Source organism: Urocampus carinirostris, chromosome 2, assembly GCF_059441175.1.
Source record: "Urocampus carinirostris isolate Australia breed hairy pipefish chromosome 2, RoL_Ucar_1.0, whole genome shotgun sequence".
Classification (NCBI taxonomy): domain Eukaryota; kingdom Metazoa; phylum Chordata; class Actinopteri; order Syngnathiformes; family Syngnathidae; genus Urocampus; species Urocampus carinirostris.
Window position 1 is genome coordinate 52,574,146 of NC_142350.1, and position 144,179 is coordinate 52,718,324.

At 38.8% G+C, this 144,179-nt stretch overlaps 2 protein-coding genes and 1 long non-coding RNA gene across 4 annotated transcripts; 2 read left to right on the plus strand and 1 right to left on the minus strand.

Annotated features, from left to right (window-relative positions):
• The first annotated feature begins 1,587 nt into the window (after positions 1–1,587).
• On the plus strand, positions 1,588–65,131 carry fhl3a (four and a half LIM domains 3a). Of its 2 annotated transcripts, none has more exons than XM_088327055.1 (6): positions 1,588–1,766; positions 52,300–52,480; positions 54,731–54,905; positions 57,101–57,270; positions 58,867–59,053; positions 64,634–65,131. In XM_088327055.1, exons 2-6 carry the CDS (start codon positions 52,325–52,327, stop codon positions 64,783–64,785), a joined length of 840 nt encoding a protein of 279 aa, XP_088183181.1. In that variant the 5' UTR covers positions 1,588–1,766; positions 52,300–52,324; the 3' UTR covers positions 64,786–65,131. The 2 variants fall into 2 exon arrangements, with proteins under 2 accessions (XP_088183181.1, XP_088183180.1); XM_088327054.1 differs by lacking the exon at positions 1,588–1,766 and adding an exon at positions 20,991–21,318.
• A 10,679-nt stretch (positions 65,132–75,810) lies between these two features.
• rspo1 (R-spondin 1) lies at positions 75,811–110,846 on the minus strand. Its single transcript, XM_088328035.1, has 6 exons — positions 110,528–110,846; positions 104,509–104,945; positions 99,633–99,821; positions 92,287–92,427; positions 89,534–89,743; positions 75,811–76,533 (listed from the first exon to the last, which is right to left on the minus strand). Exons 2-6 carry the CDS (start codon positions 104,603–104,605, stop codon positions 76,406–76,408), a joined length of 765 nt encoding a protein of 254 aa, XP_088184161.1. The 5' UTR covers positions 104,606–104,945; positions 110,528–110,846; the 3' UTR covers positions 75,811–76,405.
• Positions 78,987–106,950, plus strand: LOC148372415 (uncharacterized). The gene is made up of 4 exons (XR_015849654.1): positions 78,987–79,052; positions 88,420–88,466; positions 104,536–104,688; positions 106,457–106,950. It is a non-coding gene; the product is annotated as an uncharacterized LOC148372415 (long non-coding RNA).
• Positions 110,847–144,179: the final 33,333 nt, after the last annotated feature.

Genomic DNA, 144,179 nt, shown 5'->3' on the forward strand with positions numbered 1-144,179 from the left:
GGTGAATCACATCAGTAATCATGACACTTAATAATCTTTTTTTTGTAAATCTTATTTTCATCTTTTAAGTCTTTTATCACTTGTTTTCCTATTTCCTACCTATTACGTCCCGTCAGAACTCATTTTAAACGATGCAACCTAGGTTGTAATCTATGACAATAAAGACAATTATTTGATCTTTGATGTTATTAGAAACAACTTTTATATGGTGCTTTATATGAGATAAATCTACATGCCCCAAAAGAGAAAAAATATGATAAATACCTCATTTAATAATTATAGGCGTACTTGTAAAAAGGCTTATCTGCAAATGTCTACAGTCAAACTTTCTCCAGTAAAATAAGCCGCCCCAGCCCCCTTTTTTGTTCAATTTATGATTATATTACGTATCATTTTTGGAGAAAAGAAATACTGCAACTTGGTGCTAGGACAGTTGTCTCAAACTCGCGGCCCAGCGGCCAATTGCAGCTCCCGGGATGATCGTTTCCCCACTATAAGTCGCTGTAATCTGTTGTTCCACCGAAAAGGAGTGCTAAAAGCACAAGGGAAGAAGGCAAAATACGGAGACTCAAAGTGACCACCTTGTTACTTTTGAAAATAGGAAAAAAAAGAAAATAAAATAGAAAATAAGTAAAAACTAAAACGGAAAAGGCAAAAGGACAAAAAGAGGGGGAGAAATAGTCAAGTCAAGTCAAGTCATTTTTATTTGTATAGCCCTTAATCACAAAGAGTCTCAAAGGGATGCACAGGTTATTGCACAGACTATCATTTCAGACTATTAGTACACCATCCCCTGATCTGGAAAAAACTCAAAAACCTCAACATGAGGAAAATTAAGAAACAATTCGAAGGGCCCGCACATGTGGTATCCCCCTTACAGGATTACCAGGCAAAGGATGTTGCAATTACAAATAATACAGAGATATTGTCCACAAAAAGTATAGGTTATTCATATGCTTTAGAGCAGAAGTGTGTTTTAAGCTTAGATTTAAACATTTCCACTGAGGTTGCAGATCGGATCTCAGGGGGAAGAGCACCGGTGCGCGGATGGAGAACGCAAATAGGACAAAAAGTAAAACAAAAAAAAAAGGAAAATAATAATTAAAAAAAAAATAAAAGACAAAAAGAGAAACGAATATAAAAAAGTATTTTTTCTCTTTAATCCCTCGCTTTTCTTTCTTTTTTCTTTCTTTTTCTATATTCTCGTTGTTTGCTCTCAGTTCCCCAACCTTTTGCTCTCTCTTAGTCTCTGTAGTTTGTAGTCTTTCTTTGACTCATTTTTGTTTGCACATTTCAGTAACATCTACTCGGCAAATATAAAACACTGTCCCTTTAAGAACAGCGGAATGTTTTTATCGGCGCTTTTTTTGTCGAAAACCCCATTTGGCCCTACCTCACCCGGATCTTAGCTTCAGCGGCCCCCAACTCAATTGAGTTTAAGACCCCTGTGCTTGGAAAAGCAGTGATGGTGTCGATGGAGGGCGGGGGCGTGGCATTTTCCTTATTCGGAGTTGACTGACAGGGGAGACGGGGGCGGGTTCTGGCAGTGACTCACTTCCTGAGTAGTAAAAAGAAAAAATAGTAGCCGGCAACTTTTGTCCAGCCATTACACTCACTTGAGGAAAGATTCTTTTTTCCCCATTCTTCCTCCTCAACTCTGCGACACTGAACCGGAGCGACCTCCTTCCTCAAGTCAGCTCTGCAGTGCTCGATTTGCGGCTCGGTGACACTCGGGCGGCCCGCTGTCAGTTCCCGCTTCATACCTGGTAGGAAAGAGCGACATATGCTTTTCTTTTTTTTCGTTATTATAATTTTGAACCTGTCCCCCTCCGCTGTTCAGTTTGATTTCTGTTTTCTTTTTTTTCTTTTTGTGAAACCTGTATATGTATATTCATTTTTAATGTCATGTAATCATTCAAGTAATTCAAAGAACAATACAGTGTTTATTGTGGTGTTTACTTAAATATATTGATAATTTTTCTCCACGCATTTAAAGCCTGGCATATTAGTATTGTATGACTTTTTATTTTAAAAAAGGGTGGTTTAAATGTATGTACTCGTTGCATATTGTGGTTTTTATAATTGTTATGCGATATAAATCCCTACTCTATGTTGACAAATGACTATTTATGGAAATGGCTACAAAATAACTGCATTATAAACTGATTCTATATTATTATGAGCATTATTGAGTTGTAATAATTAATTACCACATTGTATGACTGTTTATTAAAAAAAACAAAAAGCTCTGGGGTAAAATAAAGCTGCAAACTCTTTGCATATTATCAACTTTATTATTCCATTCATTATTCCATTCACTAGGCTCGCGTGGGGAGTGCTTAAGCCCATCCCAGCTATCTTCGGGCAGTGGGCAGGGGACACCCTGACCTGGTTGCCAGCCAGTTACAGGGCACCCAGAGACAGACAGCTCACTTGCTCAGTCACACCAAGGAACAATTTGGAACGGCCAATTAACCTGACATGCATGGTTTTGGAATGTGGGAGGGAACCGAAGTGCCCAGAGGAAACCCACGCAGGCACTGGGAGAACATGCAAACTTAGCACGGGGTGGCCGCAGTAGGTGGAATAGAACCTTGGACTTCTGCACCAAGGGGTTGCCACCATTGTTCAAATATGGGATAAAATATAAATCCACACTTTGTTTTGACAAAGGGAAAACAAGGCTCATCGTTTTTTTAAACGCCCCGGTTCAAATTATATTCAAGCTATTTAGTTAGATTTTCTTCACAACTTTGTATGTAAAATGCTCCACAAAGAAATCTGTATTATCAATTAGTTGTATATTATTATGAGCATCATTAAGAGTTATTAATTCATCGTTATGACTGTTTCTGCTTATTATAAAAATATTATCATTATTATTATAATATTATCAATATCAATGTTATTGTTCCAATATCACATTATTTATATTCCCACAATTTCTTTTCATATTTTAATAATATTTTCATTTCCTACGTGCAAATAGAATTAACGTGTTTTTCACCTTTTGTGGTTAATGCTGCGCAAAAACAGTCTGTGCCTTAATTTAATATAATTATGAACATTATTAATTGTTAATAACTCCCATCTTTTTTCTTTTCAAAGAAACGTCCAAGTGTTGAGTGTGAATACAATTCCATAAAAATCTAGTCACAATATATAATCTTAATTTGTGTTTGAAAATACTCCATTGATTCATTATTTCTTCTTAAAAAACAAGGCACAATGTTAAAAAAGAAAGCTGTGGATTAAATGAAAAAATGAGCATCGATACTGATTGTCATTCATCTAATCAAATGAATACATTTTTATCGTATTCCCCCTCCCCCAAAATATTTTTTTCATGCATTTTATTTAAATATAAAAAATAAAAAGTGTCAAATGGGATTTTCATCGGACAGCTATGTTATTACATTAGTGCCCTCTGGTTATATTTGCAATGATAGATAGATAGATAGATAGATAGACAGACAGACAGATACTTTATTCATCCCCGAAGGGAAATTCACATTTCCAGCAGCATCCCTGAGCTGAGAAAATAGCAGGTAAGGCATGCCAAGGCTTGATGAGTCTTTATAACACATCAGAGTCTAAACAAATTTGCACTCATTCATTGGTTCAAGAGGAGGGTGGGAAGGTGAAGGGTGTTTCTTCACCATTGATTTTCTTTTCTTTTGTTTCATCGGTTGTGCATGAGCGAATGAGAAAAGCTTGCCAAATTCCTCAAACTGGACATGAGGCCAAGCAAGCACCCAGGCTTGAGTGCAGGAGGGGTGCCTGGGGCTGAACGGTCCATCATGAGGCAGGAAGTGTAACGTGGCTTACTGCAATCACCAAATCAAACTTCAGATAATATTATAGTGACTTAACATTTTTTTAATCCAGCAAATGCAGAGTATGTAGAGAAAAAACATTGTCAGTAGTACTAAATACATTGTATCAATTGTGTCATTACAGGTGAATGTTATTTTCAGGGTTATTGCTTGTGTTTGAAATCCTAATTTTAATAATCTATTTTCAAAGATTAAAAAGTGTTTGAATTTTGGGTGATGTACTTGTGAATATTTGAAGTCATTGGCATGTTTCACAACAGGTCTGCTTAACAAGGACGGCGACACTGCTTTCTGGTGGCTTCGCTTTGCCATTGCATTTCTTTCCTCGTGACAGATGGCAGCTGGTATTAGTTTTTATGGTGTTGTCCTATAGAGTGTCATACCCCCTATGGGTCACACCCAAGAGGACAGGTGCATGCTAAACCTAAATAAGGCACTATGAAATCTGTATTAGTGCAAGGATGACGGATACATTATGGACATATTGTGGGCCAAGCAATCAATGAAGATAGTATTGCTCAGTGGTAAATTTTAATTGGAAGAACTTCCCGCAATTTATACCTCCATCATTTTGCCTAACACCTATATGGGAACAGAATTGTCTCACACATATTGTTCAGATCCAAAAACTTTGTGGTTTACTCAAAATCACATATGTAAATCGCATATATATTTGCTGATCTGCAATATACATGCTTTACACTGTATTCCATCTTCTAATGGTACAGGAGAAATTGAGAAATTGGACTTTAAAATTGGCCATGAAAAATGTGTGCGAAGCTTGTATTTAAAGTCTTGTATTTTTATTCGGGGGCTGGTAATAGCCAGGCTAAAATCATCATTCATTGACTAACTCTGACTAACCATTACCAGTAGCTGCTTAAGACAATGAGTCATAGAAAGTTTGTGTGAAGCTGCCTTTTGTTGAAGAAAAGAAAGCCCAAATTTTAAGACCATTGAGTTTGTTTTTCAACCACTTGGGACGCAAAATGACTGCCTGGCTGCCAAAGGGCTGTCATTCCGTCCTCGTTTTAGCATCTTGGAAGCGTTGTAATGTGTTTTCTTTGCCTGCCTTCTCTTCCTCTGGTCTTCATAATATTCTTTGAGTTTTCCAAGGGTCAGCTCTGTATGCTAGCTGGAAGCCAGCCAGATACCAAAAAGCTGGCCGGTGGCCGGGTCATGGGTTGGCGTGGTTTAAAGGCAGCCCCAAAAGGGAAGAGGCAGTCAAGTGGTTGCAGGTGGTTAGAAAGTCGAGATTGAGTCTGAATTGATTCCAAAAGACGAAAGTGTTTCGTGTTTGCTTTGCTGGATGGCGTGAATTCAACAATGTAAACTGAATATTCAACAAGGGAGAGGACATGAATGACTAGCATGAAGTGGATGTTACATAAATCATGTGTTTTGGCTACATCGACACTTACAAATCTACTGCGGTGTAAAAGAGGGGGCGTGTTTCATGTGTAGATACGCAAAGACTTGTGAGATGTTAAGTGAGTTGAGGCTTCTAACATTTTCTCTGATCTTTTTAAAAAACCCAATTCTATTATAACATGATCCATAAGTTTTGCATCTAATGCTGCAGCTGATCTTCATATCAGACCCGAGAACCTAAACCCTATCCATTGTAACCCCATTTTATTCATGTAAATGATATATATCAAAGGCAAGGCTCATACCGGGCCCCCGATATTGTTTTCTAAGGTCTCTGAGATGATCTTAATGCAATGTTGTATCATATACCAGGAATTATTTCTCCTTGAAGTGTTGTTTTTGCTTCATAGATGTTTTCACTTTTTTGTTTTTTTAATCCAATTTATTATTTCAAGTAAATTTAGCCTGCTTTTTAAACTTTAGTTGACACGCAAAATTTAGTGTGAGGACCCCAATGGATTTTTAAGTTGTAAGGAAGAGAGGGAGAGAAGCGTTTCAACCTGTTCTAGAGCCTTTTGTTTATATTACATATCATAAGTTACAAAAGCAGATCCGCCCTAAAAGGTGTGGATATTAAAACCACACGATTGGCCAATATTTACAATGATGTTATAGACAAAACAACAAACAACAGTGCACAATAGTAGTCAAGATAACAAACTGGCATCATATGAAATCTCCTTTGCTGCTGTCCAATATTAAAAATAAACTTGTCACTTCTAATAGTGCCAAATAATAGCAGCTACTTTCATTTCATGTTCATGTTATGTAGATTTTTATCAAGGAAATTTGTCTTTTGGAAAATTCAAGGTTACTGAATGAGCCATTAGAAAAAACAGTGCAGTGTTATTTATACTTGAATATAATTGCTAGGTTTTCGGTAGGTTCAATTAGGTTCTCGAGACTTTATGCGTCATTAAAAAAATGTTCAACATTCCATCGGTCAGGCCCTCAGCTTCTCGCCAATTATTTTTTTATTTTGCCCACGGTCCATTTGACACCCCTGATGTAAACCCTTCCTTTCCATCAATGCCATTTGCATTTTTAATTGCTTTTGAGAAGGCCAGCCATTGTGTTTTTTTGCAGAAATGAAAATTGATTTTTGGCATTGGCCAAACTTAAAACTATTGTAAGTCAAAAATGTATCTCAAACTCGAAACTAAATCCCCAACTCTATCCCTAACCTGTTCTTAGAACTAACCCTCAGGCCTACTTAAGGCGTGGGGTGGCTGGGTCGTCAGCAGGGGTTTGTCTGCATTCTCTCCAAGTGGGGGGAAGTGACCTCGGGCTTCCTGTGTTGGTGAGCATGGCCAGGTGCTCTGGGATATTACCGCCAGGGCGCGAGACTTTCATCCTGGCAGCTCTTGTTGGTAAACGCAACTTGATCCATCCAGCCGGCCCGAGGTAAACATCCCGCCCCCCCCTGTCCACTTGACATTCCCGCTTATCCTTTCTGTACACTCTTCAAACTCACGAGGCACATCAGCGTTGTATGGGCTGCAAAATCTTTGACTTTGCTCGTGTTGTAATTACGTTCCCCATGGGATGTAATTACCGGGCCATACCTAGCACTTATCAGATCATTTTGAAAGAAACGCCATTTTGCTGGAGATGACAAATTATGCGAACCCTTGGATGTATCATAATTATAGGCACATCTTTAATATGGCTGTATTTGATGTTGATGCTCCCTTTCACTGTAGTGTGAAAGACACCCATGCTGAATGTGGACTAAGGGGACCTCGCTTTGGTAGGAGTGTCCCACTGCTATCAAAGTCTGCATGTCCTTCACTCTTTTTCACATTTGTCATTTCTAGTGAAAAGTACTTAAATAGACAGGGCTGACTCGGCGACTAAGCAAATAACCAATATTTGGAATACTACCGCATTTTCGGGGTGTAAGTCTTTGTGGAGTACAAGTTGCACCGGCCATTCAATACATACTAGAGAAAAGTATGCTGAGTATAAGATGCACTTTGGGGTGAAATTTGGTGTTAACGAGAGTGAATTAGTTAATGTATCTTTGTGGAAGTTATAGATATATGTTTGGGGCATGGTTGGGACAGTTTTAACCCAAGGGCATTTTACATGGGTCTTTGAAAGTTACTAATGTAGAATGAATTGAACAGAGACAACTTGGCATGTTTTTCCAGCTGTAAACCCACGGACATTTTCAAAATCATTGATCTGTTAAAAAGGTACGCTCATAGAAATTGGACACAGAAGGGATTCATCAATTTCCCTGTTGCGGGAGGTAAAATGAGATGCCTGTTTGAAAAAAAAATACCATTACTAAATGAATGGGCCTCTGGTCCATGAGCAATTTCCCCATTTTAAAAGGTACTGTAGTTTAAGAATGGATCAAAAGCCCCTTTCCATCTCCTGCTTTGTGCATTTTGCTGGTCTGTGTGGACCTGGCAATGTCCTTGCTTTGCCTTGAGTTTGAAAATGATGACAGATTTTTTTGTCCTAAAGGAGCCCCTTCCACACTACCCCTTAACAGACAGCTTTTAGCCAGTTTGAAAGGCACAGGTGAGTCCACTTTATCAATTCTGTCGGTGTTGTAAAAACTGTAGAGGATACTCACGCTTCTATTCAGTTTGTCACTTTCCAGGAACATAGTCTGTAAATCATTGCACATGTAAGAAATGTAATTAATGGCTTGAGTCCGATCAGTGTTTTCTACATGTAACAGATGTTTGGAAGCGAAATGATCCGTCAATTCATTGTCTAATCAATGAGTCAGCTGCGACTGTTTCTTCCGCAACTTAACCCTGAGAAATGAAGCAATTGTCTTCTCTTTGCTCATCCTTTTTCCACATTCCTGGTTTTATCCATCATCATACAAACGATACAGAATAAAGGAAGAGGAAAGTCCAAATGCAAAATATCACAGCTGTGTTATAACCATTTGCCATTTCGTATAACACACGTTTGTGGATCTGTGTGTAATGTACTAGCGCAGGGTAAGAACATAGTGTGGCTGGATTCCAATACTTCCAATGTCAACGGTCTGTGTGAAAAGTACAGACAGAATATTGGGTTAAAAATGCGGCAAGCCATTTTTTTTACTTCTAAGGTGGTATCAGAATTCAAACAGTAAGCTGTTTCATGTCATTGGTCAGTGGTAAATGTATCAGATTCAAATGTCTCAGATTTGATAACCGAAAACCAGTCAAAGCCTGGTTTCTTGTTCTACGGATCTGTGTGAAAGTTGTGTTTGGCATTAAAATAAGAGGAACTTTTCCTAGGGGTCGGGACGGGACTGTAATAAAAGCCCCTTTCAAGCTGACTTCCTAAATCTCTCTAAGACCCTTTATGCGTAAAACATTTTTGTGATAGGAATAGATACAAAATCCGGCACAAGCTGACTGAAAACTGAAACCAAAGACATTTTTCAGGGGCTTGTTAAAATAAGGTTTTCTCTATTTAGTGGTCTGTGTTATAGGTCTAACAATGTCTACATCTTAATCCCCTTTTACACTGTCCAAAACCAAGTCATGTTTATTTGTATAGCCCTCAATCACAAGATTGTAGATCATAGCAGGTTGCTTCTCCTCTGTTCCTGATCTGTCTTAAAGGGACGAACTGGGAATTGTGCATGAAGACAAAGTCCTGCAGTTGGAGGTAGTAAAAAAGTTGTAACTAAATCTCCTTTCATACCCCCAACAGAATTAGTCTTTTTATATCATGGCCAAGCCGGCAGTTTCCCATTGTTTTTAGCGGTAGTATTAGTGGTGTAACATAAGAACCTTTCACGCCACCCATCAAAATCAGGCTTAATACCATTGCTCTCTTGTGTGAATAGTACCAACCAGCAAAGTTTACTGGTGCAAGTTGTGACTGTACAACATTTCTCCTTCACATGTCTGAAATCCAAAAATGTCTTACTTCAGCAACTTTGCTATTTGTATGACATATCCCAAAAAGTTCATGCCCTGACTTCACATGTCTGAAGCATGTGCTGCATGCTTGCAACGGCACTATAAATGATGTCATAGGAAAACATGCTGCGATAGCTTTTGCAAATAACTTGGCTGCAGGCAAGATTAAATCTCCAAGTAATTTGCAGTGTTTTCGTACGCAACCTGTAATTTGACACATAATAGTCACCACGGACTGCGGCTGATGGCCTAATCATAGCACACCCTATGGCTAATGGAGGAAAAATACTGCTGGGTGCAGAGAATTCCTCTCATAAATGAGGTCAAGCGATGCAATTTTTGCTCCCCGTTTCTACCAGGAGACAAATTGCCCATGACATTGTTAGACCGCATCGTTATACCTACTCAAAGAAAGTAACCCACACTGCTGGACAACACTGTATCGAGAAATTGAGTTCATCTAGTTTAGTATTTCAAGCATTTTGTTGCCCAATCTTTCCTCCTTTATAGCACAAGTTAGTCTTGTTGTTTATACCATCACGGTAGTTGAGGTGAATTGCTCCAAAAATTTCATTTTATTATGATGGGACCCAAATGGTTCTGATTATAAGTTATTTGATATAGTGGGCATATTTACAATGGCTGAAGTCCAAGTTCGACAGCTCCACTTGTGCTGTTGGATGAGTGTCACAGCAAATGAACAATGAATATTGAGAACAAATGTCTAACGCTAATGAGAAATAATATATAAATGAATAGATATATGAAAACAAGGTCATGTGAAAAAAACAACAACTAAAAAAACACTGGCAGGGTGTGGTTCAATGGCTGAAAATCAGTGTGGCTAAGCCTCCCTCCGGTCCCTTTCCTCACACTGTTACTCTGTGCCTTGCCATAATCATATTTTTTCTATTACTATTTATTTTGTTTTTATTTTATTTTAACCATTGTGTGAGTCCTTGTATTAGGTGTTTCAGGTTGTTGGGTGGATAGGAAGGATGGGGTTTTATTGCCTTATTGTCCATTAAATGTTTTTATACAGCACTTTGGGTGGCAAAATATTTCCTGAAAAGTGCTTAACAAATTAATTTGCTTGGATTTGATCCTTTGCTATTACATACTTCACTTTTAATGGTCTTGCTACTTCACCAATTTGAATCGAGCATTGTGTTCTGTATTCTAATTGGGTTAACAGTCACTTCACTTTCAGTTCACATCAATGATTAAAATCATTTTTTGACTATATGGTAGTTATTTGTGGAAAAAAACGTTTATACAGTATTTGTATTTGTCAAACAAATACTGGAGCTTGGAAGAAGGCTTTTTTCTTTAGTTTCAGTGTAAAATAGAGCATTTAATTGTATATTAATTTTGCCTATCATGGGTTCATTTTAGAACCTAAAAATTAGGGTTTACTGTGCAAAAAGAATATTAATAAAATGAAATGATGTGCATTTATATAGCGCTTTTCAAGTCAAGACTTCCCAAAGCGCTTTACAGTGTGCTTCACATTTCCCAATAGCGGCCGTGCAGCCATGTAAGGCGCTAACCTGATTATTGGGGGCATTAGGGGTTCATTGTCTTACCCAAGGACACTTAGACATGTGACACGGAGGAGCCGGGATTTGAACTGCGATCTCTTGATCCCAAGACGAGTGCTCTACCTCCTGAGCCACTGTCCTTAATAAATTTTAATGACATAGAAAATAACAATTTTTTTAAAAAAAGAAGGTAAAACATGAGAAATAAACTTGATCAGTCTGTAATTGACCCCCCAAAAATTATTCTTGCAAAATTAGTTTAGTCTTTAATGTTGGACAAATTCAAAAAAGATTTCTGGGATTTCAGTTCCTCATTTTGATTATTATTGTCCACAGTTGTTTGTTGTTTTGATTATTACACTGGGTTCGTAAGGGTGCTAGAAATCCTTGAAAATGCTTGAATTTTGTTGTTGTTTTCAAGATTAGAAAAATGCTGACATTTTGGGAGAGGTGCTTGCAGATGCTTGAAATGGTTGCCATTGACATGTTTCTCAGCAGTGTGACCTGTCCACACACGAAATGAAGTAAAATAACACAAGTTTGCTCAAAAATGATGGCGACACGCCTGCTCTGATGGCTTCTCATCACAGCGTTGTCATTTGAAGCGTCACCGCCCCCCACTTGTTGCCCCCAAGAGGACAGGCGCATCAGAGTATTAATTGAAATATCAGTTCTTTTTAGAAAGCCAACTCTTTCGGATCTGATCACTCGGCTCCCAAACGGCTTTTTAGGTGTTTTTATATTTTTAATGATACATTATCAATAACAATAAAGCATGTACCAAATTAATTTAAACTGATGTATCATTCTTCTATATTATAATAGGAATCTACAATGAACCTTCACTTATATTATTACAAGTTGTTTCGAAAAAGAAACTTTAGAGTCAAGCAACAGCGAGTACCTGAAAACACACAACAAAACAAAATTTAAAGTTAAAATATTTACAACAACAAATAAAACATAGTACAAAGATTTCTTTTTAGATTTATCAACAGCTCACAGATCTCTTGCTTTATTATTGTTTGTTGAAAAACAAACTTTGGCGACGAGATTACGTCTTTTGCTTTTGTGACATATTAAAAGCTCTTTGTAAAGGATTTTGCGTTTGGTATATTTATGCATCCATAGTCAAATCATTCATGTATTTAATTGATGTATTTATTTTGTCTCTGACAAACACATGAAATATATATTAATGTATTACAAATCTGCAAAAAAAAATAATTATTCATCAAAAAAGGGAAAATAAATGAATTATAAAATACAAAACAATGAACATATTTTAAGTCGAACAACACTTAACTCTTCAGTGCTATACATTTTATATAAAAAAAAAAATCAATTTAGACAAATATCCTTTGAAAACATTGGTACCCGTTGCCTCCCTGCTTGGCGTTCAGCATTAGGGGTTGGAATTGGGGGGTTTGACTCCCAACACCTCAGTTCGGTTGAGCGATGGGGCTGGGAATCCCCTCTTCTGAATCAATCTCCCTAAAAGAGTCAAAAAAGACTCTAGCCACCTCCCACTAGGGGTATATGGCTGTGGTATATACATATATATACATATATATATATATATATATATATATATATATATATATATATATATATATATATATATATATATATATATATATATATATATATATATATATATATATGTGTATATATATATATATATATATATCCTTTGAAAAACACACAAAAAATATATTAAAAGATCAGCAGTCTCTAAGAATAATAGACTGGATGCAGTCTGCTTCGGAGCCATCAATATCATTAAAATCAATCCAAATTTGACTTTAGGAGACGGAATTGAATTTTCTTATCTTCTCTCCTTACTTTGAGTGTCTTCATAATTTTTAAATTAACACTGATATTTGCAAAAATTACACTAGAAAAGTAAATACAATGAAAAAATAAAATAATTATCCACTTATCCATAAGGTGCTACATAAAACAGTGATGATAAAATAGTAAATATGTCACGATGCCTTATCCTGCAGGCTGTTCGTCCTCCTTTACGTTATTTAGCAGTGCTGTTCGGGCAACCAAATTTTACCTCTAAACAAAACAAGACAGCAGAAATATTTGTTCTCTTTGTCATCTCATCAACATCTTGTTTGCGCCACAGTGCCACTGCGTGCCAACTGGATTGGATTTTGACTTTATAAGGCGTGCAACTAGTGTTGATTGCTTACCCAACCAACATTTACTAGCTTTGGCGTGCACAGCTGCAAGACGAAGCCAGAATGTGAAATCATGCAGCAGACGCAAGGTTCGAACACGCATTTGTGGTTTTTCGTCAAAAATGTTGTGCAACTGTCGCCCCGGCAGGAACATGTGAGGTTGCTTAAAATAGAGAATATTTGGAGGAAAGGTTTTGGATAAGCTGCAAAATAAAATAAATCTTGGCAGAACATATTGGTTCGTTTTGTGCATAATTCTCCTTGTTTTAGGATTTTTCAAAATATTTTTTCCCAATAAAAATAAGCAGATGTGTCTTATATAGCATACGATAAATCATTTTTTTTAATTTAAATTTTATTCTTTACTAATGTGGGTTGAAATAATTCTTAAAATATACAAAAAATATATTCTTTTTAAAAAAATCATAACTTATTCGAGCACTGTTTTCTGCAAATAATGTTTTGTGATGGTGCACTTTAAAAAAAATACAATCTATAGAATAAATCTTACCCATCTGGCAGAAATTTCTGCTCATTTTGAGCGTTAGTTTCAAGATATTTTAACTTATTTTTCCAGTAAAATGAGAATTTTTGTACTTAAAATAGGCAAGATTGCCTTACCTAGCAGATGGTAGATTAGTTTGCTCATTTCAAGTATTTTTTTTTACTTTGGTCAAACGTGTGAGTGTGTATTATCACCTCCTATTTGAAAAAACTTCATTCATTCAAAAAAAACCTATTAATTTAAAGATTAAGCAAAAATACATAAACTTTTGTACAACCATCTATTTTTAAAATACTCGTAGCTTGCGAAACATGAGCCTCACCTAGAGGGAACTGACAAAATTGTCAGACATCTTGCTCATACGGGTATCCTAAAACCTCAAAAAGGCTGGGCAGATAAACAAGGAGTAAAATTATGCATTTTGATCATTTTAAGTTTCTGTAGATTGTAATCTAACTTGTGCTACAACATACAGCCACATCTAGTGGTCATTTAACACACAAAATGAGCAAAATTTTCTTGTATTGGCTAGAAAATACAGGTTTGTATATTTGTTGTATATTATTTTGTTAAAAAAAAAATGAATAGAATATTTGAAAACAAGAAAATTACTTTAATGAAATACTTAAAATGAGGGAGGAAAATGCATGCCGATGGAGTAAGAATTTGTTTTTTGATAATGTGATAGTTTACATATAGAATTAGGTATATGTTGATTGCGTATATTGTAAATGAAAGCTGACACAAAAAAACCCACAAAAACAATTAAAAAGAGACATCTTTAAAATGACGGAAATTGTGGAAATAACAGAAAGAAATTCCTTACTCATTGTCATTGATATACGTAAGGGGCTGTAGTAAATTCATAATCTCAAAGGTGACAACAACCAGGAAAAGTATGTGTGTGTCTGTGTGTGGAGTCAAACTTACATTTACAAGACGAGATCAAACAATATCCAACTATTCTCCTGTTCAAATTTAAATACAAAAAAACATTACTGGCGGAATACAAAGATGAAGAAAATGGGGTATGAGTGATACGAGAGATTGGGAATAGTGCGTCTACAACTATGGTTAATATTATTACTGATGTTGTTATTATCATTGGTGTATTTAATAGGGAAGATGAAGGGGTAGGGGAAATAAGCATCTGCTTCTCACTACCCCTTTTCGAACATATCATGTGACATTATTTTTGGGTTGAGTTATTGTTCTGTTTTTATTTTAATGTTAAAAATGTTCGAAATAAAGTTTTTCATTCATATATATATTTATAGTTGCTTGCATTCCTCCCTCTGACAGCACAATTGCAGCTCGGCAAGATCAAACTAGATGTAGAATGGGACTTCTTAAGCAGCGTTGTTTTTCCATGTCCCTCCTTTGCTGCTCTTTCAGTCAAGTGTTTGCAAGCTTTTGTGCTCTCACTTTTGGTGTGGTACACGGGGAGCAGCGTGCTTGGACAAGTATGAAGTGGCACGATGAAAAGCGAGTTTATGTTTCTTTATAAACTAGGTATCCACACACTTATAGAAATAAACCTGAGGCGGGTGCCGTGGTTCTCGCATTTTTGTCACAGCCCCCACCTCCATGTGATGCTGAGTTAGGCCTCCATAAATGGCAGAAATGGTCCTTGCCGCGGCTATAAAAGGACTTTGGCTTGAGTAGATGCTTTGCAAATTTACGACAGGGACGAACTAAACGGGGATTTTTGGGGCTAGCAAGGCTGCTAATAGGGGAAAATGAAAGGACAACTTAAGGAGAGGAGCTGCCCAGGCACATAGACGTCGCCTGCAGGGCTGTCTGTCATCAGCCTGTCAGCAGGGAAAAAAACGTAATAGATGTCAAATACGAGTCCTGTGCCAGGGAGTTTATTTAGCATGTACCGCCTCTTCACCCTGGAGAGGTTTTCACAACTTTATCTACTTAAAGCTAAGAAGGTCTTGAATTGAGTTCCGGAGCCATGGTCAAGGTTTATTTGCTGGGTGCTAAAAGCACTCAACCTTTATATCTTGGTTTTTAAAGAGGGAAGTCAGTCAAATGTAGATCTAAGCTCTTAAGCCTAAGCCTGAGTCCAAGCCCTACACGGATTTTGGCCCAGGTCGGGCCTTACATTTCATTCATTATGTTCTTGTCGGTCCGGGCTTTTCACCTGCATGCAATTTTTTTCTGTCTACCTCTCTCTCTCTTAAAGTGCCGCACTAGATTCTTAAGAGTTGTACGGCTGCTGTGTTTTATTAATTTTAAATCTGTCAAAATAACAGACGGCCTTAAAATGTTCCCGTCAACTAGGCCTGGGCCATAAAACGATGACATTAATAATGTCATATAATTAACGATAAAAAACAGAAGTACAGAAGTGCAGAAGTAAATGGAAGGAGACCAAGAGGAAGGCCGCGATTGACGTGGATGGATGGTGTTATGAGTGTACTGCAGGAAAGAGGTCTAAATCTAGTGGAAGCTAGAGCCCTTGTTGGTGATAGGAATGAGTGGAGTGGTGTTGTAAAAGGATAGTGGGATGTTTGGACTCGTTCTAAGGGATGGGCAGGGCACCTGTATGATGCGGCAGGGGTAAACCAGTGAAAGCTGTCGGGCCCTGCTGTTTAATAAAAGAGTGTGTTGTGTCACCCTGACCCGAGTGACATGGCTGCTTTCTTGTGTCCCGTTTCATCTGGAGAGACGAAAGCATGACCAACTTAGGTGCCGAGGTGCCTCACTTGTTTGGGTGTTTGGGCATTTGGTTTGGGCATGGTCATTGCTCCCCCCCCTTTTTTATTTTCTTTGTTATTGTATGTGTTTGTCTTGCTGTCGGTCACCCATCTTGAGGGATATGACCAAGGTAAATGGATAGATAGATAGATAGATGGATAGAAAAGTAGATAATTTAAAAAGTTATTACACCACCCCAACACTCGAAAAAATGTGGCGCTAATGCAATGAAAACGCAAGTTCCAGACCAACATTCACAAGAAGAACAAAGTGACCAGAACCAGCCAATCATTTCACAGAAATAACGGTAGAGCTGGTCACTGCTATTTATTTCCCCTTTTTTATTTTATTTGTTATTGTATGTGTTTGTCTTGCTGTCGGTCACCCCTCTTGAGGGATATGACCAAGGTAGATAGATAGATAGATAGATAAATGGATAGAAATGTGGATAATTAAAAAAGTTATTACACCACCCCAACACTGGAGAAAATGTGGCGCTAATGCAATGAAAACGCAAATTCCAGACCAACATTCACAAGAAGAACAAAGTGACCAGAACCAGCCAATCATTTTACAGAAATAACGGTAGAGCTGCTCACACAGAGTGAAAACGAAATGACTAAAAGATTGTCAGAATAAGTGATTAAGAGACAAAGGATAACACCCGTCATACCCACTCAAAACATGCTGGAATAGTCGTAGACAAAAGAGGCCCCCCACATTCAGTTTTTTAGAGGTATTTTGGCTACTTAGGAGTTTGAGAGAAAAAAGACTTTGTGGCGTTGTGCAATGCAAAATTTTCCAAAAACGTGCCAACACGACAAACTTATTCCACCATTTAAAACCATATTGCCTGCTAGAATACACTGAAGGAAAAACAACTTAGTCCCAAACAAGTGCTAGAAAACGTTCAACAAGCATGGGCCATTGAGTATCTTGCCCAAACAGAAACAAATGACTAGCGTTAACAAAACTAAATGTAAAATAGTCAAATACGTGCTAACTAGACTCTCTTTAAAGTGTGATCAAATCGAGATGTATTAAAATAAATTTTTAATCGAGATATGGGAAGGAGGAAATTGTACATTTGAAGCAATTTTGACACAAAAAATATTATAAAAAGTAAAAAAGTAGTAATCAAAAACATCCACTCATGACTGGTTCAAAATGCATTCTCTCTCCTGAAACTAAAGCCTGATCAATTCACCAGGGGAAAAAACATGATTCATCTTGCATGATGGAAACATCGTGGACCATTGTATCCGAGTAAGCGAAGCAATTCTTCTCGGTAAAAGTAAGAAGTACCGTGTTGTAAAACTGCTATAGGAAGTTCTTTTTTCCTAAAAACAATCAAAAGTTAAGTGGAACAGATTGAACTTAATAAAAAAAAAAATATATATATACAAATAAGTAATTATTTTTTGAGTACCATGCGTATGTGATATGACATAACCCCTTCTTGTGACTGTCTGCTATTATTTTTTACCTTGCTTGAAGTAAAGTCGTGTTACTTCCCAATGGAAAATCAGCCATGGTAACTGGTGTCATTTTGGCAAGTTAGTGTGTTTTGTCGATTGATTGATAGACGAGCTTCCCCAGCCAGTCTGTGCTCGTTCATACACTTGGTAACCTTTTGTAAATCAGGCCTTAAGTGAACTACGTCGGAGTGGTGCAAACATCCTGGGCCCAATGTGATTTGCAGTTTGTGAACACGGTATGTCAAACAGTGCCATATTTCACAATAACCATTGGCTGGAGCTTTTAGTCGCACTTCAAAACGCGTGGCGTAGCTTCTTTCTCATTGGGGGAAGGAAAAGTTACTGGAATTTTTGCCGACTAAGTGATATGTTAAATAACGGAGAAGTCGCTCACTGAGTAAACGGCGCAGGAGGAGGCTTGCCTGCTTTGCAGCTGTCACCACATTTCTCTAAAAGTAATCATTTGTAGACTCTATTCAGCAGGCCGGTTGGTGGGCCGAAAACTGCCGGTTGCTAAAATGTGTTTTAAAGCCCCAAAAAACGGATATGCGCCTGAAACGGTATTACCTAAGCTCCTTCACACCGGCCAACTAATCCATGTTTTCCCTTATGGGATTTATGAATGAAATGTAATTGTAACCTTCACTTGACATGTACGAGTACTTCAGAATTAGTCTGCTTTGGCTTCGAAATCCACCAAAATATAATTAAAGCACTACTTATGTATTAAATATCATTAAAGCACTACTTATGTTTGATGAGCTGTACGAAATTTTGAAGGTTTTTCCTCGTGGCTTCCATTTCCTAGCTTGTATAATCATGGCAGCCTCTGACAGCTCGTTCATGATGCGCGTGCAAGTACATGCATTTCTTAGTTGAGTTCAAATAAACTCTTCTTTTTTTAACGTTTTGAGGGTTTGGGTTGATGTTTTAACTTGACGAGACTTTTCTCGCTTTCACCATGTTCATGCTACACTGAAAAATATAAATACAATAAAGAACCTGCATGACGTCACTCAATGAGTAAAGTTAATGAGAAAAAATTTAGCTTTCTACTGTTTTAAGAACACCTCTACCTTTAACATTTATTTATTTACGATACCAAACTGTATGTAACATCCTACATGCCGACTTTTCTTGTGTAAATTTTGTGTAAATTATAACTATAACCTTATCTTCCTTGTTTTATAACCTTATCTTCTCTGTTCCTTTATCTTCTTGGGTTTTTTACCTCACTGTGAATGTGTGAAACTGGAGTGTCATGCCCAATTTCGTTGTCACAACATGTTAACCCATTTTGTAACAATGACAATAAAGGTATATTCTATTCTATTCTATTCTATTCTATTCTATTTATACCTGTTTCAGCTGGTTTCAATTTTGGGCTAATTTACTCACCAATTTGCCAGATCATACGGTCTAAAAAAATCATTAAGTGTATGCAAGACTCGTCCCTTATAGAAAATGATGATGCAGCTGTTGATGGGGAAAGTACCTGGTCGAAAAGAGGTTTAAACATTTTTTAAGTCACCATGATCTGTCAAAAAGACATCTTTATTAGGTTTAAAAGTGGAAAAAGTTGTAATTTGTGAGACAAATTGTACAGAACAACATCTGTTTATGGATTAAATCTAATCCCCTTCGAATGGGTTAACAGTAATGTATTCTTAGCCATCTATTGAGACCAAATCGTGTGTAAGACGGACCAGACGAGATGAAGATCAAAATTTGAATTTGTGCTGTGCTCTTTGGGCAAGACTTGAACTAATAAACTGTCTAGCCTTTAGCATTTCTGTCTTCCTGCTATTTGGGTGCGTGGTTAGATCAATACCAGGTGAAATAATTTCTGTTGGGACTTTAAATGATCTGACAGAGTTTTTAAATACTTGAATCTTTACTCATCTGTCCAATTATGTCCACTGCACCCCATGCAGAAAAATTGAAAATTATGTGTTTTGTTGAAAACACCAAGTGGACAGGAACAAGGAACCACAGAAAATAACAATGGCCACTGACTGTTTTTTTAGGAGTCATCAAACTTTTTGTAGCTGAGATGAGCTTCTTTTTTGTTACTAATCCACATAAAAGGCTACCAGTTTACGATGCATTTATAAAATAACATGTTTTTACTATATTGGTTACTATGTTATTAAACATTTATTACCTAGTTTGTATTACTATACGTAGGGTTAAAATAGACTTAGTGACTGAGTGATTTACATAAGCTAATTTTAATAAGATGTTTGGAAGAATTAATAATGTATTTAAAGACACTGATCATGCCAATGATTCATCATTGTCACGACCAGAACATCGGTGGACCCAAATAAGTAACATTTCACACAATGCTTTATTAAAGAATCGGGGAAGTCAGGGACAGGGGAAAAGACAGCGATCCGGTGCTCGCTGGACCGGTGGAACAGGAAGCCCCCGCAGCCGATGACAAATGCCGAGGAGGACAGGCGGGGCCGGAGAGCCGAGACAGGGTCGTGGACCGGACAAGTCGGTCAGCCGGGAGGGGAGAACGGAGCATGGTCGGGGATCGGAAGCAAGTCGGGCAGTCGGGACGGGAGACAGATCGTGATCGAAGATCGGAACAAGTCGGGCAGCCGGCACGAGCGGGAAGCCAGGGATTGGGGATCGATACAGTAAACTGAATCAGGTTGGATACGGGCAGCCGGGACAGGAGAACGGAGCTTGGATTGGGTATCGATACAGAAAAAAGATCGGGATCAAAACGGAATTCAGAGTCAAAAGTGCTTGCCTTGCATGCGCTGAGGTTTGCTGACAGACTGACAAGGAGTGAACAAGAATGACGTGTTTGAATAGGAGGAGAACTAATTAGGGAACGCGTAGGTGAGGGCAATTGGTAAATCATGACAATCATGCCAGTTAGAAATCAAATTTCCTAAAAAATAACAATGAACCATCATTGGTGGGGCTACCTTGTCCCCACAGGCATCATGTTGGTGACCTCTGCTATGTAATTTATGTTTCTGAGTACACCCCATTGCATGCGCTTTGAGGTATTTTTAATTAGTCAGGTTTTGGCAGGATTGTCAACATTCTCCTCTGTGGTCCGTCAATCCCAGAAGACATTCATTTCTGCTTTAAGGGGAATTGAAGAGTTACAGTCATCTGTTTGGAGTTTTGGAGTCCAAATGAAATGGTTTTAGTGGCAACTTGATTGAATAAATACCTTTCGGGCATTGGGGCATAGGAAGTGATACACTTCTGTAGTATCCATCCATTATCTGAACCGCTTATCCACAGTAGGGTCGCGGGGGTGTTGGAGCCCATCCCAGTCATCTTCGGGCAGTGGGCAGGGGACGAGGAGAAATCAAACTTGAAACAGGTAGCCAGTCTTTTATCCATGTTCCTATTGTTTATTTTTTATTTTTTGGACAGAGTCTGATCAAATATTTAGTTTGCAGTCTTTACTTGAACAATGTTGCAAGAAAGATTAAATCATTAAATCTGCATTCCTCTCAAGGGTCTGGCAAACATCACTAAATTGTTTGCATCTCGACGGCGTTGCTTCATACGTTAATGATTCCACACTGAGCACTTTCAAAGCCCGTCATGGAAGTGAGATCAATGAGCAAAATAGAGGCCAGACGTTGAGCAAAGCGAATGGAGAGAGGGTCTATGACACAAGCGAAATGACTTCACCATTGAAGTATTTGACACCCCTTTCTCCCTCTTCTCCCAAGCAACAACACCCGTGCCTCATCCCGTTTGCATGGTGAGTGGAAACAGTTTAAGACTTTAATTAACGCTAGAGAAAGAACAGAGGTGAAGGAATCTGAATTGACAAGTCATGCATGATTGTGGTAATAATCAACGGCTGCGTGATGATTGGCCGGGGATGGGGGGCTTAACTGAAAGATTGTGTTTCTCTTTAACCATTTTTGTGGAACTCAAACATGCATCTTTTGGAAGTATCTACCAAGAAAATAGGTGTGAGGATTAAAATACAGATGATTAAATCTGAATTATGAGAGGTATGGCCTGCATTTAGATTATCAGGAGTGTAGTATTTGAAGAATCAAAATCCTGTCATATTTGTCATTCGTGTATGTTATATTTATGGGATCCGTGAACCTTGAATGTGAACTATATGTTATATTTATCTCGACTGGAACTCAAAGACATTGGGGGGACATAGGCTCCAACGATGGTTTTCTACTTCTAAGATTTAATCATCTTAACGTTTATTCTTTCTTGTATTAAAGCTATATTATGTTGTTCCTTGAAAAAAACATAAGAAAATTCATTCTCAAAATGAGTAAGCTTGTCCTACTTAGCACATGCTAGATTTATTAATCCTTTTTAGTAATATTTTCTATCTTGATTAGAAAAGAATATCAAAACAGCCAAAACGATCTACGATCTATCAGATAGAACAATTCCTATTTTGGTTATACATGTTCTTATTTTGGGCAGCACGGCAGCGCAGTGGTTAGCGCTTGTGCGGCACAGTTCATGTCATGGGAACCTGTCGTGGGTTCAAATCCAGCTCCAGACTTCCTGTGCGGAGTTTGTATGTTCTCCCCGTGCTTGCGTGGGTTTCCTCCGGGCACTCCGGTTTCCTCCCACGTTCCAAAAACATGCATTTCAGGTGAATTGGCCGGTCCAAATTGTCCCTAGGTGTGAATGAGCGAATGAGTTGTCTGTACCCGTGTGCCCTGCGATTGGCTGGCAACCAGTTCAGGGTGTCCCCTGCCCACTGCCTAGAGATGGCTGGGATGGGCTCCAGCCCCCCCGCGACCCTAATGAGGATAAGCGGTACGGCTAATGAGATGAGATAAGATGAGATGTTCTTATTTTATCTAAACAACAGCAACAAAAATCCTGTTTTCTGGCAATGTGGAGGTTTATTTTTATTTTTGCAGTGTAAGCATTTCCTTTAAAGGAGGAATTAAATATGTAAATAAATCATTTAAATTGCAAACATTTTATATGCAATTTATATGTATATTTGTATATGTTTATGTATGTGAAACACAACCCAAAATTTCACAGATCAGGTTTACGACCATGCAAAAGAATATGAATTTGGTACAAGAATGCTAGGTTTTCCACATCGTGTCTGTGAAAAAAAACTCTCAGCTTCAACTGTCACTCTGTAAACTGTATATCAGGTTACTCCAACATGGTGCCTGCATGCACCAGGTAGCCCCTTTAGAACACCTAAGTAGCCCACGAACAGGTTTTGGAAACAGCTCAGAAGTGATGGGTCAATGTGATTTTCCAGGAAATTGTATTTCTAGATGGCATGATATTTTAATGGTTGACTCACCCTAATTTAACTCCTAATAATCGCAGCCTGGTAAAAACACAGTAACCACATAATAATAACACGTTAAGATGTGATATTAGAAATGCATATCAAACTTGTAGCCTTTAATGACAATCAGTAACCAAAAGTACCGGTAGTTTTCAGCTTCAACGAGGTTGGTGACCCTTGCTGTATATTAATTGAATTATTTGGAAAAAAACAAATTAACCAAAAATATAAAAACATATATGCCATGAAGGATCCGCCCCATCCTTTCATGTTCTAAATGCGTGGCAGTAACTACGTACAGTTTTTCATAAGAACCCTGCCCTTATCAGTTATCACCAAAGCACCTGTTTTACCTTTTTTTTCCCCTCTCACCATTTTTGCCTCAGAATTTTGCATTTTATCACTCGTAATGAATTAGGTATGGAAGACAAATGGTGTTTTGCATGCTTGCATGATAAAGAAAACGTGTGCAGCCTTAGAAAGATAAGAGGCTGATGGATTGCAATTCCGCTTTGGCAAAGTCGACAAAGTAAGGATCCTCAGTACTCATGCCTCCGGAGACCTAAACAAAACCACTGATAAGTCCACTGTGATCTATTCTATACTAAAGGGAGTCCTGCCTTTTGATAGCAGTAATCAATTTGAGGTCATTTCTATGTTTACATATTCCATTCTGTCATTTTTAAATCTTGGGATTAAGTCAACTAAAACCGCATTTATGGTTCTCACAGGACCCTAATTCAGTCTCTTGTGTGTATGTGTCATGGACAAAACTTGAAATCGGATATTGTCTATTGCTATGGTAAATCAAAACCAGCTATGAATTAGAAAGCAGCAATGTCAATGAGAAGGTTTAGATGCAGGCAATAATCGGAATTGAATGGACTATTGACAGTATTCCAATTGAAGTTTTAGTCCGACCAAGTATCCTAATTGCAATGGTTATTTTAAACCTTTTGTTTGTGATTGCTTGTGCATTTATACGTATTCAGGTAATCTGGTTTATTGTGCGTACAGACAGTTTCCCTCTTCCGGGATATTTTTATGACGAAAACCACAGTAGGATTTGCCCACCCCCCTGATGGGTTTGCTCATGGACAGCATGTACAAGGGGTCATTCGTTTGACACTAGCTATGTAAACATTCTTTTGGGTTGATCCAATCAGAGTGAAACAAAAGGCAGTTCTGTGATTAGTTTGAGTGTCCTGGCGCTATGATTGTATTGCAGGACCTCAACAATCTGTGAGAAAATCGGCAGAATTCTGTGACGCAACGACGCAAAAGTCGAAGAGTTATATTGGACGGGAACACTGTATTGTCCATTGTGAGTCTTAATAAAAACCGGCTGATCTTTTGAAAGGCTGCGATGCCATTAAAATGTGCCATTTGAAAAATGTAGTAGAACAAATAATCATTCAACAATCCACCTCATTAGTTTAAGGCATGGGTGACACATGGAGTCAAGTTCTCTTCACTGCAAATCAGATAAACTCAGCAATAAGTAGGATCTGCCAAGCATAGATCTTAACTGAGGTCTAAAAAAAATCTGGAACAGTTCCACAAGTAGGAAACAGTAAAGGTGCATGGCAGAATGGATTACTGTCAACTTTTGAAGTGACCATTCAAAAAATTGGGGCGTGCCGGCCTCAATTTCTGGACAGTAACATCCAAATAGAAGGGTTGAAGGTCAAAAAATGACTCTTATCTTCAAGTGCTTTAACCTTAAATGTTACTATTGAGGTATTGACAAGGTCATGTTTGGAGGTTAAAAGTTTCTTGTCTCTCAAAAAAATTATTACCTGAGTTGGAACAAGTAGTTCTTAGCGAGCCATTCTTGACCTTAAACCGTTGAATTCCATGACTGTGGTAAATCCTCTTAAACCGGGTCAGTCAGGGTCTCTCGCTGTTTTTTCAATGTTGGCTGTCAAGTGTGCCGTCATTATTGATGATCCACACCTGGAACTAAAAAAAAAAACCCATCTGACTTTGATGCTGTAACTTAGCGCCGGGTTCTTTACTTGGGTCTTACTTTACAGTGGAAAATTTAAAAATGTTGCATTTGTTGAGTAGACTTCAGATGGTGCTTGTTGTGAAAAGTTTAATAACCACTCATTTTTATTGTGAGAATAGCCAGCGATAGCAAATATTAGTGGTTTGTTCAAAGGGAAGTCCCCACAAAAGTTCTTCAAACAAATGGTGGCTGTTTGTGTATGCAGCTGTTGTCTGTCTGTTGTTTCCCCATTGAACCCTTCACCCCACGACCACCATTAGAACGTATGTGTTATTTTTTTTCCTATTAAACTAGCTACAAACATTGTGTGCTTGCATGCTTGTGTACTAGTGGCAGATATTCGTCTTTATTATGAATTAGCGTAAATCCCAAAAGGCTATTGTAGTCACATAGACCAGGATTAGTAAATTATACTCACCCCCAAAATAGTTCGTCTTCATTACTAAGGCAGTTCAAACCATAACTATACTGCAAACAAACCCAGGGCATGATCATATCCTGTAACTTATTTTACATTATTGAATTAAACGGAAATGGTCTAATTGTCTACAAGCATACAGTACTTGACTTGATTAGCGTTTTAAGATAATGCCTTTTGTCAGTAGCCTAGATGGTAAGGCGCCCGCTTTGAGACTGGGAGGTCAGTGGTTCGCGCCCCGGCTGAGTCATTCCTAAGACTTAAAAAGTGGTCGGCGGCGCCCTCTGTTGGCTGCGGCTGCATCGGCTCGCTACAACGGGTCAGGTGCAATCGACATTTCGTTCTGTGTACATTGTTACACAGAATGACAATACAAGGAAATTATTATTATTATTATTATAATACTTTCTATTTACCCTGGTTCCAACTGGTTTCATTTCAGGTGTGTAAGTAGTGCATAGGTATGTCTCTAAGATGCAAGTCTGCTCTTGGTCGACGTCTTATACATTTTCGTCTGCTTTTGGTTTGCATCACGGCACCATGAAAATGTCAATTCAATATGTTATCGTCTGAACAAATGTCTACTCTCTTCATTCAGTTCAGAATCTCTTGTGCTTCGTAAAGACTTTGTCTTCTGTGATACAATACTGTATTTTATGTACTGTAATTATTCACCATTGGTCCCAAGACTTGCAGTGATGCTAAAGGGAGAAGCAACAAAATGATGAACACAGAAACAAAGCTAAGAATGATCAAATATGGAAAAGGATCACAATTGGCTACCTGTTTAAATCCAGGCTCAAAACACACTTCTATTCTATAGCTTATGAATGACCTGTATTTCATATTGACAATATCTGTGTATTATTTGTTAGTGCAACATCCATTGCAGCCTGGTCATCCTGGAAGGGGAATTACTTCATGTGCGGTCCCTTCTCAAAATTTTTACATTTTCCTCATGTTGAGGTTTTTGAGTTTTTCCCTGCCCTCATGTAGGTTTTAGATCAGGGGATGATGTGAAATTAGTCTGTGGTTTGCAATAATCTGTGGTCTGTGCAGCCCTTTGAGTCTCCTTGTGATCAAGGGCAATACAAACAAGCATGACTTGACCTTTCGCTAACATTATCAAAAATAAGGAGATGAGAAATAAAATCTCTTTAGCAAGGAAATCTTCTAAGGGCATGACAATCATTGCGAGTGGAAGTTATAAAACCAGTTTTTATTTCAATCTATTGCCTTTATCCCCTCCACACCCACCGACTAACTCCCCTGTACCGAGATGGTACAGTGTAACCTCACTAGAGCTTAGTGAGGTCACACCAAAGGTAAATATAATTATTGTTAATGTTAATTATTATTGTTAAGGTTACTTAAATGCATTTCATATTTACAGTACAGTACGTACTTACTAAAGGTGCTGTATCTAATTCAAAAAGGGATGCTTTTCCCATTATTGGTCATCATCGACACAGTACAACCCGTTTAATCTAGGGGAACAAACCCCTATCAAGAAAAAATACCCTGGAGAGAGATGGGTGCCTCCTGGTTGTACTTGCCCAAGACACACTACAGTAAGTGGTGCGCCGATGACCCAGGTGGTTAAGGGGTCTGTGAACCATTATACACTATTTTGCTATTTGATGTTTTTATTTTGGGTACCAAGTGTTCTGAGTTAATTACCATAGGTTTCTATTCCCTGGTGTCCTGCAATTTCACTTTGCTTTCCCAAAATTAAGAACATATGACCTAAATTTATAAATAGTATTCACTTGATTCCAAAGCAGTACCCAAGGAGTTTAACGGTTTTACATTTAACCCTCCAAAAATATGTGAGGTTTAACAGCCTAATTACTAAGCTGACACATTTACTCGTCTGCCATTTGAACTGATTCCCTGAAAATGCATTGCAACTCTCAGCATGCATCGATATATGCATTCTTCTGTTTTTTTGGGCAAGGCTTATTCGTTTGCGTATGGCCGCAGCATCCCGCAGCAAACTAGCTAGCCAAACAAGCGGGGGACGTCACCGGCCAAAGATTTTATGACGGTGCGGTGAGAGGATGGTGTTTGCACGTTGCCGCGGTGATCTGCCTGAGTGATGAAGCGGGGGGGGGGGGGGGGGGGAATATGGCACTCGTGTACTGGAAATGACTTTTGTAGATAGTAATGCAGTTGGCTGGCAGGTGACTTTGGAGAATGTCGGCCAAAAATGACTTGTTTTTTTTTAATGAACCCACCTTTAGAAGTTAAGAGGAAAATAAGAGACTGAACTCAGTTATGGGTAGTTTCCCTTTCACCGAATATTTTCCTGTTAGGGCTACATAACTTTCCTTCTCAGTGTCAGTTTCTTACAGAAAAAATGTGACAATTAAAAAAGTGTCTAAATGTAACAATTTATTGATTTCCAGAAAGCCACTATCAAATACCCCTTCTAGATTCTTTATAAATCAAAAGTCAGAAAATAAATAATAACACTTTAAATCTTTTAATGCCATAACTTATAAATTTGTTTTCAGAAGCAGTGTCCCTGAGTGCCAAAACGTAAAAATATGTTTTTAGTTATTCTTTTTAAAAAGGGTTTGTCGCTGCTCATCGGGAGGTATCAACCCTCTGGGAATGATTACAGTATGATAAATCACCATTAGATCAAAAGAGTGGCTTTGAGCAGAATTTTGTCCACACTCTGAGAAAACCCAAATTCCCTAGTGTTGCTTCCTTTTTCCGGCGAATGAGTGTGTTTACGTGTCCCCATATGCAGAGTAGGCTTAATGAAGCTGTGTGGGGAAAGTAGCAAATATATGGATGAATAGTAATAGGCAGTTAGCTCCTCAACAGAGTTTAGTTCTTTCAAAAAAGATGACCAAAACCCATCATCATCGTCTGGTCAGAGAAGGATGACGATTTGTGCAGTTGCCCGAAGGAACGCAATATCCATGGTGACCGAAAGTTCATGCATCGTTCATGCATGCATTTCTGAATTTTATAAGGAATAAACTTAGGGTCTTGATAGAACATATTCTTACTGCAAATTCATACAGGGGGAATGTAGTAATGTATGCTTTCTAAATAAATTCTTCTGGAGGAATTAACCTTCAGGGTCAGCTCCCATCACCGCAGCTGCGAGCCACAAGTAATTGCAAGCAGTTGTGTCGGTGTGCATGCCGTATGCAGGTCGTATTGCTGAGTCGGCGGCTTTTTGAGACCTTCGCCCCACACCCTCTTTTCATCCAGGCCTCTTTGAGCTGAAATAGCATCAGGAGACTAACAGCAAATATCCTTTTAAAGGTATTCCCAAACAGATTTTTTTTAATCAAGCCTCAGAACGCGTGTTCCTACCCACAATTATGCAAAAATGTTGCAAAATTTTCCTTGCTCTGAGGGACTCAAGAAATTTGGTCTAAAAGATCACCGATCTGTTTATTCACTTTCGAAATGGTAAATCCCGTTACCACAACATGTAAGGCAGCTCTAAATTGTTGTAAACAGCGATTGCAGAGTGCTCATTTCTCCTTGGAGGAATTGGAACTTTGCTTACGCTGTCGTTGGGGGTCTTTTGACTGTTTTTTCAGAGTTACCAGTTTACCTGCCGCTGTTACAAGCGTGCGATCTTTGTATGCCTTCTCCTCCTTTTAGGTAAGTGGCTGTGGCTTTTCTTTTGTGATTTTCACTGCATGTGTCGTGGTTGGTATGAGTTTGTCTGGCTATCAAGCCTTAAGTGTAGTGACTACTGAGGGCTTTCCTGTTTTGTTTGCTTCCAGTTGGCGCTTGTTGGCTTCCCACTATGTGTTGGTTGGCCGGCTAGCCTGGCGTTAGCGCTGGTTTTGTTGTGTCCCTTGGTTTATTCCTGGCTAACTTTGCGTTTATCGCCATAGCCATAGCCCTTGCCATTTTTCATTTTTGGTTCCCGGTTAGGCTGGCTGTTCTTTGTGTTTTTGGCCGGCTAGCCTCGCAAGCTGCATCTAGTGATTGGTCAAAATGAAGCGCTGCTTCGAAGTTTGTGCCGAGTAAGAGTGGGCGTGGAAAATGAAGCCCCGCTCGAAGCATGTGTCGGTGACGTAACACCACGTGACTGGAAAAATGAAACCTTGTTTTTGCTCCAGCCCGTCGAGCGGATTTGGTCATGTGACCAGGCCTGACCCATCGATAGCGCTTGCTGTCGTGTTACTCAGGTAGGGAAAGGCCTTGAATCCAGTACAAACGCGCTGTGACTAGAGATGGAAATCCCAGTTCTTTTTAGAGAAGTGGCTCATTCAGCTTGGCTCACCACAAAGACCCTGCTCTTCGAGCTTCCAAACAGATTTTGTGATGCTTTATCCATATAATTACTAATAATTGTGTGACATCATGCGTGAAATGACTTTGAAGAAGACAAGAAATAAAGCAAAAAAGAGACAAAAAGAAAAAAAGAACAATAACCCAAAAATAAACTCAAGAGAGAAAAATAATAAAAAAAAGAAAAAAAAGAAAACGGGATGAAATGAAATGATCTGAAATGATCTGCATTTATATAGCGCTTTTCAAGTCAATGACTTCCCAAAGCGCTTTACATTGTGCTTCACATTTCCCAATAGCGGCCGTGATCTGTGCAGCCATGTAAGGCGCTAACCTGCTTATTGGGGGTAATTGGGGGTTCAATGTCTTACCCAAGGACACTTCGACATGTAACACGGACAAGCCGGGATTCGAACTGGGATCCCTTAATCCTAAAACGATCGCTCTACCTCCTGAGCTACTGCCGCCGGGAGAAAAAAGATTAAATAAACCAGCTTTCAACTAATTTACTATTTGAACTTTTTTACACGAGGCAACTTTAGTCAAGCAACTCAGTCTTTGAAATACACACGACACATCCAACATAAATACAGGGCGAGTGAACATTACTGGTCATTTTCTGCAAAGTTACAACCTGACGTAAAATGTGGTTCTTTTGCTCTGGAACTTTGAATTAGTTGCCAACTCAACATCTAAGAAAACTGTGATTTATTAGTACAGAGCGAAAATTATTGGATTGTTTTCACACTATTGTTGTTCTACCTTAAGTCAGCCAGTTTTTCTACTTGAAAACCTCTCAGTGTTTTAGAAAAGGCTCTTATGAGTTATGTTCAACGTTAAAGCTTTAAAACTTTAACTTTAAAGACCTCCATGCCTAGCAGATTCTATTTTAAGAACTTAAACTCATAAAATAAAGCTATAATAAAAGTTTAAAACTCGAGTTAAAGCATTAAAGCTGGTTCAATGTCAGTTTGAGAAGGTTTAAAGTTTTAATTCGAATAAGAAGTTTTAACAATTTAATAAAGTAAAGCTTCAATGCAGCCTCATTGCTGGAGTTAAAGCTTTAACCTTGTACCCGAGTTGTAGAATGTTTAAAGCTTGAAGCTTTAAGTCAAAATTAAACATTAAAATGATCATAAGATAAAAAATAAGGCTTTAATGCCACTTTAACACTTGAGTTAAAGCTTAACAGCTGCTTCAACACGAGTTAGAGAAGGTTTAAAGCTTTAACTAAAATTGGAAATTTAAGATTGTTTAAAGCTTAAACTTCAAAATATTTTAAAGCAATAAAACTAAAGTTTCAAAGCTTGACAAACACAAAATTTACATTTTAGATGATTAAAGGCTTTAACTCAAAAAATAAAGCTTTAATGCAGCTTTAACACTTGAGATAAAGCTGCCACAATACGAGTTAGAGAATGTTTAAAACTCTAACTCGAAATTAAAATGTAAAATAATTTAAAGATTTTATTCAATGATTCATCAATCTTTGGGCGGAAGACGTAAGGCAGCAGTCTGGCGTGGAACGACAGGAAGCCAGAGGCCGACAAGCTTGATACCTGATTGATTGCATGAGCGGATATCGGACAGATGGGGTCGACACCGGACAGGACGGGACAGACAGGGTTGATATCAGGCACTGGAGACTGGATTCCAATAACAAGCAGGACGAGATAGACGGAAACGATAACTAACACTGGAGATTGATAAACAGAACAAAATAGCCGGGAACGAAACTAGAGATCGATATTAAACAGGACAAAATAGACGGGAACGATACCGCACAGGAAACACAAGCAGGAAACCAGCCAGAGTCAAAACACACGTCTTGCGGGTGCAGAGGTTTGTTGACGGACTGACAAAGGGTGAATGACAACACTGAGCTTAAATAGGAGGGAAGCCAATCAGTCAACGAGCCACAGCTGGCTCCAAACAGGCGGGGCCAATTGGGCGCCATAGGCAACCGTGACAGGGGATGCGCCAAGTGACGACTCTGTTGTAGGATAATGCCTCAAGATTAACTTCATTACAATATTAATGAATTACAGTATGCTTCATTTCTTTGACAAAGTCAAACATATACAATTTTAAAAAATCCATTGCATTATACGACTTATCACAGAAAATTGAGTATTTTGGCAATGAATGTCCTTGATTTGATTTTAACGACGTTTTCCTTCACCGTCTTAGTGAAGAGAGGCAGATCATTAATTTTCTGCATTACCTCACTTGAAGTCTGCAAATAGGTGTTTTGATACTTTGATGAATGACTTCATCATGTAGTCCCCTTATGTGGATATTTTCCCTAGCATAATTATCTCCTGAGTTGCAACAAAACTCGTGGCATTAGTGTAGTTTGGAGATGTAATCCACTTTTCAAATGTATTTTTGCACTCCTCTAATTTTTCTCTCACTTCCAACTGGGTACTTTGCCGCAAATGTAGCATGGTTTCCCTGGAAAATTCTTTCCACCTTACTCTTTTTGATTTTTCAAACTACTCTCTACAGAGGAAACATTCTGGCAATCCTTCTGCATTGGCAATGAATGCAAATGATATGGTCTGAGAAATGTTGCATCCTCTTTTCTCATCAGTTTTATTCCTTTTTATACGTTTTGGGTTCGTTGCCGATTTGTTGAAAACAGCCTCCTGCGTTGTTCGTGACGTTTCTGCTCTAAAAGTGACAGAGCTTGGGCCACATTCTCATGGAACAGTGGAGAGAGAGAATAAACGAAGGAGCAATGCAGCAGAGTTTAGCTTGATTGCCTGTGAATTGGTTGAAATATAATCTCTATTTCACACTTTCTTACAGCAATGGAAATGTTTATCCTCCTACAGAAACCATATTTAAATAAAAGTATATATATTTTTTCAATGTGTTACCATTTTTTGAAAAGTGCCAGGGAGCCGGTCAGCAGCGCCAAAGAGCCGCATGCGGCTCCTGAGCCGCTCTTTGTCGACCCCGAGTTAAAACTTAAAGCTGCTTCTACAAGAGTTGGAGAATGTTTGAAGCCTAAAGCTTAGATATAATTTAAGATGAGTTAAATCTTTGAAGCTCTAATATTGCAATATAAACGGGTATGAATTAAGATGACGAGTATTTGCAATTAACAGACAGATTGGCTTCCCTTCTATTTAAGCTCAGTGCTCTTACTCATCCTTTGTCAGTCCGTCATCAAACCTCTGTCGGGTTGTCCTGCTTGCGTATCCTGTCCGGTATTGTCCCCGTCTATTTTGTCCTGTTTCATATCGATCTCCAGTTTCATTCCCATCTAGTTTGTCCTGTTTAATTTCAATATCCAGTTTTGATATCTATCCTGCCTGTCCCGTCCTGTCCGGTATCGCCCCTATCCGTCCGATATCTGCTCGGGCAACTGGTATCGATCTCGTCTGCCTCTGGCTTCCTGTCATTCCACGCCAGACCACTGCCTTACGTCTTCCGCCCAACGATCGCAGAATCACTGGCGTTTGGGTTAACGTGCATGACCTCCCCATTTCCCGTAAAATGAAAGCTCATGTGAGAAACGTCACGCATTTGGGCTCTCCTCCTGTATGGTTCTTGACAATACGAACCTTCTATTCCAATAAATGTAAATAAAAACCCATATATCATCCTTCTCTTCCCATACAAGACATGAGCGAAACATGTACTTCTATTTTTCCATTGCAGTTCAGCAATAGTATATTTTTGCCTGACAGATTTACGCCATCCTACGTTTTAGGAACTGTCCTCGCGTGTTTACCGTCCCAGATCACATCCAGTCGACCAGTTAGAGAGCTGTCAAAAGGATCCTGCTGTCTGCTTTTGACATTTCTCCTCGTCCCCTCTGTTGCCATCTAAACCTATACCAGGAAAGAAAGCACAGTTTAAAAAAAAATAAAAACTTGCATTCTAAAGGCAGTGACGATTCCCGCCAAAAAAGAAAAAAAAATGGAAGGCACACAGGAGTCCACTGCATAGTTTCTCCAATGCAAACCAGATGTCAGGCGCTAATGCATGGCAGAATTTTTTTTTAACTCGAAGGAATACAAATGTAGGCCAAAAATGTAGTCAGTGTAAAAATAAAATTACGCTCATTCCACAGATCTCAGTACTTCCTTCATGGTGGTTATACAGGAACCGTATGATTTAGAGGCACTGCATTCTTTTTCATTTTCATTTCTACTCCCATCAGATGTCAGTTTAAGATTAAGAGCCACCTTTGGGCAAAGAACTTCCTAAAATTTTACTGGAATAGCTATATCTATAAAAGTTAGTCACTTGCAATAGCAGGGGTCACCAAAGTGGTGCCTATGGGCACCGGATAACCCCCTAAAACACCCGTATCCCGTGAACTAGTTCTAAAAATAGCTTTCTAGTGATGGGTCATTGTGATTTTCCAGAATATTTGATTTCTAGTTTCTTTAAATCCATGGTTAATTCTTCCCAAATTTGTTTTAATATTAGCTTTTGATTAATATATGTAAATCACACAGTCCTTTTATGGTTGACTAGGTCGATTCAAACCCTATTTTCGATAATTACAACCTGGTAACAACATAACATATTAACAGCATAGTATTAACATCATGGTTCACAGATCCATTAACTGCCTGGGTCGTCAAGGCACCACTGAGCAACTCTGGAAAGCTTTCTCCACTGCTGACGGTTCCTGGCCTTTTTTGGGTTTTTTGCAAAGTTGCCAGTTCTTTTTCGGTCTTCTACTCCTCCTGCCCCCTAGACCGATCCCTGGAGAATAATCTAGGCCAGTCCTGATGATCTTGTAACGAGTTTCTATCTGCGCAAAATTGACAACATTTTTTTGTAGGTACCGATGCGCCCTCTGATGGTGTTGCGCTCCGTTTTGTTTGTCATGGGCTATGTAGCTAATGCCTACTATGTTATTTTAGAAATCCCTACAAAAATAGTAGCTCTTTGCACTAATCAGCAACAATAAAAAAAGAAGCTCTCAGCTTCAAAAGGGTTGGTGAGCACTGTTCTACACCATTTTTAAGACGTGATAAGTAGAGTTGACATTTCAAGGGGCTATTTGGGTATCTGACATGTTCAAACCAGGGAAAACAGAAGAAACTTTCTTATGGTCAGAGAAATTAGCTAGATTAGTGTGATATCTGCTGAGTTATGCATTATATCTTGAATAGCCATATCTATATAAGTTTGGTACCTTTTATACAATTCAAATATGAGAGATAAGCAGAGCTCATGGGATTAGTTTTTTGTTTTCAATACATATATATATATATATATATATTTTTTTTTTTTTTAAATATTCGCCCTTTTTATATACTCTCAGTGTTTATGCTCAGTACACACTGTCTGACATGCTTAGGACATCCAAAATATATGAGAAACTAAATTTGCTCTGGTTAGAGACGTTTGATTGTGTTTCATTTCAAGTCATTATTGCTTCTCTTGTACATTTCTGAAAGGTTGTTGTGTGATACAAATGTGCAATAAAGATCACACATGCAAGATTAGTGGGTATTAGGTATTACTCATCAATTCATTAGGAGAAAATTACAAAGATCACTCTGGCACTGTACATCCACAGGTGGTATTTTTTACCCCCCTCTGTTTACGACGTCAACACTCAGCCACTTCTGCTCACTTCTCGTTTTTTTTTTCACAACTGTGATGTTTCTGATGCTCACATTTGCTTCTAAAGTCTAGAGAAAAAGCTACATGTTAGCCCAAGGCTAACCTAAAGCATGTGAGCTTGCTTTAAAGCTAACACACAAGCAACTCAACGATTTAACTGCTATGAATATTCCTGATTTTTTTTTTTTATGAAACATTTTGTTTCAAACATACATTGTATCTTGTTAAAGTGCTAAATGAAGACAGCATGGGAATTTATCAAGCCTGTTCAAGTCATGTTTTAAATATCTTTTTCCCCCAGGTAGCTTTTTAAAAGTCCTTATATTACGCTTCTGACAAATTCTTCATCTTTATTTGGCCTCAACTTGCCTGAAAACTACACACTCCGCTTCATTCCCTCTATCCTAGTCAAAACACTCCCGGAGAGTCACAAAAAAATTTGCCCCCAAGCCTCACTTTCTCCATTCACCATGAAATTTGGTGGACGTTCCCGTCATAATAGTACCCCGGCATGAAATTGAACACAAAATTGGCTATTGTGGTTCGAAACTGCTCTTTTTTGGTGAAATCTACAACTGACATAATTCTACGAGAAACTTGAATACTATGATTCCCAAACAGAGTTAGGTATCCATTTTTTTCTGAGGGGAGCAACATTTACCTCTGCGAATGTGGTATAGCGTCATAATTTTACCAATCGTTCAAGGTGTTTTTGGGTTTGTATGGGTTCTTGAAATCCTTGAAAATACTTGAATATAAATGTTGTGTTTTCAAGGTCAGGGAAATGCTTGAACTTTGGGTAAAGTGCTTAAAAATGCTTGAAATTGTTGCCATTGCCATGTTTCTTGTCCACACAAAATAAAGTAAATAAATAAAATAAAATAAAGTAAAGTAAAAAAGACGCCGACACTTCTGTAAAGCTCTATAAGAGCACAATTTTCGAACAGACAGGGCACAGAAATGGAGCCTACTTTTGGAGCGAGACCACCCAAGAACAGTACATCGTTGATTTTAGTGAGTGATTCAAATAATTTAAAAGTTAGATGCTAAGACAACATCTTTTTTTGTAATGACTGATCGGATCACCGGCAAACGGCATGTATACGAGATTATTTGTTTGTCATTTGTCATGTAAACAAATCATGCTGACTGCACCAATGATGGCCCTGAATTCAGAAGGCAGTTCTGAGATTTGTTTGACTCTTAATGTGATGCAGAACCTCTGAAATGTACACAAAAATACGTAGAACTAATTATTCGAAAAAAATATGTGAGGCACTAAATGTCTGAAAGTCGAATGCGGTATTGCAAGGGAAGACTGTCGTTGCACAAGCATCTAGCTGTCATCCCACGTATTTTCTTTCCATTAGCAGCTAAACGTCCAGTTGTAACGACCGGTGACCATCAAAATCGAAACAGATTGATGATTGATCTCCCCCTCATGAATAATTTCTCCGCCGTCTCCTGATACTTCAGTGAGTTGTCAAATAAAGAAGATGATGGACTGAGCAGAAGGCCTACAACAAAACTACATTTGACTAATTTTCATCTGTTGGTTGTGACCTGACAAGCTTGTGGCATATATTCCTTGAAGCCATTTGTCATGCTTAGGAGAAACACTGCGGTCCTTCATCCTGGAAAACTGGGCCTTTATCTTCCAAAAAGAATAATACACACGTAGTCCCTCAGACAGTGAGTCATAAACACACGTTCTGAACCATTAACGTCTTTTGCTGCCATTCGGGTGCTTGACTTTTCCCATTTGTCACTGCATGGAACGCCTCCATGCTCATTGAGGAATAAGTATTGCAATTTCTACCAGTAAGCAACGCGTAAACCTTCCAACATGTGGGGGGTTTCTTTCTTGGTATCTTGACCAAAGCCTTCAAATAATATAGTCCGATGTCCAGATCTGAACTTTTTACCTAGCCAAAGGAGCTTGACTGTGCTCTGGAAGCTGTCCAGGCACCAGACAAGAGCGCAAAGTGATGGTATGTGTTTATCCTAATGCAGTCTTCTCTTCTGTTCCTTTTCATTCAGATATGATTTAAAACCCGCCTTCAGGTTAAAGCTCTCGCTCCAGCTTTGATTTACTTTCCTATGCACCAGTCTTCAGTTTCTCTGCATTCAGTTTCCTCCCACTGTGATCTTTCCGCCACGGTTCCAGCATTTGTCCGTTAGAGTTTTGGACTTTAAAGAGAATATGTTGCGGGGTCTGTGTTTTGCCAAAATCTCCAAGCTTTTAAGATGATTGAAAGTCTTTCGAAGGTGCTTAATCATAAAAATGCAACGTGAATGTTTATGTTGAATCCTAGGCACGGGATGGTTGACCTCTTTTCCACAACGTACGAAAGTTTGACTGTGATAATGGAGTGGAACGGGAGTGTAGCATATCTTTCAGGATCTGGCACTCCATTCTTCCCCTTTAGGTCGACAGCCTTAAGGGAGTGGATGGAGAGTGTCCACCTGTGTGTAATCAATGTCTCCACCTTCACCTCATTATCGCAGCTCCTTATATTGACTGACACCAGAGGTTGTTGGGTCATTGCCAGTTTCATGATCATGTACTGCTTGTTTCTTATTTCTTAATTGGACATTTTGTTGGTTTGTACCTCTAAGCAGTGTTCTCGTTTGCCTGCATCCCTGCGTCCTAGATGTATTATTTTTGCTGGGAACGCATCGTGTCAAATCAACGTGCGTCTCCGGGACGCAACTTTTTGACACGAAATTGTCATTATCATTTTTTAACAAAGATTTACCGCACTCCAAACTTTTCGTCATTGTTGTTTTGGTCTCACGGTTCGAGTTTTCGTCTGCACGCCAATCTCGAGTTTGAGTTGTGTATTCCGTCTCTTTTTCGGCTCAACTCATTAAAGAGCTGGCTCACTTGCTTTGATGCATTATATTACGAATTATTTTGTTGTATAAAGAAGTTAAGAAAAAAAGAAGTTTAAAAGGAGAAAATGAAAAAAGACAGGTTTGTGGTGATCCCTTTTAATCAGTATATCACCAACAAAAAATTTAATGCAGAAAATGAATTTAATAATTTGAATAAGAAAATGTATTATTCTACTTCATTATATTTGCATGTATTTTTTCCTTCTACTGTGAACGTCCAAGCTACTTCATTTTTTAACTTTTTTATAATAAACCTCATTTATGTCGAGCAACTCAGTGTCTCACAACAAAATGTTCATTAACAATATATATGATATAAGGAAACACATGTACAATATAACATGTTAAACTACATAAATAAACATGTTTGAAAAAAAAAATGATTTTTTTTTTTTTTGTATTTTGTAAGGGAAAATACGACAGTTTGTAAGGGCATGGAGCAAACTAAATTTTGGGGACCCATAGATCTCTGTTGGGACCCATGGATTTTTTAGCATGCGAGTCCCCGGGACCCATCACTTTTCACAGGTAAAATGAACACTGTCTAAGGTGATTGAAAGTCTATTTAAAATGCTCAATCATAAAAAGGCAGAGTAATGTTGCTGTAAAATCTTAGGCACATTCTCGTTAACGGTCTTTCCACCATGTACGAAAGTTCAACCATGTAAATAGAGCGGAATGGGAGTGTAGCATATCTTTCATGATTTGGTTCTCCATTTTTCCCATTGAGGGTGTTAGCAAGGGGCATGTGGCTGGAGAGTGCCCACCTGTGCTTTCTCACTACCACTATCACAAGTGATTTTCTGGTCATGGGAAGTGTTACGTTCACAGAAGGTGTGTTTCTTGATTTGTTTTTGGACATTTTGTTGGTTTGTTAATCCAAAGCAATTGAAAGACTTTCGAAAGTGCTCAATCATAAAACGGAAACGCGAATGATTAAAATAAATCTTAGGAACAGGATTCTCAACCTTTCTACTAAGTACGATGTTTGGACTGTGATAATGGAGCACAACCTGAGTATAACATCTGTCATGATCTGGCAACTCATGTCATATAACACCCCTTTATGGGTGTAAACTTGGAGTAGTGCCTAATCAGTGTCAACAACCTTACCTCATTATTTCGGTTCCTTATATTTACTCGTTCGGACACCAGAGGTTCTCAGGTGATTAGCAGTGTTACGGTCACATAAGATATATTTATTACTTATTGTTTGGACATTTTGTTAGTCTAAGGCAGTGGTTGGTAACCTATGGCTTGCGAATTATAAATGGTTCTTTTCATTAGTACATATTGCTCTAAGATGCAAATCTCATCTAGAGCATCCCAAATATAAAAAAAGGTGGAAGTCAAGTCTAGGAGAAATTTGTTTCGGTCCAGTATATAAACAGCATACACTCCACTAAGATTTTCAGTCAAGGTGTCGCACCAACAGACCCTGTTTTGGCTGTAGTCGCTAAGGAATCCTTTATATGGTAGCTCATGAAACATTTAAGGTTCACTGTTGAAGCACTTTTTGATAAACACCCACAGAAAAATTGTAAACGAACAGAAATGCCAGCTAAGCACACAGAGCAATTTGATTGGATGAGCGGTAGGGATGAGCGAAGCTATGCAGACAGCACCGTCTGCACCGGAAGTAAACATGCCAGTATCCTCGTTTGCATTCTTTTGTGACATTTTTACAAAAAAACTCTGTTTTCACCTTGTTTGGAAACCATTATTGATGAAAAAAATGAAGGTAAAGATGTGCCTTAACGATCTTAAGTAACAGCGGGAGGGAGGCAAGTTTAAAGTGGTATTTGTTAATATGGGACAAAGCTCTGGCATTATTCTTATTTCATAGATTTTTTCAAATCATCTAATGTCACACAGTGAAATTAAATGAGCTAAAAAGTGTGATTTTTTTTTTGGGGGGGGGCAGTTTTGCTGAAATTTTGTCTTAAAATATATGGTATGGCTCTCTCAAAAAAAACAGGATATTTTGTCATTGTGGCTCTTTGGATCAAAAAGATTCAGGACCTCTGGTCTAAGGCGATTGAAAGTCTATTAAAGTTCAATCTTAAAAGGAAAGGAGAATGATGACATTAAATCTGGGCTCGGGGTTGTTAACCTTCCTTCCACTATTTATGAGGATTCCACCTCGATCATGGAGCGTAAGTAAAATGTAGCACATCTTATTTCGAACATGCCGGCCTCGATTCCTGCCCTCGCGTGTGGGTCCACCTGCAGATCAAGACAATAAAAAGACGAAACGGCAAACAAGTAGGTGCCAAGGCATGCCATTGATTGATTTACAGATAATCGCAAATTGTTCCTTGTGTTTGGATTCTAAATAACTGACGAGGAATGATTGCATTACTGCAATTACAGAATGACACATCAAATTTGTATGCACTCATGCCCAAGCCTGCAAGGGGATTATTTGCGGGAGTTATTTCACATTGTTCTGTTTATGTCAATTGCGCAGGGTGGAAGTTATTGTACTTTATTGATGAGATCGTGTCAAGTGACAAACTATCATGTATTTGATTTATTTGTGTCCATTGTCAGCTAAATAATACAACATACATTTTTTTTCTCTTCGATAATTTGTTCATCGCATTCGAGCTTTCACTGCAAAAATAATTCTTGTTCAGTTGTTAGATTTTTTTTAAATAAATGTTTTATTTATTTTTTATTTTACTGCGGTTTTAACCCGCCTTCCTCTGGAAGAAAATATTCTTGAAAAAGAGGAAAACGATCTGATTTGGCAGTTGTACATAGTTATGGCAATTTTAAGTGAATTATTCTTGTTTTACTTGTATATTTCTTAAAATAATGCTGAAAATAAGGAAAATATTCTGCCACCTAATTATTTTACTTGTTTTACTACATATTTTTCTACAAACTAACAATGTTGAGTTTTGCAGTGTAGTATCTGTGAATTTTTGTGCGTAGCTTTAAGAGGCTTGGCGATTGAGATGAAGGATTTACTGATCATCGGAAACGAGTACAATTTGAAAACTAAAGAATAATGACATCTAATCTTGATAACATTTCGAAATGCTCAATTTATATATAAGCTCTTTTATTTTATTATATTTTGAATTTATATGTATATACTGAATAGATATCACAAGACACATGCTCTTATGGGAGTAAAATAAAAAAATAATACCTAAAATGAGGAAATTCGTTTGATATGGAAAGTCAAATAATTGTGTCTAATTTTGATTACTTTATGTTGTCAAGTTAAAAAAATATTTCTTAAAATCTTCCACGGTAGATTTTTTTGTTTTTGTTAACAACCGTATTACTTGGGGTGGGTGATACTGAGATTTTTGGTTTTACTCTGATTCAAGTAAAGTAGTAGTATTGATCAATACTGATCCAATACCAATACCTTTCACCTGGAAATGTCATGATAGTGTCACGGTTGCCATGGCGCCCAATTGGCCCCGCCCGTGTGGCGCCAGCTGCAGCTTTTTGACAGATTGGCTCCCTGTCAGTATTTAAACGCTGTCCTGTCAGTCCCCTTTTGTCGGTCCATCTGCGAATCTGTTTTTACACGGCAAGCCCTTTTTCGCCTGTCCTGTTTTTTGCTCCTGTTTGTCTCCCTCTACGACCTGTTTTGATCTCGACCACGTCTGTTCTCCCGTCCCGAAAAATGATCCGTTTCTTATTTCGACCACGTCTACTCTCCTCTCCTGGCTTTCGACTTGTTTCCGATCCCGACCACGTTTTTGCCCATCTATCCCGGCTACGGACCCGTTTTCTCCATTCCCGACACCGCCATCGCTCGCCACGGATGTCCCTTTTCAACGTTAAAAACGACCTGCTTCCCTCCTCCAGCGGTTCTTCTAATAAAACTTGTGAGAAACGTTACGCGAGTGGGTCCTGTTTCCGTTCTGGTCCTGATTGATAGTTGAATAATTGAACCGTTCACCCCTTGAGTTAGTTTAGATTTACGATACACACAACAGAAAAAGTTTAGGCGTAACTACATAACTACATTGCAAACTTTAACTATAAAAATGAATATCTCTGTTATAACTGTTTCAAAACAAAAGCCATGAGAGTCAAATCCACAAAAGCAGCAATGCTACAAAAATGCAAATATAACAATGTCAACATGACCACTATATCTTTATATCTGACAATTATATTTTGAAAGTTATGCACATAAAGTGTCAACTGTCTCATTGGGTCTGTTCCATAGTGACAACAGATTTGTAGGTTTTTGTTCAGGAATAGTAACATGTTCGCATTTTTGGTTGCAGGTAATCCTCTATGCAGGATTTTTATTTTTTCATTTTTATGTTTTTACTTCAATTTGTGGTGTTATCAAAGAAGCAGACCACTTTACCACACAAATTACATACGGCATTGTCTTTTTCCGTAGTTGAAAAAAAAATCCACATTGTGCTGTGCTTTCTGTTTGCCTCTGTTATTTTTTTTAGCTTCTGGTGTGGGAGGTCACAAAAATATGTGTATAAAATTATGTATGTATTGCTTTGTAGGAAGTATGCAGCATTAGACCAGGTAGGGAGGGTTGCTAAAGTGTGCCTGTCACTTACACTCCCAGGCGTAAACTTAGAGAGTGGATGAGGGCATTGGGGGAGAGAGAGAAGGACTGCGGTATCTAAATTGAGATGCGGTGCTTTGAAGTAATTAGTAAGAGAGCGCTATCGATCCCATGCCAATAGCATTATACTTGTGAAATGTACCGTGAATAACCAGCAACAGTTTTCGTATTGCAGGAGCAGGTAGCATCGAGATCTTGATTAGCCCTACAGAGATTTCACTAGCTTCCTCATGTTGAAATTCAGAAGGCACACCCATCCTTCATGTTTTGAGTCCTTTTCCCTCAAGCACATGTTGCACTTTGGCCTCGCTGCTGCGGCTCATAAAAAAAAAACCAAAAACCTCAGCGTGTTATTCCCTCCTCGCTACTCTTTAATTTCAAGATGAACCTTACGACTTACCAGCTTTTTTCCACTTTTTATTTGTTTTCAAATATCCCAGATAGAAGAGGAATGCCAAGGCCTGGGATTTTACTCGTCACTACAATCCCTCCCAGACTGGCAAACAAGGGAAAGTTCAGGGCCAGCAGACTGTATATACCCGGTCACCGGGCAACAGTGTATCTTTGCATGCCCTGTCCAGTCTGGTCCCAATGGCGAGTCAGCTAATCTCTGGCAATCCAAACTCCTTTTACGCTCTGTTTGATTCCGAATGTGTGTACTCCCTGCAGCATAGGGGGGCAAGGCCTTGCACTCCACGTTCCTCTTCCCCTACTGTTGAGTAAACATATTCAACTCCCTTTTTCCCTACAAAAAAAGGTGTTTTAAAAAGACTAGACAAAGCAGACTGTTGAATCAATAGAGAGATCATCTTGACCGCAAGAGGCATGAATGAGTCTTGTAAAAAACAAAGCCATTCCACACAATTCTCTTTATGGCAATTAGTAAAAGCCAAGGCTTTTTTTTTCAGTTTGATGAAGTCCTGCTTTCATGAGTGAAAATATTATGTTTACTACTTACCAGAGTTTGCTCTTTTCTTGACAAGCTGTATCACAAGTAACTACTTTTGTCACCACGGTAAGTGGGCAAAACAGGCCTACCACTAGTTAAGTCACTTAAGTTAAAGCATATTGTGTTCTAATTTTTTGGCATGGGTGTGGACAATGGTCATTGGCAACAAAGAATGCCATCACAATTCGGTCTGATAGTAAAAAAAAGAACAGATAACTGGTCATGATATTATTTTAAAACACCATTCTTTTTGCCCTTATTGTTCATTTATTTAAGAATAAAGTCATAAAAAAATGTTTGTTTTGTAATATATTTTCTGTGTATATTTTATTAGATTGCAAAACATACATTTTTATATTCTTGCTGTGACTTTGCAGTGGACCCAAACCCAGTAAGCAGGATGCTAGGCAAGGTGCTCAAAAACGAAGGTATTTAATACCAAGATCATCAATAAAGTAACGAATAGTCAAAAACAACAATTAAACTGTCAGAACAAGAAACAAAAAAACAAACCTCACAAATCAATATGAAAACTGGAAACGGTGATGGTGATAATTAAAAATTAAAATTGAGCCCACGCTGGTTGCTGTCCAAAATGTCCTCATGATGGCTCAGGTTAATTAGGGTCAGGCGTCGGGTTATTGTACATGTCCCAATTACAAACTGATTAGGTGCCCTCTGGTGGAGGGAGGCGCGCCACCCCCAAACACAATTGGCGGGTAGTTCTCTTAAGTTTATTTTTCACTATATTTTTCTATTAAAATAATTGTTAATTGTTGTATACATAAGAAACGTCAGAAATCTTAGTGGTTGAATATGTGTGTTTTAACCTTATTTTTTCACAATTATAACCCGGTAACAACATCATAGTAATATAGTAATGACAGAATAATAGCTTAACAACTTGTTATTTTAGAAATGCAACTCATACTGGTAGCCCTCCATGCTAATAAATAACAAAAAAGTAGATCCCAGCTTAAAAAGGCTGTGATTCTGAGCTTTTAGTTTACATTTAAAAAATGCATAATATTGAATTGCTTATGAGGAAAATGTTACTGTGTATCCCTGGAGTTTTCATTCTGGTAGGAACAAATGAGTACACACGGGAGATTCTTTTATTCGTGGAAACAAATCTTGGAAGAAATTTAATGTTGCCAGCCACACGAATGCCAAATATCCACACAAAATCATTGGTGAATCCCTCCAAGAAAAAAAGCAGAACGTTGAAATCTAACACAGTCAATCTGGCTGACCCATAAAGCTGTGTTCAATATTTGACTTTCCTTTTCTCGTGAACTCCCGCGGGAATCACTGCAAAGAAAAGCAATTCTTGGTCCCGAGCCCCCGTTTTGCAGTCAAACTCCGTGCGTGTCCGATTTCCTCAGAAACAGTCACGACTCTGGTATTTAGCAACGCTCCCGAACCGGACCAATGTATCTGCGTCACCGCTGGACCTGAAAGTAGACAGAACTCTGCCGGGAAGTTTGCGCCTGTACAGTAGTAGGAAGAGGTCCAATAAAAAACAAAGTTCACCCTGACCCAGATCCTGCGCCTCAAGGGTCACCGTGCTGACGTCAAGCTCAACCCCCATCACAATTTTTTTTCATGTGCAAACGGGAGTTCATTTAAACCTGCTTGAGTAAATCAAATCCGTCATGGAAATGGATCAAAAACAGGTCTTTATGTTTTCTGAACTGACACTTATTTGCCTATCAGGCTTTGTGATCTCCACCTGGGACGTTCCCATCCGTTCCTGCAGAAAGTTGACGGATACTCGATTGGACACGATTGTTAGTTGTTCTTAGTCAGAGTTGCATTTCTTCGGGAAGATTACAAAAACAAGCCGGGACTTTGCGCAAGCACTTTAGTGAACCAACATTGGGAACGGCCTTATTGGGCCTTACCGGTTTACCGTATGGTGTATGTGGATGTAGTATTTTGATTTTTTTAGGAAGTACTGGAATCGTTCGCGACTTCGGGCTTCACACTTTGCGGCCTCATTGCATCGCAGATTGAAAAATATTTTGCGATCCATTATCAGCAGAGCAACCAGCTTGATGGTTTTACGGTTGAGTGCCCACCCCGAGACTGGGAGGTCACAGGTTTGATACAAGACTTACAACATTGGTACCCATTGCCTCCCTGTTTGGCGTTTAGCTTTAAGGGTTGGAATTGGGGGGGTGGTTTAGTCACCTTATGACTCATTGCGGGGGAAAAGGAGAACAATAAATATTCGATAAAGTGGATTTTTGTTAGGCCTGGCCGTTTCTTTGGCAATCTGTCCACCAATAATTGAGCTGCACTCGTGCGGACGCATTTTATTATCCCTGATTGTTTTGCTATCCAGATTTTGGAATATCGCAGGGGGTTCTGGTCCCCATTAACCATGGTAAATGAGGGATTATAGTAATACAAAAACTTCTTGACATAATTCCTGCTCATTTGTATGACTAAAAGGTGGTTAAAATTGGGTTTTAAATTAATAATTTTCTCATCCAACCCTGTCTTTTTTCTCTTTACCTGTTATTTACCGGCAACTTAATAAACCATATGTCTCGCAATCACTAACTATATTATAAAGCATAGTTGGAGGCTTAAATGTTACAGTGCTATTGTGTGACCTAGTTTTGTTACAAATACTTGAAAAACATTTCAAACTAGTTATCCTCTTCTAGCAATTCCTAGCTCCACTTGCAAGCTTCTATTGGTAGTTGCTATTTCTCTTAATAATACCTGCCTTTGAACAACGGTAGTTTCTAATATTGTTAACATGTTTACAATCACTAGTAGCTGGCACATGCTGTACCTGTAATTTTAGGGGGATTTAAATAGGCTATTTAAAGTAGGAGAAAATCAAGGATTTTTTGAAATAATAACTTTAATGGGTGCTTAGCAAGCCTAAAAGAACGTTTTGTACTTTAACTTTGAAACAATAAATAAATAACCATAATAAATGATCAAAAATATCTCTTTGAGTGGACATTTTAAGGAGGCTCCAGCTAGAGAGTTCATCTGCATTTTGAATCTAAGCCATGATTGATCACTAGCTGACACCAGGTGAATATTGTTTTTAACTCACATTTCACAATCATAAAATGTTGTGTTTAGAATTGTAGAGGCAGAAGAACTATTCAATTTATTTCAGTATATTTTAATTAATTTGTATTTTGATATTTTTATTTCAAAAGTCCTTCATTTTTTCAAAACCATCATTATTTCCCTTAAAGTCGTTTTGAGAGTTCTATTTTCATATACCAGTTCGAATATTCCATTGCCAGCCCCCAGATTTACCTAAAAATTATGTTTTTGCCAGTGTACCTTTCTATCTCTCAACTCCTTTTTGTTTTTATATCAGGCAAGTTCATTCCTGCTGCATATGTGGCAATGCTGGCATTTTTAAGGTCATGCAAAGTCTTCAGTTTCAACTCAACATTCTGTTGATCTTGACGTGGCTGTTAGAATGGTCGATGACAGTTCGTTTGGCGTACTCTGATGGATGGACTTTCAAAAGCGCATAACTCATTTGTCAAAGCAAAACGCTTCCAAAATGTGTATTTTGTGGCGCAGGCCCAGCACAGATGCTTTATAGATGTGATGCACGTACTTCAAATAGATCTTGACATTGGTGAAAAACACTGTCCAGTTGTGTTGGCTATCATGCAAGGAGTCAAATTACAAAGACCGACCGGAGGCCAGCCAAGACAAACATGCTTTTAAGTAGAGCAGGACGACTAAGGTCAAGCGGAACCCATTCCATATGGATTTTCTCATATTTTAAATACAAATAATATGTTTAAAAATTTAGAACATTTACAGGAAGATTATGATTAGCTGAACTTCCTTACAAAGTGGTTAAAACAGGAAAAAAAAACAGTAAAACAAACACATGAGGCTTACTGATGGTGTCAGCTAGCCTGAGAGTAGCTAGGGTACTAGCCTAGCGTGCAGGAACACGGGCAAACAATTTTGCACAAAAAGAGTTTTCAAGAGTTACACTCATTTTAAGGCATCAACATTATTTAATATTTAATACAATTAATAATAATAATAATTTCCTTTGTATTGTCATTCTTTGTAACAATGTACACAGAACGAAATGTCGATACACCTGACCCGTTGTAGCGAGTCGATGCAGCCGCAGCCAGAGGGCGCCGCCATTATACCAATTAGGTATGTCTCGGCCGAGGCGCGAACCAGCGACCTCCCAGTCTCAAAGCGGGCACACTACCATCTAGGCTACTGAGCTGGAAATACATTAAGAAATACAATTAAACGGTTTTGGGGAGATGAAAAAAATTATCTTTTCAATGTAGGATAAGGTACTTGTTTGACTTGAAGGGACAGTGCATATCATTTGACCACCAGGTGTCGCTGTACGGTGTTGTGCAACTGAAAACAGGGGCCTAGCCCTTATGTAGGTGTTCGATCAGGGGATGATGTAATTGTAGTTTGTGATTAAGGTATACAAATAAAAATGACTTGACTAAAAAATAAAATGAAAATACAAACTACAGAGACTCAAAGTGACCAAATAGCTTATTTCTCATCTTTTTACCCAGCTTTTTTTAGGTTTAGGGTACCCGTAGCAGCAAGATGGCGGACATTTATGTCAGCTCCTTTCATGTCGGGCTCATCATAAAGAAATAAATGTTGATTTCTTGACATAATGAGTTTTTTAAAAAAAAAAAATGCATTTATATGTCAGGGTTCGTACAGGTGCTTGAAATCCTTAAAAAAACGCTTGAATTTTAATGTATTGTTTTCAAGGGTTGAAAGTGCTTGAATTTGGGGTGAAGTGTTTGTAAATGATTGAAATTGTTGCCATGTTTCTCAACAAGTGTGCTTAAAATTGACGCCACACTGTTCTCTGTTGGCTATGCTTTGCGATTGCATTTCTTAGTGATTAACTGCAGCTGGCATCAGTATGTACCAGCTCATCGTCTCCTACGGTCACGCCCAAGAGAAGAGTTACATGCTGCACCTAGGCACTAAGAAATGTGTATTAGTGCAAGGATTATGCATCAATTATGAACATTTATTATGGGCTATGCAAAAAAATAAGGTAGTGTTCCCCAGTGGTAAATTGTAATGGGAAGAACTTTCTGCAACAGCAAATGTTAACTACATATTATTGTCATTTTTACCAAACACCTATATGGGGAGAATTTATTTATCAAAAACATTTATAACAACAGATATACATATTTTTTTTTTCACTCAAGATTTAAAAATAATAGGTCATCATAAGTGTACGCGCAAATGAAACATAGCATATGTAAATCACACATATATTTGTCGCTCTGCAAAATACATGATTGACATGGATGGATGGTGTTATGAGTGCACTGCAGGAAAGAGGTCTCAATGTAGTGGAAGCTAGAGCTCTTGTTGGTGACAGGAATGAGTGATGAGGTGTTGTGAAAGTATAGTGGGATGTTTAGACGCGTTCTAAGGGATGGGCAGGGCACCTGTATGATGCGGCAGGGGTAAACCAGTGAAAGCTGTCGGGCCCTGCTGTTGAACAGAAGAGTGTGTTGTGTCACCCTGACCCGAGTGACATGGCTGCTTTCTTGTGTCCCGTTTCATCTGGACGGACGAACTTGGGTGCCGAGGTGCTTAACTTGTTTGGGCATTTGGGCAATTTTTTGCGTTTTTTGCAACTTTTTCCCTTTTTTTTCCTTTTCTTTGTTTGTGTGTATGTGTTTGTCTTGCTGTCGGTCACCCCTCTCAAAGGGATATGACAAGGGTAGATAGAATTTAAATCCAAACCGTTTTATTTTTACCACTTAGAGGCACTACAAAATACACACTATCCCATTTAAATAAAAGTGGAAATACAGGGAAAAATACTGAAATTATTAGTGGAAAATTGACTAAAAGTTCAAAGTCATCAATTTCTAATCTACTTAAAAATCAAAAAGTAAAAAATTTGGATATCAATTCAATGATACGTATCATATACCCATTGTAACGGAGTAAAGTTCTCCCAAGTTTTCAAAAAAGCTCTGCACAGGCAAACAATGAAGGCCTTGAAAGAATTCGACAAGTCGGGAAAAAAATACAGATTACAATTGGTGGAGAGATTGTGAGGCAAACTTTGATTGGGTGCTATTTGCGTCTAACTCACAAATTTCCACCATGACAAATATTAAGAAAAAAGAGGCAGATAATTTTAAACACATTTATCTATACTTTGTTAGATTCCAAAAGTGTTAAAAACACAAGCAACAAGCAAATTCACCAGTGGTCGAGCATATTTGCTAAAAACTACAATTATATTCATTGCAATCTCCAGTGTAAATCCACCTTCGGGCTACTTGTCTTACGCAGAAGTGAGGTCATCATTTTTTTAACGTTCCCAGTCTCGAAAACCAAGCATTGCTTCTCATCGGTGGGAACGCTGCAGGGTCGGCACCACTTATCGGCGGGCTTCCCTCCAGCGGTGCCGTCATGTTTAGGCAACCCGATACTGTCGTCGCCCCCTTTCAAGCCATTGTTCCGTTGCAGGCCACTGTGTTGTTAGACATAACACGTGCTGCTGCTGTGTTACACAGTGACAGGAAGGACTTGGCCGTGGTCCATGACTGCACTCTTAAAACTGATGAACCCTTTTTGGGTTAATCCGTTACTTGACACAACTTCCTGGATTGTTGTGGGAAAAATACTACAAAGTTGGACAACGCTAGTCCTAGAACTGGATCATTTTATTATAAGATATGTTGTTCCATTTTAAAACTCCCCGTTAAAAAAACAACAATTTTAGGTGAATCCATTACTTGGCCCAAGATTCTGAATTTGTCCCATGATGACACTCTTAACATCTTTGGGTAAAAAAGAACCAATTTTGGGTTAATCTATTACTTGACCCAACCTGATGGGTTTTTGTGAAGAAAAAAAACAAACCTACCATCAAATTGCATTTTAAAAAAAAAATGGCCCAAAAATAAGGGTCAATGTGTGAACAAACGCCACATGCCCAATTGTTTTGTTTTGTTTTTAAGAAGAAAAACTCGAAAATTATGGTTATGCTTGACAAAAAATGGCCTAAAACTGGACCATTTTAATATAAGGTTGTCGTTATTGTTGTTATTGTTTCTGTCGTTCTTTTTAAACTGTTGGGCCAAAAATTACCCATTTCAGTTAATTTTATTACTTTACCTGGGTTGTTTTTAATGGCTAAAAATTTGGTCATTTTGTTTACAAACTACCATTCGCTAAATGGTGTTGTTTTGTTAAAAAGTAAGGTTATATTGTAGATGAAAAAATAATTTTATTAAAAGATAGGTTGTTAATTTCAAAAGCCCCGCCCAAAATGGTCATTTTGTACTAAAGGAGAACAGCAATTTTTTTTTTCCTTTATGTTGCCCAAAAATAATAAACAAACTTGAATCCACTTGCAATATTTTTGCATTTACCTTGCGATAAAATTGTTTTGAAAAGACGCCCTCCTCCAAAATTACAATATTTCGGTAAAATAACCCCAAAAAGTGTGTTGTATTGTATAAACTATACCCAAAACTATATATGTCTCAAAAAAAAAAGAAACAATTGAGTCATTTAGTACCAAACAAACCTATATCTTATTCATTATTTGATTGGTAGAAAGCAAGAAAGCAATTATATAATTGGTATGTTTGTTTGTTTTTAATTTTATATTCTTTCATCATGACGTGGCTGTGCCTCACCTGCCAATCCTGAGTGCAGGCTACTGGTTAAAACCACATTTTGAGTATTCATGATAAGAAAGCTCGGTTATATATATATTTTTGTGGGTATGTTGGCCTGGAGAGGGATGGACTCTACTAGGCTGCATTGCCCAAGACACACCACAGGGAATGGTTCCCCTAGACCAGGGGTCGGGAACCTTTTTGACCCAAAGAGCCATAAAAGCAAAAAATGTTTTAAAAAGAAATTGAGAGAGCCACATCATATATTTTCAGACAAAATTAAAAAAAACTTTCAAACACGCTCTCTAGACAGAAGCTAATTCTTCAGCACATTTGATTTCACTGTGTGTCATTTGATGAATCAATCAAATGTATGAAATGATAATAATGCCAAATCCTGTGTCCCAAATCGATGTAACTATACCATTTACAATTTGTCTTCCACCTTCAGTTAAGAGTGTTGAGGCAATGTTTTCCATGTCCTTAATAACGGTTTCAAAACAATGTGCATGCAAAGTTCTTTTTTAAAAATGTCACAAATTACTGCAAAAGATAAGCATATCGTCATATTCCCTTTCGGTGTGAACTGCACTGAGCAAGAGAGAGAGAGAGAAGGAACTGCCTTGCGCTGTGTGCAGGGATCCGCCCACCTGTACTGCTCACCCAATCAAAGTCATTTGCCAGCGCTTTTATGTATCAGTTTAAATGGTTTCTTATCAAACTTCTGCATTAAGTTGCTTCGGCTTCATATGGACCAAAATCGGGATGAAATCAATGACTTTGGAACGCCACAGAGAGATGTGAAATAGTTACATTTTATTTCGGAGCCATATGTACTCATAAAAAGAGCCATTTACGGCTCCCGAGCCATAGGTTCCCTACCCCTGCCCTAGACCCTAGTGGTTAAGAGATCCAACCACACCAATGTTAAAAGAATTTTGACCTTTTCCTGCCTTTACCTAAACTAAAGGCCTTTGTTTTAGCTGTTCTTTCCTTTTATGATATCACGTGTCGCCTCTATTTTTAAACAAAATATGTTTTCTCGCCCTGTTTCAGGCTGCCTACCCGATTTAGCGCCACCATGGCCGACCGTTTTGATTGCGACAACTGCAAGGAGTCCCTCTATGGCCGCAAGTACATCCTTTCGGATGACAGTCCTTACTGCATCCCGTGCTACGACAGTCTCTTCTCCAACACGTGCGACGAGTGCAAGGAGCTGATTGGGCACGACGCCCGGGTAAGCCCGACGGGATCACACTTTATTTGTTTTGGGGTTGTAAAGGCAACAGTTGGACCTACGTGGTGCCTGAACGCTTCACTGGCGTTTGTAGGGCGTTTTTGTTCTTGTGTGCTGGTATGAGTCCTGTGTACACTATGATGTCATGTTCTCCATGCTGTGAGCTTGTTGCATACCATGTCACAACAAAGCCTTCCGTGGAAGTTCTTCAGTTCAGCTAATCCTCGTCTATTTATTTCTATGTATTGTGAAATGAATTGTTACATAACTACATATATATATATTTAAGGCATTCAATGCCAGAAGTTTCTCTCTAATGGGAGGAGCCAGTGCCAGCCATTTTTGCCAATTTGACTCAAGCTATAGCTATATAGGCACAAAACATTTCAAAATAATATTTTCATTAGAAAAGAAATATGTTTCTAGCTTTTACCATTGTTAGTAAACATCAATTGAACATTGTTTCTTGAAAGTACTCGTTTACAAGAAAACCTCTGAGAAAAACGGCTTATTGTGAAAGGATGCTTTTAAAGCAAAACTTTTACTTCCCTTTGTGATACCTCTAATATCCAAACGATGCTTTCAATAAACACATGGGCACTTTGCGTGCGAAATGACATTTTATTGCAAAAACACTGAACTTATGGATGAAAGATGCATCCATTTTTTCGAAAACCTTTTAGCGCTGATGACATGATCACCCGATTTCGGTCAACATGGCAATTGCGTTCCTGAGGATGTGCAAAACATCATCCCTATCCGACCAGACGATGATGATGGGACATTTTTATCTTTTTTTAGAAAGGAAAAAGATCTGTTAAAACGTTAACTGCGTACTAATCCATAACTTTGCTGTTTCCACAACACTGCCTTACTATGCCGACGTGGGGCCGCCTACGCACTCTCAGTCGCTGGATACACTAAGAAGTCAGGACTTACTTGATGTGTGGACAAAAAGCTGATCAAAGCCACTCCCAAACCCTTTATAATAGTTTTTTGAAACAAAAATAAATGTCTTTTTACGTTTTGGCACTCAGGGTCAATGCTCCTGAAAATGTATTTTTGTTATGGCATTTAATGGGTTAATTGAAATGATTGAAACACAGTTGCAATTTAGCATCAGCATTAAGCTAACTGTTCCTTTATATTATCAGGCAATTTTTCTTGTACTCTAAACACATAACATTACCCTGGGGGTAAGCAACCTGCAGCCCTAAAGCTGCATGTGGCTCTTTGGTGCAGTCGTAGTGGCTTCCTGGAGCTTTTTTAAAATGACGTTTCTGATACATTTTAAACACTGCACCTTTAACTACGGTGCGGCTTATTCTTTTTTTTTTTCCTATGCGTGAAAAACATTGTGCCCAGCAACGTTATTGTAAATCCGTCACTTGTATCCTGTGTGAAAGTTCTTGCAAAGTTTATGCATAATTCATGCATAGTTCATGCATAAGTTTAGTGTTCTCGCAATAAAATGTAAGAAAGTCCAACATATTCTAAAGGCCGTCCCTGGAGCCCTTTCTTTTTATTAAATGTTCAAGATTTTGAAAAGTATATAGGCCCTATGGGTTGTGGAAATCGAAGAACAGCAACATGATTGACGTAAACACTGCATAATAATCTGAACAAACAACCGTACGAAATATTAGTCAAATCAAAACAAAGAACGATGAGCCGAAACAACGAACAACTTTTCACAATTGCGATGGACAAAATAACAGCAATCTTCTTTGCAGATGTCAAAACAAAATGCATTATTGACTTACAATGCCCTCTTTTGCATTAGAGGAAATTGATCAATCAATTAATTGTAACATACATTAAATGTTTTACATAACACTCGTGCTTCGCCCTTGTAATTGGAATACTCTTAAACACCATCTATACAGGGATATTCTTTGTCTTTAGATATGTAAACGATTCATTTGGATTGTGCCAAAAATCCAACTTGAGATCAACGTCAGATTATTCACTGCATCCAAACATATTAAAGGTAAGATCTTAGGCCAATCTTAGCCACGCCCAAACCAGACCTCTCCTCCTCCCGAGTCCTCAAAGATAAAATGTGAAATTTCGGATTTGCTTCAGGCTCAGTCCTGCAAATCAATTTAATTGGTCGGGCTCTGACTGGTTCGGGCTTTAATACACGTAGGCCCGGGTCTGGCCGGGCTGGATTTATTAGGCTTGATCTCACCTCTAAAACGTAGTCATGGTTGAGGTGAAACTGATCTGGTTTGTGTGCTTCGTCCCCAGGAACTTTTCTACGAGGACCGTCACTACCACGAACACTGCTTCCGTTGTTTTCGTTGTGACCGCTCTTTGGCGGACGAGCCCTTCACTAACCAGGAGGATGCACTTCTTTGCAACGACTGCTACTGCAACGAGTTCTCGTCAAAGTGCGTGGCCTGCGACAAAATTGTCATGCCTGGTGAGTGTCTGGGTTTGCTCCTTTGGGGCTGTGGATCAATTGCTGCACTGCAAAAAAGGAAAATTATTTGGTAGAGTGCAGGTCAAAAATGAGGCTACTTTGGGACTTTTTACATATAACAATGGTCCCCATTAATCGCGATAACCAGGAATTGTAACAGGAACTGTAGTCAAATGCGTGCACCAGTTGTCAGTTTGACACATTCGCTAGCTCTTTTAACTACTGTATTCCTCGTTTTACTATATTTTAACCTTATTCTTGTGTTTTATTGAATGACAAGCATGATGGCCCGGTGTTGAAGGGCTTGGCGTTGGCGCTCAATCTACTTGGGTGAGGTTGTTTAAGCCATGGTTTGTTGAAAAAGCACCATAGAGCCACTGGGGGGGCGCCAAAGAGGCAGCTCTAGGATCGCTTGTACACGAAATGTTTTTGTTGGTATTTATTGGGGGTGCCTTAAGACGGAATCTAGCTAAAGACAATCGCTGAGGCCAAAAGTACGACCGTGTAAATCTTCATAAAAATTGGTTCAGCCGTTTCGGAATTTATAAGTCTCATACATACACACATGCTAAAACACACACGCCCGCCAATCAGGTTTTATGAAGTAGTTTACATTAGGTAGATTAGATATAGATTAGATTCATTTGATTTTTTTATCTTATTTTTCTATTTTACTAAATTAAAAAACGGGATTTTAAACAAGCAAGATTATGCTTTTATTTTCTCTTTTGATATTTTATTTGACCATGTTTTTAATAGTTTATACGGTATTGTATTTTAATACGGATTTATCTCAACTTGTCTCATCTCATCTCATCAGCTGCACCGCTAATCCTCAGTAGGGTTGCGGGGGTGCTGGTGCCCATCCCAGCAATCATCGGGCAATGGGCAGGGGACACCCCGAACTGGTTGCCAGCCAATCGCAGGGCACACAGAGACAGACAACTCGCTCGCTCATTCACAACTAGGGACAATTTGGACCGGCCAATCCACCTGAAATGCATGTCTTTGGAATGTGGGAGGAAACCGGAATGCCCGGAGGAAACCCACGCAAGCACGGGGAGAACACACAAACTCCGCACAGGAAGTCCGGTAGCTGGATTTGAACCCACACAGGTGGTCCCCAAGACCTTAAAACTCTGCCACACACGCGCTAACCACTGCGCCGCCGTGCTGCCTTCTTGTTTTTTCTATTTTACTAAATTTAAAAAAACGGGACTTTAAACAAGCAAGATTATGCCTCTATTTTCTCTTTTGATACTTTGTCTGACAATGTTTTTAAAGTTTATACAATAATATATTTTAATAATAATTTATCTTAACTTATGTGATAGTAAAATAAGAACTTGGGATTTGGATTTGGTTCAGTTTTAGCTGGTTTGGGGATTTCTTTCTTGTAGAAATTTAGTCTATTTCAAGTATTATTCCTCTTTATATAAAAAATTATTCTAGCAAATATTACAACATGCTCAGCCGTCTGGACCCCACCCCCACTCTTTTACTCTATTTTTAATATATTTTCTAATTAATGTTATTATGGGCTATTTAGAATATTTCTGAACTTATACTTAATTTTGCTAGAATATCTGTTAAGTAACATAACATTAGTAAATTTAAGTATATTTATTTAACTAAATATTTTTTATTAAAATAAAATTATAATTTGAAAAATCATATATTTAACACGACATGCCAACAGAACAAGTTAGAAAGTACGTGATAGTTTAATTGCTCAGTGGGTGGGACCTAAAAAAATACAACAACAACAAAAACAGCGCTGACCTAATAAGTCCCGCTTGCCATACCTAGCTCAAAAACTGTTTATTTCGTCATTTTCCAATTGTGTAATCCTATAATGTGTGCAAGTTTTCCACAGTTGGAGAAGAAAAATCCCGTTCCACCTCAAAACCGCAGCGTCATCGTAGGTTAAACCAGCAAGTAAAATAAAATGTGATTTTTTTTTCAAAAAACAGCACCAGAGTGGGAAAAGATGGATTCTTCAGTGACACAAACTACGGGGGGAAAAAATTGCATTAATCCATCCTGTACGCCCAGCTGCCAGTTTCCAGCAGAGTGTGTGGGGCCCGTTCTGTTTTCATTTCCAATAAATCAAAATAACTTTTTATGCATTTGTGCACTTCCACCACAATATGTCATGCAGTTAAAATGTTTTTTTTTTATTTTCCATCTTGCAGGTACCCGGAAGCTGGAATACTCGGGTTCCACGTGGCACGAGGGTTGCTTCGTTTGCCACGCCTGCGAGCAGCCAATCGGCTCCAAGTCCTTCATCCCAGATAAGGACGAGCACTACTGCGTGCCTTGTTACGAGGACAAGTTTGCGCCGCGCTGCACACGCTGTAAAAAGGTTGGTAAATAACTTTTTGTTAACCTTAGTTTTGCTCAAAATTCATATTTAGAAACACACAAATATTGAAGAAACTTGAAAAACCTTCGAAAAATAACTTTTTGCAAAAGTGTAATAGAAACTACGCTACTAAGGAAAGGAAACCTCCATCTATGCTCCAACTACAGAACCATCAGTCACATCAGCCATGCAAGTTAAGTTACGCTAACGGTACTACTTAACAGACTAAAACCACCGTCTGAAAACATCCGGGTCAAAGAACAGGCAGGTTTCAGAGAGGAAAGGAGAACCACAGCATAGATTTTTAATCATCGCATCTAATGCGAGATGTTTCAACAACACCTGAGAAACCTCTATTACGTCTTTGTGGATTTCAAGAAGGGGTGCCGGAGTGTCCGAACCAGAACAGGCAATAGACCCAAACGAGTAATGTTTCATACAAAGCTTTATTGGGGAATCGTGGAAGTCAGGCTCGGGGAAACAAACGACAGCGATCCGGTGCTCGCTGGGCAGGAGGAGCAAGAAGCCTTCGAGAATGAAACGTGGTCGGAGGACGGAAGCAAGTCAGACAGCCTGGACGGAAGAACAGAGCGTGATCGGAGATCGGGACAAGTCAGGTAACCTGAGACGATCTGGAAGCCAGGGACGGTGGAGCAGGAAACAAGACAGGACGGGACAGACGGGAGCCACAGTCAAAAACTGCTTGCCTTGCATGTGCGGAGGTTCGCTGACGGACTGACTAGGAGTGAACGAGAATGATGTGTTTAAATAGGGGGAGAACTAATTAGTGAACAGGTGGCAGCTGGTGCTAAACGAGTGAGCGCAGGTGAGAGCAATGGGCAAATCATGACACCGGAGTCCATCCCAGCCATCTTTGGGCAGTGGGCAGGGGACACCCTGAACAAGTTGCCAGCCAGTCGAAGGGCACACAGAGACAGACAACTCACTCATTCACACCTAGGGACAATTTCAACTGGCCAATTAACCTGACATGCATGTTTTTGGAATGTGGGAGAAAACCGGAGTGCACGGAGTAAACCCACGCAAACACAGGGAGAACATGTAAACTTTGCACAGGAAGGCTGGTAGCCGAATTTGATCCCATGACCTTACAACTGTGCCGAGGACCGCTACCCACTTAGTACCACTGGGAAGCAGATGTTTGTTTTTTTATATTTTGCTGGTATATATTTGTATTGCCTTGACACGAAACCTAGCTAAAGACAATCACAGGAGGCCTAAAGTGCAACTGTGTAAATATCACATGAATCAGTTCAGTCGTTTCAGAGCGGTCACATATGAATACACACACACAAAAAAATCTGAATTTATAAACAGATTTGGTTCAGGTTAGATTAGATTGGATTAGTGTAGCCACTGAATCACATTCTGAATTAAATACATTTCATGCAATTTACTCTACATTAGATTAGATGAGATAGTTAAGAATCAGATCAGATTTGATGGATTAGATTTAGATATAGATGACGATGTGCCATATTATCTACCCAATGTATTTTAGACTAATTTTAATCTTGATAATATCACAATCGCACTCAGAGTCTCAGATTTGATGGCTCGTCCTCATCTTTTTAGACCCTGGCCAAAGGCGGTGTGACCTACCGGGACGAGCCCTGGCACAAGGAATGTTTTGTGTGCAGCGGCTGCAAAACGCAGCTGGCCGGCCAGCACTTCACTTCTCGGGACGACAGCCCGTATTGCCTCAAGTGCTTCGGAAGCCTCTACGCCAAGAAGTGCGAGGCCTGCAGCAAACCCATCACAGGCAAGACTCTAGCCCCAACCGCCTTGGTGGTCTGGGATGTTTTTGTACTCGTACTGTGTTTAAAACTCATATTTGTAAATTCACGCACTTCGGTTGAGCATTTGTTGCGTAACAGAGCAGCTGTACTTGACTGACCAGGAGTTTCCCAACTTTTGACATTGAGTTCCACTTTTTGTTACTGACAAGCAAGTATGGCGTTGTAGGGCCGATAGAAGATTAGATCCGGCTGCTTGGAGTGCATAGTGGTCAGAAGCTGCAGTACTCAGTTTGGCCGCCGGAGGGGATTAAATACCCCACAAAAACAGACCACACAAAATATATCTATTTATTTTGTTTGTTTATTCGGGATGCCCTAACATAAAACCTAGCTAAAGACAATTGCGGTACGACTGTTAATTTTCACAAAATCAGTTCAGCCGTTTCGAAGCCTGTAAGTCCAAACACAGACAAGGGATTTATAAAGTAGTTCAGATTATATTTATATTAAATTTAGACAGATTTAGATTAGAATGGTAAAAGGCTACAGGTTTTACGTGCCTTTCTTAGGGCCCGGTCACACAGCCGTTTGCGTCTGTATCGCGGGTAAAATTTTGCGATTTTTTTTTTGCCCGTGGTTGCCCGCGATGGAAAATGCACAAAATTGGCCAACCCGCTGTTCATCGGTGGTATGCCCGCAAAACAGACGCCGGCGACTGTTCCGCTTCCTCATCGCGTCATTTCCGCTTGTGGACCACGGGTATAAAAGCTGCCGAGCCGGTGTTATGCCGAGAAATGCATCCTTGCCGAGATTTGCATCCCCTCGCTACTACAACCACTTTTACCTCGTTTTATCTCACTTTTATATCACTTTTAGGGAATTTAATGGCGAACATATAACCAAAACCACTTCGTCTTGCATTTGTTGGGAATGTAATACAACTTAAACCATTCCGTCTTTGTATTTGTTGTGAATGTAATCGAACGGTAATGCACGCCGTATACAAATCACTTTTGAGCAGGTAACATGTTTATTTTGCCTTTTTCTATTCAAATCGCTCGTATTAAAACTGTTATGCACTCTGCCATAAAGCTTATTTCTGCATAATAAGCTTTACGGTAGAGTGCATAACAGTTCTCAAAAGTGATTTATATACGGTGTGTATTACCGTTCGATTACGTTCTCAACAAAAAAAGACGGAATGGTTTAAGTTGTATTACATTCCCAACAAATGCAAGACGAAGTGGATTTGGTTATATGTTCGCCATTACATTCCCTAAAAGTGAGATAAAACGAGGTAAAAGTGGTTGTAGCAGCGAGGGGATGCAAATCTCGGCAGGGATGCATTTCTCGGCATAACACCGGGCTGTAGAAATCATAACCGCTCAAGACTCAGTCCCGTGAAGATCAAGATTTCAAGCTATGGCACGGAAGAAGCCAATATGTTATTATTGTAATAGTTTTTCATTTTTATTTTATTATCTTGTTATGAAATGAAAAGAAATAAAAATGGATTAAGACGAGGTCACTACGGTGACGGGGATCCATGTTCACCCCTTGACATCTCGAGCACAACTAACGTGTGCTTGGCAAATCGCGCTGCATATACGCGGGAAAGGCGTTTGACCGTCACACGTGTAACACGCTAATTTCACGTAATAACACCGCGATACAGGCGCAGAACATGCTATGACCGTGCTCCACCCACGATTACCCGCTGAAATTTCGCGTCCTACCCACGTGTAACCACGCCCTGGCCGCGGCCATAGCACGTCGTTCCGCGTCATTTCCGCGTCATTACCTCGTATGTACCACGTGTGCCGCCCGCGGTTAACACGTGGTCTAAAGTTTTGAGCAGCGCAAAACTTTTTCGCGCGGCCAACCGCGTGTGAATTTCCGACCGCGTGTAAAGCACTGCTGTATCTCGTCTGTATGGCGATCTCAAAGCGTCCAACAGCGTCTGCTTCACAGGCAGAAATTTCTGGCCGTGATTCAGCCTCTATACAGACGCAAACGGCTGTGAGACCGGGCCCTAAGGTAGTTAGCGCTTCCCTTTTGATTGACACCTTTCCCACATGTATTCCACGTGTCTGTCTTCAAAAAAAAATGCATAAATTAGCCGCATCATTGCATAAGCCACAGGGTTTAAAGCTCGGGGGAAAAGTAACGGCTATAAGTGTGAATTTTACAGAACATGCCCAAGATTACAGAAGCAGATCTGCCCTAAAGGGTGTGGGAATCAAAGAACAGCAACAGTATCGGCCGATTGCGATGATGATGTACCGTTATAGTCAAAACAGTTCACAACATAATGAACTGGCATCCTACGTAATATCATTTGCAGATGTCCATTTTTAAAAAACAAATCAATATAATAATACTATGTTATTATTATGTTATTAACATGTTGCCATCATTAGAAGTAAAGTTGAAATAGGTTGTCAACCACTGAAACATCTGCCTTGTATAAAATCAATGATATGATGAATAAATATATACATTATAGGCTACTTCTAAAAAATAATTTTGGAATAATTGATCATGGATCTAAAGATCATGTCAATGACTTGTCATGCGAGTTAGAAGTTACATTTCCTAGAAAACCACAATGACCTATCACTGAACCAGTTTGGGCCCTACTTGGGTCTTTTTTAGAGGACTACCACGATGGTGACCCCTGTGCTAGATATTATTTTATTTTGATTAATAGTAAAAGGTTTTTATTTATTGTTTAGAATTTATGATTGTTATTTTTACTTTTATTAATAATAATATTATTTTTCCAATTGCTTTATTAAGTTATTTATTTATGTGTGTATTTCATTGATAAATCAATCGTGATTGCTACCAGTAGTTACTCGTCTGACCTGTAGGAGGCAACCTAAGTACAATCAAAGGCTTCTTTAAGATTTTCCAGTATAGGTCAGCAGTTGTTTTATTTTTATTTTTGGGGGTCGCCTTCCTGACTGTGACAGTAACTTCTCTTTCGGGATTTATACGCGGATCGCTCGCTGCGATCCCAGAAATAAACGTGTCGTAACGAACGACCGGAGGTTCCCTGATGGCTTTTCCCACAATTCGGCGGGAGTGGAATCTTTTGCAGAGAGTTTCCACCCTGCAGATTTGATTATGTGATGTTTAAAATTGAATATGATGTAATTTTAGGTCAATGGGAAAGTAGGAAAACAGATGAAAAAGAAAACTGATGAAGTGGTATGTGTATTGTCACTTGAGCACCATTCCAAGATTTTCATCAAATAGTCATTTCAGCTGCCGGCTAGCTACCTCACTGCAGGGTGCTAAATTTTATTCTCATCGTTATTCAACTTTAGGTTATCATCACCACTGTAGCCCGGTAACTAGTTACCAACTGGTTAACAGCGACTGGATATGCAAATGCACTTTAGTGCAAAGGTTATTTCCGAAACACATTATCACTTGTTAGGTTCAGCTATAACTGGGTAATAAATCACATTTATTCAAAACCGCCTTATGTGTTTAATGCATAATCCTTCAAAAAACTTGTTTTTTGGAGGTGGACCCAAACGCAGATACATGAGCTAAATGACAAGAGTTATTGAGGGCAAAAGTAATTAACAAAAAGTTGAAAAGGGAAAAAACAGAAACAAAACAAGCAGTCAGGAAAAACTCACGGCTGGCAAAGTTCAGGGAAGTACAAAGTTGATTGACAACAGGAATCAAAAGGTCGAGGAGCATACACAGGCAAAAAAAATCACAATTCCAAGAAATGATTCGGCAGCTTCTGCTGTCAGCACAGTCATTGACTACTCCTCTATTGATTGGGTCAGGTGTGGGTAATGATTAACAGGTGTGGGGTTCTCCAGTCGGTCTACTTGTTGGCACAGTCTGGAGGACGGCGGCATGTTGGATCCTGACAAATTCCTTATTTTGAAAATTGACTATTACCTAAATATTGTTGTTAGCTGAATCTCCTTAAGATGGTTGTAATTATTAAACCTTAATCTCATTTGGGGTTTGGGAAAAGCTATAATTATATTTTTTAAAACAAGATATTAATGTTTGACGAATGCTTGATGTAATTTTTTTTTTTCGAGATTTTCATTTTTCAACACAACCTGACCATCTAAGGTTAGCTCATCGCGCGGTGACTTACCGCTGACTGGCTAACTGCTTTGCATGTCTAAGTGTTGTAGCAAAGCTTAACATCTTGCTGGTTTGTATCTCTCTTAAAAATGTTAATAAAACGTTAGCTTTTAGCCTTTTACTGGCTTTCTACTATTAATGCCAACAAGTCTAAGTGGTTTATTGATCATTATTTTTAGCCTGTATTTGCTAGTATGCTAATTGACTACCGAATGGCCAACTGCTCTGAATGGCTGATTATTTTAGCGATACTTAACAACTTGCTTGCTGGTAACTCTCTAATGAATTGTTTATAAATAATAAGCTTGTATCATTTAACTAGCCTCTATTAATGCTAAAACGTTTCTTTAATGACCATTGTTTTTAGTTTGTAGTTGTTAGCACGCTAATTTACTGCTGACTAACTGCTTTGTATGTGTTTTAGTGATGCTTTACATCTTGCTAGCTGGTGGCCCTCTATGAATTAGTTTCTAGCCTTTAACTGTCTTGTCACTAGTGATACTGCCAATTACCATTAGTTCATTGAGCGTTACTTTTACCCTCCCTTGCTATCAGGCTAACTCAACACTGACTGACTAACAGCTTTGCATGACTAAGTGTTTATCAATGCTTAACGTCTTACTAGCTTGCTGCGCTTGCTAGTTTGCATTTCTCGAAAGGAATCATAAATGGTGTTTGCTTTTTGCCCTTTTACTGGCTAACTACTTTTAATACCATTAAATCCTTATTGTTTTATTTAGCCTGTTGCTCCTGGCAAGTATTTTTGACAACCACAAATTAATCCAGTGCCAACTTTAGCACTTCATATCTTAGATGAACTCTGTCAACTTTCATAGTGAAAGTACAAAGGTTCACAATTGGGATTAAATTGATTTTTTTGTTGTACTTTTGGCTTGGTCACCCTTTCTGAGAAGCGCATACCTGTCAACTTATCCGTTTTTACAGTGTTTTATGATTTTCCATCATTCCAAATTGTGTCTGCTGTTACATTTTTTTTTTCATTAGACTGATCTCTTTTCACCCATTTCCTCCCTAATCCGGATCGTCTTACTCACTGGTAGCAGACGACAACGTCATCGTAGATGGCTAATATTGTCGCATTACACTGGCAAATGTTATTTTGATCAGGCATTTACTTTTCCGTGCGCATTGTTATCATTAATTCTGTTTTTATCCTATTAAGTCTCTTTTACTGTGAATAAATATGTGCTGTGTTGTTTGTGAGGTATATTATTGTTTAATAAGGGGAATTGTAATCATTAATAAGGAGAGCTATTGGTTGAAGTTGACAGGTATGGAAGACCCAAATTAATCCATTGCCTTAGCAGCTAACGTTAGCATTCCCCACCTTTTCAACATTTACAGTACAAATGTTATGGTTTAAGTTGATCACTGTTTAATATGCTAGCTGCCTAGTTGTCTTACAAAGGTGTCCTTCATCCTCGCGACCATTAATAGTTCGTTACCTCTCCATCCAGGTTTCGGCGGAGGCAAGTACATCTCATTCGAGGAGCGCCAGTGGCACCAACCGTGCTTCACCTGCACGCAGTGCTCTGTGTCACTCGTGGGCGCCGGCTTCTTCCCCAACGGCGAAAGCATCTTGTGCCGCGACTGCCACGGAGGCCCATAAAGATGCCGCAAGCGGTCCCGTAATAGTCAAAGTCTTTTAAAAGGTCAGACAGGGAAATGGAAGTGCTTTAGTTTTCTCAAGTCGACCGTCATCAACCTTCTGTGCCTTAAAACAGTGTTTGGCAACCTTCTCTGTGCCGCGGACCGGTTCAATGTCTGATATTATTGCCCTGCCTACTAACAACGTTAGTATCGATAAAATCATACTCATCATAATAATAATAATAAGACAAAAAACGCAGTGTTAGCTCTGCATCACCACGGATCTTAAAGACATGGGAAAAAACCTGAGATTTGCTCTCCTCATCACACTATTTGAATTCAAGATACTACATTGTCTCACCTATTTCATCAATCGTTGTACAAGAGTTGTTTGGGCTGAACTTATTCCCATGATGCTCCATTACGGTGCCACGTTATAGAATGTTGTGATGGAGCATTATGGGAATTAATTCAGCCGAAACAACTCTTGACCAATTACGTGCCCCTTCAAGATAAAAAAAGGCAAGACAACGTGGTACCGTGAGTCAAAATAGTGCGATAATGAGATAAGATCGTATTCCTGTTCCTGTGTCATCAACAGGGATTGCATCGTCGAGATCCGGTCTTGCAAAAGTGATCGGCAGCATGTGTCGGTTGGTTAAACATTATCCCATACTATAATTTACCGCCACAAAACCTCACAAGTTGAGGTTAACACTAATGAAAACAAATTGTGTGAGTGCACGAATTAATACAATATAAACAAGGGCAACTTTTATCTAACTCTTTATTTTTTCTGTGCGGTCCAAAACCAAACGACCCATGGCCTGGAACCGGTCCACGGCCCGATGGTTGTCGACCACTACCTTAAAACATCATGCAAAGTAGTTTTTTTCTTTATTTTTAAAAAAAGGTGAAGTTTATTGCTCTAATCATAATACGCCAGTATACCGTTTTTGAGCACATTTACTGTTAGCCAAATGAGGTGAAAATACACCTTTGGCACGAAAGGAATTTATACTTGATATTTTTTTAATTTTGTCACCTGTCAATCAATACAAAAACATTTCTGGCAGTTTTTTGGGGGTTATTGCTAAGTTCATTTAGCACTTTTTGGACAAGCTTCTATGTTAGGTGCACATAAACAACAGACTCTTTAACAAAATCAAGGCACAGAACCACTTTTTGCATCTGTTTGATGAACCTTTTGTATATTCCTTCTATTGTTTTTTTTTAATTCAATAATTGGTTTTTATGTTTAAAAAAAAAAGCTTTTGACAGTTTGTCTTTTATTTGACGCTAGTGAGTTGAAAAAAAAAGTTTTTTTCTACATGCTAATCGATTGTCACAATTAGATACCCATTTGGTTGCTGCCCCCAAGTGGTTTGGAGTATTTTCATATTTACCTCTTCCACATTGCATTGCTTTTAAACGTGAGCCAAAAGATGCTGTGTTGTTTTTTCTTATGAGGAGGGAGAATGCAAGTCTTATGGTTTTTGTTGCTGTTTTGTCTATTATTGTACTATTGTATTTTAGTTTATTAGTTTCATTATCTATATTTTTTGTTTGAAGCTTGAATATCAATGCTTTCATGTGAAAACAAATCTAAAATCCTTTTTATGTCTAGAACCAAAACAGGATCAGGACCTAAACGCGTGACGTTACTCACACAAGCTTTTTATTTTACGGGAAATGGGGAGTCATGCATGTTAGGCAGCAGTCTGGCGTGTAATGATAGGAAGCCAGAGGCCGACGAGATTGATACCAATTGCCCTAGTTGATATCGGACAGATGAGGTCGATGCCAGACAGGACGGGACAGACAGGGTAGATAATGGAACCGGATATCGAAAATAAACAGGACAAACCAGACAGGAACAAAAACCGGAGAGGATAATAAACAGGACAAAAATAAACGAAAACAATACCGGACTTTAACAATTGAATTTAAGTAATCCGCAAAAATACATAACTGTCATCCAGTTCCTGCGCCCCTTATGCTCAGTAGGGTCGCGGGGGTGCTGGAGCCCATCCCAGCCGTCTTCGGGCAGTAAGCAGGGGACACCTTGAACCAGTTGCCAGCCAGTCACAGGGCACACAAAGACAGACATCACATTAGCTCATTGACGCCTAGGGACAATTTGAACCGGCCAATTAACCTGCGTGTTTTTGGTAATATGGGAAGGAACGAGAGTGCCCGAAGGTAACCCACGCAGGCACGGGGAGTACATGCAAACTCCACATGGGGAGGCTGCGGTAGCTGGACTTGAACCCTGAACCTCTATACCGTGGGGCTGTGCACTAACCACCCATCCGCCGTGACGCATGAACAATCACATAAAGTTGTATTTTTTAAAATAGGTTATGAAATTTGCAATTATTCGAAATGCCCTGAGCCGCCCACAGGGAACTAACGTAATCTTCTGCGATCGAAAAGTACCCAAAAACCTCAAAAGGCTGGGCCAAAAATGAAAAGTGAAACGGTACGGTTTGATCACTTTGAGTCTCCATAGTTTGTATTCTTTCTTGTGCTTTTTAGCAATGGTTTTCGGTTGCAGGACTCAATACAGTGGCATCTAGTGGTCAAATAATACACACTTTCCCTTCAAGTCATTAAAGTGTAACTGTTTTATAAATCTGTTCTCATTGACTTCATATAGCCAACAATATCCTCAATTTTCAACAAAAAACAATAATTTTCACATGACAGTAAGGGTATACAGGTATGACTGACGTCCCATGCTACAAGCGCTAAGCTAACATATACTCAGCATTTTTTCTTATTTCTTTTTCTTATCCTTGCCTTAATTATTTCTTTGTTTGAAAATATTTCAAAACCACTTCATTAAAACTTTCTAATGGCTAGGCAAAGGGAAAATATTCTTTTTTTAAATTTGATATTTGGAGTGTTTTTATCCCTTAAATATTTTACTTTTTTGTCTTTTATTCTATGTGAGTAAAGTATTACAAATCTAAATATATATATTTCAATATTTCAGCTTTGATGCTGGTGAGTCAGAGTTGGCAAATATGCATTTTTTTAATATTTTCAAGTCAGTGGAAAAGAAGCCATTGTTTCGTATGAATCCCGACACAACTTTTCGAGTTTTTGTGTGAAAAATAAATGGAATGATTTGGGATTTTTTTGCTGTCTTGTCTTCAAATAGCGCTTATGAGAATTGTGCTGACTTTGACCGAACCCTCCGACACTTTCAGCGAGTTATCGCTAAAAACAAAGACGAGCTACGAGGAAGTTTGTGTAAATATGTAACTCGGGGATGTGTTTAAGCTGACTCGACTGTTTGAGCACCTCCATGGCGTACACACGGAATAACAGATGCATGCTCCTTATTGCCTTTTGGAATTTTTTCACCAAAAAAGGAAATGGAAAAGTGGCGGCTCGGAGGAGGAGGAGGAGGAAGGGGTGGTGCAAGTGTGGGAGCGAGGAAGGGAAGGAGGATGTTCACATCTGGACTCGACACTTTCTGCAGGGGGTCAGGCTTTTTTTCTGTTTTGGCGAGATTTATTGGCAGGAAGGACAAGACAGGGGCAGCAGAGGAAGGGTCAGTGGGAAAACCGGCCCTGCACTATGCAGCCTAGTGTTAGCCAACTGAAGGATGTAACATTAAAAAAACCATAAAGCGCCAAGTATCTATGGCATCTGTTTCAAACTCATGACCAATGTTCCCTCTAATTTTCCACGGGTCTGAGCGTTCACACAAAGTCGGTGAGCAACGCTTGAAACAAGAGTGAGCAACAGCAATCCCGAGTGTGGCTACTAAGTCATTATCAAACATGTCCAAAACTTAAAATCACGTTACATTTTGCTGAGTTTCCGGCAATTTTTCACTTTTGAATGAATTGACTAATGTATAATTGCTCGGCCTACAAACATCATTTGTTTTCACAACAATTCTTTCACAACATTTCCATTTCTTTTTTTTCCTGGTATCTTTTGTCGCATAATACTAGCTTTTTGGGGGGCTTATATAGTCGGTTGCGCAATACACAACTGTATTTAATCACATTTTTTAGTGGAAGTACAATGTTCGCAACAAGATTGACTTGGTATAATTGGAAGTTATTTGAATGCAACACAAACTTTGTCTTCTTTTTCTCTGTTTTTTCTATTTTTTTTAATTCCTTTAAAAAAAATCTCATTGTATTTATTTTTTTCTAGCTGTTACTTTTTCTTTTTGTTCTCTTTTTACTTTTTTCCTTTGTTTCTTTCTTTTCTATTTTTAATTCCTTTAAAAAAAATCTCATTGTATTTATTTTTTCCTAGCTGTTACTTTTTTCTTTTTGTTCTCTTTTTACTTTTGTCCTTTGTTTCTTTCTTTTCTTTTTTTCTGGCTTTTTTCTGATTTTTTCCTTCTTTTTTCTCTTCCTTTTGTTTCTTTTCTTTCTCAGCTTTTAACTCCTTTTTCATTTTGGTATTTTTTTCTTTTTTGTTCTATTCCCCCTTCTTTTAAGTCATATTGTGCATAATTTTACAAAATATTTGGTCATATAGGGATGAAAGAAGCAAAAACAACCTGAAGAGCCGTTTAGGACCCGAAAGAGCCGATTCCTTTTAGTGAGCCGAGCCGAAGAAGCCGGTTCTCGAAAAACTGCGCTGGATAGATTTTCTTGTGCGCGATTGCGCACGCGCAGCTTAGAGGGAGCATTGCTCATGACCCTTGAGACATGTTGAGAGAAGCACAAGAGAAAAAACACCGCCTTGCATTTTTAAATATGTCTACTGGATGTTGCCCAATCCAGGCAGCACTCACAAAGCACCCACTGTAGCTGTATTAACTGACTACCATAAATCAACCAATGAAAATTGAGGAAACCCATCGCAATGTTATTTTACTTAAAATATTAGTCACAGGTGCGCAATGTGAAATATACAAACTTAAAAAGTATCTGGGTTTGTAGTTTGAAGAAGCTTTAGGCCTTTTCTATAATACATAGGAAATCTAACAGTAAAGTTCCCAAAATCAGTTTAAGATTTTCATGGGGAAAAAAAGCAGAAAGTGTCATGATGTGCCAATTGCCCTCACCTGCGCTCACTCCTTCAGCCCCACCTGCCACTTGTTTCCTAATTTGTCCTCCTCCTATTTAAATTCTCGTTCACTCCGGGTCAGTTCGTCTGCAAACCTCAGCACATGCAAGGCAAGCACTTTTGACTTTGGCTCCTGGTTTTAGCCCGACCAGTTTCCTGTACCGAGCTCTGTTCTCCTGTCCCGGCTACCCGTATCCTCATTCTGTTTCCTGTATCGATCCTCGATCCAAGCTCCGTTCTCCTGTCTCAGCTACTTGTATCCTGATTCTGTTTCCTGTATCGATCCCCGATCCAAGCTCCGTTCTCCTGTCCCAGCTACTTGTATCCTGATTCTGTTTCCTGTATCGAACCCCGATCCAAGCTCTGTTCTCCAATCCCGGCTACCCGTATCCTGATTCTGTTTCCTGTATCGATCCCCGATCCAAGCTCCGCTCTCCTGTCACGGCTACCCGTATCCTGATTCTGTTTCCTGTATCGATCCCCGATCCAAGCTCCGCTCTCCTGTCCCGGCTACGTGTAGCCTTATTCTGTTTCCTGTATCGATCCCTGATCCAAGCTCCGTTCTCCTGTCCCGGCTACTCGTATCCTGATTCTGTTTCCTGTATCGACTCCCGATCCAAGCCCTGTTCCCCTGTTCAGGCTACCTGTATCCTGCCCGATTCTGTTTCCTGTATCGATCCCCAATCCCTGGCTTCCATCTCCTTCTGGCCAGCGAGCACCAGATTGCTATCTTATTCCTCTCACCCTGACTTCCCCTTAATAAAGCATTGTGTGAAGCATTCGGGTCCCCTGCTTGTACCGATCGTGACAGAAAGACTTTAAATTAAATCTATTTTTCAAATTAGTGTTTATGTGGTATTTTTGCTCCTTTCCAACCTGCATGAGTTTCTCCGAGTTAAATAAACTGTAGTGGAAACAAATTCAATTGTTGCCTTGATTTTTTTATACAAATGCGCAGTTGATAAACACTACAATAGATTATGTATGTCATGATTACTGACTCAGCTGTGCCCGCTCATTTGGCGCCAACCGCCGCGGGTTCTGATTGGCTCCCTGTCAGTATTTGAATCCAGTCCTGTCTGTCCCCTGTTGTCAGTCCGTCTGCGAACCTCAATGAATACTAAGCAAGCCTTTTTGGACCCTGATTCCCACCTGGCCCATTTTTGCTCCTTCCTGTCTCCGGCTACGACCTGTTTTGCTCCTGACCACGTCTGTTCTCCCGTCCCGGCTTACGACCTAGTTTTGTCCCCGACTATGTCTACTCTCCCGTTCTGGCTTACGACTCGTTTCCGACCCCAACCACGCCTTGCTTTCCCAGTCCCGGCTACCACCGCCAGTTTTTCCGTTCCTGACACCGCCACCGCTCGCTTCCGTGTTAGGTTAACGGTAAAGTCTTGATAGACTTTTTCTTTCTCGTAAGATTTAGGACAAGACATGAGCCAAGGAGGGTCAGTGGGAAAAGCCGACCTTGCATTCTACACCAACTAACATTTGGCAACTCAGTGATAGAACATTATTAAGGTGAAGTTCCAAGTATCTAGGATTTTTAGGATCTTTTATGCAAGACTTTTTGGATGGTATTTAGGAAAAGACAGGCCCAGCAGTGTTTGCTCTTAGCCGAGAAAATCGTTTTTATTAACCTCTAAAGCACAGGTGTCAAACAGGCGGCCCGTGGGCCAGATCAGGCCCGCGAGACAACACTCAGAGAAGCGCAAGAGAAAAACAAGCTGCAGGTTGAAATATGTCAACTTAATGATGCCAAAGCCAGGTGCCTCGAACAAAGACACTGTACTTGTATTTCTTTCTCTCTCTCTCTCTCTCTTTCTTTTCCACCCCTTTTCTCCCACTCTCTGTGTCTCTCTTTTTCTCTTCTTTTGTTGCTCTTTGTCTCTTTCTCTCTCTTTGTCTTTTTAACTTCTTTTGCTCTAACTTTTTTCCTTTTCTCTCTTTTCTCTCTTCCTTCCCTTCGCGCTTTCTTTTCTCTCCTTCTTTCTTTCTATTTCTCTTTGGATTTTATTTCTTCCTCTCCCTTTCTTTTCCCCCTGTCTCACGACTTTTTATCTCTTTTGTTTCTCACGCTCTCCCCCTCCCTCCCTTTTTCTTTCTTTGTCCCGCCTTCTCTCCCTTTTCCTCCCTCTTTCTCTTATTTCTTCATCTCTCTTTTTCTTTCTCTTTAATCTACAAGTCCGGCCCCCGACAGAATGTTTGTTCTATCGTGTGGCCCCCAAGTTAAAATGAGTTTGACACCCCTGCTCTAAACTATGTTTCTCTATTTATGTGATTTTGTGTGGGCTTTTTAATAGTAAAGTTGTCAGGACCAGAACGGAAACAGGACAAAGTTGCGTTACGTTTTCTCACAAGTTTTATTGAAGGAAAGAGGAAGGGCTGCGCTGTTCGCTGGAGGACGGAAGCAAATCGCTCCCGTACTCGGATTGTGATCCGAACATGGAAGTAGATCTTTCGTGGCGAGCGATAGCGGTGTCAGGGATGGAAAAACTGCTCGGTAGCAGGGACTGGGAGAGCAAAAACGTGGTCGGGGTCAGAAACGGGTCGCAAGACGGAACGGGAGAGCAGACGTGGTCGGGATCAAATACAGGTCGCAAGTCGGGACGGGAGAGCAGGCGTAGTCGGGATCAAAACGGGAGTAGCCGGAGACAAACAGGAGCAAAAACGGGACAGGCAAGAGTCAGGGTCGAAAAAGGCTTGCCTTGTAAAAACAGAGGTTCGCAGACGGAATTACAACGGGATTCACAGGAGTGGGTTCAAATAGTGACTGGGAGCCAATCAGAACCCACGGCAGTTGGCGCCAAAGGAGTGGGCTCAGCTGAATCAAATCAGTAATCATGACAGTGTTCATATTTCAGAGAATATTGAAACAATTATTTGCTATCTAAAATTTGTCTGAAATTCTGCTGCACAATGTTAGAGATGCTAGGGATAAAATGGCTGACTCAAGTCGAATGCAAATGTAAAATTGAAGACATAACCCTCTGATTGTCACTGTTCTGACTTTAACCGTCTGAGGCGAAATGTTTGATTCCCCAAAATATCTTGTTATGCCGTTTTTGTTTCACAAAATAATTTGTGTTACATGAACCCACCACACGTTTATGTTAAGTGAAACTATCTACAAAAGCCAAAATATTTTTACTATCAAGTCAATGTTATTTTGTATGCCATCTATCCTCTCTTAGGGGTCGAATGACGTCAGATCAAAAGAAGGGTTAAAAGTCGTTGACTTTTAGTCCAAGTCAAAGGAAATTTCCTGTTTTGAAAAATCAAATTTCTCGCTTTTATTGAAGGCAACGGTTATGTTCCATTAATGTAATATTTACCAAAGTTAATCAGCCTCCAATGACCAAACAATAAAAAAATGGTATGCCAGAATTGGTTTTCCCCTCGGATTATGTCATTTTTGTCGAGAGCAGGAAAAATTAATATCAACTTGATTATAATCCACAAAGGAAATATTTTTCTCAACTCGAAACTATATCATTGGCGGTGAACAGATGTTACCTTTCTATATATTATTTTTACGACACTTGTGTGTGGCAGTGTTATATATGTACACATTGCCCCCTCTTGTGGTCATTTTTTTACCTACATTTACAACAAATTCCCACTGAACTAGTTTTTTTGTTTTATTTTGAAAGGAATTCCATGTTTATTAATACGTAGTCTTCTTTTTAGCGTTTTATGTTTCCGTGAGACATCGATTTTAAAAATTATAAAGGTACAGTTTAGAATAAATTCAAATTTTTCTTTTTTTTAAAAAATATGGTGCTTTTTACTTTATTGTTTTTTATCTGAGACAAATATTTCCCAGGGGTTTGAAGCTACGGTTTTGAATATGTGCTAATTGGGGGCAGCATATGCTAATGCTAGCGAATTACGTCCCAATATTTTTAGAGTTTTGTGTTGAGTTTGCTTGAATATGTTTGTCAAGTCACATTTATTTGTAAAGCCCTTAATCACAAAATGTCTCAAAGGACTGCACAGGAAACAAATACACCATCCCCTGATCTCAAACCAACACAAAGGAAAAAAAACCTTGAGGTATCTCAAGTGGTAATCCCCCTTCCAGGATGACCAGGTTTATTTAATAGATTTTAGCAAATCAGCTAAACGTCCCAAATTGAAATTAAATTCCCTGAAGAATATGCTTCTGTCTGGAGAGCGGGTTTAGCAGTATTCGCTGTCTCAGTCGGATCTCCCAAAGTCCAAAATCAAGAGCCTTCAGCTGGTACAAAATGCTGCAGCGAGGCTTTAAACTAAGACAAGAAAGTTTTATCACATACCCGATTTTAGCGAACCTGCATTGGCTCCCTGTTAGCTTAAGATGTGGTTTTAAGGTTCTGTTGGTATTATACAAAATCATGCATGGACTTGTTCCCTTATATCTTTCAGATTTAATTTCCCCCTATGTTCCAGTCCGGAGCTTTCGCTCTGAAAATGCTGGTCTACTAGTGATCCCAAGAGCCAAGAAGAGATCTGCAGGTTAGAGAGCGATTTCCATCCAGACCCTGGTTTTGTGGAATGCTCTTCCCCATGAAATTCGATCTGCAACCTCAGTGGAACTGCTTAAATCTAGGCGTAAAACACACTTCGATTCTATGGTATTATTTGTCCTCATGTAGGTTTTAGATCAGGGGATGGTGTCATAATAGTCTGTGGTTTGCAATAATCTTTGGTCTGTGCAGCCCTTTGAGACTCCTTGTGATTAAGGGCGTCAAAAATAAACATGACTTGACTTGACTTTATGGGTTGTGTATATTATTCTCCTTTCGAGAGGTGGTGAGGCAGGTGGATCAGAGATTGTGTTGAATGGTGTAAAGTTTCAGGAGGTAGATGGTTTTAAGCATTTGGGTTTGTATTTGGCAGCAGGTGGTGTTTTTTGAGGATGATGTGAAGAATAGGGTGGGTGACGAGTGCAAGGCAATGGGTGTGCTGAACGGATTGTTCAAACGTAGGGATCCACGAATGGATGAAAAGCGAGTATCGTATGAAGGTGAGGTGGTACCATTAGCGATGTATGGCTCAGAGGCGTGGGATTTGCAATAATTGAGCATAATAGGTTAAATATCTTTGAAATGGGATGTTTGCGTAGTATGTGTGGAGTGTCACTACTGGATAGGTTAAGGAATGAGGAAATAAGGAGAATAGCTGGCGTGGTGGGAGAGCTTGCTGAGAGAGTTGATGAAAATATTCTGAGATGGTTTGGACATATGGAAAGAATGGATAAAGGTCGTTTGATTAAAAGAGTGTGTAGTGCAGAAGTGGTGTGAAATAGAATGGAAGGAAGGCCCAAATTTGGTTGGATGGATGGGGTGAAACATGCTTTGGATGTGAGGTCAGTTCATTTAAAGGATGCAAGAGAGTGTGCTAGGGATGGTTGTGAATGTTGAAGGAAAATTAAGAATGACTGATATCGATGCATATGATGCGGAGGGGGTAAACCAGTGTATGCTGTCGGGTCTCTCTGATATTGAAGGTTTGCATGGCATCTCACCACTTGTGCTGTGGGGTTAATGTTCCGTGTCAGGTTGGGAAGAGCGAAGGGGAATGAATTTTTGGTGATTGTGAGTGTGTTCTTAACTCTGGCCACCTCCCATGAGGGAGATATGGCTTTGGAATATAGATCGGTAGACAGATTTATAGACCATGAATTTTGTTAATAGGCGGCACAGATGAGTGGTTAGTCCGTCTGCGAAAAAATTCTGAGGTCTTGGGTTCAAATCCAACTACCAGCCCTCCTATGCAGAGTTTGCATGTTCTCCCCTGCCTGTGTGGGTTTCCTCCGGGTGCTCCGGTTTCCTCCCACATTCCAAAAACATGCACAGCAGGTAAATAGCTGCCTCTAAATTGTCCCTAGGTGTGAATGAGCAAATGAGTTGTCTCTGTGTACCCTGCGACCGACTGGCAACCAGTACAAGGTGTCCCCTGCCTGAATATGGCTGGGATGGGCTCCAGCACCACCGTGACCCTACTGGGGATAAGCGGGGCAGATGATGAATGAATGGATTGATTTTGTCATGAATGATCAATGCTTACACTCATGTTCCAGTTCCTGTTTATCCAAGAAAAGTGTCATTGTTTTTGGCAAGATCGCTGTTCGATTTTGCTCTTTGAAAATAAAAAAAGATTGCAGTTAAAAATTAGAACAGAAGATGGGGCTATTGTCCAGGTCATGTCCACAAGCCTACCGACATCTCTCATGTTAAATTAGGAAAATAAAAAAGAAATAAGGAAAGGAAAAAAAATTATTACAAATGAATTTAACTATAGCTTGACATAATAATCACATGTATTTATTATATATTTCATTGTATTTATTGTATACATAAATGTTTTAACCGGAACTAGTATGTCTGAATATTCCTTATCAGAAGTCCCGCCACTATTAAGGCTTATAATGAAACATTTACCTTCAAAAGTCTTAATTGTGCAAAAATATCAGAATTCTGTCGTAAATAAAGCAGCGTTGGGTATTGATCTGCGGTGGCTAGCAGTCACAAAAAAGACACCCAGGGATCTTTTCAGCACGACTGTTTTTCCTAAAAAGAAGAAAAATCAGCCCAGAGTCCTTTTAGAGTTCAAGGGATGGAGCTTGTCGCCATTTTGGGAAGGATAGTGGTCTTGTTTTGGCCTTTCCTTCTCCTTCCGATGTCTCCTCGTCCTCCGGTTGGAACGTACACTGGCCGTTCCCCTTTTGTCTTTTTCTCTGATGAAACAGAAAGACAAATAATCAAGGGTGTCATGGGCGGCATTTAAAAAGTTATTATTTGGGCATTAGCGTCAGGTTTAACATGAGAGAAATTACCCAAAACAGACTCAGAAGCAGTTTCTTCCCCAGAGCCATTACCACAAAAACATGCCTGTGTCTGAGCATAGAAAATATTTTTATGTTTTATTCTTATTTTTGGCCAATGTTGTAGCCAATTTTTTTGCACTACTTTTCATTGCATTGTTTTGGGGTGCACTCATAATTTAGGGCCAGTCTACAAGCATTACCTTGTAAATATTGATTACCCTAATATTCAGTATTTTATCTTATTCCTTTCAAGTATTTATCAGATGGTGGTTATAACATTGTTATAACGCATTGGATTTATTATTCTAAATGGTATCAAAATGGCTTAAATCCGATTTTCGAAAGTCTTAAAAATGTCAGCGCATTGAAAAGGTTTTTATTTGTTTGCGATAAAAACATTTAGTAAAGTTATTTTTTTATGCATCATGATAAAAGTGCTAGGGGGCAGCACGGCGGCGCAGTGGTTAGCGTGTGTGCGGCACAGTTCTAAGGTCTTGGGAACCTCCTGTGTGGGTTCAAATCCAGCTAGCGGAGTTTGTGTGTTCTCCCCGTGCTTGCGTGGGTTTCCTTCAGGCACTCCGGTTTCCTCCCACATTCCAAAGACATGCATTTCAGGTGGATTGGCCGGTCCAAATTGTCCCTAGGTGTGAATGAGCGAGCGAGTTGTCTGTCCCTGTGTGCCCTGCGATTGGCTGGCAACCAGTTCAGGGTGTCCCCTGCCCACTGCCCAATGATTGCTGGGGTGGGCACCAGCACCCCCGCCACCCTACTGAGGATAAGCGGTGCAGCTAATGAGATGAGATGAGATAAAAGTGCTACATGAATGTGGCGGTAAAGTTCTTCGTGTCACGGTTGCCATGGCGCCCAATTGGCCCCGCCCGTGTGGCGCCAGCTGCAGCTCGTTGACAGATTGGCCTCCCTTCTATTTAATCTCAGTGCTCTCACTCAGCCTTTGTCAGTCCGTCAGCAAACCTCTGCACCCGCAAGAGGTGGGTTTTGACTCTGTCCGGCTTCCTGCCTGTGTTTCCTGTCCGTTATCGTTCACGTCTATTTTTTTCCCGTTTAATACCGATCTCCAGTTTCGTTCCCGGGTATTTTGTTCTGTTTGTTACAGATCTCCAGTGTCTGGTATCGTTTCCGTCTATCTCGTCCTGCTTGTTATCGGACTCCAGTCTCCTGTGCCTGATATCAATCCTGACTGTCCCGTCCTGTCCGGTATTGACCCCATCTGTTCGATATCTGCTTGTGCAATTGGTATCGAATTACTGGCGTTGTGGGTTAACGTGCATAACTGTCCCATTTCCCGCAAAATAAAACTTGTGTGAGAAACGTCACACATCTGGGTCCTTCTCCTGTTCCGGTTCTTGACACTTTGGAATTCATGATGTACTGTAAACATCCTTTTTATTTCTTGTTTTCCATGTCTAAAACTTTGGAGGGTGTTTTTTTTTCAGATGGAAATTTTTCAACTTGACCAAAATTTGATTTTTAAAAAAGTGTTTAAAATTACACTACATTGTAATCAATGACAAGCTCTATTCTAAGACAAATAACTACATAAATAATAAAATTTCATTAACCAACTGTTATTTGTAGCACATCAATTCAATTTTCCAAGAGTAGTTTTGCTCACAGATGTAAATTTACTACAATTTATTTTAGTTGAATATTAAATCCTTTCTACAAAATCTGCATATAACGGTCAAGCACTACAGAGGTATACATTTTTAAGGAAACAGAGAATGCTGAGACATAAAAAGAAAAAAATAAAGTGAATACAAATAATGGATAAAAGAAAAAGAAAAAATAATAATCACGATAAAGCGATTTTATCGCATTTTCATAGGTTAGTTTGAGGGCAACAAAAAAAGGAAACATCAACGTTTCATAAAAATATTATATTATTAACTTTATTTTCTTTATTTTTTCCTCAGCATTTAAAAGGTTATTGTTTGGGCTTAGTGTCAATGTTTGTTGAACACAAAATAAATGACTATAATCTATTGGCAGTAAACGATAAATATATAAATGAAAATTCACTTTATAAATAAACAATTTGCAGTCATGTGCGAACCGACAACCGCCACTTCCGTCTATGGCCTATGGATATGGCGTCAAATCAATTATTTTTCTTTCCACAGTTTTTTTTTTTTTGTATTTGTACTTTGCTTTCTTGTACAGTAGGAATGTACTGTTTATACAACACTGTGGTAAGATGATTGTATAGTAATGTATATGCGAAGGTTCAATAAAGCAAAAAAGTCATTTTTTCTCTACGTTAAGTAGTTTGGCCAATAGAGGGCAGCAATGTGCCTCCACACTTTGGAGGCAACTACTGGTAATAAAAAAAGAAAAAGAAAAACCTAAATGAAGCCTATAAGCAAAATGTATCACGTCAAGCATAAAATAATGGATGTTATTCGCAAAAAGTAAGTTTTACTTCCAACATTAAAGAAATGTATCAATATATACAATTTTATATTTTGGGGGTAAAAGTTGAAAAGTATTCCTTGTCTCTATTGACCTTGTTTTATTATCTACAATCAGATGGAATCAAGCTAACCTTGTGATGTTTTGGAACTTTAGATAGATAGATAGATAGATACTTTGTTCATCCCCGAAGGGAAATTCACATTTCCAGCAGCATCCCTGAGCTGAGAACAATCGAGAACAATCGAAAATAACATTAGCAATCCTATTTAGATTTAACCTATACTGAATTACCTCAAGCGATATATTTTATTTAAGGATGTTATATTAAGCTCAAACAACCTTTTTTTTTGTTGGTGATGTTAATGGAAAGTATATATATATATATATATATATATATATATGGATGGCAAAAACTTATATCATTTTTCAAAATATGATGAAAAACTACTCTAGTAGGCTGTAAGCCAATATCAGTAATATTACAACACTCTGAAAACACTCGCGTCAAAAATTTTACCAGTACAATACTTGGGTCAAATTTACCAAGTTTTCGTGGGTTGTTTCATGCAAAACAACCCAATAGTTCAGGTAATTTTTAAATAAAATTATGCATAATGTGTAGTGTGTATTGACTAATTTTGGGGCGTTTTTATTTCCTTTTTTTTTTTTTTTTTTTTTTTCCCAGAATTATACTGTACGAAATAAATTGAAAAAAATTCTGCAAAACACTCAACCCAAGTATGATAGGGTCGGTCCATTTTTTTACCTGAATTTCATTTTTTAACTTAACCGTTATAGAGTGAATAATCAAAGGCTTGAAATATTTCAATATTTTTTAAATTACATTACAGAAATAAAGAACTTTGTACAGGGTGTTCCCAAAAATGTATATACACCTTTACATTAATTAGCCGAAAACCTATTATTTTCTATTTCAGATCTGATTTTGGAATAAGAATGGCTCCAATAAAACAAAAAAAAACATCAAAAGTAAAACTTAAACAACTAAAACAAATTCTGCAAATATTCTGGAAATGTGAAAGATAAAATGTTCTAACCATAGTTGCCCTTTGCACATCAGATTTACTTTAACATTTCCATGACAATTTCAAAGGAAACCTTTTTTTGCACAAGTGTAAGCCATTGTTACTCCAAAGCCAAATCTGAAATAGAAGAAAAAGTCTATGGGCTGTTAAATCAAAGGTGTCAACAGCCAACAGGGGAGGGGGACACCCTGAACTAGTTGCCAGCCATTTTCAAGGCACACAGAGACAGACAATGCACTCGCTCATTCATACCAAGGGACAATTCTGACCTGGCGTGCATGTTTTTGGAGTGTGGAAGGAAACCGGAGTTCCCGGAGGAAACCCACGCAAGCACAGGGAGAACATGCAAACTCCACACAGTAAGGTTTGATCTCATGACTCCATAATTGAAACGGAGACATGTGAGGCAAAAATAGATTCATCCTTGTCACAAAACCCAAGTTTTTCCAATGCAAACTTCATAGTACTGCTCCCATCAACATGGTGACCAGAGGTTTAACCGTGAAAACCAGACTACAAACGAATGGCGCTCGTGCAAAGCCACCTTCGGTTAAATGAACTTTTAGCATCATTCTTTCAAAGTCTTTTCAAAATGATCAATAAACAAGAGACTCATTACCAAACATCATCAAGTGGAAGTGAACACAATCCTCAGCATCAAGCGGCTATTACTCTGACTGCACTCGTTTTGTTTATCCTAGGAGGGCGAGTTCGCTACACTGACGGATGTCTATTATGAACTTGTTATGGCTCCGTGCACCTCCTGGGAAAAAAAAATATGCACGTGTGCCAAACACTGGATAGTGTTTAGTATGCTGCTGACAACGCAAAAGTTTTCATTTATCTTGGAAGAAAAAAAATAATACAAGCTTGTCTTGAAGAAATAATTAATCAATGTGCAGTGAACGTAGGATAAGTAATACACATTATTAAAAAAATAACAAATTATATCAAGATATCAAATATTTTAATCTAACTAAATTAAAATGTAAAATAAAATTGTGTCAAAAATGCTGATGAATGGAAGTAGTAAAAATGTAGTAAAAATGCAAGAAGATTCAATGTTTTAAGCTAATAATATTAATGGACGGATATAGGATAACAAGGTATTGTGTATATGTATATGTATATATATATATATATATATATATATATATACACACACCACAGCCATATCCCCCTAATGGTAGGTGGCTAGAGTCATTTCTGACTCTTTTTGGAAGATTGATTCAGAGGAGGGGATTCCCAGCCCCCTCGCTCAACCCAACTGAGGTGTTGGGAGTCATTAGGTGACCAAACGCCCTAATTCCAACCCCTAATGCTGAACGCTAAGCAGAGAGGTAACGGGTACCAATGTTTAAGTCTTAGGTATGACTCGGCCGAGGCTTGAACCACAACCTCCCAGTCTTGGGGCGGGCGCCATACCCCCAAGGCCACCGAGCCGGTTTAATTTTAATGAATAATTGATTATTAATGAAAATTTTTTTGAAAAAAATAATTGTGTCACACGAGACTCGTTGAACCGCACCTTCAGCCCAAGCTTCCGCATTTCCTCAATCCACGCTTGGGGAAAGGTTTGTTGGGTCCATTATTGGTCAGTCCGTACTGTCACGACCAGAACGGAATCAGGACCCAATTGCATAACGTTAACCACAAGTTTTATCGAAAGAAAGAAGAAGGGCTGCGCCCACAATCTGGTGCTCGCTGGACGCGGAAGGCAAGTCGCTCCCGGATTGTGATCCGAATACGGAAGTGGATCTTCCGTAGAGGGCGATGGCGGTGTCAGGGACAGAAAAACAGATTGATAGCCAGGACAGAGAGCAAAAACATGGTCGGGGTCGTAAGCCGGGACGGGAGAGCAGACGCGGTCTGGATCAAAAACGGGTCGTAAGCCATGACGGGAGAGCAGATGTGGTTGGGATCAAAAACGGGTCGTAGCCGGAGACAAAGGGGGAGATCAGGAACAGGCAGGTGTAAACACGGGTGCAAAAACGGGACAGGCAGGAGTCAGGGTAATAAAAGGCTTGCCTGGTAACAACGGAGGTTCGCAGACGGACTGACAAAAGGAGAGTGAGAGGACCGGGCTTAAAAAGGGACAGGGAGCCAATCAGGCGCCAAATGAGTGGGCACAGGTGATTCAAATTGGTAATCTTGACAAATTGATTGGCCAATTAGATTCAGATTCAGATTCAGATCTACTTTATTGTCATTCTAGTACACGTGTATACAGAACGAAATGTCGATGCATCTGACCCCCACAGTTTCCTTGAATGTACAGATATAAATAATGTTGTATTGTATTTTGGCTACGTATAGTATTTTACCATAGTGCCGATAGTGCAAGAAGAGTAGCTAACCAGATGCGCAAAATGGGCAGTCAGGTTAACAAGTCAGGTACACAGTAACATTAACACTGTAACAATAACGCTGTAATTACAATAGTGCAGAGAGCAATGTGCAAGGAGTGGCAAGCTATAAAAAAAAACTGCCAGTAGTGCAAAAGTCAATTAAGTTGATGAGGTGAAATTATCCTTTTTTTAAACTCATGTTGACGTTTTGGAGCACCACATACGTTGTTGGATAATTTTATCAGGAAAACGAATGAAAAACATTTATAGTTAAACCGAAGGATTGCTACACAACAATTTTAGGGTAATTATTTCACAGTTTTTCACAGAGATTTCTTCTTTACTAATCATCTACAGAAGAATTTTTTCGATGAATCGGATTTCTGAATTTCTTTCTAATTATTCAAATATTTAAGTTTTGGATAAATAGAGAAAAAAAGCACAAAACAACATAATATTCTGTAATATAAAACAATAAAAAATATAAGTGTTTGTCAATTATCTCGACAATAAACTAGAATACATAAAAATGTACGCAATACACCTCTGAATATGTAAGATACTCTTTTCCTACCACCTTATCCAAAGATAATACTATGTTTCAACTTATAAAAAACACAAAAGAAAGAGCAATAGATTTCATTTTATGTGTTGCAATTTTTTTATCCACAAAAAATATCTATCCAAAATGTAAACAAACCCACTTTTTAAAATTTGGTCTACAAATTTGTTTTTCTTGTTTAGTTAAATCTTGGAATATGATTAACATCTCCAATATGAAAATGATATATTCTCAAGAATCTGCCCCTTGTATAGAGTGTAACATGTCATTTTTATTATTTTTTTTTACCTATTTTCTGTTGTTTTTCTCTCTGGATTTCTGTGGCACAGTTTGTTCCCTTAAAAATGATTAACTTTGTTTTATGATGAAAAAGTAGACACTACAAAGTTGAAAGTTTCATGCCAATTTTGTTAGAAATGATGCAATGCTTAATACTTCGGATTTTCCAAAATGTAAGGTAACTTTGTTTCATTAAAAAGGATTTTGATGCCCTCTGCAGGACCTAAGGTGGGACTTCAACTCCCAGCGTCACATCCCACCCTCTTATTTGCATTGTTTTAACATACTTGGTGGCTCATAAATCATGTGATCCAAAGAATTAATTATTTAATTATTTGTCGATTAGTTGTTGCAACCCTAGTTAATAGTCACATTTCTTCCAGCCTAGTATTCCAAATACACCTGACAAAGCTTAAAGGGACAGTGTGTAATATTTAGTGCCTCCTAGTGGTACAAAAAAATCCTTAATTCAGAAAAATAAAATAAAAATAGGCAAAAATACATGAACTATCCTCCCAAGGTTGATTTTTATAAATATTCATAGTTTAATAAATATATATTTTTTTACATATCCATACCTACTAGTCGCCGCCATGCCTGTCTGGCATCTTGTTGCTACACTGGGCTCATCGTTCGCATTAGACATTACAGTTTCATGTAGTGGTCATATATTACACAATGCACCTTTAAACACACAAATCCATTTCTGGTCTTGCACCTCGGCTCCATGCCATCCAAACAATCGCTTAGAAAAATGAAATTGGACCTCCAGTGAACTTTGTGGGGGGTAAGAGCCCCGAGAAAACATGAAATGGTGATCTAACTTAATCCCAAACTAGCGGTGGAAGCCATCTTTGATCGCTCATCCCGCGACACATCCTCAGCTTTCGTCAGCAAGGACGGCGTAGAAGTTTTTATGAGAGGCGGTTTATAATATTTCACCGCTAATTGTTTTGTCGACCCCCGAGATGAAATTCTTTCCAAGGCGAATTCACACGCGACTCATTTGTCAGCGCCGGCTGTCCGACAGACAGCCGACTTCCTTCCAGGACGGAGAAATTTAAAGGTGCACTCGCCGACCATAATATTTTTAGTTTTATTCACCAAAGTTCACCGGATGCTAGGGTACCAAACTAAGAGAGGGGCCATATAACGATATTAGATCATGGAAGAAAATAACAAAATCATAACCTCAAAAAAATAGGAAACTCTTATGTCATCTCCTATTTGTTTCATGTCTGGAACTCTCTGGCCCAGATTTAGCCCTGATTTTTGTTAACTCGGCTTCTAGCCGCTTTTGCAAACTATATTAAAGAGCTGATAAATAATTCTACTAGACCAGTTTAATATACAGAGTTTGTTCAGGTGCTTGATATTACCAGCTCAGTAGCCTAGATGGTAGTGTGCCCGCTTTGAGACTGGGAGGTCGCTGGTTCGCGCCTCGACCGAGACATACCTAATTGGTATAATGGCGGCGCCCTCTGGCTGCGGCTGCATCGACCCGCTACAACGGGTCAGGTGTGTCGACATTTCGTTCTGTGTACATTGTTACAAAGAATGACAATACAAAGGAAATTATAATTATCATTATTATAATTATATTATAATTATATTATCTCTGAAAAAGCTTGAATATTAATGTTGTGTTTTCAAGGTTTGAAAAGTGCTTGAATTTTGGACTAAGTGCTTGTAAATGCTTAAAATTGTTGCCTTGATTCTCTGCAGTCTGACTCCATTGACCATGCATTAAATAAATAAAAATGATTATGAGGCTCCCCGCGACCCTACTGAGGATAAGCGGTGCAGATAATGGATGGATGGATGGTTATGAGGCTTTAACGTTGTGTTTTTAAGGGTTAAAAAGTTCTTGAATTTTGGGTCAAACACTTGTAAATTGTTGCCATGTTTCTCAACAATTCTGCAAAAAAATACACTGACACTGCTCTCTGGTGGCTTGACTTTGCCATTGCCTTTCTTCTTGTGATGAATGGCAGCTGGCATTAGTTTGTATGGTGTTGGCCTGTGAGGTGTCATCGTCTAGTATGCTACACTTAGACAGGAAACTAGAATAAGACTTTTTGAAAAATCAAACAATGTTTGTTTTTGTATTGAAAATGTTGGTTGTTACAGATAAGTTGATTATTCAAAACTTTAAACATTTCCATTGGTCTCAAGTGAAGAAATCTGTGAAGTAATGAATAGACTGTTGAGGATGCTACTGCGTTGAGCTTTTCCAAATCTCCAAACTCCTCTCGCAATAATCACAGAATGCGAATGGATAACAAAAGTTCTAACTCTTTGAATCAGGGGTGTGCATATTTTTAAAGTGGTTCTGCAAAATCACGGTGGTCACACAAAATATTGGACTTCAGGAACTTTTACTTAAGGGTGTACTCACTTTTGTTACCAGAGTTTTAGCTACTAATGGCTATATTTTGAGTTTTTTGCGGGGGAAAATAAATTTACACTGCTATATAAGCATTACACAGACTACCTTTCATTGTGTCAAAGCTTTCTTTTTTCAGTGGTGTTTTTTAGTTTTTCCTTGCCCTCATGTAGGTTTGAGATCAGGGGATGGTGTCATAATAGTCTGTGGTTTGCAATAATCTGTGGTATTTGCAGTCCTTTGAGACTACCTGTGATTAAGGGCTATATAAATACAGATGACTTGACATTCATACCAAATGTGTACAGTAAAATTACTCATGATTGCTACAGTACTTCGTTTGCAATTTTTTTAAGTGATAACATCATATGTTTTAAATGCTAATTTGCAAATTCTCTTTTTCATTCAGCAATATGATTTTCAATATTTGGCAGCTCAAATATAGCTTTATTGGCTTCCTTTGATTTAGGTGTTAGTATCAAATCAGAATTTAATGGTAAATGATTTAGCAGCTAATGACAATTTAATGGACTTTAACTACTAATGCTAATACTAGCATTGTGGACATGTTTGCTAGCTGCTAATGGTAGTTTATTTGACAAAATGTGAAAAAAATCCTCTAATTAACAGGGGTGTGTATATTGCTTGACCACTAGATGTCACTATGTTGTGCAACAAAAAGAAAAGAGTGCCACAAAGCACAAGGATGACGATAAACTACAGAGACTCAAAGTGACTGCACCATTTTTCTACTCATTTTCTCTGCCCAGCTTTTCACAAGCTTTTTGGTTTTCTGGTTACCTTTAGCTGGAAGATGGCGGACAATGATGTCAACTCACTGTAGATGGAGCTGAAGTTGTGTAAAAGAAATCCACATTTCTAAACCTATAACTAACTAAAAATATGCATTTTTCTATCACAGTTCATGCTGTTTTGCCCATTTTAAAATAAATATTGTTTTTTTTTAATGAATGAAGAGTTTTTTTAAACTACTGATAGGCGCTAATTAATACACACCGTCCATTTTAATTAAACCCTGTCCATAAAGTATATATAGTTCCTAAAAAAAGCTTTTTTTGTTTAATAAAATATGAAATAGAAATTTGTGAATTAATCACAAAACAAATTTAAAATTGTAACAAAATCCAGATCATAATTTTTGTTTTTAAATTATTTTGATATGGAATTTTACCATATCAACCATTTCTCTATCAGATAGGCTTGTTGCAGTAAATTTAGGCAACCCGATTTCCTCATTTTCTACACATCATCTCAAATTATCAGAGGTGGGCAATTACAACTAAAATACAATTACAGATACCAGGTAGTCGTGCAGATACCAACCATTTTTGGAAGCCGATACTAGTTTGGGATACCTACTAGCAGTGTTTTAACAGTAAGAAACCTGAAATAAAGGTATTGCAAATTTCCGTTTTATAGATTTAATAACAGGGAAAGATTATGTCGGGAAATAAAAATATGTCATTCTTTAATGGTATCAGTATGTGGTATAATTATCAATGACCACTGGGCATTGATATCTGTGTGAGAAAAAAATGCTTACGAAATATTAGTCAAATGATGTTTTTATGCTGTTTAAGTTACTTGCTGCATAATCATTGAAAGGTTTTGAGATCCAGGCATATGCAAAACAAAGTCTAAAAGCAGCTGTTTTCCCAACCATTTTCCGTCTAATAAATTTCTCTCGTCTTCGAGTGAGGCCAAGAACGGCTAATTAGCGAACAAAGGTTCGCTAACCTGTGAGTAACAAACTCCCTCTTGCCTCATCTGTTTTGGCTCCCCGGATTGTTTTCATTGTTTGCGTGCCGAGCAAAGTGTCGGGATCATTTGCGGTGAGCCAGACACGATCAGTAACCCAGCACCAATAGGAACTCATACAAATTACAAATAATCAACATTGATTGAGAGAGGTTATCATTTCCAAAACAAAAAAATAAGAATCTGATAGTAATTGTTAACAGTAGCATTTATAGCAGGGGTGGGCAAACTTTTTGAGTTGTGGGCCGCATTGTTTTGAAAAAAATTAGCATAGGGTCTGGCCTGGAAAACAAAAGGATGATGATGTTTTTATTTTTATTCACTTTTATCCACTGCAGTAACCAGGGTTGGGTAGGGTTACTTTAACTGGATTACTTTCAATTACTTTTGGATTACTCCAATACCAAATATGCTAATAAAAGACAAAATAAACTAAATATGAATAAAATTACTAAATTTTGTGCAGGCTTGGGGAGTAACGGGATACGTACATGGAACGGCAAAAATGATGTTGGCAAGCTGTTTGGATTTATTTTTTATTTTGTTTCTGTTGCACTTTATGTTAGTTTTGCCGGAGATCAAAGCGATCAAAGCCAGGAGAGAAAGCTTAGCACGTGTTGTGCGTCATAATTTTATTCATATTTAGTTTCTTTTGTCTTTTATTAGCATTTTTGGTATTGGAGTAATCCAAAAGTAATTAAAAGTAATCCAGTTAAAGTAACCCTACCTAACCCTGGCAATAACATTAAAAAAACGTGAATTTAAAGGAATAATACACTACCATGAAAGGGATAGTGTGTATTATTTGACCATGAGATGTTGGGGTTTTGTAGAGTGCACCTAAAAATGAGTGCTAAAAAGTACAAGGAAAAATAAAAACTTCAGTGACTCTGAGTGGCCAAATCGCACCATTTTTTCTTCTCATTTTTTGCCGAGGCTTTCACAAGGCTTTTGTTTTTTCAGGTACCCGTCGCAGCAAGATGGTGGACAATTATGTCAGCTTCCTAACGGTGAGGCTCATGTTAAGTAAAATTTTACGCAAAATTCTACGAGTATTTAAAAAATACATGGCAGTTCATGTATAGGTGCTTGCATCTATCGATTATCTGCACCACTTATGCTCAGTTTGGCCGCGGGGGTGCTGCAGCCCATCCCAGGTGTTTTCGGGCAGTGGGCAGAGGACACCCTGAACTGGTTGCCAGCCAATCGCAGGGCACACAGAAACAGATGACTCACTCGCTCATTCACACCTAGTGACAATTTGGACCGGCCAATTAACCTGACATGCATGTTTTTGGAATGTGGGAGAAAACCGGAGTGCCCGGAGGAAAACCCACGCAAGCAAGGGGAGAACATGCAAACTCCGCACAGGAAGGCTGGTAGCTGGATTTGAATCAATGACCTCAGAACTGTGCCACGGATGTGCTAACCACTCCTCCGCCGTGCCACCCTCTATAGGTACTTATTTTTTTAAATTAATATTTTTTTTCTACCATTAGGAGGCGTCCCTTTAAGAAAATACAGTATATCGTTGGAATTGAAAAATGTTAAGGAAAGTTATGTTCAAACATATGGTATCGACAACTTCTCAAGATTGGGTATTGGTCTATTGCACATGCCTTTTTGCATCAAAATTTCCCCGAAATCAGACTATTATCTTAAGAACAACTTGTGTGTCGCAAACCTGTCAACGTTTACCCCTCTATTTTATACATATTTTTATCATTTCAAATTGTGTATGCCGTACATCAATTTTTGCCCGAAAGAAAAATGTCATTTTCCCTATTTCACTCTGATTGTGTCGATCAATGTTAGCAGACGAAAACGTTATCGTTGATTGCTAATATTGTTGTGCAATTCTACGTTGCTGTGAGTGAATAGGTGCCGCATTTTATTTTACAAAGTTTATTATCGCTTAATAAGGGGAATTGCAACCATTAATTAGGGAAATATCAGCTGACTGTGTGGTGTTGTGATTTTACATTTCATAGCGAATTGCTCTTAATATTTGAAACAAATTAGAGTCAACAAAGTTACAACAATGTCTTCCAGGTAACAAAAAATAGTTTGGATGTACCTTTAACGCAAGACGTCTTGGGCACGATGCATTTCCTCTTTTCGGCCTGTGCCGTGCACGTGTGGTAGGGTGCTGCAGCCGAAGGAGTGTCCGGTTTGCGGGGGTGTCGTCGCGGTATTCGGAACCGAGACTGGGTCCCCTTTTTGAAGCCGCAAGTTTTGTTTCTTTTCATGCACACGCTCCACTGGCTCCATTCGGGAAAATCGCACTCTGCAAGAATAAATAATAATAATAATAATTCTAACATGTATGGGTCATTCCCTGATTTTGATCTATACAGGACTCTCACAGAATACAGTGGAACCTCGGTTTTCGAACGCCTCTCAGTTCCAACAAATCGGAGTCCGACCAAAAATTTCGAGAAATTCTTGCTTCGCTGTTCGGTCAAAAAATCGGAGTTCGAACGCCGGTAATGCGTGAGTGCGTACGGTAGAGTGCGATGCTGAGCGGCGTACAGGTGTAGATCGCTCTTTTCGTGACCAACTGTTATCGCGTGCGGACGTGCTTCGTTTTGTTTTCGCTTTTAATATAGGTGTACAAAGTGTTTTAGTCCCTAATTATGCCTCCAAAGAAAGTCAGTGCAGGCAGCAAAGTTGCTACAAGTGAAAAAAAAAAAGTAGTGCGTACAACTATTGCATTTAAGAAATAAATAATAGCGAAATATGAAGGAGGTGGAGTGTCTGATCTTGCTAGGGAATACCCCACCGTCCACCTGCGCCTTCTGCTGACCACCACAAAGGTAAGAAATCCTATTCATAATTATTTTCTTTATCCTTTTTTTTTATTTTTACACGTTCATGTTAGCGTAATCTTTTGTACGGAAGATTACGATAACGCGAACGTACGATTAGCCTGGGTAGCATTATGTTTACGTTGAACATTCAGGTAAACATTCAGGGTGTTGGAACGGAGCCCAACATTGAGGGTGTTGGAACGGAGCCCCCTTTCCAATGAACCGCTTACCACTTGTTGTGGAGACCCGGGTGCTAAATGACTTGTAAACTACCTGATTTTTTTATTTTTACATGTTCATGTTAGCGTAATCTTTCGTACGGAAGATTACGATAACGCGAACGTACGATTAGCCTGGGTTAGCTTTATGTTTACGTTAAACATTCAAGGTAAACATTCAGGGTGTTGGAACGGATTAAAACGATTTACATTATTTGCTTGTGCGGTACAGTTCATGTCTCGGGAACCTGTCGTGGGTTCAAATCCAGCTCCAGACTTCCTGTGCGGAGTTTGTATGTTCTCCCCGTGCTTGCGTGGGTTTCCTCCGGGCACTCCGGTTTCCTCCCACATTCCAAAAACATGCATTTCAGGTGAATTGGCCGGTCTAAATTGTCCCTAGGTGTGAATGAGCGAATGAGCTGTCTGTCCCTGTATGCCCTGCGACTGGCTGGCAACCAGTTCAGGGTGTCCCCTGCCCACTGCCCGGAGATGGCTGGGATGGGCTCCAGCCCCCCGCGACCCTAATAGGAGGATAAGCGGTACGGCTAATGAGATGGGACATTATTTTTAATGGGAAAAAAGATTTCGGTGATCGAACAAATCGGTTTTCGAACAGGGTTCTGGAACGGATTATGGTCGAGAACCGAGGTTCCACTGTATTACAATATTATGATCAAGTTCTGTAATTCATCTAAAAAGCAAATGGCATACATTCATGATTCATTTCAATCAACAGAAATATTGCAAGTCTTTTAAAGTTTTTGTATTGACGATTAGGAGTCCAATTCCCTATCTCAAAATATTAGAATATCACGAAAAGGTATGCTAGTTGTCGGTAAGCTGTAATCAGCTTTAATGAATTAATAAAGGCTTGCAATATTTCCCTTATGTTGTAAAGAATCCAGAAGGTATGACATTTTTTTACTTACAACACAGAAAAAGAACTACTTTACCCCAATATTCTAATTTTCAGAGACGGTCCTGCATATACTCATGTAATTTAAAAAAATAGAAAAGAAAGAAAAATAAATGTATGCATTAATATAGCGCTTTTCAAGTGAATGAAGACCTCCCAAAGCGCTTTACCATGTGCTTCACACTTTTCCCTTTTACACACTAACTTACCTATAGCAGCGTCACCCATGCAGCTTAACTGCCTGCTATCGTGGGTATTAGGGATTCAGTGTCTTGCCCAAGGACACTTCGACATATAACACGGAGGAGCCGGGTATCGAACCTGCGACCTCTTGATCCCAAGACGGGCCCTCTACATCCTTGTTTTCTAAAATTGTCAATATCAAATTGCATCAATGATTCAGTGTTAAAAAAATTAAGCCTCATTATGTTAAGTGTTCGCAACTGACTCCCTCTGGTGGTATGCATCAGAATAACAGCCTATCAGAGTTAAACGGTAAATTGTCTGCATTTATATAGCGCTTTTCAAGTCACTGAAAGCGCTTTAGAATGTGCCTCACACTTACCCATTCACACACCCATTCACTCACTCACACACCAATAACAGTGACAGCCATGCAAGGCTTATCCTGATTATCGAGGTAATTAGGGGTTCAGTGTAGTAACCTTTAAATTTGTCAAATTTGCATTTTTAAATCACTTTTTATGCATAATTTGGAGTTCGAAAACAATTTTTCCTCATGATAGAACCATCACGTTGATTTAACAATGAGACACGGGGGAAATAATCTGCAAGAAACCACAATGTCTGAGAAAAGGCATTTTCAGTAAATCTTATTTGGGCCCACGTTAGAACTACACCTCTAAACTAAACCATGATGACTCACCCACACACTCCATTGTGTCATTGGCTGGTAGCAGGTTATGGGGGCAAGTGACGGAACATTTTCCACTGTTCAAATACAATCCCTCCTTGCATTTAATGCAGAACTTGCGATCGAAACACGCGTCGCAGTCCAGTTCGCATTCTGCAAGACAAAAAAACAAACCTTTCAATGTTGATACCGGGTGAGCATGTGAACAAGAAACAAACAAGATAATGCGTTGAAACATTTGGACCGTATTTTCTGCTCAGTAAGGTGCACCAGATTATAGAGCACACCTCCAAAAAATAGTATTGTAAGGCATCGTTGTCACGGTTGCCATGGCGCCCAATTGGCCCCGCCCGTGTGGCAACAGCTGTGGCTCGTTGACTGATTGGCTCTCTGTCTATTTTAAGCTCAGCGCTCTCACGCTTCCTTTGTCAGCCCGTCAAAAAACTTCTGCTCCGCAAGACGTGGGTTTTGACTCGGTCCTGTTCCTGTTGGTATTTTAGTTTATTTTGTCCTGTTTAATTTCGGTTTCCAGTTTTTTTTCCGTCTATTTTTGTCCTGTTTATTATTTTCTCCAGTTTTTGTTCCCGTCTAGTTTGTCCTGTTTATTTTTTATATCCTGATTCTTTATCTATCCTGTCTGTGCCGTCCTGTCCGGTATTGACCCCAAAAGTCTGATATCAACTCGGGCAATTGGAATCGATCTTGTCGGTCTCTGGCTTCCTGTTTTTCCATACCAGACTGCTGTCTAACGTGCATGACTCCCCATTTCCCGTAAAATAAAAGGCTTGTGTGAGAACGTCACACATTTGGGTCCTGATCCTGTTCTGGAGTTATCCTGTATTGCTGGCCTGCAAGGCCAGGCAAGCAGTGTGTTTTATATATATTTATACAGACAAGTTAGGTTCCGGACGATCGTTTAAAAGTTGACTGTGTTTGTAAGTGGCTTCAGTGCTATATTTTGTATGTTTAAGGTTTATATAAGTATGTTTAAAGCTCGTATAAGTAACCTGTATTATTTTGTAATAAGAAATACACATTTCATTAAATTTTATGCTCTATTAAGATAAATAAAAGGAGGTTTAACTTACTTTTGGGAAATGCGTTTCAAGAGGTCCTCCTCCGTTGCAAAAAGTGGCTGAAAAAAAAGCGTTCCGACCTTTTTCCCAACCGCATCAAGCTTTCTTATTTCTCGTTCACTTTAAAAGGAACGGCTCGTCTCATCCTTACACTTTACACCAACCATATTGACTGGATGCACGAGATATTATACAATTAAAATGTCAAAGTCTTTAGTGCGCTGGAGATACAGCACATTATGTTTACACACAAACTAGGAAGGGGAAGCGGATTTATTCTTCGGGATGGATGCTGGGTGAGCTCTCACGGCGCCACGCGGTGGTAGCGGCGGAAAGAAGCACTGCAGTAATGTCCTGTACTAGGAAAAAGGTGTGCACAATACAAAATATAACTTACAGCAATGTCCGGATATTTTTCGACATCCTGTAAAGAATGTTCCTATCTACGTTTTACGTGAGTCGAATGGTCATAAGTAGGGGAGCGTCTCTACTGAGTTTAATATAAAGCACAAGGCTAAAATCGGATGTAAGTTCATTAAGTGTTCTGTATAAATACTTTGTGTCGATCTCTTCTTGTTCAGTCAATCGACGCCATGTTTAAGAACGAACACATCTAATTTTATTGTGGTTGTGTTTGTTTTATTTCCTTTTTATGCCCATAATAATGGGTCCCAAGAAAGTTAGTGATAAGGGGAAGAAAAAGTGGAAAACAGTGACAACAAAGATTGAGTGAAAGAAGGAAATGATTGTGAGAAAACGAGTCTGCCATCAAAGCACTGCTTGAAGGTATCGTAAATGGTTTAAAATGTTATATTTCTAACTTTTTCAACAGTATATTGAGCTTTAATATCCACGCAATTGTTTTGGTACATGTTTTGTAATATTTTGGGTACAGACTTCTTTGAGTAGGTGGCAATTGTGCAAACTTCTTTCAGTATGTGGCTATTTTAAAGATTCGATATTTGATAAAATCGAGATGTGATTTTTTTTTCTCCTGCGAGTGGTTGGCAACCAGTTCAGGGGGTCCCCAGCCCACTGCCCAAAGATAGTTGGGATGGGCTCCAGCGCCCCCGCGACCCTACTGAGAAATAAGCAATGCAGATAATAGATGAATGGATGCTTTTTTTTCTTGATTTGTTTTGCAGCTTGTCATTAGAGTGGAATGGTGGGTCCTGGAGTCAGACTATTAGAGAATTACTGGTTTAGTTGATTAGATCTGACACTATCTCCATCATGATTCCCCTTGCATCCATTGTTGAGACTGGGAGGTCGCTGGTTCGCGCCTCGACCGAGACATACCTAATTGGTATAATGGCGGCGCCCTCTGGCTGCGGCTGCATCGACTCGCTACAACGGGTCAGGTGTATCGACATTTCGTTCTGTGTACATTGTTACAAAGAATGACAATACAAAGGAAATTATTATTATTATTATTATTATTATTATTATGCAATTGTGAACAACCACCCATGTCTCTTGCTCTCCAGTGGTCAGGATTCAGTGCTCCTATCATAGGTATCTAGTTTGGTCACCGTTGCTACGCAATTGTGGTCAGCCATAAAACTTATTGACTGATCAATTATAGCACATATATGGTAAGACTTTTCCAATTTTTTACCGCATGTAAGACGCACCGTTCAAATTTCTGGCCAATTTGAGTTCTTTTGTGTGCGCCTTCGGAAAATACGGTAATTGAAAACATCAGACGATGCTTAGCACATGTCAGAATGCAGGCTTCCAGGAAGAGGTCCAAATAAAAAAATTGGGGTCTAGCGATCCTGAGACACTGCAAGCCAATTGGCGCGTTCGGGGGGGATTGTTTGTGTTTCCGTGATGAGCTTTAAGAGCAGAGACTCACATGCGTGTGGCTCATCGCCACTGCAGAACCGGATCTAAACAAAACCATTTTTTGAAAGAATAACATTTGTTTAAAGAGATTTTATATGAAAAGAGACAACACATGTCGGCTCTTGTTCAGCGTCAAATATGAAAAAAAAAATCTGCTGTGGGAATGTTCTATGTGCTTAAGACTAAAATTGTACACAGTTAGGAGTAAACTGTATTTCTTAAAGGGGCATTGTGTATTATTTAGCTTCTTCTAGTGGATTTCTCTGAATACTCATAGGTCAAGAAATTTGTATTTATTTTAAAGGTGCTTTACGGGATTTGGAACATTTCCGCTCGCTGATGCCATCTTCTGGCTTAGGCCATCTTTGCAGCCTTTCTCAAGCTCTTTATGTTGCTGGTGCAACTACGTGCATTTCTTAGATACACTGAAATGTCTTCTTATTCATATTTTGGGGGGTTTTCGTTGCCGTTTGGACAGTATTTAAAACAGGGCTTTTCTTACTTTTACCATTTTCAAGCTACACTAACAAAAAACTGTGATCACAAGCATTAAGTCACTCTCCAACCTTCCCCATTCCCTCCCGCCTAATGTGTTGTGCGTCATGAACAGCGTTGCAAAAAGTTAGATAAAAGCAGATAGGCACATGTGGAAAAAAAGTATAAAGGCTCATTGAATTCAGTTGGGCATTGTTAACACATACTCATTAGAAAAAATATTCTACTTTCAACTTTTGATGGACACCTTAAAGAACACACTCCACATTTATACAACGAGGCTCACCTAAAGGAAGCTGACACAGCTATCCCCAAATCTTCATAAAAGGCTGGGCTAAAACAAGTTGGAAGAAAAATGCTGCGCTTGATCACTTTGAATGTCTATATGCATTCTTCCTTATGCTTTGTAGCACTCATTTTTGGTTGCAATATACACTACAACAACACTAGTCAAATATTACAGTGTCCCTTTAGGCAAATGTTACTTTCCTTTAGGCTAAAAGGTATTTTTTTAAAGGAACAGTGTAAACATGTGTGCCATTTAGGGGTGAATTAGTAGGTTGCAGCTGCCAATTGTTGTTAAACCCAAGATGTAATAATGGCAAAAAATATATATATTGTGAATATAAGTGTTGTAGTTAAAATTTAAGAAAGCTGTTTTGCATTGTTGCTGTCATGAGAAATAAAAACGTATATACGGTTTATTTAAGAGTTTTTTAAAGAGTAATTGTTTTCTAAATATGTCAATATTAAACAAATCATCAAAAAAAAGAAAAATCTTGAATTCATAAAACAAATACTACTGTTTTTCATCCTGTAAAATTAATTTTGGAGACATTTTTTTTCCACATGACATCAACGATTTGTTGCATACCAAAATAACAAAACACGAATGCTCCCTGCTTGGCCTTGAATTGTTTGTATTTGTTTATTTAGTTTTCTTAATATAATGTCGCTGTCATGTGAAAAAATAAACCCAACGTTTTTTTTTCTACACGATGTAAAAATTGTACAATGTTTTTGTTTAGTTTCGACCATAGTTCATCCAAGCCTAGTACATACAGTATTTGTTAAAGGAACACTGTAATGTTTGACCACTAAATGTCGCTGTATTATGTAGGGCAACCAAAAACGAGTACTACAAAGCGCATGGAAGAATAAAAACTACGGAGCCTCTAAACCACACCATTTCCTTCTCATTTTCCAGCCTTTGCACAAGTGTTTTGGTTTCTGGGTGTATCATTAGCAGCAAGATGTCGAACAATCGTGTCAGCTCCCTCTAGGTGAGTCTCATGTTGTTTGGAACAGATACGAATTTCTAGACCTATGAGTATTAAAAAAAAGCATGATTTTCTCATTGTGATTATAATACACATCAGATTTTGCAATTCTCCAGGCGGGTTGCTCACGCATGTAACGGATGTCAACGGTAATAAACAGATGGAAGATAAAATCCATAAGAATAACAGCAAAAGCACTACCAAAAAAAAAAAAAAAACCCTAAACCTCATTGCTAACATAGAGTGTGGCTTTCTTTGGCATTTTCTCTTCAAATCAATGCCAAATGGAAATGACAGATGTTTTCTCAAATAGAAAAAAGCAAGCAGACAACAATACATTGTGTAAACGTTCACTTGAGAATTGGGTTCCAAGAGGTAAGCAAAAGCAGACTAACTTGCACTCTCAGCTGCTGCCGCCCCTTTGGGTGCAAAATACAGGCAGGCTTGGGGAGTAACTGAATTCATGTAACTTCGTTTTGTAGTTAGGATAAAAATAAAATGTCACTGTATTCTATGTAGTAAACATAAAAAAACACAATCAATCATACCCTCGTATCCATCCATTGTCTGTACCGCTTATCCTCAGTAGGGTCTCGGGGGTGCTGCCCCATACCCTAGTACATTTCATAAAAATAATGATTCATTTGCAGGATTACCATTTTATTTTAAAGTGTATTTACATAATCGTTATGTGCCGACTGATGAATTGTGTCTATCATAAACGAGTAGGAGCCTTCTCATATAGCAGCATAGGTGTACAGTATGTCGCGGCTACAGATTTGTCATTTCTGGGTATGAGACCACTATCCTGCTCATGGGACAGCCGTTCCGGCATATGTTCAGACATTCATGCCTAGTAAGTCTGAATATTGTCAAGGGGTTTGGCGTCCCCTCCTCAAACAAGTAAAACTGGGACACAAGACATCCCAGAATTTGTACGAAATTTATAAAGAGAGCCCTTGGTGCATTTAAAGCAATATATGCGCTCTTAATGTGAACCTAAACAGAACATATCTTGTCTGCCATGTGAGTTTTATTTCTGGTTAAAAAAATATACTACGTGGTTGTTGGCAAGCTGGTTTATGAGCCAACAATCGGAAGTACATCATGGGCCAGAAACTATTTCAGACCATTGAACCACTGTATGTAAATGCCAACAGTACTAATCAATGGTACAATTGGAGCGTGGTTTCAAACCACAGTCGGTGTGAGACAAGGCTGCATTCTCTCTCCAACTTTATTCAACATCTTCCTGGAGACAATCAGGTCCGAAGCCTCGGGGGCAACATAAAGGTACAGTCAGTATTAGGGGATGCAACATCTCTAACTTCCGTTTAGCTGATGATATTGCTGGTTTGGCAGGAGACAAACAGAAACTCAGATCTGGTCAATCGCCTAGACACGGCACAAAGCCAGTAGGGGATGGATCTCAGCACAGAAAGAAAGATAGTGACCAACAATCCCCAAGGTATCCCCGCAAACATTACCATCAACCACAGAAAGTTAGAAGCTGTACCCATATTTAATTATTTTGCAGCTATAATATCAGAAGAGGGGGCAAAACCAGAAATCATGGCCAGGATAGCTTAACCACAGATGCATTGCTAGACCTAAACCCATCTTGAGACACAAGAACAAAGCTGTGAATTCAAAGATCAGACTCGTGCAAGCGTTGGTAACTTCTACTTCATCTACGCTTGCGAGATATTGACTCTCACCGCAAATCTGTAAAATAAAATCCAGGCCATGGAGATGTGATGCCACAGGAAACTTCTAGGCATCACCTACTTAGCCCATGTGAAAAACGAAATTGGACCCTTTGAAGAACTGTGGTCAACTGTGCGCAGACGGAACCTGCAGTAGTATGGTCACGTCACAAGATCATCAGGACTGGCCGAGATAATTCTCCAGGGCACAGTCCAAGGGGGCAGAAGAAGTCAGAAAACAAACCTGGCTGACAACATTAAGGAATGGACTGGTGCCGACTTTGCCACGACCCAAGAACAGGCCATGGACCGTCAACAGTGGAGAAGGCTGTCCAGAGTAGCACCCTCATTGATTCCCTGATGACCAATGCGGCTAAGACAACCGTGAAACTATGTGGTTCAAATTTTAAACGTTTTTGTAGGACTACAAACAACAACCTGACCTTGGTTTCCTCCAATTACTTTTCAAAATTACACTGTTCATTTATCTCAAAGTAATTTAGTAAGTGAAACCGCACAAAAGCAGGTGTTTATCGATTTTGTTGGTATCTATTAAGGGTGCCTTGACACGAAACTTCGTTAAAGACACTTGGCTGAAATACAGCTGCGTACATTTTCACGACAATTGGTTTCAGCTTTTTCAGACCCTATAAGTCATGGCCAGGATACAAGACAGTACAAAGAGTTTGTTGATTAAATAGACACAAAAGCATAAAGAAATCAGGATTTTGGTTACTACAATATTATGGTTTTCGGTTACAGGTCATATTTGTCAACAGGTAATTAGTAACCCTATCAGATTACATTTTTAAAGTAACCCATCCAACCCTAAAAACGGGAATGTCGCCCTCACGGATTGATCTTTTTAAACAGAGTGAAGGAAAATACAGAAGGTTTACCTAAAACAAATGGACATTAGCAAAAAGTAAACAGGTCAGACGGCCAGTACTCACGGGAACATCTGTTGTTGCCTCCCTGGAGTCGGACGCCGAAGTATCCGGTGGGGCAGGAGGCCAGGCACTCCCCCACTTGACTGATGTCGTTTCGCACAAAGTTGATGAAGAGCTTGGCCTTGCATTTCACGCAGCCGTTGTACTCGGAGCAGCGCTCGCAGCCTTTCGGGCACGACGGCTGGTCGCTCGCTGCAGAGAGAAGATTTCATGGTCCGGTCACACACCGTGAAAAGAAAAACATTGAATTGTTTACAGCAGGCATGATTTAATCTGCCCTAGCAAGTCTCTCGCTCATTCCTATTAAAAGTTGAGTTTTTTTCTTTACATTAAATACAGTTGCGGTTCATGTGAGACCAGAAGCCCCCGCGAAACATGAAAATCCACGAAGTCATGTCGCTCCCTTATAAAAGTCCCCAAGGGTGTAACTTACCTCAAGGTAATGTCTTTACCGTTTGGGAGTATACAACTATAACCAAAAAAAACAACTATAGATCTACAAATAAAAACAATGAACACAGAATTGCAGATGAATGAATGGTCTTTAATGTCATTATACAAAGGTATAACGAAATTGGAGGATTTGAAAGGAGTCAGTGTAAGAAAGTGCTTTAGAGAGCGGCTAGGTAGCTAAACGCTAGCATCCGGTATCCTTAAATGGGCCAGGTCTCCGCAGTAATTAAAATACAAATGCCCCAAATGTAATGGTTACCTATGTGTTGAATTATATTGTTGCGTTTTAAAGGATTGAAAAGTCGTTGAATTTTGGGTAATGTGATGGTAAAAAGTTCGTTGAAATCAACAAATCTGCTTAAAGATGACGACGACACTGCTTTCTGGTGGCTTTGCTTTGCCATTGCTCTTCTTCCCTTGTGATTAACGGCAGATGCTATTAGTTTGTATGGCACTGTGTTATGAAGCATCATAGCCCGCTACAGAACAGGTGCGCTACAGAACAGGTGCATGCCTCTCCCAAACAGAGAACTATAAAATATGTATTAGTGCAAGGAATCTGTATCAATTTCAACTTTTATTATGAGCTATGCAAACAATTTTGGTCAGAGTTTCCCTGTGGTAAATTGTAATAGGAACTGAAAATGTATGCTATATATTTCTGTCATTTTTACCCAACACCTATATGGGCAGAGATTTTTTTCAAACACAAATGTATTTGCGATTTAATCAAGATCTCAAAATTATATGTCTTGAAAAATGCCAAGCAAGGTTAAAAATTGCATATGTAGATCACAGATATATTTGTGGATTTGAAAAATACATGATTCACACCGTATTCCTTCTTTTAATGGTGCTGAAGAAATTGTGAAATTAGCTATGAAAGTACTTAAGAAGTGCTTGGATTTGGCCATGAAAAATGTGTACAAACCCTGATTGAACGATTTAATGATTTGGGGCGGCAGTGGCTCAAGAGTGGGATCAAGAGATCGCAGTTCGAATCCCGGCTTGTCCGTGTTACATGTCGAAGTGTCCTTGGGTAAGACACTAAACCCCTAATGCCCCCAATAAGCAGGTTAGCGCCTTACATGGCTGCACGGCCGCTATTGGGAAATGTGAAGCACACTGTAAAGCGCTTTGGGAAGTCTTGACTTGAAAAGTGCTATATAAATGCAGATCATTTCATTTCATTTCAATATGCTGTCTCTCGGATAAAAATGGCAAAATTATGAAAATGTGGGAAAAATTACCGCTGCAGGAGATGTTTTACTTCCATTTCATATTACTCCACGAATAAAGTAATTTTTTTTTTTAAATTGTCAGCGGGTGCTGGATTTTATTACTTTTCTGTCAGTTCTTCACATTTCATTTGTCTTTTCAAATTGCAAAAACAAATCACGACAAGCGTCTTTGTCCGCCATCGCATCGATACAGACCAAAAGGAATCCTGTTCCCAGAAACCACGTCAATCGCTCTTCCTATTTACATAAACAAATGAATTGCAGTCTTTGGTCCTGACCTGAGGGGCCTTTTAGTCAACAGGGCATTTATCACCAGAAGACAAACCAGAAACCCTGAGATGAAGTTTTACTGCTTCCTTGTACTCTTTTCTCCATGCTCGGCGCCGGCATTAAGCTGGCTTTCATCGGTGGTTCTTGGAAAAAAAGGTTCCGCAATGCTTTGAACAAACTCTTTGTATTGTCTTACATCCTTGTCAAGCTCATTATTGGCCCTCCAAAATACATGGCTTTGCAAAATATTCGGCCCCCAAAGGTACAGTGTGTAATATTTGACCACTCGATATCTCCGTATGGTGTTGTGCAACCTTGAACTCACATCTCCGGAAATGCACAAGGAGGAATGCAAACTATGGAGACTCAAAGTGACCACAACACAACATTATACTCCCTCACTTATTTGCCTAGCCTTTTTTACCGTTATGGGGCGCTAAATTATACACACTGTCCCTATTAAGAACATTTTCTTCCCTCCTAATTTCAGCACAACATCTTATAGGCTGTGAGCCTATACGGCACAACGCACTTGACTACTCAGCCGCACATTGCTGTAGATATACAACACAGAATCATCTTGAGGGGGGGAGAAGAGAAGTACAAATATGTACATTGCCTTTCCTTTTTGTCTGCAATGTGCAGGCCATACAATGTGATTATGGGCCTCGTGGTTGCTTCTCTGATTAGTTTTCTCCTTGTTTGGGCCAAAGGTTTAGAGCAACGGCCAAGTTTTGGTAGGTTTGCAGTGGTTCTATGTTATCTCCATTATTATATTGTTGCTCGCACTGTGCTCTGGGTAATGTTGCAAATGTTTTTCATAACTTTATCTCGGACCTTCCTGGTGTGTTCTTTGGTCTTCATAGTGCTTTCTGTTCTCCAGTGTTTGCTTTCACTGGCCTCTGAGCCTATCACAAAGTAAGTACATTTAAACTTAGGCATCATGCACTTTGTTTGTCATTTAGTTTAACTTTAAATCATTCAGAAGTCATTAGGGAACTTCTGGAGTCAGTTGGCTGAGCTGGGAGAACAGGGGGGCAATATTTTTGCAACATATATATATATACTTTTTTTGTTGTAAATACACAATCCATCCACCCATTTTCTGCACAGCTTATCTACAGTCCCATGAGTGATGGAGCCGATCCCAGCTGTCTTCGATCAGTGGGCAGGGGACACCCTAAAGTGGTAGCCAGCCAGTCGCAGGGCACATAGAAACAGTCATTCACACCCTCACCTAGGGACAATTTAGATGCGCCAATTAACCTGCCATGCATGTGGGAGGAAAACAGAGTGCCCCCACACAGGCACAGGGAGAACATGCAAAATCGGCCCAGGGTGGGCAGTAGCTGGATTTGAACCTGGGACCTTAGAACTGTGGGGCTGATGCGCTAACCATCTCATCTTCCCTAAATATGATATAAAATATTACAATAATTTGGTTCCACCTCACGATTGTGTCTTTAGGTTTGAAGCCTGAAATGTGGCAAAATGACATGAAGTTCTTGGAAAGGGGCAATACTTCGGCTAGGCACGGTAACCTGGCCAACTCTTCAGATAAACAATGGAGATTTCGTTAAGTATTCACTTTAACTGCAAACGGCAGCGTCATGAAACGGGAGAAACTCGTTTTGTTCGGTCACGCAACATGCGGGACGCAACGTTTTGTCTCGTCCCGCATGTTGTGTTTCCAAGTGTCGATTCACGGAACAGCAACAACAGCCATCAAAACAAAGACAGATGTGAAACGTCAAATTATGAGAAATGTGTGATAATGTTACCAGCGCTTCAGTTCAAAAACACGCTGCTTCGCAAGTTATTCTCTTTATAAACAAAATTCGATGCCAAATAGAGTAACTGCTTGCTAGGGAGTGAAACAAAAAATGTTTTGAGTCTGACTCAGAGGTGATTTCAATGTATCCAACTGAATCACTTTATTCAGTTTAAAGTAATAGCGAGCAAAGCCATGAGTCGTTTTTTTCACTTAGGTAATTCGATTGTAAAAGGAACATTTCCAGAATTCCGATTGCGTGAAGCCGCGTAAATGAGCTCAAAAATCTGGTTAAGGTGTTATTCTGACCGGGTGTTTCCTGATTGCAAGGGTTGGGTTAGTCCTTTAATTTTCTGAATACTTGCGCATGTAAACACATTCAACTAATCCAATTGCTTTTGCGCACACGTAGTTTCCCTCATCCGAGATATTTTTTAGAACCCAAAACACTGTGGGACACTCCAACCCTGGCTTTAGTCTTGTGTGTATTCGTTGATTTCTTCAGAACTTTTCCATTTTTTGTTTTCTGCCCCAAAAGCAAAAGTGCCACAGTTGTATCCATTTATCTACAGTATGGTGTAGGTCTAGCTAAGTACAGGACATTTTGTAAAAAACTGGAGCTCACTTTTCGAGCACGGAGAAAACAAGCACAGTTCTTCTTTAAATTTGGTGAGTGACACCAATGAAATCATCCTTTATTGTTAGATAAAAAGTTGCATGTGGAAAAAATGTCCATTTGTATAATGGCCCTCCTCCTGCTTCACCCTTGAAACTGAATATTCGCAAACACCATGCGAGGTTATTCATTTGTCTCTAGGCATGTGAACAATTCTTTCAGAAATCCAAAATCTGTTGTCAATATCAATGAAGTGTACCAAATACTGTACCAATACAGCTAGGCCTAATATCTATGGTTTCCAAAGCTTGCAGTCATATAATATACGTTGGTTTCAGAAAAAAAAAACATGTTTAGGTGCAAAACTCTGGAAGAACAAACTTGTTTTTCACAGCAAAGAGTTCCAAGGCATTGCTCCACTTAGTCCAATTATAAACTGGACTTAAAAATGTGCTGACAATGGCCCTCTAAGAAACACTAAACACTACTGCTCTCAAGTACATTTAAGAATCACCTTTGCTTACTCACCTCGTTTTTGCCTTCTGGTCTTGAAAGGTTTGGCAACATCACTGTCGCACATAGAACTGAAGAAGACCATTGCCAGCGCCAGCAGTCCCAGCTGCATAGTCCCTGTTGGTTCTCCGGCCTCTTAGGGTCCCTGGTGGACTAGGTCAAGCAGAGGAATAGCTCCCTGCCTCTGTGCAAAAGGTAAATCCGTCCCTTCTTGAATGGATGATCTGTCACCCGGCTGTTATATCCCTATTGGCCATTCGATATCGTTCAATGAAGTGGCTGGTTCGTGATCGAAGAAAATACGGAGCTGGAGGCTGTCAAACATCCTTTCAACCCATGAAGCTGAAAGGATGGTTGCTCCCACCTGTTGGTGGTTAGAGTTTGTAGGTCCTATTAAGTCGCTTGACGGTTCGCCGACTGGTAAAAATATGGCGGCGTGCTCTTCATGATTGCTGCAAAAACACAAATATTACTAATCACAGATGGGTTTGGCGATCATCAATCATTAGTCTGGGTTTTTGAGAAGCACTCTTATGTTACTCAGGTTGAGTTTCGCATTAAATACCAAAATGTCATGGAATTACCTAAAAGTTTTGTTACATTCCTTTTTTTTCCCGAATCAGGAATTTGTGTCCTTTGTATGAGCAATGAGATTGTCATCCCTTATCAACAAGGAAAACTACGCTTAGCAACATTAGCCAAATACCAAACAACCACAAACAGACACGATGCAAAACTATATTTGGACTTGGATGATGACAGGCCTGTGTTTATGCTCAGAATATTAATTGTAATCAAAACACATTTAGGACAGCTTTAACGGCCAGGTCGAGGTGTATTTATAACTCGTGTGTGACGCGGACTCCGAAAAGACACAAGGACCCCGACAATGGGTGGTCTTTTATTTTGAGTCTGATAATAAAAGCAAACAAAGACGCTATCGGGCTGTTGTGTTTGGTCTCATCTGGCTTTAAATTCATTTGGTGATCCCAAGATATATACATAAGCAGTTCTCCCGAGCGGATTTTATCAGAACACTAAAAACACATCAGTGACACGACACCCCTCAGCCCTTCATCATATTTACAAGACGGAGCCAGAAAAGATGATGCATCACCTGTTTGTTTCTCAAAGAGAGCTGGCGTCTTAGCGTCTAACACTTAAGCAACTCCTCGACTTGTGCCAGAACTCTTTTATAACCCCGCATGGCCTTAAAGAAAACCCACCATGACCAAATGGGCTCAGGCTAATGGCAAGACATTCCAAGGATGATTTCCATGAGTGTGGTTACTGGGTATGTTTATGTGACAGTAATTCAAAATAACTTCCCCTTTAATCTTTAGAGTCGATTGTCATTAAGTCTGGTGAAGGAAGGAGAATATATTGTCCCCTTTGAAACTCTCATGTAAGATACATTAATTATTCAAGGGCTGTCCTAAAGGTAGTTGAACTTGAGTGGCTGGCGTTTAACCCAGCGGGCGCTAACCTGTAAAGTGCTATGGACCGTTTTCATGGTAAACTGTACATAACTTCCCTCTTGTTAATCCGTGAACTTGGGTGTAAAGTCATGTTGTTCTTAGAAAATAATGAGAAGACTTTGCCTCGTCTTTTCTATAAAGAAATACTACTTTAATTATTTAATTGTATGTGTATGGGAATGTTCCGCTATTCTTCCAGAGGGGACATTAGTTATGTTTGAACAGAAAACACTGATTTCATTTTCTGTCTGATTGAAATCAAGACTTGCGTCAAATTTAACTTGTCATATTTAGGATTTGAGATCTGATTGCCCAAAATGACTTTGTTTTAGTATCAAATGGACCTACCTTAACATTGTTGGACCAGAAAGCTTTGGTCTCAGTTTCTGTCTGATTGAGATCCTTACTTGACTTTACTCAAATTTGAGTTGAGGACTTTAAGGATTTTCTTGTCAAAATGACTTTGTCTTGATATCCTGGTGTAGGCATCACAATGTGGTATGTTTGGAAAACTGCAGCAGACAGCAGAACCTTATAAAAAGTTACAGAGCCCAGAAAAGAATGAGCTACTCTCTACCCAGTCTGGAGGACACTACTTTGCTCGCACACCTGCAACAGAGCCAACTATATTACTGAGGGATTCTCGTAACTTGAACTCCATGACCTGACAATTCATCATGTTTATGGTTGCCCCTTCTAACAACTACATTTTGGTGGACAAGCAAGACATAAACAATCATCATATTCGGGGGCAAGTGGTGGCAGATTCTTTAGCTAGCCTCAACTAAGGACTATTTTGACTGGACATGTATTTGGTGCTGACCCAGCTTGGCATTGAGGAGTTTGAACAAGACTATGCTCCCTTCTCGTGAAAACATTTTAAAGACACCCATTTCCATCTCCATCACAGCTTTGCAACACTCCATAAGCACCTTAACTTTATCAGACTGTTAACAGTTTCAATAGATCCAACATTGAAATATGCCACAGAGATTTGAAGAGATTTCAATTCCAAACCTTGTTTTGTTTTGATGAAAGACTGAAAAACTATAATGAAAAGGATTTTTTAGATTCAAAAGCACATAGACTAGCGCACAGATTTACGGGGGGGAAAAACTACAGAGGGTCATCAACACAGCCCAGAAAATGGCCACAGATTCGATAAAACAAGGACTACCAGGCTCAGAGACAAGTTTCTTCTCCAGGGCCATCACCTTCCTAAACAAGCACAGAAAACTGTGGATAAATATTGCCTATGCATTGAAAAATGTATGTACGTTCTTATTCTTTATTGCAATATTTGTGATACGGTATGCTAAACGTTAATTAAACTATTTTCATTGCGCTATACTGTAGTATGATGCACTTATAACCAACTTCACTGTACAAGCAGTACCATGTAAAAATTATTGTTCATTCTGAAACACCTTGTTTGATTTTGTTGTTAACTATGTGAATACATTGAAACCAAAACTACCAAAACCATTTTTCTATAGTTTACTATTTACAACATTACAGTATACACCAAACTTGCTTTTTGTTGTTAATGTATTGAAGTTCTTATAAATGAGACAGCTCTATTGGGGTAATCCTTCTTCCAAAGAATCTCAAATGCATTACTTTTGAAAGCTGTCTCCTTTCGCTAAAACTACTTTGATGGCTTCATTACCTCATTTGTAAGCTTGCTGCGAAATATAACAAATTAAGAAATAAACACGTTCTGCTAAAGAAGAATGCAAATTTTGTTTTTTAATTTCAAATCGTCTGATTTCTGTCTGTTCTCTTTAATGTCTTAAATTATGAGTCCATAAATTGGTGTGAGTTTGTCATTTGTGAATAGAAGAAACAAGTGTCTTTTAAAGACAAAGAAGCGCTGAGTGAAGATGAGACCGCAGCATTCTACACCAGTGAGTCATTTGTTTGTCACAAACTGTGATCAGAAAGTCCTCTGTGTCCGTGCTATGTTTTACATTAGTGGTTGGTTTGACTTGATATAATGCATACATTATATTTCATGTTTAACAGCGCATTCTGTTTGTTATAGTCTGAGATACTAAAGCCACTGATTATTCATCGTTTTGATCTTTGCCTTCGACAATCATTTCTGTGCAGGTTATTTTTGTATTTTCAGCTTCAACATGAAATTGTTGTGGCATGGATGTTTGTCATGTGGCCACCAGAAACTAATACGGCAGCTCTTATATTACACAAGCAGATTCATAAATTGATGAACATTTCATTAAGTTTTGATCTTTAATTTTTTTTTAAGTAATGCTGGAAAACAACATAGAAGTGAATGGATTAGAAACATTCTTATGTTCTTAATTTTCGTGTTATCAACTGCAACATCTTTGCCTGCTTACTTAAGATTTCATTGAAATTGAAATAAAATCCTCCTTAACGTAAGATGGCTGGGATGGGCTCCAGCACCCCCGCGACCCTACTGAGGATAAGCGGAGCAGATAATGGATGGATGGATGGATGGATGAAAAATAATATCCAGGTTTTTAAGTCAATGTTCGTAAACTGACAGGTCAAAGGGAACAAAATAACAAAGGATGTTCCTAATGTCTGTTCTATTCCAAAAAACAAAGGACACCATTCACATACCTGTAACATGTTCCAGATACAGAAACAACACAGTGAACCCTCTTTTATCGCAATTGGCTAAATCTGTGAAATAGAAACCTTTATTTTTTGTACGATTAAAAGATTATATAATTAAATACTTTTTCGATGCAGAATGTTTTGTCGACAATATTAATTTTAGAGAAACTTGAAATTACAAGAGAATTGGCATGTATGTGATGTAACTTTAGCAAGCTGCTTTAGGTGTGTGTACATATTAAACAGAGACATTAACAAACAGGAAGTGAGGGAACAGGGTAACCTTTTTGGCAATCATAATGTGGAACACAATACACGATGCAAATCAGTGTAGTAGCGAGACCGTGAGAAGTGAAACGTGTTATAGTGAGATTTCACTGTTAAAAGTTATTCCAAATTTCCTAAAAAAGTGTAATCTAACAGCATTGTTAGAAACTCTGTTCTATCTACATTAGTTTCGTTATCTAATGTCTATGTTGTGTTTCCAGGTTTCTGTCAGCTTTTTAGTGCCTGTCATTCATGCTAAGGCTAGCCAAAGGCTTTAAACACCTATATATATTTATTGTCATGTTTGAAGCACAGAGCCAGACTTGTGGCGAGTGAAAACAAGAAAAAATAATAAGTATATGTGCCGTTGTCGTGGTAATTAACTTAGCATATTAGCTTAGCACAAAGCTAGCATTCCTTCTGCCTCATTCCATTTTGTTCTCTAAACTGTTAGTCCAGTTGGAATTAATCAACAGCACCTTAGTTAAAAACAAATGTAATATTATTGTTATAGATTATTTTGCTTTGCTTTACATTTTACGCACTTGTCTGCACTCCTTCTTTCATCATTTGTCAAACTTTGATGGTTGCAACAGTTTGTTATACCGTTATTAACGTTTAGCATTTCTGGGGTCAATTATTTACTAGGATCTCTCATAGTTTTAATTGTTTAATTGTAAAATATTCCATAACATATTAAACCCTCCTTTTTTCACAATCTTTTAATTCAAAAAATACAGTACAGTTCTGACTATTTTCGTTTAAAGTTTTACTGAAAGAAAACATCTGAAATGTATCTACTTTCTGTATGGAGATTAATTTATAAAGAGCAATTTTTTAGACAAAATGCAAATACATTAGCGTTAGCAGCTAGCAGCCGTGTCCTAGCATTTGTGTTAGTCGTGAAACTCCACAAAACTGGCATTAGCTGCTAAATTATTTAACATATCTTCTGGAAGAATCGTAATGGCTCAAATAAAGCGATGCTAATCACTCATGCGGTTAGTGGCTGCATTAGTCAAAAGATGGGCTAACTTTGAAACAGTATACATTGAGCCACAATCTTTGAATTTTTTAGTCAAGTCATTTTTATTTGTATAGCCCTTAATCACAAAGAGTCTCAAAGGGATGCACAGGTTATTGCAAACCAAAGACTATTATTACAAACTATTATTACACCATCCCCTGGTCTAAAACCTACATGAGGGCAAGGAAAACTAAAAAAAACTCAACATGAGGAAAATGAAGAAACCTTGAGAAGGGACCGCACATGTGGTAATCCCCTTTCCAGGATGACCAGGCTGCAATGGATGTTGCAATAACAAATAATACACATATATTACTTTAGATCAATCTTGCTTGTTTGGTCCTTCACCATTTCATTATCTCGCGCACCATTAATAATAAACATTATAATAAACACTAGAAAAACCTAAAAATCTGGTGTGAAGTTGAGCAATGACTCAGAGGAAAGCTTCCCTAATTGAGTCTTCTCATAATCTCCAAAACCGCTCTCAGTATGACTTATTACAAACCGCAATCGGAATAATAAACATAGCTGGTAAATTAATAAATGACATTGCCAACACGCAAAAGAGCTGCTCAAAAATAAAGTTCACAAACACTGTAGTAACCTCAAAATAGAAAAGAGTCCAAAATATTGTTTTTCAAAAACTACGCACCTGTCTTCCTGGGTCCATTTGTCCAAGACGATTTAAAAAGCTGGGGTGAAATTAATATATCGCTTCTTTTGTAGAAAAATAAAAATAAAATCATGACATGTCTAATGATGACAAAATGTGTTAAAAATGCTTAGAATTTCCAAGCCAAAAAAACGTCACTCAAGAAGATATAATAAAAAAACAATTTACTATCGAAACAAAGCTTCTTGATGTTTTTTCCCTTGATGATGACTTTTGTCTTTATTTCTAAGATCCCAAAATTTGAAATCCAATCTTGCTGTCGCAGCCTCCTCCCGCTGCGACTGAGCGGAGTGTGTGTGAGCGAGCGTGGGATGGAGGTGATATTTGCATCTAATGCTCCGAGCTGCAAGGGGCCTGATGAAGCCTCGCCCACAAAGTCTAAACTTGGATAAAGAAGATTGCCCTGTTCTGCAACTAACTGGTAACTAATCAAACTATCCTAATTGATTTTATCATTGCTTCTATATTATTCAAATCACGTTTCTTGATTTCCTGTATTGTGTGACATAAAACATTCTTCTTCTTTTATAATACTGTATTTCCTAGACTAAAAGGTACACCTAAAAAACACAATTTTGCAAGACTATCAAAGTGTACCTTAAATACTGGAAAGTATGATAAATCAAATTGGAAATGCACCGTTGCCAGTCTTAGGCATGCTATCTGAAAAAAAGCAGGTAGTTACACTGAGTAGTTACTTCATTTAAAAAGTAATTGTGTTACCAACAAGATTACTGACACCCAAAAGTAGCGCGTTACTCTAAGAGTAACTATTTAGTTACAAATTACAGTAAATTCTTGCATTGAAAGCGAGCCCCTAACGTTGCTCAAAATCAGCCACATAATAAAATAAATAGAATAAAGCCTCTACACCAACCTGTGGAAGCACTAAAGCCTTCATATTTTTGGGCTTGTGCAATCATGAGAGGTTGCAAATCCATTTTGTCTTTTGTCCTTAAACCAATTGGAGATTTCCATTTCAATTCCTGTGTAGTCCAAGACGTTTTCCTGTTCTTTTCAAGCATGGGGTACTGCAAATATAGTTTTACAAAAAAAAAGACCAGAATTGAGCATTCTTTTACTGTAAATTCTGTACTCACGTTTACCCCATTTATTTCGTTGTGCATTTAAAAGCACAGAAGCTCCCCTACTTATGACCATTCGACTTACGAAAAATGGTAGATAAGAACATTTTCTTCAGGATGTCAAAACATTTCCGGACATTGCTGTGAGTTAGATTTTGTATTGTGTGAGCCTTTTTCTGAGTAGGGGACAGTAGTGTTGTACTTCTTTCTGCCGCGTGGCGCTGTAAGAGGTCAAACATCATCCACCCAGAAGAAGGAATCCAACTTCCTCTTCCTAGTTCGTGTGAAAACATTCCATACTGTATCTCCAGCGTGCTAACAACATTGACATTTTTATTGTTTAATATCTCTTGCATCCATTCAATATGGTTGGTGTAAAGTGGAAAGAAGAGGCGAGCCGTTTCATTTGAAATGAAAGTGGAATACGAAAGCTTAATGCGGTTGAGAAAATGGTTGCTTTTTTTGACCACTTTTTATCACCGAGGAGGAAGTCGCCTAACTTTTGAAGCTCATCTTCCAAAATTAAATTAAACTTAACTTCATTTATCTTTATAGAGCATATTATTGTATCAAATGTTTATTTTTTTTAGTCCAAAACAATAAAGGTTACTTATACAAGCCTTAAACATACTTATATAAACGTTAAACATACATTCCATCCAAAATGTAGCACTGAAGCAACTTACAAACAAATTCAACTTACGAACGCTCTCGTTCGTAAGTAGGACAGACAGACAAAAAATCTACAGACTAATAGTTAACATATATTACACACTGTCCCTTTACAATAATCTTTTGTTGCACTCATTGTCTTATAGGGGCATTGTGTATTATTATTACTATTGCAGTGGTAAAAACAGATAGAAAAAATTTAATTTGATCAAAACCATATGGATTTAGATAATGAGAAAAAATACATGAACTATCAGATGAATCTGCATGTTTTTAATTTTTATTTTACAAAACTAAAGCCTGCCCTGCGACTGGCTGGCAACCAGTTCAGGGTGTCCCCTGCCCACTGCCCGAAGAAAACTGGAATGGGCTCCAGCACCCCCGCGACCCTACTGAGGATAAGTGTTGCAGATAATGGATGGATGGATGGATAACATAAGCCTCACCTAGAGGGAGCTGACATTATTACCCGCCATTTCTCTGCTCAGGGTACCCAAAGAGACAAAAACCTTACGCTTGCATTTTCAAGTCTGAGAAAGCTGAGCAAGTAAACTACAAATAAAATAATGCAGTTTGATCACTTGGAGTCTCTGTAGATTGTATTCTTCTTTGGTCTTTGTTGACCTTGTTATCAGGTGGCACCACATAATACAGCGGCGTTTTGTGTTCTGTATTTGCTGACTACCATTAATCAACCAGAGAACATTGAGGAAACCCCCCGTTTGATATTTTACTTTAAAAAAAAGGAACGGACGGGCTTTTTAAGGCAAAATAAAAAATACAAAATTTAAAATAACAGCACCTGGGTGTCTTTGCAGAAGTTTAAAGAAGCTTTAGCTCCTTTTTACAACAGATATAAAATCTAACAGCAAAGTTCCTATATTCGTGTCAACGATTTCATAAATGAAAAACAAAAACACTTTAAAATCATTTAAATGTGTTTATGTTATTTTCGGTACCCTCCAGTCCGCTTGAGTTTCCCAAAGTTAAATAAACTGCCGTAAAAATTAATTCAATAGTTGTTTTTCCTTTTTTTTTTCTTTTTTACAAATGCACAGTTGATAAACACTTCAAGAGATACAATATTAGTGAAGAAAAAAAGTCAATAATCGTTTTATAATCAAATCTTGTCACTTTCCTGTCTACATAAGTTTTCCTGAGGTAAATTCACTGTGGTGGAAATGAAGTCAATTGTCGCTGTGCTTTTTTTAAACAAAGGAAGAGTTGATAAAAACCACAAGAGATTAAATCTTAGTAAAGGAAAATAATATTGAGTAAAAAACCTTTAATAATTGTTTTACAATCAATTCAAGTCATAATTATTTGTATAGCTCTTAATCACAGAATGCCTCAAAAGACTCCACAGGTTACAATTACACCAACATGCAGACAAGGGAAAACTGCAAAACCTCAGCACGAAGACAATAAGAAACCTTGAGAAGTGGCCTCACAAGTGGTAATTCGCCTTCCAGGAAGACCAGGGTGCAATAGATTTAGCATTGGGTAACAGTACACAAAATATAGTGAACATAAATAAAATAAAACAAGAGGTAATATGTTGATATTCTTACATAATTTATTCAGGTGTCTCCGAAAAGACCCTCAGCCCTTCAGATAAGGCACACTTTTTTATGCCATTAATTTACAGATATTTTTGATCAAGTTTTGTCTAGCATATGGCCGCCGAGATGATTGAGTTTGACACCCATGACTTAGATATTCACAACCAAAAACACACTTCAGAGATTCTTCTTTTCAAATGACAGAAACGATATTACCTTCAATAGTTTTACTTGTCATATCACAAAAAGGTCATCTTAAACCCATCACAAATTATGATAGAATGATATACAACATGAACCATCATCTCCATTCGAGTATGTGACGCTTAATGCGGACGCAGCGTGAAACTACTACCGCTCCCGCTGATAGATTTATCTTGAGAATGAAGTTACGCCACAGCCGGTTTGTTTTTCTTCATCTGGTGGCCAAACGAGGGGGAGAGAAAAATTGTGTTTTAAAGCACGGCTGCACATCATCACTTGATCTCTGCGCCTGCCAGTCCAGCATGTTGAAGCGTGCGATGACAGAAAAATAGACGCTCATGTGAATCCGGACCAAATGCACTCCAGTGAAATATGTTTAATATATCGATTTGCCACTCTTTAGGGGTTATTTTGTGAAGGTTCTTTAGTGTTATGGTTTGACGCATGCTTGCGTCATTGCAAAAAATGAAACGTTATGAACTCTGGAAGGAAGCCTGCATTAAAAAAAAAAAATAATAATTTTCACCATATTAGCAGAAAACTTTGCTTATTTTAAATTATGTTTTTGATATGGGGGCATTTTTACTTGTTTTTCTCGTAGTATAAGAAAAGGTATACTGTATTTACAGCGAAGAAAATAAGTATTAGAACACCCTGCTATTTTGCTATATCTCCCACTTAGAAATCATGGGTTGTGTTGAAATTTTCATCATCTGTCCAGGTCCACTGTGAGAGAAATAAACTAAAAACAAAAATCCAGAAATCACAATGCATGATTTTAAACGATTTAATTGCGTCATATAGCTAACACCTGAGAAAATTAATGTTAATATTTGGTACAGTAGCCTTTGTTTGCTATTACACAGGTCAAATGTTTTCTGTAGTCTTTCACCAGGTTTACACACACTGCAGGAGGGATCTCGGCCCACTCCTCCACACAGATTTTCTCTAGATCAGTCAGGATTCTGGGCTGTCGCTGAGAAACACGGAGTTTGAGCTCCCTCCAAAGATTTTCGATTGGGTTCAGGTCTGGAGACTGGCTGGGCCATGCTAGAACCCTGATATGGTTCTTACGGAGCCACTCCTTGGTTTTCCTTGCTGTGTGCTTCTGTCTTTGACCTGTTGGAAGACCCAACCATGACCCATCTTCAATGCTCTGACTCAGGGAAGGAGGTTTTACCCCAAAATCGCAAAATACACGGCCCCAGTCATCCTCTCTTTAATGCAGTGCACTCGTCCTGTACCATGTGCAGAGAAACACCCCCCAAAGCATGATGCTACTATGCCCCATGCTTCAGAGTACGGATTGTGTTCTCCGGATTTTACTCTTCATTTTTCTTCCTCCAAATACTCTTAGTGGAATTATGACCAAAAAGTTCTATTTTGGTCTCATCTGACCACAAAACGTTTTCCCATGACTCCTCTGTATCACCCAAATGGTCATATGCAAACTTAAGACTGGCCTTGACATGTGCTGGTTTAGGCAGGAGAACCTTTCGTGCAATACATGATTTCAAATCATGACATCTTAGTGTATTACCAACAGTAACCTTGGAAACTCGTGTAGTTCCGGGCTGATTCCTCACCTTTTTTCGGATCATTGAGACCCCACGAGGTTATATCTTGCATGGGGCTCCACTCCGATTGAGATTGACCGTCATGTTTAGCTTCTTCCATTTCCTAATGATTGCTCCAACATGGAGTTTTTTCACCAAGCTGCTGGGAATTCCTCCAGAGTCCTTTCCAGCCTTATGGAGGTGTACAATTCTGTCTCTGGTGTCTTTGGACAGCTCTTTGGTCTTCGCCATGTTACAAGTTAAAATCTTACTTATTGTATGGGGTGGACAGGTGTCTTTATGCAGCTAACAACCTCAAACATATGCATTTGATTCAGGATGATAGATGGAGTGCAGGTGGACTTCTAATGGGTAGACTAACAGGTCTTTCAGGGTCAGAATTCTAGATGATATACAGGTGTTTAAATACTTATTTGCAGCTGTATCACACCAATAAATGTTAAAAAAATCATGTATTGTGATTCCTTGATTTTTCCTTTTAGTTTAATTCTCTCACAGTGGACATGCACCTACAATGAAAGTTTCAGACTCCTCCATGATTTATAAGTAGAAGAAATAGCAAAATAGCTGGGTGTTCAAATACTTATTTTCTTCACTGTGTACTAAGCAAAATGATCTTAATTAGCCGATAATGGATTGTTTTGCCTATTTCACATGTAACCCTTTTCATCGAAAGACATTTGACTTGCTTTTCTCGAAATATAAGAAATTTAAACTTTTAATTTAAGCAAATTATATCGTTAATCAATAATGGAATGCTCATTTTAAGTGTAACATTTCTAATTTGGTGCTATTTTACCATTTCTTTGTTGTTGTTTGTTCAGGAAAAAAATGTAAACTTGAAAAAAGGCAAAATTGTCTTATTCAGTCGATGATAGGTTGTTTTGGTGATTTTAAGTGTAATTTCCGAATTTGCGGACATCTTTTTCTAGTACACTACATGTATTAAAATAAGCAAAAGTAACCTATTTACTAGAAGAGAGATCATTCTGATTATATTTTAGGTAGTAAATATTTCTTACAAAATGATTTACAATCCTCTAGATAAGTTAATATTCCTAATGATGATTTTTTTGGGGGGGGATTTTATTGAAGAAAAAAGATGAAATATCTTAGTCAAACTTAAAACAATTAGCAAAATGATCGTATTCAGCCGATGATGACGTTGTTTTGCAGTTTTGAAGTGTAATGTTTACATTTCAAAGACATATTTTTCTCGTTAAATAGAAAATGTATACATAAAACAAAATGAGCAAGAATAGCTTATGTAGCAGAAGTTACACAATTTGGCTAATTTGATTATTTATTTAGGTAGAAAATATTTCCTTCAATGAGAAAAATAATGTACCATTATCTACATAAGTTAATATTGCTTAAAGAATATAGATTTTAAATCAGAAACAAATCTGCATATGGGCTAATCATTTCTTTTTTGCAGGGCTTACAGTCGGGAGCGTCTCAGAAAAAGCTCACACTGTGAAAAATAAATTCAGAACCCATTGGGAGATAATTTATTTCAAGTACTGTATACATATTCTTACTATAATGTACTTTAACTTTTTTCTTGAAAATTGAATGGAGAACATCCTTGCACAGAGCAGAAATTGTACTTATGTTAAGATTTTTTTTTTAAACTATCCATCCATCTGCACCGCTTATCCTCAGTAGAGTCGCGGGGGTGCTGGAGCCCATCGCAGCTATCTTCGGGCAGTGGGCAGGGGACACCCTGAACTGGTTGCCAGCCAGGGACAGTCAGGGACAATTTGGACTGGCCAATTAGCCTGACAGGCATGTTTTTGGAACATGCGAGGAAACCGGAGTCCCCGGAGGAAACCCACGGAAGCAAGTTTTAACTAAACTTAAAAAAAAGTTACTTTCCAAAAATGCAATCTTACCCTGTTTGCCACAAAATTTCAAATTGTTTATTTTTTCTCATTTTCTTGAAAAAAAAATCCACTACATAAGCTAAATGTTTTTTTATCTGGCCGATAGTAAAGAATTTTGCTTAATTTGATAAATATTTTCTACTCACATTAGTAAAAATGTACACAAAACAATGTACAATGTACTAGAAGAAAATATTTTATTAGTTAATTTAATTTATAACTTGAAAAGAAAAGTAAACTATCTTAAAACAAGAACATGTGAGGTAAGATTATTATTATTCACACCGTATGCTTCTTTCCAGGGTTTATTACTTGCATGTTTTTTTTTTTGGTTTGTCTTGACGAAGGTTTAACCTATGTCAGGGACCAGAACAAGCACTCGGATCCAATAGCGTCAGTTTTATAGTTTATTTGGACAAGGGTCGGTGGAGCAGGCTTGAGACGTCGGGTCTTGGTGGCAGAAAGCCTCTTTGGACGGAATGGCAGCTCCGTGGTGAAACGCGTGACGAGCAACGTAGCAGGTAAGTCGGTAGCCGGGGCGGGAGAGTAGATCGTAAACTTGTAACAGAAAAGGGTCAGGCAACGAGAAGCAGGCTTGGAATAGACAAAGGGATCGTGGGTACCTTGAATGTTTGAGGCTCACTCATGGAAACGAGGAGTACACTCGAACGTCCATCTCTGGACGCTGACAGCTTAAGTAGAAAGCTTCCACCAATCAGGAAGCACAATCCAGCACGCCAGCTGATTACCTCAGGTGGCTCCAGTTAGGTAATCACGACAACCTAACCTTAACCCTAATCTTAGGTTTAGGTCCTATCCCATAAACCTTCAGTAATTCTAACCCCGAAGTTATTGCTAATCAAAAGATAATGAATAGATGCTGTAGTGAGATTCTGTCTATTGATATTCAAAAGCAAAGTGCTCCTTATGAATTTGCCAATTTTTTTCGAAATCCCGCCGAAGTGCTGCGGCCAATGACCCGTCCTGAGGGAGCCGTAAAGCCAAGGCGAAGCGCCTCTTTCCGTGTCAGTTACACGATCCTTTAAGCATGCAAATAGTGTAAAAAGTGGACTTTATTAAGGTCGTCATTCCTGCCCTTGCTTAAAGACGGCTGCAACAACAGGCAAGGTAATAAACCCTGAAGCTAAATGGAGCTTGACGAAAGACCTTCACTAATGAGACCAATGGTCCAAATGCTGGACCGTGAAGAGAAATGACCCGGATCCGACAAGGTACCGAGGTAAAACGTCTCAGTAGGATGCATTACAAAGCCTTTGATAATGAACTGTGAAGTACAGTTTATGCTCTGCTTGATCTTTATCACAAGCGTTTTTCTTCACGATTGATTCGGTTAGATAATGACACAGAACAACCTGTACTCTCATATTATAGCTTGGCCCTGACTTTTTTTAACCACTGTAAAATAACGTGTGGTTAGTATTAGATAGAGATAGATAGATAGATACTTTATTCATCCCCGAAGGGAAATTCACATTTCCAGCAGCATCCCTGAGCTGAGAACAATACAATAATAATAATTATTAGTTTCATAAAAGGAAATTGTTCAAAAATATAAAGGATTTTATTTGGGAGTGAAATTATTGAAACAATTCTACAGATTGTTCGAAACATAAGATCTACACTGTACAAAGTAAAATATACATTTGGTCTATTTAACTCAATGTCAGACGTTTTCTCTCAAATGGGAAGTGCAGGTGGGCAGCACGGTAGAGCAGTGGTTAGCGCGTGTGCGGCACAGTTCTGAGGTCAAGAGATCGAACCTCCTGTGTGGAGTATGCATGTTCTCTCCATTATTTGCATGGGTTTTCTCCGGGCACTCTGGTTTCCTCCCACATGGCAAAAAACATGCATGTCAGGTTAATTGGCCGGTCCAAATTGTCCCTAGGTGTAAATGAGCGAGTGAGTTGTCTGTCTCTGTGTGCCCTGCGACGGGCTGGGGACCGGTTCAGGGTGTCCCCTGCCCACTGCCCGAAGATAGCTAGGATGGGCTCCGGCGCCCCCGTGACCCTACTGAGGAAAAGCGGTTCAGTTAATGGATGGATGGATAATGGGAACTGCATGTGCCAGACAATTTTTCCCATTTTGACTCATTTTTTAAGGCCTACAGAAAATGTAAATCTGGTGCTATGTAGGCATGTTGTACAGTAGTTTCTAACTTTTACCATTTTTTAGTAAACAACAGTTAGACATTGTTCTTGAAAATACTCTTTTCTAATAGCATTTTTGAGAAAAACGTATTTTTGTAAAATGATGCATTCCAAGTAGAACTTTTTAGCATTTTTAGCATTTGCAATATCTAAACAACGCTTTCCATAAACACAAGGGAACTTTGTTTGAAAAATAAAAAGTTCTTGCGGAAACACTGAATTATTCATGAAGGATGCAAAAAAATTACAAGAACTTTTCAGCGACTGATGTTTCGGGCAGAGTGATAACACGATTTCAGTCACTGGTGCAGCCCACGCACTTTTAAGCGCTGGATAGAGGAAGCAACATGAGGTCGTGGGGGCTCCACGATGTGTGGACAAAAATGTCATAAAATCCATTCCTGCCGTCTAGTGGTGACCATACTGAAATCCTTCCCGGAGGCTTCATACTTACTGTTCAGCAGCGCCAAAGCCACTCAAGGACAATGTTTCTGAAAATGTATTCAGATTTTGTGGCGCTGAATGAGTTGTATGTGTTTTGATCTTTTTTCTCAATCAAGATGAGGAAAAAGCATCCTTAAAATAAGCAATATTATATTAACTAGCACATGGTGGATCATTTTGCCTATTTTAAGAATCACTTTCTACGTAAGTCATAAAACAATACCCAAAATAATCAAAATCCTCCACCAGTTGCATGGTAAGCCCATTTTGCTTATTTTAAGTATCGTATTTTCTGCACTATAAAGTGCATTAGATTACAAGGTGCACCTCCCAAAAAGAGTCTTCTGTGATGTACTTTTCATATTAAGGCACACTGGACTATAAGGCGCATGAAATTGAAACTACTTCAAAACTTGGGCTTTTATGAAAATAAATACATTTGAATTAAAATAATTGATTTTATAGAATATAAATATAACATTGTGATATCTGGTTTTATCACTAACATAAATTTTAGCAACAAATAATTAACATGTTAACCACAAGAGGGCACTTGAAGACCACTCCACGTGTTTCTTATAGGCAGAACAGTTACCGTATGCAGTATCATTTAATTGTTACTGTGGATTTCCGATTTTATCCACCGTATTTTCCGGGATATAAGGTGCCTGGTATTATTAGGCGCACTTTCAAATTTCTGGGCAATTTGGGGTTTTTAGCTGCACTCATTGTCCAGAAACTACAGCATATATTTTCTTCCTTATTTTACTGGAAAACGGGTTATAAAGGCCTTCAATGTCCATCTTGGTAGAGTTTTGCCGATTTTAAATCTAATATGGGAAAGCAAGTGAGAAAGAGAGAAACAAAGAGAGATTTATATATTTTTTTCTAATTTCAGAAACGCATACTTAGTTTATACTTTAAGTCAGCCAAATTGTCATACCTAATAACTTCGATGGAATATATTTTGATTTTTAATGCTTATTTTAGGGCTTATTTGTTTTATACCTTACTAGGTAAACTAGATACAATCTCCTACATTGAGGAGAAAATGCCTAAAAATATTTTTAAAAAAAATGTATCTGCAAAGGGTTAAGAACTTTTTGCATTAAACAAGAAAAGAAACTGCTTCGGCCAGGATTGCTACAACAGTATTTCGACGGAGAATGTCCGATCATTAAATAGTGTCGGAACCGAATCATGAGCATGCAGGGAACAGCTGACGGCGAACCAAAACTTGGAGTTTTTGCAGATGTTTTAAGAGAATAGAACACTAAAACTATATTAACCATTGTAAAACTGCAAGAACAAATAATAAAAAGAACACATTGACCAATTGAGTCCCAGGGTGTTGCCATCACTTCTTGATTTTTTTGAAGAGGAACAGAATCTTTAAAAAATAAAAGTAAAAAGCAGCTGTTTAAGCTTCTGAACTGGCCCCAACCAGGTTAAATAATTCCTGCATTGGTGTGCCACAGGATTCTATCTTGGGGCCACAATCTTTACTTCACTCAGACACTGAAGCAACAATATTGCTTAATTCCACAATTTTCTCCAGCAATAAAAAATCCTTAAGGATGTAAACCTGAGCCAAAGTCCACAGTCACTCATAAGGATAACTCCAGTTCGGTATTAGACACATTTTGTCAGCCTCCATTAATCATGCAAAACAGTCCCTTCTCTCCTTTCTCCTAATATGTTCAAGGCTCTTTCATCTCATCATTTATGAGCTCCCTTGAGAGATTTTCTGAGCAAAAGCTACAAACCGGAGACTAGGTCCACTTATACCAAAGCTGACACACCATTTATCATTTGAAAGCTCTATTTCCAATTTATAGTCAAAATCAGCTTCGATTTTCAGCTATGGGCACCATGTAAGGTTAATGGTTGTAAAAAAAGGGGTACGTGAGGACTCTCCAGGCAGTATACATGAGATTTAACATGAACAAAATGTAATGAATTACTTTAGAACACAGATCACCAAACCTTTTAAAGCTCAGAGCAACTTTTTTGTTATTAGCGCAAAGGGCTACCAGTTTGATGTGCATTTGTAAAATAACTTATATTACTACCACTGTTATTATGTTATAATTATAAGCTTGTTTAAAAATGTATTTTCTAAAAAATGATCACGTATTCAAAGTCACTGATCATGTCAATTATCTATCATGCCAGTTTATAAATCAAATTTCCTAAAACGTTTCCTAAAACAGTTATTTTTTTAACCAGTCTTTGGGCTACTCTATCGTTTGAGGGTTCTGTATGGGTGATCCCTGCTTTACAATTCATTATCAAATGGAACTATTTCAGAAAACTATAAGTACTGCCCACAAAATTAATGTTTTATTCAAAATGCAATTAATTTTATGATACATAATTTTGAATAATTTGGTTTTGAAAGGTCAAGTAATAGTCTTATTTCATGTTTACCATTTGCTTACAAAATAAGAAAATAGTCACCTTTTCTTATTTTTAATTTATTTCATATAAAAAAACTTCAATGCATAATTGTTGAAAAACTGAAATATAAAACAAAATGTTTTTTTTAAATGCTTAAAACTGAAAACAAGAAGAAGAAAAAAATCTGAAATGAGTAGTATTTTCTGTCCACCAAACAAGAACATTTTACCCATAAAGAAGTATTTTCAAGTCAAGTCAAATCACATTTATTTGTATAGCCCTTAATCCACAAGATGTCTCAAAGGACTTCACTGGTTTTAGTTACACAAAGAATAACTCAAAAAAAAAAACAAGCACGAGGAAAATAAGAAATCTTTAGAAGGGGCCACACAAGTGGTAATCCCCTTTCCAGGATGACCAGAGTGCAATAGATTACAATTGGGTAACAGTACACGAAACATCTCATCTCATCTCATCTCATTAGCCGTACCGCTTATCCTCATTAGGGTCGCGGGGGGGGCTGGAGCCCATCCCAGCCATCTCCGGGCAGTGGGCAGGGGACACCCTGAACTGGTTGCCAGCCAATCGCAGGGCACACAGGGACAGACAATTCATTCGCTCATTCACACCTAGGGACAATTTGGACCGGCCAATTCACCTGAAATGCATGTTTTTGGAACGTGGGAGGAAACCGGAGTGCCCGGAGGAAACCCACGCAAGCACGGGGAGGACATACAAACTCCGCACAGGAAGTCTGGAGCTGGATTTGAACCCACGACAGGTTCCCATGACATGAACTGTGCCGCACAAGCGCTAACCAACATAGTAAACATAAATAAAAGAAAACAATAGGTAATACATACGCTCCCCTACTTACGAACAACGGTACATACGAACCTTTTTTTCGGGGTGTCAAAAAATATCTGGACATTGCTGTAATTTAGTTTTTGTATCGTGTGCAACTTTTTCCGAGTAGAGGACATTACTGTAGTGCTTCTTTCCGCTGCGTGGCGCTGTGAGAGGTCATACATCATCCACCCCGAAGAAGAAATCCGGCTTCTACATCCTGGTTCGTGTAAACATAACAACGTGTACTGTATCGCTAACGCGATAAGAGCGTTGACGTTTTTATTGTTTAATATCTCGTTCGTCCATTCAATATAGTTGGTGTAAATTGTAAAAAAGAGGCGAGCGGTTTCTTTTGAAACGAAAGAGAAATAAGAAAGCTTAATGCGGTTGAGAAAATAGTCGAAACGCTTTTTTTCGGCCAGTTTTTACCACGGGGGAGGAAGTCATCTAACTTTTGAAAGTCATCTTCCAAAAGTAAGTAATCTTTATAGAGCATATTATTTTATCAAATCTTTTTTTCTAGTACAAATTAATACAGGTTACTTATACAAGCCTTAAACATACTTATATAAACCTTAAACATAAATTCCATACATAATATAACACTGAAGCAACTTACAAACAAATTCAATTTACAAACGATTGTCCGGAATCTCATTCATAAGTAGGGCAGCGTCTGTGTCACGGTTGCCATGGCGCCCAATTGGTCCCTGCCGTGTGGCGCCAGGTTCTGTCAAGGTTGCAACGGCGGCCAATTGGCCCCGCCCATGGAGACCAGCTGAAACGCGCTGACAGATTGCTGCCGGACTACTTGTGAGTCGCCTGGTGTCAGAGCGTCTGTAAAACTTCTGTTAAACTCTCTTTTGTGGTATGCTAAGTCTGTGAATCCCCGTTTTGCCTGTGTTTTTTTTTTGCTTTTGTTTTGTCAAGCCCTGTGAATCTTCATTTTTGCCTGTGTTTTGCCCCTGTTTTGTTCTCGCCCTTAGCTGTTTGATTTTGACCACTTCCACGTGGCAATCAATCTACTTCCGCGACCAACGATCCACAGATAGAGTGTGCGCTCATTCCTCTTCCCCCCAATAAAATGTGAGTAACGTTACGCGATTGGGTTCTGCCCCCATTTCCTGTTCTGGTACGTGACAGTCTGTATGTTGAAATTCGTCCAGAAAGTGCATAACACCGATTTTACTGCATATATTCATTAAAAAAATTAAACTGACATTTTTACCTTTTCCGAAATGTTTTCTTGTAAATATATTTCCACTTTAAAAAAATTAATAAACGAAGCCCAAAAGTTTGGTTAGTCGGATCAAATGATTACAAGTTACATATTTTTTGAATAAATACTTCACAAAAAAGTGTAACTGTGACCATCCCGTCCGTGTCTATCTACTGCTTTGCCACCGTTTCATCAATCTACTTTTCTTCCACTAAGAAATTTTCTTAACTGTGATAAACTTACTTACTTAAACTGTTTTTGTTCCTTTGGGAACCAGTAAGGATTCTTTTAAAAAATTAGGCAATAGGTACAACCCCAAATCGAGTTCAAGTCCCAAGAGTGATCCTTCAACATGTTTGATCCGTACCACATGCTGCTAAGAGCTTCTTGTTCCAAGAAAACGGCAGATTTGGACCTTCTCCTGAAGCTCTTTTAAATTGCAGTTAAATACCTTCCTCCAAAAGTGTGTGCTTGCATCTCTTTTCTACTGTAGCCGTAAAACATAACCTGGTCCAAGTCAAAGGCACCTCGTCTTGTACAGACGTTGGATAACTTAATATCTATACACTGTTCGGAACAAATGTCCTGAATCAAGTTCACAGCTACCAGCAGTCCAGACAGTGTGAGAGCCAAGGCCTCCATCTGGTGGCCAGGCATCTGTTACGAGTAGGATAAAACCACAATACTGCAATGGATTTTTTTTTTTTTTAAAGATCAGTCTTCCAAAAATCTGCTGTCGGGAAAGAATGCCGGGTGAAGCTCCATCGCATTCAGGATGCTCTTATCTCTTGACTTTTAGCAACAGCTGAACTGAGAAGTATCACTGTATTGGTGCTTCTAGGTATCACCTTTCTTCAGAACAGGGCTATTAATATCAGGGAAACATCCCAAAGTCGATTCATTACATGGAGTATATTCCAACAAGCGGGCTTTAACTAATCATTTATTGTGAAATGCGGTGGACCCAAGCGCAGAATGAAGGAGAAGACAAGGTGCTCAAAAACAGATGGCATTTATTACCAAAATCATCAACAAAGTAACAAAAAAATGGTCAAAACCAACAAACTGTCTGAACCAGGAACCAAACAAACCTCAGAACATGGGATGGACTGGATAAAGGTGATGGTGGAAAAAGAAGATGAAAAATGAAAGACACCCAACACTAGTTGCTGTCCAAAATGGCCTTATGAAGCATCAGGCTATTTAGGGACAGATGTGGGGTGATTGGACACAACTGTCCCTATCACAAACCAATTAGGCGCCACCTGGTGGATGGAGGTGCGCCAGACCCCAACATCATACACAGATCAATTTGAATTTATGTTGAGCCGTTTTATTATTCATCCGATGCTAATACAGTATTGTGGTGCGAGTTCTAGGGATTCGCAGAAATCTAGTGAGACGAGAAAAGGATCTGATCTCTCATCAATGGAAAGTCCTCCATCTGTCCATAATATCTTTAGTGTGTCCCTGGGGGCTCTTGCCAGTCAGACATGCCTGGAATACTTCCCGAGGGAGTCGTCCAAGTGGCATCCTTACCACATGCTCTGGACTCCTCAACTGCTTGTTCTTCACTGTTTTCCCAGATGATCGAGCTTCTGACTCTATATTTTAAGGAGAACCTGGACACCCGCTCACATCCGGGATCTTGTCATTTCGGTCATGACCTACAGTTTGTAAGCATAGGTGAGGGTGGGAACATAGATCGACTGGTAAATCAATAGTATGCCTTTTGCCTCAGCTCCTTCTTCACCAAGGCGGACCGTTAGAAGGGTGCAGACATTGCACCGATCCATCTGTCGATCTCCTGACCTCTGCCGAGTCCTACAGTGACTAATTACTGCATTTTCACGACCATTGTGCGCACATAAACCCCTCTTTTTTTTTTTCAAAATTGTGCGGCGCACCCTATTTGGCAGTGTACCCTGTGTGTGATGTGAATCAGATGTAGCGGACACAATGATGCTGCCGTTCACACTGCAGAGCTTAATGCTCAATTCTGACTCTTTGGCTGAAGTCTGATGTTTTCGTGAGATCGTTCACAGTACCAACCGTATGCGACTTCTATGCGACTCCATATCCAATGCCACTTTATCCCACTTTCGCAGAAGAGGACACGTGACGTCACATGTGAAGCATTCCGGGAATATGACAAACCCAGTAGGGATGCTAACGTCGTCGCGTATCTAGTGTTTGATTTATTGTGCAAGCAGAGGCTGAACAGATTGGTCTCCCCAAATAAGAATTAAATCCAGAACCTCGCTTTTCCTCCATTGAATCCTTTCCGTGTTTTCGTCCGCAATAGTGTTTTGAATTCTACGTGGAAGATCGTGGAAAACTGAGCAGCCGCGAGAGAATTGAAGGTTAATGAATTGAAGGTTCGCAAGTGGAGGAAGCTGAAAAGCAAACCCCAACAAGTTTTTATCCGTGTGTTTTGTTTTGTAATCAATACTTAAATAAACCACAAGCAAACTCAGTTTTTCTACCGCTATATTTTCAAATACGCACACTTGTATGATTGTCTGTGTTGTAAGGCAGTTTAGTGCTGAAAAAAGGGCAACGACGCAGTTTCCCATCTCTGCCCGCTGGTCTATGCAGGCTTTGACATGCTTCAGGTCCAGATGCTGGTCTGCTGACTCATCTCAAATCGTCCTTCTCCCTTGTACCACCAAAAGCCAGGCAGTCGGAAAAAGACAGGAATAGAAAAGTATGAGGTGGGCATCAATCATAAGCTATTGAACAGAAGTGAGTTTTAAGTTTAGATTTAAAAACTTCCACTAAAGTGCTATTGTGTGGTGCGCCCTGTGCGGTGTTAAACACTAAAATAGAACCAGCTACGGAGACTGTGCCTTTTAACACAGTGCACCCTCTGGTCGTGAAAATACGGTAACTGTTTTCAATTACTGAGAGAAAAAAATTAGTAGTGGAGTTCTTTTGGTTAAGAAGTCAAAATTTGTTCGTGTTTGTATGTAAATTACGTAGCAGCCGCATCATAAGTATTATTCAAGAAAGTTATTGTTATTGTTAGGGCACAAATATTTGGTTACATTTGGAGGAAAGGCGTGGTCCTTGGTTAAAATTACAAATGCCGCCTTTGAATTTAGGAGTACTGAATGAAGTTGGGTCGAATTTGGGTTGGGTTGAATGCCGTACTTACGAACAGGATTGTTCGTAAGTTAAATTTGTTCGTGAGTTTCTTCAGTGCTATATCTTGTATGTTTAAGGACCATATAAGGATGTTTAAGGCTTGTATAACTAACCTGTATTGTACAAAAAAATAAAGATTTCATAAAATAATGTGTTTTATAAAGATAAATAAAGTTGAGTTGAACTTACTTATGGGGGATGCGCTTCAAGAGATCCTCCTCCGTGCTAGAGAGTGGCCGCAAAAAAACCAATCCAACCATTTACACAACCGCATCAAGCTTTCTTATTCCAGTTTCGTTTCAAAAGAAACGCCTCACTTCTCTTTACACTTTACACCAACCATATTGAATGGATGCACAAGCTGTTAAACAATAAAAATGTCAAAATTTTTTGCACCCTTGGGATTCAGTACAGTATGTTTACACACGAACTAGGAAGAGGAAAGATTTCTTCTTCGGGGTGGATGCTGGGTGAGATCTCATAGCACCACACAGCGGTAGCGGCAGAGAGAAGCACGACAGTACTGTCCTGTACTCAGATAAAGGTGGACACAATATGAAGTCTAACTTACGACAATGTCCGGATATTTTTCGTATCTACCGTTTTTCTTGAATCGAATGGTCGTAAGTAGGTGAGCGTCTGTACTGATGAAGTGATTTAAAAAGTGAATCTTAACATGCGCCTACAACTCGTGTATTCAGTATTTACCATTGAGCTTGGTTTAATCGATGTCAGAAAAACAGGTGGGGTGCATAATACGTTTTTTGGGGGGGTTGGCATTCTCTGCCTGCCGCTTCGCTGTCATAAAAATCAAGAGCACAGCATTTTATCACAATTATTCAAGCTCTTAAAATCATGGAACGCCACGTAAAAACCATCTTTTCCTTGTTTTTCTTTGGGATCATTTCACCTCTAAAACGAAGATTTATCCCTTTTGAAACGACCGCTAACATGTGCTTGCCATTTTGGAACTCATGAATTCGAGCCACCGTCGATCGCCTTACCACGGGACGTGCAGTGCCGGGCCTTTATACGTGGGTCCAGTCATTTTTTTTGTCTAAAAGTGCGCTCAGAAAAAAAAATTGCAAAAATATGCATTTACTGCCAGTAAAACTCAAGAACGTTTATACTTCAAAGGTGGTCTGCGTTTTAGAAAAATATATGTTGGTTCCTTAAATGAAAGAAATCTTTGTATCGGTTTATGTTCATAAAACAATTATTGCTGCTATTCTTAAAAAACACATTCCTTTTTTTTTGTTTTTTAAATTTGTATTTTTTGAGTGATTTGAATATTTACAAAATTTAAAAAAATACAAATGGAGAGAAGTATTTTTCAGTAAAATGTGTTCGTCTTAAACAATAATTAGCGCCTTACATGGCTGCACAGATCACGGCCGGTATTGGGAAATGTGAAGCACAATGTAAAGCGCTTTGGGAAGTCATTGACTTGAAAAGCGCTATATAAATGCAGATCATTTCATAATAAAAAATGTTCATTTTCAATGTTTTAAAAATGATTTATTTATCAATAACTTTTACTCTCTTTATTTTTTATTAATGCATTTATTTTTTGCACTCACTCCCTTTTAATTTTCATAATTTAATTTGTATTTATTTCTTTGTAACTTTTTGTGTTTTAATGATTTTTTTTATGATTTTATTTCTATATGTATTTTCCCCTCTCTTTTTTAGTTTTTTTGGTATCTGTTCATTTTATTTATTACTCTGTTCTATTTATTTTATTTACTTAATTTGTTTGTTTATTCAATTGTCTATTTATCTATTGTCTCTGTCTCTTCATTTTTTTAATTTTAATTTACAACTTTTTGAATTTCATCGGGTTTTCTTCCAAAATGTATGTCTTATTTGTACTTTTGTACCTCCCTCTCTCTTTTTTTTTAATTTAAAACGTTTTGAATGTTTTTTGTAGTTTGTCATATATCAATTCATTCATCTATTCTCTTTCTTATTTTTTTATTTTTGTCTATTTCTTTTATTTCAACCTTTTTGAAATGTTTTTTCAGTTTTTTTTTATTATTTAATTGTTTTTTTTATTCATTTATTTTTCTCTCTTTTTATTGTCGTGTTTTTACTAATTCAATTGTTTGAATGATTGTGTTTGTTTCCTAGTTTTCTCATAGTTTTATTCATGTATTTATTTATTTATCAAATTTTGGTGAACTCATTGACACGGGCCCTCAACTTACATCCTTTCAGTGTCACATTTAATTTTGTGTCTTATGATGAAGTGCCGCCACCACCAACAAAAATGCAACGGCACGCATTTCTTTCGGGGTTACTGCGTAAACAGAGTCTGAGTCTATGCTACAAAACCACGTGTTAAACAAGAACTTACATAACCAAAGCAAACATGTTCCATTTAATCGCTCGTAAATCAGAAACGATTGGTTTTAATGTGTTTTTATTAAAAAACAAGACCATCGCCATGGGGCTGCTTACACTTTAACACCCTACTCCATTACAATGGCCACATATTTTCATGGCTTTTCTTGTGTTTATACTCTTTCTGTTTCTTTTTTTTTTCGGTTATTCACATAGGAATATTACAGGGAAGCGGAGTGTTGTTAGATACTCTTTGTCCTACATTGCCTTGCAAAAGTATTGCCCCCCAAAACCTTTTTTCAGGCTCCAAGCTAATGGATATAAAACTATTTTTTAAGAAAAGCAACAAAATGTGAGACTCAGTCATAAAACAAAACCTAATTTATTCAACAGTTTATATTTTGCCAACTAATGAAAAAATTGAAAAGTAGGTATTGCAAACATATTGCCCCCTTCTGAGTTAATACTTTATTTAACCTCGTTTTGCTGCGATCACAGCCACAAGTCTCTTTGGGTATGTTTCTATAGGTTTTGCACATCCTGAGACACAAATATTCTTCCTTACAATACAGCTTAGGTTCCTTAATGTTTGATTGCAGAGCATTTTTCAGATCTTTTCACAAATGCTTGATAGGACTGAAGTCTGGTCTTTGCCTGGGGCATTCTAACACCTTTATATTATTAGTTTTGAACCATTCCATTGTAGATTTTGATTTATGTTTAGGATTGTTGTCCTGTTGGAAGGTGAACTCGTACCCCATTCTCAGGTCTCTTCCTGACTCAGATTTTCTTCCAGAATCACCCTATTTTTTACCTGATCTGCCTCCCATTTACTCTAAGGATCTTTGCAGTCCCTGCTGAAGAAAAGCAACCCAAGAGCAGGATGCCGCCAACACCATGTTTGACAGTAGGGATTGTGTTTTAGGGTAATATGAAGTGTTATTCCTACGCCAAGTGTAACGCTTTGCACCCAGCCCAGAAAGTTCACTTTTGGTCTCATCTGACCAGAGCTCCTTGTTCCACATGTTATTTGTGTCTCCCATGTGGCTTCTTGCAAACGCCAAATGGGTCTCTTTATGGTATTCTTTCAAAAAAGGCTTTCTTCTTGCCACTCTTCCACAAAGGGCAGATGTATGCAGAGTACGACTAATAGTTGTCATATGCAGAGATTGTCCCACAGTTGAGTTGTTTTGCCCGAAAATTTAAGACGACCAGGTCTTGGTAGTTTTGCACTGTTTTTTTGTTCTCGCCATTTTGATATTACTGTTAAGGAGATGTGTAGCTGTTGCGAAATCATCTTTATCCCATTCCTGTTTTGAACCTTTTCAAAGTTATCGCAGACGCGCCTGGTGTTTTCTTTGGTTTTCATAATGCTATCTGTTCTCCACTGTCTGCTTTTACAGATTTGTGATTTTATCATTGAGCTGGTGCATTTAAATAGAGATATATTGACGCACAGGTAAACTCTGTCATTGTTTGTCATTTCGGTCGACATTGGATTATTCAGAAGTCACCAGGGAGTTCTTGGAGTTTGCTGGCTGTGCTGAGAGAAGAAGGGGCCAATATTTTTGTTTTTTGTAAATGTAGTATAAAACATTGTAATAATTTGATTCCTTTCCCCAACTGTATCTTGCGTGTTGTTGATTCTGAGAAAGTATTTTCAGTTTTCTAGATTTAAGTTTGAAGCCTGAAATGTGGCAATATGACCAAATGTTTTTAGGGGGTGGGATGTTGGTTACTCCCGCTGGGCACTGTAAATGTGAAGAAAAAAAATGAATGCACACTTACCACTTCTGATTACGAAAGTAACGGGAAATAAGGCCCTGGCAGTGCCATGGTTGATTATCTTTTCATACAAAACATAACAAAAGAAGCAACTCTGATCAGTCGTGCATTCTTGTACATTTTTGGGTGGTTTGTTTTGAACTGAATTACTTTGCCAGATGTGAAGTAAATGGCTATAAAACGCCAAATGAGTCACGGATGCGACCTTTGTACCAAAAGTGGATGCCAGTGTGGTCCTTCCTCCTTGATTGAAACTGGCGTGTCCAGATTAGCTAGCAGTCAGCTGTTGCCTATTGCCAGAAAAATACTTTCCCCCTCATTTTCTGTTCCAGTTTCCAATGTAGTTTTGGCAGGACAAAAGCTTTGATCCCGAGCAATGTGGATTTTTGGGGGGGCAGGCTGATTACAATACCTTTTTTTGATCCAAGTTCAATTTGGACTACCTAATTATCGGTTGACGAATTGTATTGCTTACTTGTGCCCCTCTTTTTGCGATTTTACAATACAGACACTCCCCTACTTACAAACATTCGACTTACGAAAAACAGGACATACGAACAATTTTTTCGGGATGTTGAAAAATATCCAGACATTGCTGGAAGTGAGATTTCGGATTGTGTGCACCTTTTTCAGAGTAGAGGACAGTACTGTAGTGCCTCTTTCCACCGCATGGCACTGTGAGAGGTCACCCAGCATCCACTCCGAAGAAGAAATCCAGCTTCTTCCGTTGCAGTGCATGGTTGACGCTGCTATCGGTGTGTGAGTGTGTGCGAATGGGTAAGTGTGAAGCACATTGTAAAGCGATTTGGGAGGTCTTCATTGACTTGAAAAGCGCCATATAAATGCAAACCATACCATACCACAGTTTGCATACATACTGCACTGTATCTCGAGCATGCTAAGAACTTGGACATTTTTATTGTTTAATAGCTTGTGTATCCATTCGATATGGTTGGTGTAAAGTGTAAAGAAGAGCCGAACCGTTTCTTTTGAAATTAAGGTGGAATAAGAAAGCTTGATGCGGTTGAAAAAATGGTTGAATCGCTTTTTTTTTCTTCCAGTTTTTACCACAGAGGAGAAAGTCGCCAAATTGTTCCAAAAGTAAGTTAAACTTAACCATATTAAGTCTAGTAATAGTCAAATCTAGTCATGTTTATTTGTGACGCCCTTAATCACAAGGAGTTTAAAGCGCTTCACAGACCACAATATGTCAATGGGTAATGTGTAGCTTTGTTTTTCAGAACTATGCTTTATCATTCAGCTTGCTTTGTAACGTTATAGAGCATGTTTTTTTATCAAACGTTTATTTTTCAGTTTCAAAACAATACAGGTTACATATAAAAGCCTTAAACATACTTATATAAACCTTAAACATACAAAATATAGCATTGGAGCAATTTACGAAAAAAATTCAACTTACAAACGATCGTCTCGTTCGTAAGTAGGGCAGCGTCTGTACTTTGTTCTATCATAATGGTAAATGGTCTACATTTATACGGTGCTTTTTAAGTTACTGAAAACCTCCCATTCACACACACACTCATACACCAATAGCAGCAACAGCCATGCAAGGCACCTGCCTCCTTATCAGGAGTATTAGGGGTTCAATGTCTTGCTCAAATACACATCGACATTTAACTCGGAAGAGCCGGGAATCGAACCAACTTAAGCGGTCTGTCTCCTAAGATACCCCGATTATTTTAAGTGGGAAGTGACTTTCGAATTCCCATATTAGTATTTTTCACATTGTAGCTATGGAACTTTTTTTCACATGACAAAATTCTTGAGGCACATAGAAAATGTTCATAAACCAAAATTCTCAACTTTTTTTAGCATATAAAACGTTAAGACATACTATAATGTAGCCCAAATTTACGTTAAAAATTCATTCTAAGGTCTAAATAGGTATTTTTTGTTACGACTATGTTGAACTAATTTTGGCTCTGGGGCCAGATCCAGATTTTCTGTTCTCGGGCGGGAAGATATCAGTGAAAGAATGTCAGGTCTAAATTCTGAAGCCTTGTTTTACAGTATTGTGTTTTATCATTCATCCTATAATCATAACCTCCCCTATTATTATAATCACGGATGACAAGTGATACTTTCTAAACTCAAGACAATAATTCATAAACAATAGTAAAAATATTTTTTGATGTTTGGCATTAAAAGTCTTAACTGGTTTATTTTAACAGTTAAGTGAATGCAGCCCCACACCTGAACCAACTCATCACGCTATACAAATTTAACACTGCCTTCTAGTGGCCGCAGAGAACATTTAGTCAGCATTGTCATTACTTTTGATAGAAATGACACGGCGTCTCGCTTCTTTTTTTGACATGCTCACAATTTTTGGGCGGGCTGCATTGAAACATCCAATGGCCTGGATTTGGCCCTCGGACTGTCTGTTTTACTGTACGTTTTTTTTACATAATTTAAATAGTTTCTTTTACTTCAAAATGTTTAAAAAATATTTTAAAACGTTTTTAAAAAATGGTAAATATAATAAACAAATAGATAATTACTTACATACAAGATTTTTGTTAACATAAATTATATCGCCAAACCATCTATGTTACGTGATATTTGATATGTGATTACCTTTTTTTGAAAGATGTATTTATGCATTAAAATGCTTTTTCCTTTATCTATATATATTTGATTTTTATTTCATTTTTTGTCTGTACTTTTTTATTTATGCCTTTTTAAATTAAAGATAATAATTATTTAGTAATTATTTATGGTACAAAAAAGATTTTTGTAAGCAAAAATGTTATCTTCAAGCAAATTAAGCAATCAAAGTCATTTACCCCCATTCCTATTCCCTCAAGTATAAAACTGGCAAACTGTTACCACCTACTGCATACAAAGTAGTTGCTTTGATGATGGAGAACTGGAAAACCGTGCAGATAGTCAACAAAATGCTTGTCCGAATACCTATCAAATATTTGTCACCAATTATTTGGAAATAGACAATTTCCTGTGGAACATCGGACAAGGTCTAGCGGCACTCTACCACATTGGTTGAGAAACTCTTTTCTAAAAAATGGGTTACAGTGATAGGAAAGCTAGCTTTGACTCAGAGAGTCTGGTACAAATGTCTATAGAAACATTGTGTAAATAGATGTCAGTGCATCATTGTTTTATAGTCAAGTCATGTTTATTGTATAGCCCTTTATCACAAGGAGTCTCAAAGGGATGCACGGACAACAGATTATTGCAAACTACAGACTATTATTACACTAAAATAAGATAAGAAATGGAGAAGAAAGAGAAAAAAGAAAGCAAGACAATCAGGTAAAAGGCTCGGAAAACCAAAAGAAGTATAAAAGAGATAAAAAAGGAATGTGAGAAAGAGAACGAAAGCAAGAGAGAGGCAATGAGAAATAGAGAGAGTATGAGAGAGAAAGAGAAAGAAAGAGAGAGAGAGAGAGAGAGAGAGAGAGAGAGAGAGAGAGAGAGAGAGAGACTGATATAGAGAAACTAGGAAAGTGTCATGATTGCTGATTCATAGGCGCCAACAGCCCTGAGCGCTGATTGGCTCATTGACTCGTTTTAAACCCCCGGCTTCCAAGAGGAAGCCGTCAGACCGTCCTGCGAACCTACGCTTTTGCCAGGCAAGCACTTAACCCTCCGACAACCACCTGCTCTGTTATCTCCTGCCTGTTACCCGTTGCCGACCTGTTTCTGAGCCCGTTTCTGCCCTGCTTTTCCGTCCCGGCCACCGACCTGTTTTTCCCTGTTTCCTGCCTGATACTTGTTGCCGACCTTTTTTCTGGACTCGATTACCGCCCTTGCTCCCCTGTCCCAGCTACCGACCAGCTTTCCTGCCACCCACGACTATCCTCGCTCGACGCGTAAGTGCCACTTCAGCGTTCCTGCCATCAGCCACCCGTGTCCGACGATCATCGGATCGTGGAAGCAAGCACTGCTCTCTATTTCACGACATTAATACTTTGAGTAACAGGGAAATATTAGCTAATTACTTTAACCGTTACAACGCCGTTATTGTTACTGACAGTCAAAAGCGGTGCATTACTTTGGCTGCAGTTGGCGGCATGTTCCCTTTAGCACACCTCAAGCTGTTTTCAGCTGCGCGGTTTTCTGCTCTCCTCAGAGTTGTTTACGTCACGTCTTTTTGGATCATGTCACTATTCTAAATAGTGGCTACATTATAGTTTGAAAGCGATTACATATACAGTGGAACCTCGGTTTTCGAACGCCTCTCAGTTCGAACAAATCGGAGTCCGACCAAAAATTTAGAGAAAATCTTGCTTCGCTGTTCGGTCAAAAAATCGGAGTTCGAACGCCGGTAATGCGTGAGTGCGTACGCTAAGGTGCGATGCTGAGCGGCGTACGGGTGTAGATCGCTCTTTTTGTGACCAACTGTTATCGCGTGCGGACGTGCTTCGTTTTGCCTTCGCTTTTAATATAGGTGTATATCCATAAGACCCAGTCTTCGACAGAAAGTCGGCTCAAACTGCAGATTAATATACAATCGCAGTTTTTTTGCTGGGTATGCGATCATCCAGACATCAAGCGCTCGGTGCTACGACCACTCGGGAGTGTTTATTAGCCACGGACTGCTATGTCAACAAGACCCAACGGCCTACAAAGCAGCGAAGCAGAGTGGCAAGAGAGTGGCGTGACCGGACGAGGAAGCGAGGTTGTCGGGCCGGGCTAACCGCTAGGCTAAAGGCTAAACCCTTCAAAACGCCTCTACCATCCATTTTCTTCTCCAACGTTCGCTCTCTGGACAATAAACTGGACCATTTACAACGGGAAGTACCATCAAACCGCGAGATGACGAACTGTTGGGCTAAAATTCTGACAAAGACATGGTTAATCTTATCTATCCCGGCTGACGCTCAAGGAAACTGTGCGGGTCAGATGTATCGACATTTCGTTCTGTATACACGTGTACACGAATGACAATAAAGAAAATCTGAATGAATCTGAAGTGTTTTAGCCTTTTTATTTTTTTATTTTTACATGTTCATGTTAGTGTAATCTTTCGTACGGAAGATTACGATAACGCGAACGTACGATTAGCCTGGGTTAGCTTTATGTTTACGTTAAACATTCAAGGTAAACATTCAGGGTGTTGGAACGGATTAAAACGATTTACATTATTTTTAATGGGAAAAATGATTTCGGTGATCGAACAAATCGGTTTTCGAACAGGGTTCTGAACGGATTATGGTCGAGAACCGAGGTTCCACTGTATAGTATTTACCAAGCATTGAAAGAAAAGACAAAGGAGGGCTGAGTTTTGACAGCACCTGACTTGTGCCGTTCTCAAACGAAACGTCTCTATGAGCTGGAAGTGAACAAAGGGAGACGAATATCCACTTGACAACAGCTGGTTCCCTCCGAGACGCCTTTTATCTCCTGTGATTGGTCAATACACATTTTGGGAGGATTATGTGTTGTTGACTTTAAATTTGTTGAGCATAGAAAAGGTTCAAATTGGTTTCAAAATACACAGTACAAAATACAGTACAATATGTGCTGCCATTTGCCGCTCTCAGAGCTCCACCTGGCAAACAGTATACTGTATGGCAATGCTACAAAGAGCTAGCATTCATAATGGACCTGCAGAAAAGTGGACAAGGAAAGAAGGAAGAGTGTGCGGTGCAGGACCACCAGGTTCCACAATAGTCTTGTCCCCCTGGCCATTAGACTGTTAAATGGTCAATCAAACACATAGTAAATCTAAACTGCTGCTAATCTGTACATCTGTTGGTTTTGTTTGACTTTTTGCACTACTGGCAGTTCTTTATAGCTAGCCACTCCTTGCACATCTGTTTCTCTGCACTATTGTACTTACATTGTTATTGTTACAGTGTTATGGTTACTGTTTACCTGACTTGTTTACCTGGCTGCCCATTTTGCACATCTGGTTAGCTGCTCCTCTTGCACTATTTGCGCTACTGTAAAATACTATACATAGCCATAATTATTTAGTATATTATTAGTACTCAATACTCCAACTCAATACAACATTTTATTTATATCTGTACATTCAAGGAAACTGCGGGTCAGATGTATCGACATTTTGTTCTGTATACACGTGTACTAGAATGACAATAAAGTAGATCTGAATCTGAATCTCTGAATCTGAACACACCTCCGTGCAGGAAGAGTTCAGAGATGACAAGGAGGAGGATGCAGCCATCATTCCATCAGCCCAAATTAAAGATATTTAGGCAAAATTCCATGAAGTTTTGGGATTATAATGACATTCGCCTTGCGCATCATCAAAAGACTGGCAAAGGCAGACGTCATTGGATCAGTTTTTCCAGAAACACTAGGTAAAAAAAACACTGCTGAGGACCAGTAAACAAAGAGGCCAGTTAAAAGGTAAATGTATACTTTTATTATTTACTTTATTCTTTGTTTTTTGTTTTCCGTGATGTGCTTCTCGTTTTAAGTTTATTGTGCAGTAATATAATTTCAACATGTATTTGTTTCATGTTCTGATGCTCTTTTATGATTTATTGAAATAAAAAATTTGCAGGGCTTGGAACGGAATAGCGCATTTACATTCAAAAGACGCCTTTACTTACAAATGTATCGGTTTACAAAACTACTTCTGAAATCAACCATTCGTAAGTAGAGTCACTTTTGTAGTTACTTTCCCTGGTAACTGGTAAAATTTACTCTACAATGATTCAGTTACCGTACTCAGTTACTTTTTAAAATAAGTAGTGAGTGACTATAACAAATAACTTTTTTGAGTATTGTGCCCATCACTGGTTAATTAATTTACAGGTCCTCAGGCTTGCCCAGGAGAATGTTGAAGTTGTCCAAATCACTGTTCCTTTCACCACAGTTAGATAGAAAACAGTTTGCTGCAGTAAAACAGCCAGCGATTGGAAGAGTTCACCAAAGAAGCGCGAACCTTCCGAACCTTTGTGTTCACTGAGCTTAAGGACCGAAACGACCTAAGAGGTGGTCTTGGTCCGTTTGCAAACAATATCTTGTGTTGTTTCCCCTCCTCACACTCCAGGGTGAACCCTGCGAACTTAGTTGAGAAACAGCCATACGGTCAAAAGACCACTTCGAGTGGCGGTCTTGGATTCCTTGCAAATCAGCTGCTGCACGGTTCTTCTAAAATCCATGACGTGTCAACCCTATGAACCCTGGTGGGCATCTAACGAAGATACAGTGATTGTTTATGAACCCTTTTAAAGTGACTTCAACTCTATGAACGCTGGTGTGAACCAAACATTGAGATCAAGAAAGCTTTTAAATCAATTCAACTCTTGATACTTGGTGGAATCTTCTGGTCTGCCAACACTAAAGTTGAAAATCATCGGCTGCTCTCTGCCCAGTTTGGGTGACTTTGTCTGCTTTTGCTACTGCACCACAGCAGACAGAATATTAAGAACTCCTCTCAACCTGGCCATCGCCTCTTTGACCTGCTGCTCTCTGGCAGACGGTACAGATCCTCTGAAACAAAGACTAAAGGCTCAGAGACCGTTTCTTCCCCAGAGCCATCAACACCCTAAACAAGGACACAAAACTGTTTAAAAAAACTTGTGTACTATGTATAGAAAAAAATGTAAACTCATGTTTTATTTATTTAGTCTTATTTTTAACCTATATTGTTGCTAATGCCATTGCACTGTTTTTTCTTTGCACTGTTTTCTTTCACATTTTAGGTCAGTCTACAATAATATAAATATTGCCTATCTATCCCATTTTTTTAAGTCTTGTATAACATTTTTATTGTAGAATGCCCCTTCAAATTTGGTAAAGAATGTACACTACGTAGTCATCAATGACAATAAAGACTATTCTATTGAGTTTCTTTGATGGATTTGCAAAGTCTAATAGAGATTGTGTAATAAAGAGTGAACCTTCTTCTATGGTATGCACTAAGCATATGAATCAAATCAAGACTTTTTTGGTCCTGTTTTGTTTACAAACTGATGCTTGTTTAAACATTAAGTGGACTTTCTTCCTAAGCCACTTTCTTCCTCTTTGTTAAATAATTAGACGTTGTCTTCCACAATATATTCTTTGTTCTCCACTCAGTTATTATTCTTCATCAAAATGATGCGATTATTGCTTTTGTTTTGCAAAAAGCTGCCAGAGAATGAAAATTGTCTTTCCTGTCATTGATTACAACGTAGCTAACATTGTTTACGAGGAGATTAGATGTGGCACTCCAGGATAAACATAGTGACAGAGGGATCAAAACGTATTCTATCACTATTGGACTTATTTGAACCTTATTATATAAAATACAGGCTAAGACAATATAATTAAATATTCCATTGGAACGTCTGGGGACACACTTTGTTTATCATTTTAAAGCACAAACGTTTCTTTTTTTGTCTTGATCATCTGGAACGTGGCGGTTAAATGACTTAAAATTAATTTGACCTTCACCGGTTTTTACAAGGCTTAATTATGGCTGATTAGCCAATTTTCCATCACAGATACGAAAACGTATTGCCAGGACCTGATCTCTGCCTTCCAATTATTGGTCTATTCTGTAAAACAGTCATAGTGGCCTCTCTCTGGCAGCGTTCTCACAACCACTCCAGAGTACCTACCTCAGAATAGGTCATGAAAATGAAACGGCCGTGAAAAGTACTCCGCTGGGCGTAGTTGCTGGCCTGAAATGGCATTTTTGGGAAACCATAAATAGCACCATTGGGGTCATTTCTTCTGTGAGGTAACACTGGTTTGACGATCAAGGTTAGAAAGTAGGCTAGGAAAACAACCTTACTTTTTTCCCTCAGACATTTGCTCAAAATTGTACGATCACATGCTTGTTGGTGCTGACTAAGGCCCCATGGGGCACCATAATCCCAAATCTTGTATTCAGTAGACCCCCATGATTTATTATTAATCGCCTCTGAGGAGGGGATCGCAAGGTGAAATTGCTGTACAGTGGTGGATACAACCCTACGGCAATGTGTAGCCATTATGTCTGGTATCCCAGATAAAGACCTTAAAATAGCACATGTTTATTTACTTAGTATCCTTATTTTTATAACAGTTCAGACCATCAATTAGTTATGGCCATGCAAGCAATTAGTGTGCCCTCTTTGTATTTCATGATAATTGCAAACTTGATTCCCATAGTTATCATGTTTTTACTTATCCCTTTAGGATCTCTGCAATCCTTGTATTTATATGAAATAAATAAAGGCAAAAAATGCAGTAGTATATTGCTGACACTCAAAGTCTTAATGAATCAATTGAGACTACGAACTCAATGAAGAAAGAGCAAAGCATTGTGGGAGGTAGTTCAGCAAATAGCATATCTGCGATCTCATATTGCGTGACGCAAAGCAATAGCAGACCAGCATTTTATAATCAATTGAGGCTTCCCGATCGTCTCTGGCTCCCTGACTTTTTCCTTCCTTCGACCACCCTCCTATCTCCCGTCACAGCTACTCGACTCGTTTTTGCCCATCGACCACGCTCTGACCGCCCGTGCCGGCTACTCAACTCGTTCCCGCCTTCCGACCACCATCTGATCCCGTGAGCTCCCTGATCCGCCTGCCCAGCGATCGCTGGATTGCTGGCGCTTCCTTTCCCATACCTGACTTCTCAGCTTCCGCTATAAAGTTTGTTATGAAACTTTACGTGTTTGGGTCTACCATGTGTTCTGGTTCTGACATGTTGACTACTAACTAGAAAAAAAAAATGCCAGAGAAGTTGTTTTGTCGATTAATAGTTAATAGCAACTGATAATGGTATATTTTCAAAGAATGGATTATTAAAGAGAAAATTGAATATAAAAAGTAACGATTTTGGGTCAATTTTGACGTACTGAGGGATTTATCCATAACACAAATTCATCCTCAACATTTCAAAATAACAGAACAGAATCTGTTTGCAAAGAAATGATTGTGTTACAAACCTATTTAATTTTCCTTAGAAGTTAAGAAGACCAAGGTGACTCTACGTATTTTGCCATCCGGGTTGACCTCCTCTTGCACAAAACTCAGTCGCGGGCCAAAATACACTTCTGGCCCGAGTGATAGGAATTCTGGCCCACAATATTCCAACATTTCCACTTGCTCTTGTTACAACCTCTGGCAGAATACTTTTAGACGGCTTCCTTACATAAACATTGGAACATTCGTAGATTTGTTGCAGGAAAAGCTCAAATAAATACGTTTTTAATTTATGTTTATCAATAGAGATCATTTCAAACAACTGATTGACTTAATACAAAGAAATTAGGCAGGATTGTAAAAGCAAAACTATCGGTTTCCTTTCTGCCTTGGCAATTTCTTTCTCTCATGGGAGTAACTATTCGGATTGTATTGTTCTTCTTTAATCAATTAGGTACTCAGAAAAAAGGAAGATGGACGCGACAGGGAAAGTAGACAAACAGATACTAGTATATTAAGCAGTTTGAGGTGATTTTCAAAATAAATCTGGTTAAGTCATATCCAGCCAGTTATGAAATAAATGATCAATCCTGGCATGTGGAGCAATTTTCTTTAAAAGCATTCAGTAATCAAAACAGTAAAGCATATTTATCACAAGCACTTAATAACGATCGAAATAAACCAAAGCTGACATTCATTATAAGTGATAGTTTATTGTTACAAGGAGTGAAGACATCAATGATTTTTTGATTTGCAAAAGAGAACTGTACACTGATCCTCAAGATAAGAAAACTCTAAATCTGTGTCCAAGATCCTCCCCTGAGACCTTTCTTTTTATTAAATCACCTTGGTCACAAGAAGTAAATCCACTCTTAAGGGTGTGCAAAGAACAACATTATTGGCTAATGGTGACAATGATATAATCAGTGCATAATAGTCAAAATAACAAACAACAGCAAGGAATAATAGTCAGAATAACGAGAAACCCATGCATCCCTTGCAGTCCCATTTGCAAGTGTCCAATATTAAAAGCAGAAACAAGCAGAATGGACCTATCAATACGCATTCTTCTTTTCAGAAGGAACCCTGGAATTACAAGCCTTCTCTTTTGCAAGCATTTATTGATCAAAATTGAATAAAACCAAGTGCAACAGTAATTTTGATGACTGTATAAGAGACATTATATAATCATCTTAACTACCGAAGCACCACCATACTTGCAATATTCATTCCTTTCTACAAGAAAACACAATAAAGCAATAAGCCCTTCCTAAACACTCAACTTTTATCAACTCTGGCAAAAAAGAAGCTCCTCACTCAAAGATCCTGAGTTCTCAGAGAAATCAGAACCAACAAGTGGCTTTTCCCACAGCCCTCAGCCCCTCGACGGGCCGCAACCGATGCCAAGACAAGTTCCAGGTGGTCCCTTTTTTGATCCTCACCAGCCCGGATCCCTCTGAAAGATCAACCGGCGTAATCGCTGGTGTTTTGTAAGCTGCCTGAGAGAAAACAGTAGCTCCTCACTTCCCCTCCCAAGGCATGACCTCAACGGTGGCAGTTCGCCGTGACACGGACCCCCCGGCAAAAGAAGGCTTCTCTGTCTTCCCTATCTAATCGAAAAGGCGGCAGATAGACACTGAAGATGGGATGCTGCCAGATAGAGGAAAGGCTGAACACTGCTCCCATTCAGTTCGAGGACATTTTGGCAAGAGTCTTTCTGGCACTTGACCAAATCTTCATCTCGCCGTGTGTTTACATTAGCGGTGAGAAGTAACGAATTGCAAATACTGTGCTTTTTTGTTTTTGCGTGATCATGAAAACATCTACTAAACCAGTGGTTCTCAACTATTGGGGCGGGCGTGTGTTAGACCTTGCGGACCTTTTTTTTTTTACTTTCTAAAGAATCAATTGAAATTGCACCTCCACTACACTAGAGAGCAGTGGCGCTCTCTTTGCCAGTTTTTGTTCATATTCAACCTCAAAGCCATGCATATAGCATAGTATAAGCATTGAGTATAAAGTGTAGTTAAAAAAATGATCAACCCAGATGAGGAGACAGACGTCTTGGGGAGGGGAGGGAGCGCCAGATCGGTTCTTCTTCTGAGGTGGGTGTGTGAAAATAATTGAGAACCACTGTCCTAAACCAAGGGTCTCAAATCAATTTTCTGGGGGTCCGCCGGAGCAAAGGGTCTGGGTGAGGAGGGGCCAAATCGAGTTTTACCAAAGGAAAATCCACTGTTCTCATTCCACTGTTCTCAAATATGGTGTCAGTTTGGTTACAAAATAAACCTGTGATGGGCAAAATCCACGAAGATAAACCCTTATTTTTAATACTTAACATACAATTACATACTCTACAATGCATTGAAATCAAAGAACAAAATCTTTGTACAGTCCCAAGCATTCGTTCAACAAATAAAAGTACTTTAT

Coding starts and splice junctions, on each gene's coding strand:
- fhl3a (XM_088327054.1), top strand. CDS start 21,236: ATGACTTCACCATTGAAGTATTTGACACCCCTTTCTCCCTCTTCTCCC. Junction 54,906..57,100: donor CGACAAAATTGTCATGCCTG/GTGAGTGTCTGG, acceptor TCCATCTTGCAG/GTACCCGGAAGCTGGAATAC. Junction 59,054..64,633: donor CTGCAGCAAACCCATCACAG/GCAAGACTCTAG, acceptor CTCTCCATCCAG/GTTTCGGCGGAGGCAAGTAC.
- rspo1 (XM_088328035.1), bottom strand. CDS start 104,605: ATGCAGCTGGGACTGCTGGCGCTGGCAATGGTCTTCTTCAGTTCTATG. Junction 92,428..99,632: donor AGGCAACAACAGATGTTCCC/GTGAGTACTGGC, acceptor TTTGTCTTGCAG/AATGCGAACTGGACTGCGAC. Junction 76,534..89,533: donor CAAGACGTCTTGCGTTAAAG/GTACATCCAAAC, acceptor CTGTTTCATCAG/AGAAAAAGACAAAAGGGGAA.